Source organism: Mesocricetus auratus, unplaced genomic scaffold (genome assembly GCF_017639785.1).
Source record: "Mesocricetus auratus isolate SY011 unplaced genomic scaffold, BCM_Maur_2.0 Super-Scaffold_6723, whole genome shotgun sequence".
Classification (NCBI taxonomy): Eukaryota; Metazoa; Chordata; class Mammalia; order Rodentia; family Cricetidae; genus Mesocricetus; species Mesocricetus auratus.
The window spans coordinates 3,884,322-4,008,699 of record NW_024429183.1 but is presented as its reverse complement, the minus strand read 5'-3'; the positions used below and the strand labels follow the sequence as shown (position 1 = coordinate 4,008,699).

Below are 124,378 nucleotides of genomic sequence, written 5' to 3'. Positions count from 1 at the left end.
GCATGCATACGCACATGCATGTGCCTCCCCACGGAGATACATGGGGGGGAAGGGGATAAAACAAATTCCTAGCTGATGTAGTCCACAGTGGTCCTTGGTAAAGGTAAGGGAAGATGGTCATTGGAAAGGATGGGGGTTGTCTACAGCAGGCACCAGTGTCAAAACATGGACAAAGGAAACCCCAAAACGGCCAGAAGAAAACCCAAGGTGTTTCCTTCTTGACTGGAATAGGAAAAGTCTTTCAAACGGAAGCTTAAAACCCAGAACACACACTAATTCACACACACACACATTCACACACACACCATACACACTCACACACACACATATATATACATACATTCAAATAAATAAAAAGTATAGAGACACACACCTATTGTCCTCGTACTTGGGAAGTGGATGCAAGAGAATCGGGAGTTCAGGGTGGTCCTCAGATACATACCCAATTGAAGTGTAGCCTACATGAGATCGTCTCAGTGCAAACCACATACATACCAGTCTGGTCTACAGGGTGAGTTCCAGGACAGCCAGGGCAGTTCCACAGAGAAACCCTGTCTAAACAAAAAACAAGACAGCCACAACAAAAACCATTCATACATACATACATACACACACACACACACATACATACATACACACACACATACATACATACACACATACATACATACATACACACACATACATACATACACACACATACATACATACACACACACATACATACATACACACACATACATACATACACACACATACATACATACATACATACACACATACATACATACACACACACATACATACATACACACACATACATACATACACACACACATACATACATACACACACATACATACATACATACACACACATACATACATACATACATACACACACACATACATACACACACACATACATACATACATACATACACACACATACATACATACATACATACACACACACATACATACATACATACACACACATACATACATACATACATACATACATACATACATACACACACACATACATACATACACACACATACATACATACATACACACACATACATACATACACACACATACATACATACATACATACACACATACATACATACATACACACACACACATACATACATACACACATACATACATACACACACACATATGGAGGGGCTCCTAAGGAAAGTAGTAGCACCCTTACAAAATGAAGAAAGAAAGCCATGCAACTACCTCAAAGAATGTTCAAAAGTGCAACTAGTCAGTTCCAGTGGCACTCTCTCTGTCTCTCTGTCTCTGTCTCTGTCTCTGTCTCTCTCTCTCTCTCTCTCTCTCTCTGTCTCTCTCTCTCTCTCTCTCTCTCTCTCTCGCCCTCTGTGTGCCTGTGTGTATGTGCACATGTGTGTGTGTTCCTTCCATATGAGCATGTGTGAGTGGAACAGAGGACCTCAGATGATTTCCACCTTGTTTTTTCAGTCAGTTCTTTAGTTGGCCTGAAGCTTGACAGCTAGGCTAGTCTGGCTGGCCATTCAACCCTAAGGATCCAACTGTCTACACTCCCTGCCTCCCCAGCACTGCAATTGCAAACACTACCACCACTTGGCTTTATTTTTTATTATTTATTTGTTTGTTTGTTTGTTTGGTTTGGTTTTGTCGAGATAGTATTTCTCTGTACTTTGGAGCCTGTCTTGGAACTCTCTCTCTGTAGACTAGGCTGGCCTCAAACTCACAGCCTGTCTCTGCCTCTCAAGTACTGGGATTAAAGATGTGCACCACCAATGCCCAGACTTTATTTTGTAAATGTGAATTCAGGGATTCAAATCAGGGCCTCATGCTACCACAGCAATTACTTTACTGATTAAGCAATTTCCCCTTCTGTCCTTTTTTGTGTTGACTTGAGAGAGGGTCTCGTGTAGCCCAAACTGACTTCCAATTCACTATATAGCAGAGGATAACTCTGAATTCCTGATTCTCCTGCCTCCACCTCCCAAATGCAGGGATTGTAGGTGTGGGTCCCCTTTAGATGACCCATAAAGACATGAAAAGATTCCAGAAGAGGGAATCAGAACCCCTGAAGCTGGAATTGTAGGAAATTGTGAGCTGCCTGATCTGGGTTCTGGGAACTGAACTTGTCCTTTTGAAAGCTCTTAACTGCTGATCCATCTCTCCAGCCTTTGCTTTTTGTTTGTTTGTTTGGGTGGTTGGTTGGTTGGTTGGTTTGGTTTGGTTTTTTGAGATATTATTTCTCTGAGTAGCCCTGGCTGTCCTGGAATTCACTCTATAGACCAGCCTGGCCTGGAACTCAGAGACCCATCTGCCTCTGCCTCCCAAGTACTGAATACTGGGACTAAAGGTTTGTGCCACTATGTTCAACCAGTGTTTGTTTTCAAACCATGTAAATATATTATTTATTCATATGAAATTACTACCAAAGAGCATGGTGGAGCATGGTAGCACATGGTGATGTATGGTCTTTAGTCCCAACATGGAGGAGAGTTGTAGACCAGCCAGGGTTGCATAGTGAGTTCCAGGCTAGCCAGGCCTACATAGTAAAACCTTGCCTCAAAAACAAAAGGAAGGCCGGGCGTTGGTGACGCATGCCTTTAATCCCAGCACTCGGGAGGCAGAGGCAGGCGGATCTCTGTGAGTTCAAGGCCAGCCTGGTCTACAGAGTGAGTTCCAGGACAACCTCCAAAACAATACAAAGAAACCCTGTCTCGAAAAACCAAAAAAAAAAAAAAAAAAAAAAAAGGAAGAAAGTATTAATTATTACCAAAATACTGAACTTGACCTTGCACCTCCTGGATCTACATTCCAGACACCATGCTGACAATCACCTAGATGGGGAAATCAGAACTAATTCTCTCGAGGGCATCAATTGTTCTTTTTGCTCCTTGCTGAGAGTGCCCTCTACTGGATTGAACACGTAAAAGAGTTGGTTTGCCACGGAACCTTGACTCTTTATCATCTGCTCAGCTGTGCTGTAACTGACCTCATTTGGGTTCCGTGGACTATCACAATACAAAAAGTAATCTGACTGGGTGTGGTGGCCTGTACCTGTAGCCACAGGACCCCAGAGAAAGAGGCAGGAGAATTGACACAAGTTCCAGGTCAGCTGAATCTATAGAGTAAGTTCCAGGACAGCCAGGACTACAAAGTAAGATCTTGTGACAAAATTTAAAAATGGGCCATTGATGCAGCTCAGTGAGTAAAAGTGCTTGCTACCAAATCTGACAACCTGAGTTCAAATCTGGGATCCACATGCAGGAGAGAATAGACTCCTGAAAATTGTTCTCTGACCTCTATGGCACATGCATACCCACACACACACCTAAAAGTAGATAAACATCATTTTAAAAAACCAATTTAGGGGCTGGAAAGACGACTCAGAAGTTAAGAGCACTTGCTGTTTTTCTGTAGGACCCAGTTTCAATTACCAGCACCCACATAATGTCTAACGATCATTTATAACTCCAGTAACATGGTTTTTGGCGCCCTCTTGTGGCCCCTGTGAGCACCAGACACACATGTGGTGTACATGAAGACAAAACACTCATGTAAAATAAAACAAGTTTAAAAAATTAAAAAGCCATATAATACAATTTATAGGAGCTGGCTGTGAGCCAGGTGTGGTGATGCATGCCTTTAATCCCAGTACTCAGGAGATGGGGGCAGTGAAAACCAGTAATAATAAAATGAATAAATACATAAACAACAGTTGACTATATGCAAACTTGAACTAGACAGATTTCTCCCAGTCCTCATGAGGTTTACAGTGACAAGTGCTTACCTTAGTGTGGCTGCTTAGAAAACTCAATTCTAATTGGATGAACAACAGAAGGAAAGTTAAGACCTAATGACTAGAGTTCAGGTGAAGGTGGATTTCAGGCATGGCTTCATCAAGGCTTTGGCTCAAGTATTCTATCTCTCTCTATTTGGCCTCTTTAGTGCTCATTCTGCTCTTCAGACAAATGCTGTCTTTCTGTCCAGCATACTTTGCCCCAAATCAACACAACTCACTAGGACCTCAAATGTCACCCGCCCCCATGGCTTTCAACAGCACTCCAGTGTTAAAAGTCTCTTTCTGGGGGCTGGAGAGATGGCTCAGTGGTTTAAAACAGTGACTGTTCTTCTAGAGTTCCTGAGTTCAATTCCCAGCAACCACACGGTGGCTCACAACCATCTGTAATGGGATCTGATGCTCTCTTCTGGCCTGCAGGCATACATGCAGACAGAACATTCATACCTAAAAAATACATAAATAAGATTGTAAAGAAAAGGGTCTTCTGTAACACTCTACCAGTCAGCATCACACAAGCTTCGGGTTCATAGCACCCATATATCACTTGCTGAAGCCACCTTTCTTTCATCTTATATTTTGTCTGTCCACCCCTAGAAGAATGTCAGGTCCACAAGTAGGGATTTGTCCATCTAGCTCACTATAGACGCCTGTCTCTAAGACAGACATAGACTCCTGTACCACTGACACACTCACACCTGCAACCTCAAAGGCCTTTCCAGGACCTGTTCCAGCCCCAAGAGTTAGACAGTGGCCACAGCCTGGAGACAGTTTTCTGTGAGCTCCTTCACAGCCTCCTTCCAGGCCCATGCCCACCCAGATAAGTAACATATACAATAGTGTATGAACTGCAATTGCAATTCCATTTAAACTAGACCACCGCAGTATTCTACAGCATTAATAGTAATGACATCTGTTAAGTAACGAACACTAACAAGACAATGTCCTGCCAGGCGGCAGTGGCACACACCTTTAATCCCAGGCTGCCCTACATAAGGCTCTGTCTCAAAACAAAACAAAGCTGAGTACTGGAGAGACGGCTCAATGGCTAAAAACACTTGTTACTCTTTCAAAGGATCCATGTTCAGTTCCCAGCACCCACATATGACACACAACCATCTATAGCACCAGTTCTAGGTGCTCTGACACCCTCTAGCCATCACAAACATCTGCACACACATAACACTTATGAACTCACACACATGTACACACACGGTTTTTTTGTTTTGTTTTGTTTTGTTTTTTTCGAGACAGGGCTTCTCTGTATTGTTTTGGAGGCTGTCCTGGAACTCGATCGGTAGACCAGGCTGGTTCAAACTCACAGTGATCCACCTGTCTCTGCCTCCCGAGTGCTGGGATTAAAGGTGTGGGCCACCAATGCCCGCTCACACATATTTTTTTTATCTTTAAAAGCAAAACCCATCATATTCAACTGCTGTATTTCTATCCTTGCAGAACCCTGACAGACTCTTTGAGGTCAGGGCAGTGGTTTCCACATTTTCCTTGGGGCTAAAAATTGAAGGAAAAAAGTTCCTCCTCAGCTGAACTGCCAGGTGGAATCACACACCCGACTCTTGCTTCCTCAGCAAGTGGCTGTACCTTGAAACAGGTGCTTCCCTGGGAAGGGATATTTATAGACAGGGCTATTTATGGAATGAGCTGATCTCACCAATTGTCAATGCTTTAAAAAGAGGCTCTCAGGGATGTCAGAAAGATTAAGCTGCCTAAGTGGAGGCCAAAGGTGCAGTCTGGGGGCTCTTGGCTACTGGTTCCTCAGGCAATGTGACCTGGGTTTCTACTGCTTGGGAGCCCAGGGGTTGCTCAGAGGTCGAGGTCTCCTTTGATAATGCCTGGGCAGTCACTAGCCCCAAGCCTGCATGCTACAGTGTGCAGATACAGAGGTCAGAGGACAATTTGTGTCGGTTCTCCTCTTCCACCTTGTGGGTCCCAGGAATCGAACTCAGGTCCTCAGGCTTGGCAGAAAGTACCTTCACTGGCTGAACCATCCAGCAGGCCCTGGAGTGCACCCCTCCTCCCACGCACACATAGATAAATAAATGTCATTTTTTGAGAGTGGAGCATATGACAATTTATTGGCATCATCAGCTGTGAACAAGACAGGTGGATTTTTTTTGTTTTTTGTTTTTTGTTTTGTTTTGTTTTGTTGTTGGTTTGTTTTGCTTGTGAAGTGAGCTTGGTTTCAGTCACCGTAACAGGTGCCCACACGTCTTCACTTGGAAGATGCAGTATTTCACACAGCAGGCAGGGACCATATTCCTTTCTCACTCCAATTTTCATGCAGCTGCTGGAAGTCTTCCCAGAGTTTGCTTTGAATCCTATCTTCAGGGTACTCTTCACTGCCTTTGCATAGATCTACTAGAATCTGATGTAGCTGAATCCTGCGCGTTGCCAGTATATCACAGCATTATCTAGAGAGGGGCATGTTGGGTCAATCCCTAGGATACTGTAATGTTGAAGGTTCACTTGGCTGCAAGATGGTCAGGCCTGAGCAGCAGACTTCCTTCCTTCCTTCCTTCCTTCCTTCCTTCCTTCCTTCCTTTCTTTCTTTCTTTTTAAAAATATACTTTAAAAAGCATTTTCTTTTTCTTTTCTTCCCCCCTTGGTTTCTCAAGACAGGGTTTCTCTGCGTAACAGCCTTGGCTGCTGTCCTGGAACTCCCTCTGTCGTTCAGGCTGCCTCTGCCTACCGAGTGCTGGAGTGCTGGGATTAAAGACGTACACTACCACTACCTGGCTAAAAAGTATTTTCTTAAATAATGGGCATAATGGGGCTAATGGAGGCTGATTTAGAGCACTGGCTGCTCTTCCAGAGAGTTCAATTGCCAGCATTCACGTGGTAGTTCACAACCATCCATATGTGTAGTCCCTCCCCGTGGGAATCCAATGCCTTCTTCTGGTATGCAAATGTACATATTCGTAAAACACCCATATACATAAAGTACATAAATAAATAAACTTAAAAAATACTAGGAAAGCTGAGTAGTAGTGGCATACACCTTTAATCCCAGCACTCAGGAGGCAGAGGCAGGAGGATCTCTGTGAGTTCGAGACCAGCCTGGTCTGCAAGAGCTAGTTCCAGGACAGTCTCGAAAACCACAGAGAAACCCTGTCTCGAGACACCCCCCCCCAAAAAAAAATACTAGGAAAGCTGAGTGGTGGTGGCACACAGAAGCAGAGGCAGGCGGATCTCCGTGAGTTCGAAGCCAGACGGATCTACAGAGCGAGTTCCAGGACAGGCTCCAAAGCTACAGAGAGAAACCCTGTCTCAAAAAAAGAAAAAAAAATTCTAAGAACTTTGAAAACAAAATGAACATTTGTCTGTACCAAGAACAAGATGTGAGTAAAATAATATTAGAAAATTGTGCTTTATTTTACAGGGACATGGTTTTAAAACATCAAGTTTTAGAGGGCTGGAGAGATGGCTCAGCATTTAAGAGCACTGACTGCTCTTCCAGAGGTCCCGGTTCAATTCCCAGCACCCACATAGCAGCTCACAACTGTCTGTAACTCCAGTTCTAGGGGATCCAACATCCTCACACAGACATACATGCCGGCAAAATGTCAAGTACAAAACAAGCAAACAAAAGACCAAATTTTACTCTCTGTTAAACAAGACAAGTCAAGCTGCTCCACAGAACTGGATTTCTGCCTAATTGTGTTTTGCTCTGACTGCCATAACTTTTTTTTTTTTTTTGGTTTTTGAGACAGGGTTTCTCTGTGGCTTTGGAGGCTGTCCTGGAACTCTCTCTGTAGACCAGGCTGGCCTCAAACTCACAGAGATCCGCCTGCCTCTGCCTCCCGAGTGCTGGGATTAAAGGCGTGCGCCACCAACGCCCGGCTCTGCCATAACTTTTTAATTTAAAAATAACTAAGGGCTGGAGAGATGCTCGATGATTAAGAGCATATACTGCCCTTCCAGAGGACCTGAGTGTTGAGCAGTTCATAACAGCCTGTCACTAACTCCTGCTCCCAGAGATCCAGAGCCTTCTACTGGCCTCTATGGGCACACACAATTAAAAAGAAAACAAATCTTAAAAATACAACAACAAAATGTCATCAACAGATGTCTTCAAAGTATGCCACCAGTCAGTAACATTTGGCAGACATGTTCATCAGTGGCTGATTCTACCCAGAGCTTCATGAAAACTTAAGGCTCATGAATGGAGTGTGCAGGTCTCTCAGGGAGCATATGGCAATCATGCAACCCTGCCTGGCTATCCTGGAAACATATCTGGATGAGAAGAACACGCTGGCCTCCAGCTCACTCCTGCTGCAGCTAAAAGAGATCCACCTGCCTCTGGGACTCTACACTAGCCCATCTGTGACATGCAAAAGAAGAAGAAACTTCATCACCCCAACATAGAAAGGAAGACTCCTGCTTCACTCAGGGGATACAGATCCTAAGAGACTGTGTGGAGTCGGAGGAGAGAAGGAGGAGACTGCCACAATCTGAGGGTGAATCAGGATTCTGCCAGTAGCATTTTATTGAGAAAAGATCCCACTTTATATTATAGTTGCACCTAGGATTAAATGGGAGACAAGGGGAATGGAACTGTGGGTGTGACTTGCAGTCAGGGGTTGAGGAGTCTAACAACAGGCACCAGTCATCATAGGCATTTGTCTTTGTGGTTGTTTGTTTTGCTTTTTGGTTTTTTTCTGTTTTGTTTTGTTTTGTTTTTTGTTTTTTTGAGACTCCGTTTCTCTGTGTAGCCTTGGCTGTGTTTGACCAGGCTGGCCTGGGACTCACTGAGATACACCTGGCTCTGCCTCCTTAAGTGAGCAACACCAGTCATATGTTAACAGAAAGACCATTGAGTTCCTCCCAAAGGAATGAATGGAGACCTTTATACAAATGCTTGATCTCGGGAATACAACTTCTAGGGAGCAGATGCTTAATGACACTGCCATTTCTCCCCTACTAACTTGCCCAAAAGGCAAGCTTCTGCATTTATTAATTAACTGAATTCTTGCCTTTAATGACCTCAGGCTCCCTCGGGCTCCTCTGCATCTGAAATGTAGGTAGGCATTTCATCTTTGCCATCAGGTGTGTTCTTGGTGTTCGTTAGGAGGGCACAGTGGAATTCCTGGTCCCCTGGTGTCGGGGATTTTGTTTTTCCTACAAAGAATTGTTTTTTGTTGTTTTTTTTTTGTTGTTGTTGTTTTTAACAGACAGGGTTTCTCTGTATTGTTTCAGAGGCTATCGGTCCAGCCCGGCCTCGAACTCACAGAGATCTGCCTGCCTCTGCCTCCCGAGTGCTGGGATTAAAGGCGTGCGCCACCACCGCCCGGCTTAAGAATTGTTTTCTTTAGAGAGCCTAGGCTACCACTATACACGTTATTATCCTCTACCAAAGCCCACACTAAATTTCCCAAAGGGAAAGGCATTTATGATATCGAGAACCATTTAGGAATGAAAGTTTTAAAGGTGCTGGACAAGTGTGGTCTGTCTGCAATGTTGAAATGTTGGAACTTTGTCAAATGGCAATGGTCACCAAGTGGTGGTTCACGCCACGTCCCTTCCTCTTGATCCATCTGCCCTTTTTCACTGTATACTCAATAATGTAAACAAGTGAATAATTGAATAAATGAACAGATGGATGAATAAATAAATGAATGAAAAAATACAACAGCAAAAAGTAAAAAATAAACTAGAGGAAAGGCAGCCATTCAATTCATATATAAAATAATAAGCTAAAATGACAGTGCAAACACACAGTTGCTAAATCCAAAGTCTTTCTATAAACAAACAGAACCTGACAGCACACAGTGTTGGACATGTAGCAAAAAAACGAGCCAATGTCAGCCGGGCGTTGGTGGCGCACGCCTTTAATCCCAGCACTTGGGAGGCAGAGGCAGGCAGATTTCTGTGAGTTCGAGACCAGCCTGGACTACCAAGCGAGTTCCAGGACAGCCTCCAAAGCCACAGAGAAACCCTGTCTCGAAAAACCAAAAAAAAAAAAAAAAAAAAAAAAAAAAAAAAGAGCCAATGTCACACACGTCTCTTGCTAAGTACAAAGAAATAACAAAAGACAATTGGAAACAAGCTTCAATCAAAACCTCCCGTACATACATCAGCATCTTTGAAAAGGCAAGTACAGGTTTGTCAAGAGCCTTGTGTTCCATGAGCACATGGCCAATTTATTTACCCTGATCTCCTTCTCTCCCTTCCTAAGTACCAGTCTACACCAGAATGCTCCAAGGGAGTGACCCTGTAGGAAGCCACAAGAGTCTTGGGTGAAAGGCCCTTCTCTCCGTCCCATCCACAGCAGTCCCCCTCCCAGTTCTGAAAAGGTAAACCAAGGTGGAGGAACAGATGTCTCAGCTTCTGGAAATGAGTCTCACCCGCCCAAAACTGGGAAAGAACTTATGTCATAGTACTCCAGCTTATCTTGTGTGTGGACGCTGCTCAGCAGTAGGGCCGCAGCCACCCTGCACCTGTGCGAGCTTCCCCAGGCCTCCCATGATTTGTGGCAGCCTGTGCAGCAGGTGGTGAAGTACCATTCAGTTAGAGTGAAATATCCCATTTTCTCCAGTAATCACAGTAACTTTGTTTCTCTTTTCTTTAGAGACAAGGTTTCTCTGTGTACCCCTGACCATGAACTTGCTCTGTAGACCAGGCTGGCCTTGAACTCAGAGATCCACCTGCCTCTCCCTCCTGAGTGCTGGGATTAGGGGGTGTACCACCATACCCAAATGCTGTAAATTTTAAGCCAGAAGAGGTGACTAAAATATGTAACTCCAGGATTTAGGAGCCAGAGGCAGGAGGATAGTTATGAGTTTGAGGTCAGCATGAGCTACAGAATGAGACTTTTTTTTTCCAAAAAAAAAAAAAACCAAAAAACAAAAACAAAATAAAATAAATAAAAAAAACTAAGCTGGATGGTAGTGATATATGCCTTTAATTCCAGCACTGGGGAAGCATAGTCAGGTGGATCTCTGTGAGTTGGAGGGCAGCTGGTCTACAAAGCCAGTTGCAGGACAGTCAGATCTGTTACACAGAGAAACCCTGTCTAAAAAAACCCAAAAAAACCAAGATAAATAAAACTTAAGTCTCCAGTGCCATATTTAGACATGAGTGTATCCATTATAAGTGCTATTTACTTTATTATAAAGAGCACTTAGCGGGGCTGGAGAGATGGCTCAGAGGTTAAAAGCACTGACTACTCTTCCAGAGGTCCTGAGTTCAATTCCCAGAAACCACATGGTGGCTCCAACCATCCATAATGAGCTCTGGTGCCCTCTTCTGGCATGCAGACATACATGGAGGCAGGATGTTGTATTCATAATAAATAAATAAATCTTAAACAAAAAAGAGCACTTAGCATTTGGGGAGATTTTGTGGAGGTGGTACTGGCCTCTCACCTGCCAGGTAAGCACTGAACCCCTGAGCCACATCTCCAGCTCTTTACTTTTCATTTTGAGGCCAAGTCTCATTAGGTGGCATTAAATTTGCAATCCTCCTGCCTCAGCCTCCTCACCCCCCCACCCCCAGTAGCTAAAATGACAGGTCCGCAACACCAGCCTCAGGGTAGGTGTGTGCTTTCATTGATCCAGCTGACAGAGTAGATTCCACAGGCAGAGTTATCCAGAGAGTCACAGCTTCCATCCACCCACACACCCACCTGGTTCCCACTGCTTTCTCTTAGTCATTTGCCTCTTCTGGCCTCCTAGAGATGTGTGCCAGCTTTTACCCTTCTGCTTCAACATTTATGTATCATTTAATTAGGTAATGAGTGACCATCATAAGCACAGCTGCCACCACAGGCCTGGTGGCCAACACTGACTCTGCATCTACACACAGCTGATGTCAGAAGGAGGGAAAGGAAGGCTGGGTACCTCGATGGCAGCTGCTAGTCCCTCACAGGAGGGGGCATGTCTGTGGACCTAGGGGATCAGTGATAAGAAATGAGTGAGGAACATCCTGACAAATAAGTATTTCAGGGGCTAGAGAGATGGCTCAGTGGCTAAGAGTGTGTTAGTCCCACAGATGTAAACAGAAAGACCGATGACCCTAACCATGGCCAAATTAGTTAACATAGCTTTTTTTTAATCCTGTACACGGGCTGTCTCTCCCTAAAGGTGGGGCCTGGCAAAGAGGTTCCTCCATTGGAGTCCAGCCTCAGGCTTTCCATAAGGAAAGGAGTCTCCATAGGAGAGGAGCAGCAGGAATGGAGGCCCCAGACTGCCTGGAGACCAGGGGACAGCCTTTGTTCCCTGCCAGTGTTCAGTATGGCTGCAGGCTGCCTTAAAGGGTTGAGGCCACCTAGGCTGTGGGGCAAGAGGTCATTGTCCTTTGTTCTAACCAAATCAGAGACTAATTGTGAAAAAGAGGAGGCAGGTGTGTAGCTGGAACCCAGGACCTGCTAGGGCTTGGACAGCGTCCTCTAGCAGGAATTGCAAGTTATGGGAAATGAGCCTGCCTGGAAACTTCAAAGTGGAGACATTTGTTCATTCATTCGTTTGTTTGTTTGTTTGTTTAGAGATGGAGTCTCACCATCATTCAGTAACAACTCCAGATCATGAGTGTTGTACCCAAGTTGCAAAGATCCCCAGGAAGACAGACCCACCAAACTGCAAAAGCAAGGTTTTAATTGTTCATCCAACCATGACAGGGGCTCCATCTAGCAAGCTAACGCAGCAGCCTCCAGAGGGAGTAAAGTTCCCTGTCTACTGCTAGGTTTTTTTTTTAAAGATTTTATTTATCTATTATGAATACAACATCCTGCCTCCATGTATGTCTGCACACCAGAAGAGGGCACCAGATCTCATTATGGATGGTTGTGAACCACCATGTGGTTGCTGGGAATTGAACTCAGGACCTCTGGAAGAGCAGTCGGTGCTCTTAACCTCTGAACCATCTCTCCAGCCCTACTGCTAGGTTTTAAAGACAAAAGTTTACAGGATTACACTGGTAGGTATGGATTGGTTTCTGATTGGTTGACATTGACATTTGGGAACAATTAGGAGTATTTCTCAAAGTCATATTTTGGCATGAAATATCTGTGTGCCAATTATTTTCATTGGTCAGTACTGAAAGGGAGCATTTTGTCTTGTTATTTGCAGGTGGCCTATTGTATATAGATACAAATAGCTTTCATAACTGTATCCTGGAGACTACAGGGGAGTTTTTGGTCTCCCCTGGAGTTTCTTTGGTGGCCAGACAGTTCCCAGGAACCAAGCATCTAGGAAGTGGGGGTGTGGGTGGGGGAGTGGAGGGAGGCAATCTGGAGTTTCTCTGTGTTCAGTTTTGACCCTAGGCTCCAGGAAGTCAGAGGATCTGGAGTTTCCTTGTGTCAGAGGACTACGTGTCTTTTCTGTAGCCTGTCATGGTTATTAAAGCAGGATCTGAATGAGGGTCTGGTCCCTTTATTTCTAAATTATTAGAAGTGAAGCCTTTGAGTTTAGTTTGCCCCTTCCAATGAGGAATTGAGTCAGGTTGTCCTGGGCAATAGCACAGCCCCCTAGCTGTAAAGAATGGCTTAGCCCCAGCTATTCCTGTTTCACCTGCAGAAACAATAAACAACCCACCCTGCTCCCAGGGCACTCAACCGTCACCCTGGGGAAAGGTTGGAGGCCCTTCCCTTACTGTTCCAATAAAGCAGTCTCGGCCTGTTGAGTACTAGTTTGCTTCTTTGGTGTTTCGAGACAGGGTTTCTTTGTGTATCCCTGGCTGTCCTGGAACTAAGACTAGGCTGGCCTTGAACTCAGAGAGATCCCCTGCGTCTTCCTCCCGAATGCTGGAATTAAAGACATGAGCCACCACCACCTGTCCCCTAGTCCCCTCTTCTACTGGTCATTTCAAGACAGCCCAGCTTTGAATTTGCTATGTAACCCAGGCCAGCCTCATAACTTCTATCCTCTTGCCCTTGGCTGGTTAAACAGCCAGGTAACAGGCCCTTGCCACCATCCCTGGCTTCCAAAAACCTTTAAGGCTAACAAGAAATGTATGCTTGGGGTGACAAAGAGTGGGAAGACATGGGCTTTGCCTCCACAAAATTCATGGTTAGCTTATGAAACTCAGATACATCCTGTGCCTGAGACCCAGCTCAGTGCTAAGGGAGCATCTGCCCTTGTGGGGGTCACCCCATTTCTCGCTGCTTCCTGCAGGCATTCCATATGCCAGTCAACCTGTGCTCTGCCTGGACTGACAAGGCCATTCCCTCCTCCCTTTGCGGTCCCCTACCCCCTCTGGTCTGCCTATTGGTCCCCCATCCACCCTTGCATGCATAGCTCAATGCCTGTCCTGGTGTTCATGCATATTGTGAGCAAATACGCTTTCCTCCCAGGAGCCCTGGGAGAGTCTATCATTCAATTTTACCTTTTCCTATTATTTATGATGAGGGGCACATGCCGCAGCACAAATGTGGAGGTCAGAAGACAACTTGAAGTTGGTTCTCTCCTTCCACCTTTCCATGGGTTCCGGGGATCAAACTCATGTTGGCAAAATTGCACAGTAAATACCTTTTCCTAGTGAGTTGCATTCACAGGTCTCAGTGTACCATTAAAATAAAAAAGTTCTGCTGGGCAATGGTGGTGCACACCTTCAATGCCAGCACTAGAGAAGCAGAGTCAGGCAGATCTCTGTGAGTTCAAGGTCAGCCTGGCCTATAAAGTGAGTTCCAGGACAATCAGGACTGTTAGACAGAGAAACCCTGTCTCAAAAAAACAAAGTTCATTCCACTCCCATAGAGTGAAAGAGAAGAACACTTTATATGCAGAAATCAGTGTGTATTCTTCTGTGTGGGTGTGTATATGTTTAAATGAGCCTATGTATGTGTGCACAAGCTTATGCATGTATGTGTGACACAAACAGTGAACCTGTACCTAGCATACAGTTACAGTACCCCAGCCATCATGCTAAGTCATCTCTATGCAATAACTCACTTCCAACCCTCCCCCAAACTGAGGGTACAGTAACCCTCATCTTAGGACCAAAGCTGTAGCTCAGTTGGTAGAGTACTTGCCTAACATATATGAAGCCCAGGGTTTCATGCCCACCAAAATCGAACCAGGTATAATGGAGCATACTTGTTTGCCCAGAAATGAGGTGGTGGAAACAGGAGAATCGGAAGTTCAAGGTCGTCTTCATCTAAATAGAAAGGTGGAGGTCAGCCAAAGCCTCAAATGTTTTTTTTTTCAGTGTAACAGTTGCTAAGTGGTGGAAGCAGGAGTTAAGTAAAGCTAGCCTGTCTTTATACCATGGGTCATTAAGGCCTGTTGTACTGATAAGTGATTGAATGAATACAACCAACAAAACCAAATGACGAGAGATTCAGCCAGTACAGCCTGCCGAGTCGTTCTAGGCCTTGCAGGGAAGAGGATCTAGAATTGACATTTCAAGGGTCAGGCTGCAGATGCTGGGCACAAACATTGAGGATGGTCCCTTCCTCGTGCATGAGGCATACTCCCCAGAACCCTGTGTTCCTGCCTCCCTTGGTTCCCAGAGGCAGGGCCAGTCTCTGCCCTTCCTTATCTCACCCTATGACAACTGTGCTCAGCATCTGTCTCCCCCACTTCAGACACAAGGCTGGCTTTGCTCAGTCCATTTTGGCCAATACCGATTGCCCAGCTGAGACGCTGCCCCCACTGAATAAAAGAGATCACCACAGACTCCATAACACCTGAAGAGTGTCAGACCAGCCAGAGTCTACACCCAACAGGCAAGCAAGGAACCAGTGACTGACCCCCGGCAGAGGAGCAACCACTCAGCTGACAAGGTACTGACCACATGCTTGCTTCTTCTAAAGAGGGACAAAAGACAAAGCCTCAACTCTGCAGTTAGGACCTAAGGGATCTCAGCATCCTGCAGGTCAGGAAGTTTGGGGATGGGGGCGCAGAGATGAAAAACACAGTAACAATTAAGAGTCCTGGTGAAGCTGGGCATTGGTGGCGCACACGTTTAATCCTAGCACTCGGGAGGCAGAGACAGGTGGATCTCTGTGAGTTCGAGACCAGCCTGGTTTACAGAAGCTAATTCCAGGACAGCCTCCAAAGCCACAGAGAAACCCTGTCTCAAAAAACCAAAAAAAAAAAAAAAAAAAGAAAGAAAGAAAAAAGAAAAAAAGAGTCCTGGTGATATGTAGCAGTGCAGCCTGATGGTCAGTTCCAAGAATCCCATTGCTACCTCAGAGCAGGGAGAAAGTGTGAGGAAATCAATTAGCAATGTCTGCCATGGAGTCAGAATAGAAAGTGGAGACCTGTGTGTTACATGTTTACTGTCCTGAGTGGCAGAACTGTGGGAAGTTACTAGCAATAATAGCAGCTCAGCTAAGCAGAGTAGCAAATGTTCTAACCTCAGCATTTGAGAGGCTGAGGCAGAGGGACTGAGTTCCAGGCTGGCTTTGGCCTCCAGTGAGACTATCTCAAAATAATAATAGCAGGTAACATTTATTAAGCACGTCAACTGTGCTGGCATGTTCATTCCTTCCATTTCTGTCCTCAAATTAACCCACAGAGATGGATATCAATGTCCTTTCTCTAAAAGGCCTGCCCCATGGGACTTTTTTATATTTGTATCATTTGATGATGTACCCTGGGCTCCTTAAATACTTGCTGGCCATGCAAGCACTCAGTTACATGTTTGTTGAAGAACAGGTGAATTTCCATTTTGCAGACTAGGAAACCGAGGGCCCGAGCAGTAAGAAGCTTGCTCTGGGTAGGCAGCTGCTAAGTGCTACTTTTGGGCATCATACACTACAGGACTTTCTAAAAGGATGAACACATTGTGTAATCTGTTCCGTATGATAGCCACTAACCACATGTGGCTACTGAGGACTTAAAATGTGGCTAGTGAGTGGAAATCTGAATTTATACTTTTATATAAATCTTGACTAATTAAAGATGGCACTAGAAATAGTAGCACGTGGCTGATGGCAACTTCTCTGAGTAGCACAGCTTGGAGCTTACGGAGTTGATCACCAGAGACTAATGCCAGATTCTAGGATGTAAAGTGCACACAAGGTCAAGTTTCCCTGTGGCACTATAGAAATAGACTGGCTTTAGGTTCCACAGGGGAGAAGAAGGGAGGGGAGGGGAGGGTGGCCGTGAGTGGAGGTCCCAGCACATGTTTTTGCTCTCCTTCAGCCACAACAGCCTGGGTGGGCTTTCACCTGGGTTGTGGATGGTGTAAAGATTCCAGAGGGGATCTGGACAACTGAGGACAACCAGATGAGCCGGGGCAGAGTTCAAGGCCTGCAACCTTGAAGTCTCGAATCCCCACGCCTTGTCCTTTTATTGCTTAACAGAAGAGTAAGAAAGGTGCCATGCCCCCATGGGTGAATCAGGCTGTGGACACTACCAGTGGTGAGGGACCTCGGTGGTAACACACTAGAGCTGGGGTGTGACTCATTATGCACATAGTGGCTTCCAGATGGTAGCTCACTCCTCCTCCAGGTCTCTGTCCAGGCTGGCTGGTGGCTCCCTTCCCTTCGCATCAAAGGGTGATGCTGAGAGGTGCCTAAAGCAGATGATGGCCTGAGCGTCTACTCCAGACTTCATCAATTTTATCATGAATCAGAGTTTAAATAGAAGAGCACCGTATGGTTGGTTGGGAGTCTTGTATCATCAGCTAAGGTAACAGCTATGTCACAGACAGTTTGAAGAAACCATGGGTTGATTCATTGGACTTTGATGACACCACCAGAAGGAAGGAGCAGATTAGAGATGGGAAAACTAAGGCACAACAAAGTAAAGTAGCTGGAACCATTCACACATCAAGGGTGCAGCCATGCCAGGACTCATTCCAGGCCGGACTGGGGGAAATATGTTGAGGAGGAGGAGGAAGGGATGATAAACAACCCAGAAGGGAGGTCTTTTCTCTCTACTCAGAGATGAGGCAGCGCCACCCAGAACTGGCCTGTGTTCCCACTGTGACCTTCTCCACGCACTAGCTTCATCCTCTAAAGGCATCCTGGGCTTCCTAGGCCCACAGCAGATACAAACTTACAGATCGTGGGGGCCAACGATTCCCAGCAAAGACATGACTGGGGCTGGCCAGCAAGCCTGCTCTTCTGTGCAGAGCGGCAGCTATCTAGATTATTCAGCCCTGGGGAGGAAGGCCAGGCCAGGGACAAACAAACCTTTGGCAAGCAGAGCATTTAGAGAGCTGGCCCCACCTTCTGGACCCAGCCTTCTCCTCCAGGAGCCCAGTTGACCTCAGCGCTCTGCATTCTCTTCTGTGACATTCTCTCTCTCTCTCTTCTCTTTTTCTTTCTTTTTTTATGTTTTTATGCTGTCCTGGAGACAGAACCCAGGCCTTCATACATGCTACACAAGCATTCTGCCCCTGAGGCACATCCCCAGTCCTAACTCTACTTCTGAACACAGAGGTTAAGCACAGAAATAGCACAGACCTCATTAGAGTGGGCCTCTTTGATGGCAATCCAAACTGTTTTCTATGGCCAGCTGTATGGGTCTGTTGCTTCTGGGGATACACAGTCCCTGCATTCAGAAAGACCCAAAGCTGAGGTTTAGATTGTTGTCTTGGACTTTTGAGTCACTTGACCTTGCATTTGTTCTGTATACAAAGCAGGTTGGGATGGTACAGCAGGCAATAGTTTTGGGGAGGTGTGCAAGAAAGGGCAAGCAGTATTCACCTCCATGTCATTTGTAACAGGGATGTTAGCTGCACATCCACCAATAGGGGAGGACCAGACACTTCCATTAGGACCAGGCTACAGGAGAGACTCTATTGACATGAGAAGAACTCATGTTGGCAAAAGAAAGAAAAAGTCACCAAAGAGTTCAAGCCACGTGATCTCGTTTGCATAGATGCACAGGGACTTCACAATGGGAAAGACTTTGGGAAGTATTTATTTTGTTTTTTGATTTTTTAGACAAGATCTCTATATACCCTGGCTGTCCTAGAACTCATAGCAATGACCCTGCCACTCCCTCCCAAAGTGCTAGGATTAAAAGGTGGGCACCTCCTGGTGGGCCATGCGTCCTTAAATGCCTACAGCTGCTCCTTTCGGTGGCTGATGTTTTCTCCTTTCTCGTTCTTCTGTTTCCTGAGTCTCTGTGGGGAGGATGTATCACTATGAGGCACTGTGCTAGCAGGGGTCAGGCTAGGATGCCAGCTCTGGAGGCTGACTGCCAGGCATCAGAGCTCTGCTTCTGAAAGATGGGTGACCTCAGGTAAGGGGTTTTCCTTCTCCAGGCCTCACCTTCCTGTAAACAGGAAGGGAAGGATGCCTTCCTCCCAGGGTCAAGGAGACCAAATGATTTCCTGTACATGCAGAGTTTAGAGCAGTGTCTAGGGCATAGTAAACTGCAGGTGCTGGCTGGCATAATTATTGTTGTTTAGAAATCATGTAATCTCGGCACTTAGGCTGAGGCAGAAGGACCGAGAGTTCTAGCCAACCCTGGCCACATAACAAAGCCCTACCTCAAGTGTATGATGATCCTCCTGCTTCTTCTTCCTGAGTGCTACGATTACAAGTGTGGTCCACCACTGTCGGCTGGCATTCACTGTTTTTGTAATTGAGGCAGAATGTTTTTTAAAAGGCAGAAAACAAACCTGGCATTGGTGGCGCACGCCTTTAATCCCAGCACTCGTGAGGCAGAGGCAGGCAGATCTTTGTGAGTTCGAGGCCAGCCTGGTCTACAGGGCGAGTTCCAGGACAGCCTCCAAAACAATACAGAGAAACCCTGTTTCGAAAAAACAATAAATAAATAAATAAAATATCTTAGGTTGTCTATGGCAACAAGCTAAAGAGGCAGTAGAACGGAGTTCAAAGTCAGCTTGATCTACCTTTAAGAAAATCTCTAGGGCTGGAGAGATGGTTCAGAGGTTAAGAGCACGGACTGCTCTTCTAGAGGTCCTGACATTCCCAGCAACCACATGGTAGCTCACAACCATCCATAATGAGATCTGGCGCCCTCTTCTGGCATGCAGACATAAATGGAGGCAGAATGTTATATTCATAATAAATAAATAAATCTTTAAAAAAAAGACAATCTCTAGCTAAATCTTTTTTTAATTTATTTTTTACATTCCAATCCCAGTTCCCCCTCCATCCTCTCCTCTCCTCCCCATCTAGCTGAATCTTGATAGATAATAGGTGGTCTTGAATTTATACTCACATAGATATGCAACTAACAATACTCTCATGTGAAAACGTTTTTATCACCACCCCCAAAAGCCCCCAATCTTCCTTTGTTAGTTGTCCCAACTACCCCACCCTTGGCATCCTCTACTGTATTTCCTGGCTTTCACCTTTTCCTGTTTGAACATTTTACTTATGTCTTTTGTTTTCAAGTGGTTTGCTTTTTTGAGACAAACCCTCACTATGTAGTCCTTGAACTCCTCATCTTCCTGCTTTAGCCTCTGAGAATGACAGCTGTGTGCCACCAAATGCAGCGGGAGTGTCCTTTTGTGTCTAGCTTCTTTCCCATATTGAAACCTCTTCAAGATTCTTCCAGACTATAACTTGAGTGAAGTTTGATAATTGATAAATGAATTAATGATGATCTCAGCTCAACAAATATTTACTGAGAGGCCATGTACCTGCCATGGCAAAGGATTATAACATTTGCTGGAGGGCTTCAAGGGAAAAAAAACAGAAAGAAAAGGAGGAAGGGAGGGAAGAAAAGGAAGGAAAGAATTACGTAAAGTATTATGTATCAACTAGGGCAAGGTTGAGGGCCATGTGGTTGAAGCCCTGGGCAGAAAGAAAGAAAGGAAGGAAGGAAGAAAGAAAGAAGGAAAGGGAGAGAAAATAGTAAAAGAAAGAAAAGAACAAGGAAAAGGTAATAGTAATCGATTAGGATAAATAAACAGTACGGAGAAGCAAAAGGCAGAACACAGCTTGCAGGGAGTGTAGCTATTAGCAGAGAGGTCAACAAAGGCCTCTTTTCAGAGTGGGCAGGGTACAGACAGCTATCCCGGAGCTCCCTGACCCGCCCTGAGGTCTGTCCCACAGAGCCACCTAGTGTCCCGGCTCCCGAGACGTGTTCTGTGGAGCATGCCTGGCCAGCCTAGGAGACAGCTGAGGTCCGGCTGAGCGAGATGAATAGTTAAAAACCCTGGGTGCCTCTACCAGAACCTTGCTGGTTCAGCTCCTTTCCGCCCACAGACCCCGCCCCTAAAACTGCGCCCCGCCCCCAAACTACTGTGCGCCCTCCCGCCTGTTAGCCTCCAACAGACCCGCCCCTCAGACGTCGCTCCGCCCTCCTCCCGTCCGACCCCGCCTCTCGTCCCGCCTTCCTGCCCCGCCCCTCAGCCGCCATTGACTGTGCGGGCTCGCACTTCCTTGCAGAGGGATGGCTGTGCTTCGGGCGAGCCCAGTAGCCCCGCAGCTCACGCTGCTCTGACAGCGGCTTGCAAGCGGGCGCGATTCGGGCCCGCGGCTGCACCGGTGCGGCCCACGCCTCCCTCAGCGCCTCAGCGCCTGCTGGGCGGGACCCGGGACGGTGAGTGCAGCCTGTGCTGCGTGCTGGATCCCAGGGACCCCGGGCGGGGGCTGTGCACCTTCACCTCACCTGCTTGCACGTAGCCCAGGATGCATCTGGCGGCCACAGATACGGAACCAGAGACTAAGGCGAGCCCGGCACTGGTACGCTTTCTCTGGATCCCTTGGCCTAGAAAAGAATGCTCTCAGACTGTGAGGAACCAGAGATCTGGCTGGCCACCCTAAGTACATGGGCAGAGAGGGTATCTATGTTTTCCTCTCTGTGACCTTGGGTGGGCCCCTCAACCTCCTGCCCAACCACGGTGTGGGCACAAATGGTGCCCAGTCTCAGCCGGCCAAGGTGAACCGAGGGAGTCAGGGGTATGCAGTTTAGATGCCGTTTGTGGCTGAACTGCTTCCTTTCTCTCTGGGCCTCCAGCAACCCGGGGACAGTCAGAGAGTTCCTGTATGGTTACAGCTTAATCACAAAGTTACTAGTTTTCTCCAAAAGATCCACTTGTTTCTTCTTTCCCAGGAAGAGTGGAGCAGAATTCTTTCTTCCTTCATGGGAACACTGGAGCCCCCTCTCCCCACTTATCTCATAACCGTGCTGACTTCTTATCACATTGTTCTGTTTTAGCAAAGACTCTTTGTTCAGTAGGTAAGAAAATGATTCTTGTGGACTCAGCAGAACTGGGGAAAAGTTCTTCTTGGAGCCCCAACCCCAGTATATGTGTTATGCCTGAGTTGGTTTTGTAAGGAAAATAAGGGTAGAGTAGTTAAGACTGGCAAAGGCAGACTCATCTTTACAGGCTGTTGATTAGACAGCGACCGGCTGCACCTTTCCAACCTTCCCAAAGCATGGATGGAGGCTGGGTTCTCTGTGGGCGCCTTTGGGCCTAGCTTATTTTAGGGAAGTTGCAAGTGTTGACTTTGGGCTGTTTTCAGTTGTCCCCTTGTCAGTATGTCCCCCTGCCTCTCCCTCATTATCCCCTGCCCCCAACATATAGGGGTGGGGAATTGCAGTAAACTTCAAGCATGCAGAATGTTCCTGACCACAGTTGGGGAAGCAAGCTGAGCCGAATTTCTGAGTCAAATTAAGTTTAACCTAACAGGTTTATTTCTTCCTATGTGCCCCCTGCCAATGCCCTCCTAGTCTTCCAAGTCCCCCAAAGCCTGGTGCCCAGGTGTTCACAAGTTGTGTGGCATTTTAATGCAGGTAGAAACATCATGTGTCACATCTGTAGATTTGATCAGAAAGGTCAGCCCAGCAGGACTGCTCTTGTACAGTACAGCTTTAGAGTACAGAGCAAGCAACAGAGAGGTCTCTTTCTTCATGCCAGCCCTGCCACATCCTCCTAGCTGTAGGATGGTGTGTGGTTTATTTCTTTTATTTTTTTAAGTTTTTTTAAGTTTATTTATTATGTATACAGTATTCTGGCATGTAGATGGTTGTGAGCCACCATGTGGGAACTGGGAATTGAACTCAGGACCTCTGGAAGCACAACCAGTGCTCTTAACCCCTGAGCCATCTCTCCAGCCCCTATGGTTTATTTCTTACCTCTATGGTTACCTCTTTTTTAAATCAAGGACAGTGTAGGGATGATCTCATGGGGCTATACGGAAGAAGGTAAATGAAGACTCAAAGAAATCCCGAGGATGGCTCCCAAAGCAGAGTTTGTGCCTATTAGTCACAACTGCCTCTCACCCTTCACCCTGGTCAAGTCTGAACCTTGTCTCCTATACTAAGATAGAGGGCCCAGATTTGGTGGTCATACATTAACTGGCATTATGACAGTTTTAAAAGTTCTCATCTGTAAAATGGGACATTAGCTGGGCTGATGTATGGCAGGAGTTAAATGAGGTAGCAAGTGGAAGTCCCTTAGCTTGGATCCAGGATATATCCAGACTCTAAAGCAATGACTGTCATGAAACATGAAAATTCTACCATAGCCAAAAGGCAGAGTTTGGATTAAACATCAAAAGATGGGGGTTGAGCCATTGAGATGGCCCAGTGGATAAAGGTGTCTGCCACCAAGCCTGACAACCTGAGTTCAATCCCTGGTTCCCCTAGGATGGAAAAAAAGAATTTAACTCTCCCAGGCTTTCACAAAATAAATAAGTAAAAGTTAAGGGGGGAAAACATGAGCATGGGACACAGACTAAATGCTGTGAGGTACCAGACTTTAGATGCTAAAGGGACGGGACTTAAATGTAAATAAAGGAAGTTGCCCCCTTGCTCCCAACCAAAAACCATAAAATGGGCTCAGAGTTTGAGGAACTATGATACCCATACAGATACCCAAGGACCTGAAAAAAACCAACTAGCCTATCTCCTGCTCCACAGTTCCCAAATAAAACAGCTTATTTTTTTTAAAAAAACAACTCGCCCCCCTTCCCCACATACACCTAGACTTTGCACGGTGTGCCGTCCTGTGCACCAGAGAGACACACTTCAGATTAATATAGTCTGCTCTTGTTGAGGGCTCTCTGTTTCCATTTCTTCAATTTCGTCTGCAAACTTGGTTCTTAAACTAAGCAGTTACGGCAGACTGACTTTCCACACAGTATCTTGTTCTGTCTTACGCTCCTTCATGGGATGGTTTCTTCATTTGCTGACAGTGGTGTCTGCCAGCAGGGCCTGCAGCTAATTAATAACCAACCTGGAGTTAATGCTGCATGCTCAGGAATGCTATTCTCATTGTAGGTCTGAAATTACCCACAATGGAAGCAGGCAAGCAGATGCGAGTGTCTCGGCCATACAAAATCAGTGAATCTTCAAAGGTACGTGAGCAATCCCTCCCCACCCATGGTATCAATTCTGACAGCCACTGACTTCTGGCTGGTGTCTCCTTAACTGTGTCCACGTGTGGGTTTGTAGAGGAGCTCCAGCATATAGCTCTCGCTACTGTTACCATGGGACTTCTCCCTTCATTGGCTTATCAACTCCAATATGAGTCTCATGGAGAGCCCAGCCTCTGACCCTAAAGTTGGACTTACTTTCCGGATATTGAGACCCAAGGTATACAAGGTGTAGTGGAATACACTTATAATCCTAGCACTCAAGAAGTAGAGGCAGAAGGATCAGAAATTAAAGATTACCCTCAGCTACATAACAAGAGGAGGGAAGGGCTGGGCGTGGTGGCTGTCCACAAGACAGGAAGAGAAGAGGAAGAAGAGAGAGGAGGGGAAGGACAAGAAGAAAACACAAGGAAAACAGACTAAAAACAAATACTGGTCCATTCAAGGCACACCAACAAGAATGGCTGGCATGAGAAGGACTGCATTCCTACAGTTGTGTCCCTGGGTTCTCAGCCTAGAATCTGAGAGTGAAAACATGCATCAGATAAATGGTGACGGCTGTGGGCTCCTGAGAGCAGAGAACATGGGGTAGGGAGGGTTTAGTTCCCCTCGGAGCCTCAAGTACAGTAACCAACGTTTCCCAAGTGCCTGCTGGGCTGTCTCATTGATTCCCTACATCTAAATGATAAACATGCTCATTTTGTCAGACAGGAAGTGGGTCCATGGCCCACCTGAGACCACACACCCAGCAGGATGCAGAGCTGGAGTTCTAACTTTGGTCCATCTGATTTTAAGTGGTGGGGGACAGCACCACTTTTCTGATGGGAAAACATTTACAAAATATCTATCATGACCTAGAAGAAGGAAGAAAGGAGAGAAAGAAGGGAAGACAGAAGAAAGTAAGTTCTTAGACTCCTGGCTATAAAGGAGGAAGACAGAGAAAGCACAGTTTCTTTTGTTGTCTTTGTTTCTGCTTTTTCAAGACAGGGTTTTTCTATGTAGCACTGACTGTCCTGAACTCACTCTGTAAAGCAGGCTGGCCTCAAGCTTACAGAGATCTGCCAAGCAGACAATTTCTAGGAATTACATATAGTGGGACTGGCTAGGTGACTCAACATACAAAGTCACTTGCTGCTCATGTCCCACAGACAACCTGCGCTCCATGCCTAGAACGTTCGAGATGGAAGAAAAGCTGTCCTCTCCCCCCCAAATTCACACTGTGGTGTGTGCATGTACATGTGCTAATAAATATTTTACTCTGTTTTATTTTATTTGAGACAATGTCTCTATGGAGTCCTGGCTGGCCTGGAACTTTCTAGGTCGAACAGTACTGGCCTTGACCTCACAGAGGCCCTCCTGCCTCTGCCGCTGAGTGCTAAGTTTTAGACATGTGCCACCACACCCAGCCAAATTTTTAAAACATTTCAGGCGGGAGGGCAAGAAGAGAGGAGAATGCTCTCAGAAGCACCCGTGATGTTCTGGTGTTTACTTTAGTGGCTCTTATGCCGTCTTACAACAATTGCTGTTACCTCTGGGCTGATTGTGGTCCCTGAAGACTGTGGACAGCAGGCCTGTGCTTTCTCTCCTGATGTGTCTTCTCATGCAGGTGTACCACTGGGCTGACCATTCCACCTCAGTGCTGCAGCGGCTGAATGAGCAGCGGCTGCATGGCCTCTTCTGTGACGTGGTCCTCGTGGTTGAAGAGCAGCAAGTGCCTGCCCACCGCAACCTTCTGGCTGTGTGTAGCGACTACTTCAACTCCATGTTCACCCTGGGCATGCGTGAGGCTTTCCAGAAGGAGGTGGAGCTGGTTGGTACCTCCTGCGTGGGGCTCAAGGCTGTGGTGGACTTCCTCTACAGCGGTGAGCTGGAGCTGGACGGCAGCAACATTGACTACATCCTGGAAACGGCGCACCTGCTGCAGGTCTGGACAGTGGTGGACTTCTGCTGCGAGTACCTGGAGCAGGAGGTGAGTGAGGACAACTACCTCTACCTGCAGGAGCTGGCCTCCATCTACAGCCTCAGGCGGCTGGATGCCTTCATTGACAGCTTTGTGCTGAAACACTTCAGCATACTGGCCTTCACGCCTGACTTCCTGCAGACCGTCTCTGTGCAGAAGCTGTGCGACTACCTGAGCAGCGACCAGGTGCAGCACGCCTGGGAGTATGACCTGCTGCAGGCCGCTCTGCAGTGGCTCACTCAACAGCCGGAGCGCGAGGCGCACACCTGCCGCGTGCTGGAAAACATCCGCTTTCCCCTCTTCGCTGAGGACGCCCTGCTCCAGCGAGTGAAGCTGGCCATGTGCTCGCTGTTGCCCAGTGAGGCCAACTGCGAGGGCTTCTTGGAAGAGGCCTTGCACTACCACAGCAGCCTGGTGGCACAGCCCGTCCTGCAGACGAAGCGAACAGTGCTACGCTCTGAGGAGTGCTTGCTCTTCGTGGGAGGTGAGGTCTCCGAGCGGTGTCTGGAGCTGAGCGATGACACCTGCTACCTGGACACCAAGAACGGACAGTGGGTGAAGGAGACATCCCTGCCAGCCCGCCGGAGCCACCACTGCGTTGCTGTGCTAGGGGGCTTCATCTTCATTGCTGGTGGCAGCTTCTCAAGAGACAACGGAGGGGGTGCAGCCTCCAACCTTCTTTATAGGTATGACCCCCGCCGTAAACAGTGGATCAAGGTGAGATTAAAGCAGACTAATTTGTTACTCTTGAGGCCTCCCTCTTTGCAGTGCCCTAACCTCACTTCCTGTTCGGGGGCCTTGACGACTGCCCTGCTCCTGAGAGAGTTGTGATGATAAAGTGATGGGCCGTATCATTGCTGCCCTCCTTATGCCTCCACCAGGGGAGGGGGTCAGGGAAGGCCCAGCAACTATCTGAAGGGCTGGCTGTTGCCCAAAGCAGCATTCTTTGATGGAACTTTCTGAGGGTGGGAATTCTGGGTCTGCCCTGTGTCCAACACAGTGGCCACTGGCCCTATGTGGCCACTGAGAGCTTGAAATGTGGCCGGTGCACATTTTCAATCTTATCTAATGGCAACTAACAGCTATTAAGTGTCAATGGCCGCTCCAGGCTCCATGACAGGGCTCAGTCAAGCAAGAGCCCCCATGCCTTAGCGCCTCTGCTGGGCTTCTCTTGTGGAGAGGTTTGGGGAGTATCATGTTCAGGAAGCCACGAAGCTCCATGCATCCTAGGGCCAGTGTGGAGTCTGCACATCAGCCCTGTTTGTGCACCCTAGGGGAGTGTATTGGTTACCGTCCTGTGGCCAGGAAAAGACACCATGACCAAGGCAACTCTTACAAAAGAAAGCATTTAGCCCTGGAGAAAGGACTCGGTGAGTTAAGAGCACTGGTTGCTCTTGCAGAGGACCAGAGTTCAGTTCCCAGCACTCCACAAGTTGCTCATGAACATCCACGACTCCAGTTCCAGGGGATTTGAGGTCTTCTGACCTCCATGAGCAAAAGACATACACATACATATGTGCAGGCAAAACACCCATATGTAGGATATAAAATAAATACGTTTTACAGAACGCATTTGACTGGGGGCTTGCTTACAGCTTCAGAGGGTTAGTCCATTATCATGGCCAAGAGCAGACAGGCATAGTGCTAGAGCAGTAGCTGAGAGCTTTACATTTTCATCCACAGGCAGCGGGTAGAGAGACTGGGCCTGGCATGAGCTTTTGAAGCCCCACAACACACCTCCTCCAACAAGACCACACCTCCTAATCTTTCCCAAACAGTTCACCAGCTGGGACTTGGCATGCAAGTATGTGAGCCTGTGGGGGCCACAGTCATTCATCCCTCCACACTGAGCAAGTGAAGGCCGAGGAGCTTCACGCTGGCTCCTTGGCCTCTCCAAGCTTCCCATTCCACTCTGGATATGCCTATGGCCTTGTGGGCCTAAGAGGAAGGTAGCCTGAGTTAATTGGCATATGTATGGCTGAAGTGACGTGTCCCCTCTCCAGTCACCTTTCTGGACTGCCACACACTGAAATCCATCTTTATGCTCACACCTCTGTGTGACTAATTGCCTCAGCGTTTGCTGAATTTAACACCTGTCAGGCGTGGCGGCTCACACCTGTATTCCCAGGATACAGGAGGATTGCCACAAATCTGAAAGCATAGATTAAGACCTTGTTGCAAAAATAAAACCAAAATGGATTCCGGGTGGCCTTTCAATTCTATGGTTAAAACTCCAACTTGATCAGGTGGTAGTGGCACACGCCTTTAATCCCAACACTTGGGAGGCAGAGGCAGGCAGATCTCTGTGAGTTTGAGGCCAGCCAGGTCTACATGGAGCAACTCTATCTTGAAAGACCAAAATAAAATAAAATAAAAAAAAACCAGCCAGGTGTTGGTGGCACACGCCTTTAATCCCAGCACTCGGGAGGCAGAGGCAGGTGGATCTCTGTGAGTTTGAAGCCAGCCTGGTCTACAGAGCGACTTCTAGGACAGCCTCCAAAGCCACAGAGAAACCCTATCTCGAAAAACCAAAAAAATAAAAAAACAACCTCTAACCTGGGCCAGCAAGATGACTAAGGAGAAAATCAACTACACAGAGTTGCCCTCTGACCTCTCCACAGGTCATGGCATGCATGCCCCCCCATGCACATATACACAATAATAACACCTTTTAAATTTTTTAAATTAATTTACTTTTTACATACCAATCCCAATTCCCCCTCCCTCCTCTCCTCTCACTACCCCCCCCACCTTCTATCTGCTCCTTAGAGAGGGTTAGGCCTCTCCTAGGTAGTCTATCAAGTCTGTCCCATCATCTTGTTAAGGCAGGCCAAGGCACCTCTCCACCCCCCCATACCCTTGTGTCTAGGCTGGACAAGGTATCTCTCCATATAGAATGGGCTCCACTAACTCAGCTTGTGCATTAGAGTTAGATCTTAGACCCATTGTCAGTGGCCTCCATATATTGTCCCAGTCACACCATTGTCACCTATATTAAGGGAGTCTAGTTTGGTCTTATGCAGGTTCCACATTTGTCAGACCTGAGTCAGTGATCTCTCACTAGCTCAGGTCAGCTGATTCTGTGGGTTTCCCCATCATGGTCTTGACTCCTTGGTTCATATTATCGCTCCTCCCTTGCTTCTGTTGTATTCTATGAGCTTAGCCCAATGGTTAGTTATGGATTTCTGCATCTGCTTCCATCTGTTTCTAGAAGAGGGTTCTCGTTTCTCCGGGGTTGTGGATTGTAGGCTGGGTATCTTTTGCTTTATATTCTGGTATCCACTTATGAGTAAATACATACTATATTTGTCTTTCTGGTTCTGGGTTACCTCACTTAGGATGTTTTTTTCCTAGTTCTACCCATTTGCTTGCAAATTTTAGGATGTCATTGTTTCTCACCACTGAGTAGTACCCCATTGTGTAAATATACTACATTTTCTTTATCCATTCTTCAGGTGAGGGGCATCTAGGTTGTTTCCAAGCTCTGGCTATTATGAATAATACTGCTATGAACATAGTTGAGCAAATGTCCTTGTCCTGTGAATGTGCCTTCTTTGGGTGTATGCCTACCAGTAGTATTGCAGGGTCTTGAGGTAGGTTGATCCCTAATTTTCTGAGAAATACCTACACTGATTTCCACAGTGGCTGTACAAGTTTGCACTTCCACCAGCAATGGAGGAATGTTCCCCTTTCTCCACATCCTCTCCAGTGTAAGCTGTCATTGGTGTTTTTGATCTTAGCTATTCGGATCAATATAAGATGGAATCTCAGAGTGATTTTGGTTTGCATTTCCCTGATAATTAAGGATGTTGAGCATTTCCTTAAGTGTCTTTCCACTGTTTGAGATTGTTCTGTTGAGAATTTTCTGTTTAGATCTGTAACCCGGGTTTTTAATTGGGTTATTTGGTAGTTTGATGTCTAGTTTCTTGCGTTCTTTATATTTTGGAGATCAGCCCTCTGTCAAATATGGGGTTGGTGAAGATCTTTTCCCATTCTGTAGAGAGCCATTTTTGTCTTGTTGACCATGTTCTTGGCTTTACAGAAGCTTCTCAGTTTCAGGAGGTCCCAGTTACTAATTGTTGCTCTCAGTGTCTGTGCTACTGGTGTTCTATTTAGAAAGTGGTCTCCTGTGCCTCTGCACTCAAGTGTATTTCCCATTTTCTCTTCTATGTGGTTCAGTGTGGATGGATTTATATTGAGGTCTTTGATCCATTTGGACTTGAGTTTTGTGCATGGCGATACATATGGACCTATTTGCATTCTTCTACATGTCCATAGTTATATCAGCACCATTTGTTGAATATGCTTTCTTTTTTCCATTTTCCATTTTCAGCTTCTTGGTCAAAAATTAGGTGTTTATGGTGTGTGGGTTGATATCAGGGTCTTCAATTTGATTCCATTGGTCCACCTGTCTGTTTTTATGCCAATACCAAGCAGTTTTCATTACTGTAGCTCTATAGTAGAAGTTGAAGTCAGGGATGGTGATGCTCCCAGATGATTGATCCTTTACTGTGCAGGATTGCCTTGGCTATCCTGGGTTTTTTGTTTTTCCATATGAAGTTGAGTATTGTTCTTTCATGGTCTGTGAAGAATTGTCCTGGAATTTTGATGGGGATTGCATTGAATCTGTGGATTGCTTTTGGAAAGATTGCCATTTTTACTATGTTCTTTATTCAAAAATCTAATGGGAGAGGGCAGCACACATCATTAATCCCAACACTCAGGAGGCAAAGGCAGGTAGATCTCTGAGTTGGAGGCCAGCCTGGTCTACAGAGCAAGTTTCAGGATAGTCAAGGCTACACAGAAATCCCCTTTCAAAAACAAAAGCAAAAACAAAAAAGCCCTTCAAACCTAAAAGCTAAGTGAGGCCTCTGGGAAGCCCAACGTTGGAGTTGAAAAGCTGATGACAGAGGCTGGGCTTGTGGTCTCCTGGTTATAAAGGCTAGAGCTTCTACTTCCCAACTGCCTGTGGGGTGTTACTGTCTTAGTTAGGGTTTCTATTGCTGTGAAGAGACACCATGCCCACGGAAACTCTTATACAGGAGAAATTTAATTGAGGTGGCGTACAGTTCAGAGGTTCAGTCCATTATCATGATGGGGAGCGTGGCAGGATGCAGACAGAAGTGGTGCTGGAATAGTAACTGAGTCTTGCAGGCAGCAGGGCAGTATCTTGAGCATATGTGAGACCTCAAAGCCTGCCTCCACAGTGACACACTTCCTCCAACAAGATCACACCCACTCCAATAAGCCACACCTCCTAATAATGCCATTCTCTTTGGGGGTCATTTTCCTTTAAACCACAGCATTCCACTCCCTGGCCCCCAAAGACTTGTAGCCATACCATAATGCAAAAATGCATTCAGTCCAACTTCAAAAGTCCCCATAGTCTCTAACAATCCCAAACTTGTTTCAAAGTCCAAAGTCTCTTCTGAGTCTCATGGCACTCTCTTAACTGTAATTCCCTGTAACATTAAAATAAAAAACCAGAACACATACTTCCAACATATAATGGCACAGGATATACATTGCCATTCCAAAATGTGGGGAAGAGAGCATAGTGAAGAAATACTAAACCAGAGCAAGACCGAAAACCAGCTGGGCAAACTCCAAAATCTTCATTTCTATGTCTGATGTCAAAGCGCTCTTCAGATCTCTAACTCCATTCAGCTTCGTTGACTGCAATACCCTTCTCTCTCTTGGGCTGGTTCCTCTCCCTGTTAGCAGCTCTCCTCAGCAGGTTTCCCGTGGCTCTAGCATCTCCAACACGTCTAAGGCAACCCAGGCTTCAACTTACAGCTTCCCACAATGGCCTCCCTAGGCCTTCATTCAGGGACACGCCTGACACGCGCCTGGCCTCAGCAGCTTTGTTTCATAACCTCTTTCTTGGATCCTTAACTCTAAAGTCAGAACCGTGTAACTGAAGCTGCCAACTGCTTGCTGGGGCTGGAACATGCCCACCTTGTTCAGTTACATCTTCACCAGCTTTCTGTTCTTCATTGCCTAAACTTGGCTGTCCTGAAACTTTTTCTGTAGTCCAGGCAGGCCTCAAACTTTTTTATCTCCTTGAACACAGGATTTAGCTCCATTCCACTTTCTGGTGCTCTTTTTTTTCTCCTCAAAATTTACATTTTGTAATTTATTCTGCTCAGCTTGCTCATTTTCATAATAAATCTTCATTGGAGTTACCACTAATAACCACACAACAGAGTCTATACTAGGCTATTTTAAGATTTCCTCCGCCAACTGAATTAATCCAAAACCCTTACTTTAGCCTCAGGCAGACTTGTCAGACAAGGACAAAAAGCAGCCACTTTCTTCACCAGAATATCATAAGAACAATATCTAGCCAGCGGTGGTGGCACATGCCTTTAATCCCAGCACTCAGGAGGCAGAGGCAGGCAGATCTCTGTGAGTTTGAGACCAGCCTGGTCTACAAGAGCTAGTTCCAGGACAGCCTCCAAAGCCACAGAGAATCCCTGCCTCGAAAAACAAAAACAAAAAACCAAAACCAAAAACCCAGTATCTAGGCAACATACTAAAATTCTTCTCCTCTGAAACCTCTTGAAGGAGTTCCCAACAGTTCATCAAATCACACTCAGCACCACTGTCTCCCACCCTCCTGCTAATATGGCCCATTAAGCAGCAGTTGAAGTGTGCTTTTCTAATCCCCAGTCGCAAAGTTCACATTACTCCAAACAAAAACATAGTTAGGTGTAGAGTATAGTCTTCTCCGCCATCCGCTTGGGCCCTGCCACAGTTGCAGTCCCCAAATAATGCACAAGATACTATATTAATTATGAAGCTGTTGGCCGTTTGCTTGTTTTTTTACTGGCTAGCTCTGATTTAAGTATTTAACCCATAATTGTTAATCTAAATATTTCTCTTACCTGAGAAAGGGGTCCAGACCTCTTACTCCTCTGGTGGGCTACATTGTGTCTCCCTGTCTCTTTCCCAGAATCCTCCTTGAATCCTAGTCCCACCTATCTTGCTTCCCTATTGGCCGACATTGCTTTATTCAACAACCAATAAGAGACAGATTTACAGAATGACATCTCCCATCAGTTAGGCCTATCACAGAAACACCCCAGTCCCTGGTATCAGCTTCTTAGTTAGATTTTGTGTTTCTGTGAAGAGACACCATGACCACGGCAACTCTTCTTCCTTTTTTTTTTTTTTTTTTTTTTTTTGGGGGGGGGGTTCAAGACAGGGTTTCTCTGTGGCTTTGGAGGCTGTCCTGGAACTAGCTCTTGTAAACCAGGCTGGTCTTGAACTCACAGAGATCCACCTGCCTCTGCCTCTCAGAGTGCTGGGATTAAAGACGTGCGCCACCAATACCCAGCTACAAGGCAACTTATAAAGAAAAGATTTAATTGGGCTGGCTTACAGCTCAGAGGTTCAGTCCATTATCATCATGACAGGACATGGCAGCATGCCGGCAGACATGGTGCTGGAGTAGTAGCCAAGAGTCCTGCATCTTTCAGGAAAGAGGTCATGACACTGACTGAAATGGTTTGGTTTGACTTGGTTTGGTTTTGGTTTTTCCAGACAGGGTTTCTCTGTAGCTTTGGAGGCTGTCCTAGAACTCACTTTGTAGACCAGGCTGGCCCTCAAACTCACAGAGATCCACCTGCCTCTGCCTCCCGAGTGCTGGGATTAAAGGTGTGCTCCACCAATGCCCAGCAACACTGAGCAAAGTTTAAACAAAAAACTTCAAAGCCCTCCGCTACAGAGACCACTTCCTCCAGCTAGGCCATAACAAAGCCACACCTCCCAGTGGTGCCACTCGCTTTGGGGGTCATTTTCTTTCAAAGCACCACTGTCACTTTCTGCTCTGTTAACATGGATGGTGACCAGTGGATCAGCATAAATTTTTTTAAAAATTCAGCCAGATTATGCTTCCATGGTAGGGCATTGCTCAGCATGCTGGAATCCCAGGTGGGGAAGAAGGGAAAACTGGTTTTGTTTAAAATTTCAAATTTTATATGGATTTTTTTATTTGACATTATGTGTATGAGTGTTATGTTATTCTTGCATGTACGTGTGAACACCATATGCATGCCTGGTGTCTGAGGAGGTCAGAAGAGCACAGAGATTGATTTTTTTTTAGAAGTCGTTAATTTCTTGTATAATGTCAGGCCATAAGATTGGCTGCGTGGTCAAACCAGTTTCAGGAGATGTGCCCATCACCTCTTGAGGATTTGAGTGTCTGATGGAAGCATCAGGGTTCTCAGAATTCCCACCGGTAGCCACCCATTTTTCTTAAGTTCAGGCCCCTCTCCCCAGCTCATCTGGCCACTGTCTGGCCCTACTGGGCCATTGACTCTGTGGACACAGTTAAGGAACATGGTGCGAGGGCTTGGGAAGGGAAGCTTCAAGTGTCTCACCCTCACAGGTGGCATCAATGAACCAGCGCCGTGTGGATTTCTACCTGGCCTCCATTGAAGACATGCTGGTGGCTGTTGGCGGCCGGAACGAGAATGGAGCCCTGTCTTCTGTAGAGACCTACAGCCCCAAGACCAACTCCTGGACTTATGTGGCTGGCTTGCCAAGGTGATGAGGGCTTGAGGCCAACTGCTGGAAGGTGATATTGTCGCAGGATAAAGTTTAGTCTTGTTTTCATAATGTCTTGGTTTTTCCGTAATGGGGTAGGCTATGAGGAGCTGAGGGTGGTTGCAGCTCAAGACAATCATCCTCCAGTTTCCAAGTTGGCCGGGGCCCTGGACTTCAGAGAGTGAGTGTTAAGTAGGGATGGTAAGTCCCTTACTAGAAGGCCCGACTGGGTGTAGGCAGGAGGTCAGAAGGGCACTGGCCTCACCCCACCTGTGTTTTAGTTACACACCTGCAGAATTGGTACTGCAGCACAGCCTGGGGAAAGTTAGACATCTCTGTGACATTCTCATGTGGCCTCCAGCAGGCAGGGAGTGCTCCAGAGATAGTGGTGTACTCCGCCCTCACCAGACCTGCAGCTAGGTATGGGGTCACTGAGTGTGGGCTGTGTTGTGGTTCTGCCAAACCTGCACACTTCTGTCTACCACACCTATGCTACACCTAAACCCAGACTCTGAACCATCCTGGCTGTGGGAGGGTATCTTGGGGATGTGGTCCCCCAGAGTTAGCAAGGTATGTAGGTATGTGGGCTTAGAGTGAATCTGTGTTTTAAAGTCATAATTGAGTCTGGCAGAGGGGCTTATTACCTATAATCCCAGTACCCAGGAAGTTGAGGCAGGGGATTGAATTTGAGTCCATGATAGACTACATAATGAGACTTTGTCTCAAGTGAATAAATATGGATTCCAGAAACCAGGGGCTTCCTGGACACTGTTGGTGAGCAGGTGACACTCTGTATCACTATGACTAGGTCCTGGGCATCCGTACCAACCTGGTGTGTGGAGAGGTAGCCAGAGAGACAGTGAGCAGGTGGCCAGTGCTGTAAGGGATTGCCTGTTGATAGGCTCCCTGAGAGAGCACCGTATCGCCATTTATCAGACAATATGAAGCTGGTAGTCATGCTAAGAGCAGGGGCCACCACCACTGTCTTGGGACAATGGTGTGGGAGTGGGATTATTTCTAAGGAGAGCTCCTGTGCTCTCAGTTGGTGAAGTCCATGACGTCGTCATCGGCAGTGTGTATACAACCCACATGTATGAGTTTCCTAACCAGCCTTCCTCAGTCATCGCCTCGTTGGCATAGCAGGCCTGCACAAACCCCACCTGAGCCAGGAGCTAGGCCTGACCCATCCCTCCCGCCTGCCCTGGGCTCTTCCTGTGAACTCCAGCCGCCAGCCTCTCCAGGCCTGATCGCCATCTAACCGCATGACACAAGCTTTCATGTCTCCTGAACTTTATTTTTGGGTTTTGTGGGGTTTTTGTTTTTTACATTCAGTGTGTGTGTGTGTGTGTGTGTGTGTGTGTGTGTGTGTGTGTGTGTGTGTGTGTGTGATTGTACACATGCAGGTCCCACAGCAGACACAGGGTAGACAGAAGACAACTTGCAGGAGTTGACCTCTTCTTCCACCATGTAGGCTCTAGGGATCAAACTCAGGTCATCAGGCTTGGCAGCAAGCACCTTTACCCACTGAGCCTTCTCCCCAACCCTCTCTGACATTGTTTGAGACCCGTATTTATAGATCTCACTTTGTAGCCTTAGCTGGCCTAGAACTCACAGAGATCTCCCAGCTAAGCGCTAAGATTAAAGGTGTGCATCACAGGACCAGTTAAACAGCCTTTTTGTCCCTTTTTTCCACTTTGATACCATTTAGAGGAGTCAGGCTTACAGAACACTGCACAGAAAGTGGAGTGTTCCCATGCATCCTCCCTGCGGCAGAGGCCACCTGCATTCTGTGCCCTTGTCCATTGACAGCCCAGATCTGTAAGGTGTCTGTGGTTTACCTGCTCTGTTTTCTCCTCCAACCCTCACGACCCCCTGAGAAGCAGGTTGTACCCCATTGACAGAAAGCCCAAGCCCCCTACTCACAAAGATAAGGCCGGACTCTGCTCTGAGCCCTTCTGTCTTCCGGCCTCTCTACAGGTTCACCTATGGCCATGCAGGCACCATCTATAAAGACTTCGTGTACATCTCAGGTGGCCATGACTACCAGATCGGCCCGTACCGCAAGAACCTGCTGTGCTACGACCACCGGACGGATGTGTGGGAGGAGAGGCGGCCCATGACAACAGCACGAGGCTGGCACAGCATGTGCAGCCTGGGTGACAGCATCTATTCCATTGGGGGCAGTGATGACCACATGGAGTCCATGGAGCGCTTTGATGTGCTGGGCGTGGAGGCCTACAGCCCACAGTGCAACCAGTGGACCCGTGTGGCACCACTGCTGCAAGCCAACAGTGAGTCGGGCGTGGCTGTCTGGCAGGGCCGCATCTACATCCTGGGTGGCTACAGCTGGGAGAGCACGGCCTTCTCCAGGGCCGTGCAGGTGTATGACCATGCAGCCGACAGATGGAGCAGGGGTCCGGACCTCCCCAACGCCATCGCAGGCGTGTCGGCCTGTGTGTGTGCCCTCAACCCAAGGCTGGAAGAAAAGAAGAAGAGAAGCAAGGACAAGCGCCAGGACCGAGGTCAGTGACACCAAGGCTCTGGCAGGGCGGCCACATCCACAGTAGCTACTCCCTAGCAGCCTTTTGTACTTTTTTGATTCCTGGTATTTCTATACTATCACAGTTGATAATTAAATATCCTTCACAACTTTACACATTATCTTGTTTGAATACTTACACTTGGGCCCTCATATCTGCACAGGCCTACTTCCCGAGCTACACATCCCTGAAGGTCTGTGACTGTTGTCACCAACAATAGCTGGCTCACAGGTTCTATGGAAAATTTTGTAGTGATGTTAGATTCTCTAAGGTTTGGGCCTCCCCAAATCTAGCTGAAGCTTTTGCACAGACACTCAAGCTGTGCTGAAAGGCTGGAGGAGGCCTGTCCAGAGGCTTGAGTTCTGAGTGTCAGCTGCATTCTGCATTCGGTTGTCTCAGGCAAGAACACGCATGTCTGCTCTGCATTTAAGACATGGGGAGAGCCGGGCTTTGGTGGTGCACGCCTTTAATCCCAGCACTCAGGAGGCAGAGGCAGGCGGATCTCTGTGAGTTCGAGGCCAGCCTGGTCTACAAGAGCTAGTTGTAGGACAGCCTCCAAAGCTGCAGAGAAACCCTGCCTCGAAAAAAAAAGAAAAAGAAAAAATAAAAGACATGGGGACCCCCAGCTCCCTGACAGGCAGGCGAGCCCCAGGGACTCTTGATTTTCTTGCTGAAGGTTCCGTAGCAGCCGATCCTTTCCCTGAATAGTGTCATCTCCCCTGGCTGGTAACCTTTGGGAGTTCTGTACACGTCATTAAGAAAAAAGGGCGGAGAGAGTGGTGCGAACATGTTTCTGTACAGTGTTCTGTAGTGTGAGCTGCCCGCCTCTTGTCACTGCTGTAGTGAGCTCCCCAAATCTACCATCTGTTTTCTCAGAGATGAAAATGCAGTTCTGTAGTGTTTTCAGTCATCTCTCCGGGCTGGTGCAGCCATTGGGAGCACTGTACAAATGAATGCGCTGGTCCCCAAGAAGGTGGCCGAGTTCCTCCTAGCTCTAGCAACTGTCCTGGCCCCACTGGCTGCTGCCAAGTGGTCTTACCATGCTGGGAAGATTCTCTTTCTCAATTTCTTTCCTTCTTTCTTTGAAACAGGGTCATGCACTGTAGCCCAAGCTATCATCAAACTCATGATGATCCTCCTGTCTCAGCCTCCTGAATGCTGGGAACACAGGCACAGCCACCATACCCAGTTAGATTCTTTGGTGCTTTCATCTGTCATACCTCATGTCTTACTGGACAGCATCGGGAACGCCTCTCCAGCCCCACAGGAGATGGTTCCTTCTCTTGGTCTCGGTGGCACACTCTCAAGCCCAGGCAGATGTTAGTGATCTATACCTCTGGTTAGACAGCTCAAGACACTGTCATTAACACTGTGTCAGAAGCAAAACCTGAGCTCATTCGTTTTGTTGTTGTTGTTGTTGTTCTTGTTTGTTTGTTTGTTTTTGAGACAGGATTTCTTGTAGCCCAGACTGGCCTTAAATGCTTGATCCTCCTGCCTCTACGTCCCAAGTGCTGGGGGTCTTAAGGATTTGCTACTGTGGTGGTTAGAAATAAATTGGCCCCCAAAGAAAGAGGCATTATTAGGAGATGTGGCTGTGTTGGAGATGTGTTCTTGTTGGAGGAAGTGTGTCATTGTGGAGGTGGGCTTTGAAGGTTCGTATATACTCAAGATACGGCCCAGTGTCTCAGATCACTTCCTGATGCCTGTGTAAGATGTAGAACTCTCAGCTACCTCTCCAGCACCATGTCTTCCTGCATGCTACCGTGTCCCACGGTGATGATAATGGACAGAACCTCTGCACTGTAAGCCACCAACTCAATGAAATGTTTTCCTTTCTAAGAGTTGCCATGGTTTCTATTAACCCTAACTAAGAAAGCTACCATGCCCAAATGATCAGTTCACTTTTTCTCTTCTGCACTTCCTTCCCTCCAAACCTGGGTTCACTGTGGTTCTGGTCAGTCTGCTTCTGCATGACTCTGGAAGAGGGGAGACTGGCCTGAGGACTGAAGGCTTCAGAGTCTGCTGTCAGTCTGCATATCTAGTCAGTTACTGTGCGCGGAAGTCCCTAAGGACTCAGACGGTTGAAAGTTTCTGCAAGGCATGTAAACAAACAACCAGGGAGTTTTTGCCCTTCTGTGTGTTAAAGGCCCTGAGGAGTCTTGCACTAACTGTTCACTTCCATTGTTCCTCCATTTCCAAACTTGGACTTTGAAACTCTACCTCTTCTCCCCCTCTCCAATACTGAACTCCAGGACAGTGTAGCCATCCCCATTCCAAGAAAAACTTTATGTCTTAAAAACCCTTCAGAAAGCACAGTAGAAGTGTGACCTCTTCTCACAGATCATGAACACACAGGAGGGGGTGCAGCTGGAACTGGGCAGCCTCGGGAAAGCACCCAGTAAGGCTCCATGAATGGTTTGCAGAGCAGGACAGCTTTGACCCTGGGAAGAGGAAAGCCATGGATCCGAGCCTAAGGCAGCTCTGCCATTGCTCACTGCTGGTGTTTGCCCCAGATAAGACAGGACATGGCCTCCATTCTGCTTGGTGCCTTGTGGGTTAGCCACAATGTTCCTCCAGCATAGTCAGTGTGGCTAGTCACTTAGGTTAGGAATCTGCCACTGCAGCCACCGAGAGCCTTCCCTTAAAAGGATGGCTGGACTGTAAGTTTCACTGTGGACTGCTTTTTCTCATACTTTCTCATTGCCTTCTGCTTGGTGGGATCAGTGGAAAGGCCCGGAGCCCAGCAGCAATACCTGGGTCAGGTTTTTGTTACCTGGGGCTTTAATTGAAAATTTTATGCAAGAATAAAAGGAGCCGGGCGGTGGTGGCGCACGCCTTTAATCCCAGCACTCGGAGGCAGAGGCAGGCGGATCTCTGTGAGTTCGAGGCCGGGCTGGACCGACAGCCTCCAAAACAATACAGAGAAACCCTGTCTCGTAAAAACCAAAAAAAAAAAAAAAAAAAAAAAGAATAAAAGGAAACAGGTTCCCACTAGGACAGACAGCTTCCAGCTAACCCTGAGCAGGTGTCTGTTGGAATAATCGTGGCAGGCTTTGAATCAGACTTTACATCTTTTCCTTTATAGTTTTACCTTGTATTTGTTGTAGGGTTTTTTTTTTTTTTTTTGGAGCCCTGTTTGAATAAGGCAGAAATGCAATAAGAGATGGGGTGAGCAGGAAGCTCAGGGGCCTTTGTTTGCTGGTCCTCTTGGTGTTTGGCATCTGTATAGAGCAGCCAGATACTGAGGCACATGCCTGCCACCCAGACACTGGAGAGGCTGAGATCAGAGGAACTCCTAAGTCAGGGAGACCCAGGCCAGCTTGGGCAACACAGTGAGACCCTATGTTGCCCCCATCCCCAAATATACATGACTGTCTGGCACAGTTTATTCTATTTTATATACAATAGACCCCTGTTCTGGGCTGTGTGAATTTCCTTCCTGTCCCTAATTGTAAGGTGACCTGAACAGCCTTAAATGAGACCCAAGCAGTTAACACAGGTGGCGTTTTAGTCCTCCAGCTGAACAAGAATCTCTACTCCAACAACAATGTCCTGTGCGCAAGTTTGGATGTACTGACCTATGTCAGTATGTAAGTTCTATGTAAGCCCAGAGAAACCTTCTAGTGCTGAAAGTAAAAGGTGCCTGTCACCCCTTGCACCCTCTTAGAGAGTCACCAATTGTCCTTCCTTACCCTGGCCCCATGGTGTAGTGTTGGGCTGTACCTTTAGCCTGGGGTGTCCATCCTGCAGGGACAGCTGTTGCTGCCCTCTATAGTGGTACCTGACACCCCCCCCCAGGATAAACCTGCAGAATTCAGGGCAGCTTCATAGGAGACCCTGACTTGACCCTGACAAGCTGACTTTTTAGTATTTTCAAAACCGTTTTGATACTTTTTCATACAATTTGCTAATCACCATTTTGTAGAATGCCTGCTGGGGTTTCCCAGCTCTTCCCTTAGCTCCAGCACCTTGGTTTGTCTAGATACCCTGTTGTCATTGTGTGCCTTGCTTTGTGTGGCTTTGTCTTCCATCTTGCCCTTCTACGTAGCCAATCAAACACAACTCGAGTTTTGTGAGTCCAGATGGGTAGGACCATCAGAGGTCCCTGATTGAACCAGAGGGCACTGATGTACAGGAAGGCAGATCATGCCCTTCAGAGAATCTGTATTTTTCCTGGAGCTCCTGCTCAGTGGAGTGCAGAGTAGAAGAGTTACCTGAAGCTGATCTACACGTACTGTGTTTCAGACAGGTCATTTCTCTAACACATGTATGGCGGCTGATGTCCTGGTCTCTTCCTGTCTACCCCAATCAGTAAAAAACACCTAACTGAACCTCTGCAGCCTTAACACAGCATGCCATTCTTGCTCTCTGAACCTGACTTTCAGGTGGATGGTGTGTGGTGTGTGTGTGTGTGTGTGTGTGTGTGTGTGTGTGTGTGTGTGTGTGTGTGTGTGTGTGTGTAAGTGTGCGTGCCCGTGGTGTGATGTGGTGTGAATAGAATTGGTGGCTTCTAGGGAGAGCTGAGTGCCTTAACAAGCTGTGTCTCAGTTAACAGCATGGAACGGATGAGGCTGGGACTCCAGCTCAGTTGGGAAAGTGCTTGCCTAGCATGCAGGAAGTCCATGGCCTCCATCCCGAGCACCATGTAAACTGAGCATGGTGGCCCAAGCCCGTAATCTCAGCACCTGGGAGGTGGACACAGGAGGATCAGAAGTTTATGGTCACCCTTGACTATACACAGCAAGTTTGAGGCCAGTCCTGGCTACAGGAGACCCTGTCTCAAATTAAGTAGTGACATAATAATAAATTAACAGTAAAAATAAAAGCATTGGATGAACATAATAATGTGACTCTGTGTTGACCCAAGAAGAAAGGTCTTTAGGTTTGATATTAAATAGCCCCAGTTAAGTTTTATGATGATGGATACATTTGGTGCCTTCTGGCTCCTAATGTCACACAGATCTGTAACTGTATTTGCTTTTTAACCCACAGCTTTTATGTCTGTAATTTTATGCCCTTCAAAGTCTTCCTGTCTTGCCTCCTTAGTTAACTTTCTGCATGTTGCATTTGTTTTGACTTCCATACGGAGCTCTCAGTTCCTGAAACACATTAAAACAACTTGCCTGCCAGGGTGTGCTTTGTGTTATTTATTATGTGGTTGTGTTTCTATCTCCTCTGCTCTGTGAAGATGAGCCCCTGCATGTGGAGGACGTATAATTTGGAAATGAACCCGGCTTCCTTTGAACATTGTAAGAGACTAGGGGATTTCAGTGCTGCTTTAGTTGTGACTCTAATGACTGTGTTTACCCAGGAGTATTGTTCAGATCCTGATTGCCACACTGAATTCCTGCAACCTGAGATGTGTGTCAATTGGGGTAATTTGTTTAACAAAGAAAAAAAGCTGGAAATGGAGAAGTCTGGTTAGAGCCTGCAGTGGGTCCCCTTGATCAGAAGGACTGTGGCTGGGGGTGGAGCTCAGAGGGACTCTAGGTTTCATCCATCACATGTTTTACAAAACAAATATAAAAACAGCACTCTGGAGCCGAAGGCCGGAGGATTGCCACGAGTTTCAGACCACCCTGGGTTGCAGAGTGAGACTCTGTCTCAAAGAATCAAAAAGGAGGATCTGGAGAGATGGCTCAGAGGTTAAGAGCACTCGCAGCTCTTCCAGAAGTCCTGAGTTCGGTTCCCAGCAACCACATGGTGGCTCACAACCATCTGTAATGAGATCTGGTGCCCTATTCTGGCCTGCAGGGATACATGCATAATAAATAAATAAATCTTAAAAAAAAAAAAGAATCAAAAAGGAAACAGAATCTCCTCTCTCTCCGGGGGCCTGTGGGGCTGAGGCTGGCTCCCTGCCTGCAAGTTTTAACGAGGCTACCTGTGGACAAGCCAGTCACCATTGGGTGCCTTCAGGTAATCCAAATCTATAGAATGAAGGGACCTGCACACCTCACACCTGGAAGTTGCCTATCACACATTCCTCCCCTCAATATTCCCAGGTCATCAGTTCAGAGCCTAGCTTAGTGACCCTGCTGAATGTAACTACCATGCCACCCGACAGTCAGTGGTCAGTTGTCTGTGTTTATGAGCTTTCAGGGTGATGAGATGGGAAGAGGAAGCTTACTTAGTCTTTTGTGGGGTGACATGAATCACAGCCAAGTAGGGTGACCATCATTTGTGACATGGAGGAATGGGAGCATTGGCTCAGCAAAGCTGCTCTTACCTGAGGCTCACAGTCGTGGAGTCACCCATTCCATGGGGTGGGGGAAATCCCAAAAGTTAGTTAGTGTAGGGGTCTCTTTGACCTCCATGGCCAGCAGAGTATCAATCTGTATAAGGCAAGAAGGCAGTTGAGTAACTGGTGTTGGTTCAAACTTCAGGAGTCTGACCCTAAGTAGTTTGTTTTAGTCATATTTAAGCACAGCACAATTTGGTGAAGATGTTGCTGGTGATAATTAACTCAATCCTGGGTATACAATAAAGTACACAGTACACATGAATCTCCATATGGAACAAAGTAGACTAAGATCAGACAAGACTACATAGAAACTCTTTGTAAAGTACATGTGACACCTTCCAAAAAGATGGGTTCTATAGATGACTAAGAAAAACATGCTTATGAGAATCTGAGGGAGAAAAAAAAAAAAAGAATCTGAGGGAGGGAGGCTGGGTGTTGGTGGCACACGCCTTTAATCCCAGCACTCAGGAGGCAGAGGCAGGCAGATCTCTGTGAGTTCAAGACCAGCCTGGTCTACAAGAGCTAGTTCCAGGACAGCCTCCAAAGCCACAGAGAAACCCTGTCTCGAAAAACCCAAAAAAAAAAAAAAAAAAAAAAAAAAAACAGACTCTGAGGGAGGGTTGGGTGTGGTCTCTAACCACACAGATAGTCAAAAGGTCACCAAGCTATTAAACATGTCCACTCCCAGTCTTCTGGGCAGATAACAGGTTATGTATCCCTTCCCTTGAAGGAACAACCTTGTGTGTTTAACATTCCAGGTTTTCCTAGTGCTTATCTGTGAAGACAAGGAACAACTTGGGTTTCTCCCTACAGGCTCTTTCCCTCATGCTTCCTCTTGTCTTTGATACCCCTGATCTCTATCTCTCCATATGGTGACCTGATGTGAACATCTGACATGGAAACCAGAGGGAAGGTCCCCAGTGTAATGAGTGAAGGTTTCATGACTGTGTGTGTGTGTGGGGGGGGGTGTTTCAAGACTGGGTTTCTCTTTGTAGCCCTGGCTGTCCTGGAACTCACAGACCAGGCTGGACTGAAACTCACAGAGATCCACCTGCCTCTGCCTCCCGAGTGCTGGGATTAAAGGCGTGTGCCACTACTGCCTGGCAGGTCTCGTGACTTTTTATCCGAGCCTGAGAATCATGCATTGTCACTGTTGTATACCACTCCTGGGGGCAGTCACAGTTCTTCCTGCTGAAAGACAGGTCAGTGACATGGTGGACCTGTCCCTGAGTCCTAAGGACCTGTCTGCTGAGCCCAAGGCAGCAGAGAACAGAGGGTGCCACACACATCTTTACACTTCAGCAGGACTGCCCCAGATGCTTGACATAACTCTGCCTTTGGCTGTTCATGCAGGAACCTGCACCCAAGATCTGAGAGGCAGTGGGGCAGAAAGAAGTGATGTGTGGGTTGGTGACAGAGCTCAGTGTTAGAGCTCTGTGAATTCAAGGTCAGCCTGGTCTACATAGTAAGGTCCAGGAGAGCCATAGCTACATAGAGAAGCTCTGTCTCAAAAAAATAAAAATAAAAATAAAAAAAAATAAGCACTCAGAGGAAGGGGGTAAGCAATGAGAGATGGGGAGGATGGAAGAGCATGAGGAATGGAGGAGGCCTGTGCCCAGCCCAAGTCTCCAAAGGAAAGAATTGGACACTGGTGGGCACACAAAGGGGCCTGGGTCAGGCAGATGGCTCATGCCTGTGATCCCAGCACTCAGGAAGCTGAGGCAGGAGGATGGCAAGTTCCAGGCCAGCCGAGGCTGTGAGCAGACCCACGGAGACAGGAAGCACCTTGGTGACTGCCTGAAGGGGGGATGGTGAGAGGGAAGTGGGGACAGCTGTGCATCCCCATGACTGTATGAAAAATCATTAGGTTGCACACTTAAGGGTTGGGAAGACAGCGCAGTGGTTAAAAGCCCTTGCAGAAGATTCAAGATGGGTTCCCCGCAACCATAATCTGGTGACTCAACTGCCTCTGACTCTAGCTCTAGGGGATCAGCTGATGTCCTCTTCTGCCCTCTGTGGGCACTGCACTCCTGCCCCCCCCCACAAACTTCCACATAACTAAAAGTAAATAAATCTTTTTAAATTTTATGCACTTGCCAGGTCATGGTGGTGCACTCCTTTAATCCCAGCACTTGCTGTTGTTAAAATGTCTAGGTTTACCCAGTAAGGAGACACAAACCGTGACTCAACGATCCCACGTGGAGTTTATTGGTGGACAGGGAGGGAAAGGGGGGTGAGAGGTAACCAACCCGTGCAGAGCTGAGAGAGAGAGAGAGAGAGAGAGAGAGAGAGAGAGAGAAGGAGGAAAGAGGAGAGGAGATGGAGAGGAAGACGAGAGTAAGCAGGCAGGGGTCAGTCTTTTAAAGGGGTCCCTTTGTACCTGCGTGGTTCTCACAGAACTCTGCGCTGGCCAGAGTGTTGCCTGAGTGCATCTTGCCAGGTAACAGGGCAAGCCAGCTTAATGCCTAAACCTTTCACTTGGGAGGCAGAGGCAGGTGGATTTCTGTGAGTTCAAGGCCAGCCTGGTCTATAGAGTGAGTTCCAGGACAGGCTCCAAAGCTACAGAGAAACCGTGTCTCGAAAAACAAAAAACAAAAAAAAATTGTGTGCACTTAAAGAGTCTATTAGATAGTATATGAATTATATCTCAATAAAGCCATTTACAGAATTAAGCTAACTAAAGCAAAGGTGCACCTCATTCTTCTTGCCCTGTTGACTCTAAAGAACTACAGATTGTAAGCCAGGACTTTATTTGTTTGCTTAGGTTTTTTTTTTCAGGACAGGGTTTTTGTGTGTAGCCCTCGCTGTCCTGAAACTTGCTTTGTAGACCAGGCTGGCCTCGAACTCACAGAGATCCACCTGCTTCTGCCTCTCCAGTGCTGGGATTAAAGGTGCATGCCACCACCGCCCAGCTAAAGATTTCTTTCTTTTTTTTGGTTTTTCGAGACAGGGTTTCTCTGTATTGTCTTGGAGTCTATCCTGGAACTCGCTCTGTAGACCAGGATGGCCTCAAACTCACAGAGATCCACCTGCCTCTTGCCTACCGAGTGCTGGGATTAAAGGTGTACGCCACCAACACCCGGCTAAGATTTATTTCTAACATGGTGTTAAAGTGATATGGTTGGGCCTGGTGGTGGTGGTGGTGGTGCATACCTTTAATCCCAGCACTCGGAAGGCAGAGGCAGGCAGATCTCTGTGAGTTCGAGACCAGCCTGGTCTACAAGAGCTAGTTCTGGGACAGTCTCCAAAGCCACAGAGAAACCTGTCTCGAAAACAAACAAACAAACAAACAAAAAAAATGATATGGTTGGAGGCCAAGGAGATGGCTCAGGGTAGGGCTCATGTTGCCAAACCTAATGTCCTAAATTTGATCCCCAGGACCTTCATGGTAGAAAGAGAACTGACTCGTGGAAGTTGTCCTGGAAACTCCACAGGCACCTGGTGGCATGCGCCCCTTCCCTCACAATAAATAAAAATTTAAATGGAAGCTTGTGTGGTTGCCTCATGGTGCCCTCCAGGTGGCACTGTGGAGCAGCATGCCTCAGTTCTGGATCAGCTTGTGCTGGAGACACTCAGGACGGAGCCATTAGCCACTCCTGAGACTGATAGGTGTGTCTCTCTCTCCTAGCACAGCTCCCTGAAACCCTTCAGTGCTCACAGGCCTTCCTGGAACCCCTGCCAACAGCCAGATCTGTGCCTGCTTTATTCTAGTCAAGACACAGATCATAGGCCTTCTCCCAGGTAAGTTCAGGCTGCTGTGGTAGCCTGTGAGTCCAGGATTGAGGCTGGAGTGACCTCAGCGGGAGCTCACACCTGCTGCCCCACTAGGAGGATGACTCTCTCTGCTGCCCTTCCTGTTGATGCAGCAGGAAGCCCTGGGGTCTGGCTAGGGCCCTTTGAGCTGACCTCCAACATCCTGGCTGAGTTCCATAGATGGGTTTACCAGGCTGGCTCTGACAGTGATTCATTCCCCCAGGGCCTTTGGGTAGGCTGCCTATTCAGTCATCCAGAGGGGCTAAAAATACAGTTCTGACTCCAGTCTTCTGTGCTCCCGGCCTTTGTTCACCACTCCTGCTCATAGCTCAAAGCCTTGCTGGCACCTCCTGTTTTACAGTGGGGACTGGCCCCATCTCCCCGACGTGCACAGAGCCCAGGACTCTGAATTACTCTCTGCAGCAACTGGGGTTTAATTCTGCAGATTTGAGGAAAAAGACCACCCATCCAAATCATGACCAAATTAATTAAAGCAAACAATTATTTGAAGCTTTTTTAAAATTTGTGTACATAGTCTGTCTCTCCCTACAGGAAGGGTTCAAGGGATCAGCATTGGACATGGGGCAGATAAGGGTTTTTATAGATCAAGAGTAGGGGGTTGCCGGGCGTTGGTGGTGCACGCCTTTAATCCCAGCACTCAGGAGGCAGAGACAGGTGGATCTCTGTGAGGTCGAGGCCATCCTGGTCTACAGAGTGAGTTCCAGGACAGCCAGGACTGTTACACAGAGAAACCCAGTCTCGAAAAATCAAATAAATCCATTCAAATCTCTCTGTCTATGTCTCTCTTTCTTTCTCCTTATTTGTTAGTTTTTCTGGACAAGGTTTCTCTATGTATCCCTGACTCTTCTGAACTTCCTCTGTAGATCAAGCTGACCTTGAGTCTCCTTGTTTATGTGTAACCAGGCTGGCCCGGAAAGTCACTGTTGTTGAGGGTGGACACAGACTCTTGATACTTCTGCCTCAGCTTCGCAGGTGCTGAAATTACACGTGTGTGTTACCACACCCGATCTGTCTTTCTTCCTTTCTTCCTTCTTCTCTTCCCTCTTTTCTTCCTTCCTTCCTCTCTCTCTCTCTCTCTCTCTCTCTCTCTCTCTCTCTCTCTCTCTTTTGTTTGCTTGTTTTTTTTTTTTGAGGGGTTTTAGTTTTTGTTGGGGTTTTCAAGATAGGGTTTTTCTGTGGCTTTGGAGTCTGTCCTGGAACTAGCTCTGCAGACCAGACTGACTTCAAACTCACAGAGATCGGCCTGCCTCTGCCTCCCGAGTGTTGGGATGAGAGGTGTGTGCCACCCATTTTGTTGTTGTTGTTTTTAAGATTTGTTTTTATTTTATGTGTTTGTGTGCATTTACGTAGTGCCTGTGGAGACCAGAAAAGGGCATCAGATTCCCCTGGACTAGGTGCTGAGAACCTGAGAACTTTTGGAACACCAAGTGTTAACCACTGAACCATCTCTCCAGTCCCATGTCTAGTTTTTTTGGGGATTCCCAATGCTCTTTTGACCCTGGCTCCCACCATAACCCCCTCTTTCCGTTTGTTAGTACTAAGAGGTGATATTCCGCCCTGGCAGGAAAATGGGAAACCAGGAGACTCCTGCCTCTTCAGTTCTGCAGAAGACCTAAATTGCTTCCCAACAGCCACTTCAGGTGGCTCAACTGCCTCTAGCTCTAGCTCTAGCTCTAGAGGGTCATCTGATGTCCTCTTCTGGCCTCTGTGGGCATTACACTCATGGCTACATACAGACATACACCTTTATAACTGTCTAGAATGTGCGTGTGTGCATGCGCGTGTCTCCAAGACTCAGTAATTGTCAAGTACCTAAAAAGCTGCCACAGCCGGGCATTGGTGGCACACGCCTTTAATCCCAGCACTCGGGAGGCAGAGGCAGGAGGATCTCTGTGAGTTCCAGGCCAGCCTGGTCTACAGAGTGAGTTCCAGGACAGCCTCCAAAACAATACAGAGAAACCCTGTCTCGAAAAAACCAAAAAAAAAAAAGCTGCCACAAAGAGACTGAAAAGAGCAGGGCATTGGTGGTGCACGCCTTTAATCCCAGCACTTGGGAGGCAAAGGCAGGTGAATCTCTGTGAATTCTGTGAGTTCGAGGCCAGCCTGGTCTACAGAGCGAGTTCCAGGACAGCCTCCAAAACAATACTGAGAAACCCTGTCTTGAAAAACCAAAAAAAAAAAAAAAAAAAAAGAGAGAGACTGAAAAGAGTGATCAGCTGACTGTTCATAATCAATCCCTGGAGCACAGTAGCTTCAGGCTGTCATGGTCTCAAGGTCAAGCTTTTGATTTTTGAGGATTTAGCATCCTGGTCCACTTGATGTATCTGTGAGGGTTAATTTTTTGTTTGTTTGTTTTCCAGATAGCGTTTCTCTGTATTGTTTTGGAGGTTGTCCTGGAACTTGCTTTGTAGACCAGGCTGGCCTCAAACTCCCAGAAATCCGCCTGTGATGGGTTAAAGGTGTGCGCCACCAGCATTTTTGCTTTTTTCTTCTTTTTTGATCTGTGAGGGTTAATTTTATGGGTCCACTTGGCAGGACCACAGCCCCAAGCTCATACTCATCTTTGCATGTTTCAAGTAATGTTTATTATAGTATACTTTATAATTGTTTTACTTTACTATTAGTGTCTTTCTATTTCTGTGAAGAGACACCATGACCATGGCAACTTTTTTAAAAAGATTTTATTTATTATGTATACAGTGTTTGCCTGCATGTATGCTTTGTATGCTTGCAGGGCAGAAGAAGATGCTCTCACTACAGATGGTTGTGAGTCACCATGTGGTTGCTGGGAATTGAACTCAGGATCTTTGGAAGAGCAAGTAGTGCTCTTAACCACTGAGCCATCTCTCCAGCCATGGCAACTCATATAAAGAAAACACTTAATTGGTGTAGCTCACTTAAAGTTTCAGAGGTTCAGTCCATTCTCATCATGGAGGGGAGCGTGACAGTGTGCAGGCAGACATGGTGCTGGCTACATCTTGGCTAGTAGGCAACAGGAAGTTGACTGAGTCACTGGGTGGTATCCTGAGCATAGGAAACCTCAAAGACCACCACCACAGTGACACACTTCCTCCAACAAGGCCATACCCACTCTAACAAAGCCACACCTCTTAATGCTACTCCCAATGAGATATAGGAACCAATTAATTCAAACTACCACAATTATTGTTGTTGATCTTTTCCCATGCCTAATTTATCAATTAGATCTTTTCATAGGTCTCTAGTGTAGGCAAAAATGAAAGCATATGTAGAGTTTGGTGCCTCTGGAGGTTTTAGCTGCTCACTGGCGTCTTAGATCATGCCCTCACAGGTGGTGGGTATGACTTGTGTGACTGTATGCATACACATACATGCCCATTGATTCAAATAGCTTAACTTGCCAGTTAGGCCCAGGGAAAGTTAAACTGGGCCTCAGAAGGAGGAGAGATGAGGCCTGGGATTGGCTTCTCTCTGTGGGCAGGGCGTACCTTCACCATGTTCCATTCCCATCCCACTGCTGCCACTGTCATCAACAGAGCAATGCCCATATGACTCCATCTGTCCCTGGAGGAGGCCTGGGGCAGGAAGAGGCTCCTTAATCTTCATGAGCACCCAGCAGTAAATGAACCCAGTTTAATGCTGGCTGCAATCCCAGCACTCAAAAGGCAAAGGTGGGTGGATTTCTACGAGTTGGAGGCCTTCGTGGTCTACATAGTGAGCTCCAGGTTAGTCTGGGCTACCTGCCTTGTCTCAAAATAACAAGAGCAACAACAAAAATAAATGTAACTGGATGTTTTAGGTGAGATGGAGCCCCAGTGCCCTACCTTTACCCTCATCCAGCTGGCCAAAGTCATGATAATGATAGAGGTAGCTAGTGGCAGGTGCCTGGTGCCCTTCTCCTATGAGGGAAAAATCTTCCTGGAGTCTTAGCCTCTTGTATAACCAGAGCATCAACAGTACTAACAGCAGCATTACCTTGCATGCAAATTGCCTTTATTTAATCACAGATCAGGCACAACACAGTAATTACTCGTCAAGTGGTAATTAGACTTTTATTATTTTTTAAAACTTCCATCAAGGAAAACATCTTAAATTGGGATGAAACAATCCATGTCACAAACCATTTAATTTAAAGATGTTTGTCTGGGAGGCCCCAGAAAGATTGTCATGACCCTCATCTGATTAACCACTCAGCATGCACCAGGCACCAGCAAAGCTCAGAAAGTGCCACGCATCTGATGTCATGATGAGTGTTCTCCTTACCATGCCAAACAGTCTTCTTGGAACCACAAGACTGCGGGTGAGGTGTTCCGCAGAGCCTGTGGCAGAGGGGCTGTGGTCCCAGCTACTCTAGAGGCCCTGGCAGGAAGATCTTGAGTTAAAGACCAGCCTAGGCCAGTGAGTTCGAGGTCAGCTCGGGCAACTTCATAAGAACCCATCTTAAAATAAATAGCCTTCTCAGCCGGGCGTTGGTGGCGCACGCCTTTAATCCCAGCACTCAGGAGGCAGAGGCAGGCGGATCACTGTGAGTTCGAGACCAGCCTGGTCTACCGAACGAGTTCCAGGACAGCCTCCAAAGCCACAGAGAAACCCTGTCTCGAAAAACCAAAAAAAAAAAAAAAAAAAAAAAAAAAAAATAGCCTTCTCAAAAAAAAAAAAAAAAAAGACTGATGGGATGTATCCCAGCAGCGGTAAAACACTTGTTACTGAGCATGTATAAAGAACCTAGGTTCAGTTACCAGTGTGAGAAAACAACATTATTAAAAAGAAAAGAAGAAGCCGGGCGTTGGTGGCGCATACCTTTAATCCCAGCACTCGGGAGGCAGAGGTAGGCGGATCTCTGTGAGTTAGAGCTTAGCCTGGTCTACAAGAGTGATTTCCAGGACAGCCTGTAAAACAATACAGAGAAACCCTGTCTCGAAAAAAAAAAAAGGAAAAAATTAAAATGCCAAGCATGGTGGAGCAGTGCCTTTTTATTTATTTATTTTGGTTTTTCCAGACAGGGTTTCTCTGTATTGTTTTGGAGCCTGTCCTGGAACTTGCTCTGTAGACCAGGCCAGTGCCTTTTTAAAAAAAGAATTATTGTTGTTATTATTGCCTAATCTATATACATTATATCCATATGTAGCTGTGTGCCCATGAGTACCAGTACCTGGAAAAACCAGATCTCCTGGAGCTGGAGTTACAGACAATTCTGATCTGCCCTAGGTGGACGTTAGGAATCAAACTAAGACCAAGGTCCTGTGGAAAAGCAGAATGTACTCCTAACCCCTAAGTCATCTCTCCAGCCTCATGCCTCTAATCCTAGCACTCAATTATCAGAGGCAGTCAGATCTCTGTGAATCTGAGTCCAGTCTTATTCTTGCCAGGGCTATAGAAAGAGAACCTGTCTCAAAAAAAAAAAAAAAAAAAAAAAAAAAGAGAGAGAGAGAGGACTAGAGAGATGACTCAGTGGCTGAATCCTTGTTGTAACCGCCAAAAGCATTTGGATCTCAGCATGCACATGACAAGACAGGCATCTCATGCACTCACCTATAATCCTAGCTCTGATATGGGCAGACATCAGTAGAACGTTGGGGTGTGCAGCTTCCAGCCTAGCTGAGAGAATGTGAATTCCAGATTCAGGGTGAGACCCTGCCCCAAAAGAATAATCAGGGGTGCTAGAGAAGGTTGTAGGATTATGTGATGCCCTCTTCTAGTCTCCCCCATACTCTCAGGCGTGTGCAGACACCCACTCACAGATGCAGAATTATTGGTTTTACAAAAGAAAAATCGCATGGTAGGAGCATTTAGCAGGAAGTCAGGGGACCTACCACCAGCCACTGTACATCTGCCGTCCCTGACCTTTGGCTCCCAGAGTGTGAAATGAGACAGAAGAAGGGCCAAGGCTTCTATTTTGTGCCTGCAGGCATGCCCTTAGTTGGAATATCTTCACATGTCCTCTTTCCCTCCCCAGACAGTCTGAGGGCTCAGGAAGATGAGGCCGGGGAGGAGTTGAGGGGGTTCTCTCCTAGTGGGGCATCACCCCACTCCCCTAACACAGTGGTTCAGAACTGTACTTTGGGGGTCACATTCCTCTGTCCTCCGGTACTCTCCAGTTCCAGCCTCTCGGCAGCATCTACTAGAGATGCTTCCCTTGGGAAGTCTACATCTTCTCTAACTTGAGGCACAGCGGGGTCTTTTATCCGAACCTGAGGTTGGTTACTCGCCTAAAGAGTTACTGTGAGGGCTGGAGAGATGACTCAGAGGTTAAGAGCACAGGCTGTTCTTCCAGAGATCCTGAGTTCAATTCCCAGCAACCACACGGTGGCTCACAACCATCTCTAATGAGATCTGGTGCCCTCTTCTGTCCCACAGGCATACATGCAGGCAGAACACTACACAAAATAAATAAATAAATTAATTAATTAATTAAAAAAGAGTTACTGTGCGCCGGGCGTTGGTGGCGCACGCCTTTAATCCCAGCACTCGGGAGGCAGAGGCAGGCGAATCTCTGTGAGTTCGAGACCAGCCTGGACTACCAAGCGAGTTCCAGGACAGCCTCCAAACCCTGTCTCGAAAAACCAAAAAAATAAAAAATAAAAAAATAAAAAATAAAAAAGAGTTACTGTGAAAACCCCAGGAACAGGAATTGACAGAGTTTTATACGCTCTTTGGATCAAAAGTGGAGAAGAGAAAAATTCTCAACCTTCCTTGCCTATGGTAGTTCTATGTTATGGTTAATGGATGCTAGATGTAATGACATGCCTGTCACCCAACACATTGGAGGCAGGAGGATCAGAAGTTCTAGGTCATACTTGGCTACATAGAGTTTTGGGTCAACCTGGGTTACAAGAGACTCTGCCTCAAACAACAACAACCAACATTCTAGCGCTGAGGACACAGAGACTCCCTCCAGCTGGTATTTCAAAGGCCTGCCTTTGCCTCAGCGACGTGCCCAACACTCAGAAGGCAGAGGCAGGAGAATCTCTTGTGAATTGGAGGCCAGCCTGGTCTACAGAACAAGTTCCAGGACTAACAACCAGGACTGCACAGAGAGACCCAGTCTCAAAAAACAAAATCTTGTTAAAGCCTGGTGTGCTGATATACTCCTATAATCCTAGCATTCTGGAAGCTGAAGCAGGAGGATGCTAATACCTGTCTAGGCAATTTAGTAAGCACTGTCTCAAATGAAAAGTAAAGAGGTGGCAAACGCCTTTAATCCCAGCACTCAGGAAGCAGAGGCAGGTGGATTCTCTGTGAGTTCGAGGTCAGCCTGATCTACAGAGTGAGTTCCAGGACAGCCAGGACTGTAAGCTAGAGAAACCCTGTCTCGAAAAACAGAGAGAGTGAGGGGGGAGAGAGAGAGAGAGAGAGAGAGAGAGAGAGAGAGAGAGAGAGAGAGAGAGAGAGAGAGAGGGAGGGAGGGAGGGAGGGAGGGAGGGAGGGAGGGAGGGAGGGAGGGAGGGAGGGAGGGAGGGAGGGAGGGAGGGAGGGAGGGAGGAGGGAGGGAGGGAAGTAGAGGGAGAGAGCACAAGCCAGGGATGTAGCTTCTAGTCAGAAGCTTGAATTCCTGCTCCCAGCATCATGTACTCACACACAATTAACTAGGAAAAGATGCCTTCCTTCCTCCCTCCCTCCCTCCCTCCCTCCCTCCCTCCCTCCCTTCCTTCCTTCCTCCCTCCTTTCCTCCCTTCCTTCCTTCCTCCCTCCCTCCCTTTGTTTTTTCTGGGTAAGGGGCACGGGTTGGGGGGGATATGTTTGGTTCTGTTTTGTTTTGTTTACTCTCAGCCCTTGGGAGGTCCAGGCAGAAGGATAGAATTGATAGTCAGTCTGTGTTACGTAACAAGACCTCATCTGAGAGAGTAAAAGAAAAAAGAAGCAGGTTGTACCTGAGTCATGAGTTCTTGTTGTTTTGATTGTTGTTTTTCTTCAAAATCCATTGTTTTCCTAATAAACCATCTTGTCTTTGTAAAAGAAAAATGTTTCTATTTTCATTGGCTGGAGAAGATTGTTCAAAGAGTGTCGGTCACCCCAGAGTCTGTCTGTTTAGCAGGAAAGAAAATCTTATGTTAGATAAAAATTGATGAAAAGTAAGACATTTTTGGTTTTCTGTTGTTTTTCAAGACAAAGTTCTCCTGAATAGCCCTGGGTGTCTTGGAGCTCACTCTGTAGACCAAGCTGGCCGTGAACTCAATCTGCCTGCCTCTGCCTCCAGAGTGCTGGAATTAAAGATGTGCTTACATCACCACTATCTGGTTCAACATGTACTCTTATTCTCTGGGGTAACCTTTAGGGGAAAAAGCCCTATTCCTCTTTTGTTTTTGTTGTTGTTTTGAGACAGGGTTTCTCTGTGCAACTTTGGAGCCTGTCCTGGAACTAGCTCTATAGATGAGGCTGGCCATGAACTCACAGTGATCCACCTGCCTCCTGAGTGCTGGGATTAAAGGCAGGCCTGTGCCATCAGCACCACCGCTCTGCTCCTATTTACCATCTTATGCTCATGCATAATTGGGCATCACAGGCAGGAACCTGCCCAGTAAGAAAAAGTTTATATAATTCAAGTTTGTCAATATAAACAGAGAACTGCCCTTCAATACTCCCTTGTAACCAACTCCTTCCACTGAACCCCATAAAAGGAAGTCCCCAAGACCGTGATCCATAATAGCAAATTCAAGAGGCTCCAAGTAACAAAACTAAGGCAGTCAGTCAGTTTTACCATACTTCAGTGTTGGATGCCAACCCAAACAAATGTCAGTACATTGACTGAATGCTGAGAGCAGGTTTTGTTATTTGCTTTTAATTTTTTAGGTTTACTTATTTAATATGTTTGAGTGTCTTACCTGCATGTATGTCCATGCACCTCATGCATGCAGAGTCCACAGAGGTCAGAAAAGGGCATCAGATCTCCTGGAACTGGAGTAACAGGGGGTTGTGAACCACCACCAGGTGCAGGAAACCAAACCTGGACCCTTTGCAAGAGCAGTTAGAACTCTTAACCATTGAGCAATCTCTCCATCCTCCTCAGAAAATGGTTTTTAAGGCTCTGAGTGCAAGTCCTCTCCTCCTTTTCTTCCTTGGCTGAGTAATCAGGGATGCAATCTTCACGCCATCACCAATTAAGTATGTCTATTTCTTAACAAATCCCCAATGTGGTTCATCTCTTTTAACCCTGTGTTTTTTGTTTTTGTTTTTGTTTTTTTTGTTTTTTTGTTGTTTTTGTTTTTGTTTTTTCGAGACAGGGTTTCTCTGTATTGTTTTGGAACCTGTCCTGGAACTCACTCGGTAGACCAGGCTGGTCTCGAACTCACAGTGATCCGCCTGTCTCTGCCTCCCGAGTGCTGGGATTAAAGGCGTGCGCCACCAATGCCCGGCTTAACCCTGTGTGTTAAGGCTCATGACCTTGTCATGTCTGCATTAGGCAAGCCTGACTGTTAATAATTTTCCACTCTAAACTTCTAGTCTGGATGGGGTAGCCTGGCATGGACCAGCAGGGCCCCATGCTTCCCATCCACCAGTGGCTGGGCCTCAGCTGACTTAAACCACTTCTGTTTTGGAAATGGACCGTTATATGCTTCTTGGGGTGGGGCAGCTGGAGAGATAGCTCAGTTAAGAGCACTGCAGGCTCCTGCAGAGGACCTGGGTTCAATTCCCAGTAGCCACATAGTAGTTCACAGTCATCTATAACTCTAGGTACAGGGATCTGATGCCCTCTCTTGTCCTATGTGGACACAGGGCACATACATGGTACACATACATACATGCAGGCACAATATACATATACATAAAATAAAGAAAATGCAAGCCGGGCATTGGTGGCGCACGCCTTTAATCCTAGCACTCGGGAGGCAAGGCAGGTAGATCTCTGTGAGTTCGAGACCAGCCTGGTCTACAGAGGGAGTTCCAGGACAGCCTCCAAAGCCACAGAGAAACCCTGTCTTGAAAAACAAAAAACAAAAAAACAAAAAAGAAAGAAACTTCAAAACAAAGTATTTTTCTTTCTTAACACCTCCCCACGCATCCTGAAAAGGAAGCCCCAAGGGTTGGCAAGATGGCTCAGCAGATAAAGATACTTGCTGCCAAGCCTAATGACCTGACTTCAATCCCCTAGGGGCACACGGTGAAAAGAGAACCTACTCCTGTAAACTGTTCTTTGATGGTTATGTGTGCTTTCTCATTCTCTCTGTCTCTCTGTCACACACACACTCACATACTACAATATTTTAAAGTGGCTTTTTAGAATTATTTTATTTTATGTGTAAAGTGTTTTGCCTGCATGTATGTCTGTGCATCACATGTGTGCCTGGTACCTGCAGAGTCTGAAAGAGCATCAGATCCCCTGGAATTAGAATGATGGACAGTTGTGAACTACCATGTGGGTGCTGGGATTTGATTCCTCTGTAAGAACAATAAGTGCTCTTAACCCATAAGCTATCTCTCTAGGGAGGGCCCTACTCCCTTTTAAATTTCATTTTAGAAGTATAATAATGAGCCAGATGGTGGTGGTACACACCTTTAATCCCAGCACTTGGGAGACAGAAGCAGGTGGATTTCTATGAGTTTAAGGCCAGCCTGATCTACAGGGTGAGTTCCAAGACAGCCTCCAAAGCTACGTAGAGAAACCCTGTCTCCAAAAACAAAAAAACAAAAACAAAAACAAAAACAAAACAAAACTATGATAGTGGTATTAAAATGTTTAGAGCAAACCCCAAACAATGACCAAAACCCTGGAGTACTATTCCTCTAAAGTCCTTCTGCTCCCTTGCTACAGGCTTTGGCTTTGTATAAAGTTTTCTTGACAGTATGCAATCTGTGGTCTTCTTTCATCCATTTCGTAAGATGCCAAGAAACATCCAATCCAGACACTGGCCACAAGATAACGCCTTCATCTGTCCCCTCTATGCCTCCTGGGTCAGGTTACTGAGCTGACCTCAACATCTGTGTTTAAAGGCAGGAGGATCAAGTGACCCTGTCTCAGCAATGAGGAACAAAAGCTAGCGCACACTTCAAATGACATGCGTGAGCCGAGGAAGCAGCAGCCTGAGCTCTGGATAGAAAATGCTGTGTTCCTTTCAGCGACACAGACTCAGAGCCAAACAGGAAAAAGTCATGGGGCAACAGGCACAGAGATTGGAGTGACAATGTGACAGGATGAGGAACACCAAAGCCTGCCTGCGACCTGGGAAGGATTGCCCATGACCCTGGAAACTGAAAGCGAGGTGAGGGATGGGGCATCCCACTGTCATGATCTGAATGTGACCCCTTTTCTTGGGACGGGAGTCAGTCCCAAGTCCTCTGCTGAGGGTATTTGGAGGTGAGTCTAGGAGCTGGTTGCTTTATCTCTTGGGACTGGATCTCTCTTCCTCTTGGAGTTCTCCCAGGAGGTCTCAAGAGACAGAGAGGTGCTGTCTCCTGGAGCTCAACCTCTAGACCTGTATATGCTACAGGAACAGAGCTTATTATGTACAGATTGCATGTCTCAAGCGTGTCTTCAAGAACACCAGAGAGTGGACAGGATGTCATTCAAAACCTCCAGGGGGAGTGCAGTCCTAGATTTTGTGCTTCCTCTCTCCAAAACTATGACAGACTGAATTCTCCTTGCATGCTGCTGTAAGAAGCACTTTGCAGCCGGGCGTTGGTGGCGCACGCCTTTAATCCCAGCACTCGGGAGGCAGAGGCAGTCGGATCTCTGTGAGTTCAAGGCCATCCTGGTCTACAAAGAGAGTTCCAGGAAAACCTCCAAAACAATACAGAGAAACCCGGCCTCAAAAAACAAAAAACAAAAAACAAAAAAAAAAAAAAAAAAAAAGAAGCACTTTGCTGCGGTCTGTTCTTAGTGTGAGATACACTTAGAGTTCACCAGAGTTACAGATAAGCAAGAGATGCTAGGCTCCTCTCTCCTAGTGCTTGCTTGTCTCAGAATGCTGAGAGTTGGAATATTAAAAGTTTTCCACTATGTGACTGAACTTTGATAAGAAAAGGGGGCAGTCTCAGCCAGGCGTTGGTGGCGCACACCTTTAGTCCCAGCACTCGGGAGGCAGAGGCAGTCGGATCTCTGTGAGTTCGAGGCCAGCCTGGTCTACTGAGCGAGTTCCACGACAGCCTCCTCCAAAACTACAGAGAAACCCTGTCTTGAAAAAACAACCAAAAAAAAAAAAAAAAAAAAAAAAAAAGAAAGAAAGGAAAAGGGGCAGTCTCAAGGCCCAAACTATTCACAAACCAATGAAGAATTTGCAAAGGGAACAAGTGATAGCCTGTAAGAGCAGAGGACAGGAATTCATCATATTGACTGCACTTTTTAATTTTTTTAAATTATTTTATGTGCATGAGTGTTTTGCATGTATGTCTATGCACCACAAGCATGCAGTGTCCACAGAGTCCAGAAGAGGGTGTCAGATTTCCTGGAACTGGAGTTACCTTTTGTAACTCCATTTGTGTGAGTCACCATTTGGGTGCTGGGAACTGAACTCAAGTCCTCTGTAAGAGCAGCCAGTAATTCCAGCTCTGATTGGGGGAACTTTAAATACCACTGCCTGGTGCCAAGTCACCATGTGGGTTATTTTTGTTATGCTGATGTCCTTTTCTGCTGAACCATATACTAGTCTCTTGAATTGGTTATTATCTTATTTCCAATGTCCCTTGCTAGTTGGCCCACAGAATTCCAGGGGCTTCTCCTCTCTTTGCCTCCTATCTTGTTATAGAAGGGCTAGAATTACAGACGTGAGCCATTGTATCTAATTTTACATGAGCTCTGAGGATCCAAATTCAGGCCATTGGGCTTGGGCGGCAAACCCTTTCACACACTGAACTAGCTCCCCGGCTCTGCAAATGGTTTTCAAGATCAGAATTCCAGAAGCATGTAGCATGCCCTCGAATGGGGAAAACATTAGCACCCACTTCACTGGGTTTTGTGAGAGCTCAGTAAAGACATTCATTCATTCAACAAAAGTTCAATGAAGCCGGGCGTTGGTGGCACACGCCTTTAATCCCAGCACTCGGGAGGCAGAGGCAGGCGGATCTCTGTGAGTTCGAGGCCAGGCTAGACCGACAGCCTCCAAAACAATACAGAGAAACCTTGTCTCGTAAAAAAACAAAACAAACAAACAAAAAATAAAAAAATGCATTTTGGAGACAACCATGAATCAAGAGGTGTGCTAGATCTTAGGGAACAAATGAATGCAGTCCTTAAAAAAAAAAAAAACCAAAAAGATAATGTAGCTGACTTCTGGGAGCCTGACTCCAGTGCAGGAGCAGAAAATTCACATGTAAAATGCACACAGACCGGGCTGGAGAGATCGCTCAGCCGTTAAGAGCACCAGTTGCTCTTACAGAGGTCCTGAATTCAATTCCCAGCAACCACATGGTGGCTCACAACCATCTGTAATGGGATCAGATGCCCTTTTCTGAACTGCAGGAATACTGTATACATAATAAATAAATAAATCTTAAAAAAAAAAAAGCACACAGAGCAGGGTGCCAGCTCAAGACAAGAGTGACTCAGCAATATCCAGTAGGATAGGCTGTGCATTGGTGGTGCTGTAGACCAGGCTGTGTAGAACAGGCTGGTCTCAAACTCACAGAGATCCCTTTGCCTCTGCTTCTGGGATGTTGAGAACTAGAATGGAAGGACTAGACACGGAGCTGATAGCAGAAAGCTTGCCTGGCACTGTGGGAGGCCTTGGCCTTAAGTCTCAACTCCAGCGCTACCAAACCATGCATGTACACAGACATGTTTGTTTGCTGACTCCAAAATACTTTGGTTTTGTGAGTTATACCCATTTCTGTTTTCTGAATTAAAAATAAAAATAGGACTAGGCCGTGGGGGCCGCACATCTATAATCCTAGCAATCAGAAGGCAGAGGCAGGTGATCTTTGTGAGTTCCAAGTCAGCCTGCTCTACAGAGTGAGTTCCAGGACAGCCTAGGCTACACAGAGAAAACCTGTCTTGAAAAACCAAAACCAAAACCAAACAAACAAACAAATAAATAAATAAATAAATGTGAATACATTTAGGAGGGTTGGAAAGTTGGCCCAGCAGGTAACAGCACTTGCTGCTCTTTCACAGGACCTAATCAGATTCCAAAAATGATTTCCTCAAATATGACAGGTCTGGAGGAATGCTCTGTCCTCCAGGTATTAAGTTAATGACCACATGCTAGGCTATCTGATCCTGTCTAAATAGGAAGCATGGTTTCTTTCAGCCTTCTGGAAAACATCTACTTAAGGGGAATCTCATAAAGTCTGATGCTCTCTGTACAATAATGAAAAGCCCTTGGTCATACTGAATGGCAGGAGATGGGGGTAGAGTGGTCTTAAAAAGCACCAAAGGCCACATACCACTGTAATGTCCATTATCTTTTAGGTTGCCTTGAGTTAGTTTATCACAGCTGTAGTGGATTGTACTTAATTGATGAGTTTAGAAAAACACAAATTAGCCTGGCGTTGGTGGCGCACGCCTTTAATCCCAGCACTCGGGAGGCAGAGGCAGGCGGATCTCTGTGAGTTCGAGACCAGCCTGGACTACCAAGCGAGTTCCAGGACAGCCTCCAAAGCCACAGAGAAACCCTGTCTCGAAAAACCAAAAAAAAAAAAAAAAAAAAAAAAAAAAAAAAAAAAAAGAAAAAAAGAAAAACACAAATTACTCCCTTTACAGCTCTTCAAATTAAAAGATGGAGAGGGCTCAAATCAAAGTGTAGGCAGGGCTGTGTTGCCTTTCACATGGTTTGTGGCCTAACTCGCTTCTAGAGGCCAGCGGCATGCCTCTGCTTCTGACCTTCATGTAGCCCAGGCTGGCCTCTGTTCACTAGGTAGTTAAGTATAACTTGTAACTTCTGATCCTCCTGCCTCAATCTCTAGAGTATTGGGATGACTGGATGTGTACCACAATGCCTAGTGTATGTGGTGCTTTATCGACCCTGGGCAAGTGCTCTACCAATGGAACTCCGGCTCCATTCTCTACCCTTTTCCATCCCTCTGTTTTTACAACCCCCCCCCAATGGAACCAACTTGGATGACCTCCAGATATATTGGATGCTCTCATTATCATTCCACCTGCAAAAGTTTGGTTTTTTTTTTTTTTGTTTTTTGTTTTTTGGTTTTTCGAGACAGGGTTTCTCTGTAGCTTTGGAGGCTGGCCTGGAACTCACTTTGTAGACCAGGCTGGCCTCGAACTCACAGAGATCCGCCTGCCTCTGCCTCCCGAGTGCTGGGATTAAAGGCGTGCGCCACCAACGCCCGGCCCACCTGCAAAAGTTTTGTTTGTGTGTTTTTGCTTTGTTTTTCGAGACAGGGTTTCTCTGTATAATAGCCCTGGTTGTCCTGGAACTCACTCTGTAGACCAGGCTGTCCTGGAACTCACAGAGATCTGCCTGCCTCTGCCTCCTGAGTGCTGGGCTTAAAGGTGTGCACCACCACCACCCAGCCTATCTACTTCCATCTATGCAGGGACTAGGCTGTGCGGCTGTCTTCCTGTCTTTAGGAGGGGTAGCAGCATTTGATATGAGAGATTCACAGGAAAGTTAAGAAACCTGTCCCAAGTCCACACAACCACAAGGATGGGTTTAAAACTCCCGTGGGCTGCGAAGCATTGTGGGCTCCTAGTGAGTCAGGATAAAAGAGAAGTTTAAGGTGACTGGAAAGGGATGAAGTCCAATACCCCAGGATCTCGTTTATACTTCCTGTTCCGAGAGTCATGAATCTGGAACTGATAAAGCCAAGGTTACCTACGTAGATAAAGGTGGCTTGCTTCAGATCATCACAAATCAACGTTAAATGCAATGAGCCACTCCTACTTTAAGCCAGGAAGTTTGTAGCCCTGAGTCTAACCCTATTAGCATTCCCCACCTCATCCCCATCTCTCCCTCCATCTCAGTCTCTGTCTTTTTTTTCCAGGCAGAGTTTCTCTGTGTAGCCCTGGCGATCCTAGAATTCATCCAGGCTGATCTGCTTCTGCCTCCTGAGTGCTGAGATTAAAGATGTGCCACCAAGCCTGGCCCCACATCTCTTAATCTAAACAACCAATCTTATAAAGCCATCTGACTTGGTTTCATTTACAAAAGAAAACTATCAGATAGACCGTTGGTGGCACCCACTTTTAATCCCAGCATTTGGGAGGTAGAGGCAGGTGGATTTCCATGAGTTCAAGGCCAGCCTGGTTTACAGAGGGAATTCCAGGACAGGTTCCAAAGCCATACAGAGAAACCCTGTCTTGAAAAACCAAAATAAATAAATAAATAAACAAAAAAAAAAAAACAAAAAAAGAACTTTTTTGAGACAAAGTCTGTCTTTGTAAGCCTTTCTGGCTTGGAATTCACAAGAAATCTGACTGCCTCTGCCTCTCCTACTGCTGGGATTAAAGGCATGCATAGCAAAGCAGGGCCAGAAGAAAATTCTTAGGAGAAACCATCAAACCAACTCCTATAGTTTTGCTTTGTTTGGTTTTCATATGCCAGAAGTAGTAGTTAGAACTGTAGTCTTCAGCAATCGGGTAGCAGAGAAAGGTAGGTCTCTGTGAGTTTGAGGCCAATCTGGTCTACAAAGTGAGTTCCAGGACAACCAGGGCTGTTATGCAGAGAAATCCTGTCTTGAAAAACCAAAAAACAAAACAAAACAAAAAAAACCTGGGCCGGGCGTTGGTGGCGCACGCCTTTAATCCCAGCACTCGGGAGGCAGAGGCAGGCAGATCTCTGTGAGTTCGAGGCCAGCCTGGTCTACAGAGCGAGTGCCAGGACAGCCTCCAAAACTACACAGAGAAACCCTGTCTTGAAAACAAAACAAAACAAAAAAAAAAAAAAAACAAAAAACCCTGTAGTCTTGTTCTAAGGAAGTCAAGGTAGGAGAACCAGGAGCTTAAGCTCATCCTCGGTTCTATAAGAGTTTGAGATCAACATGAGAGCTTGTGTCAAAGTAAATGAAAACAAAACCCAAGACAACTAAGCAAAACTCACTGGAACAGCTATGTCCTTTCCTTCCTTCTCTCTCTCTAAACTCTAAAGTCAGTCTGACGTGTGTACTATTCTACTCCTCTACTTAATAAAATTGCCAGCTTTGTCTCACACTTAGAATTCTTTCCTGAAGTGCCAGTGTAATTTTCTTGGGAGGTTTTACCCAACTGGAACAGGTTAAGACTCCTAGGCTACTACAACAAAGATGGGGTATAATTTCTGCCTCTCTCAAAAATGTTTTTATGCTGGATGGTGGTGCACACCTTTAGTCCTAGCAAAGGCAGGGGGAATCTGTGAGTTCAAAGCCAGCCTGGCTTACAGAGTGAGTTCCAGGACATCCAGGGCTACACAGAGAAACCAGAGAAACCCTTTCTTGTCTCAAAACAAAAACAAAAACAAAAACAACAACAACAACAAAAAAAACAAAAACATAAAAAAGACAGGCTGGCCTTGAACTCACTGAGATCCATTTACCCCTGCCTTTAAAGTATTGGGATTGAAGGTGTGTACCACCAATCCCAGCCTTCTCTTAAATTAAAAAATTATAAAAGAGAGTATTAGGTTCCCAGGTATCTTCCAACAATGGAGTCACAGGGTTATGAGCTACCATGTACTTGCTAGAAACTAAACCCACCTCTCTGGAGGAAGAGTCATCTCTCCAGCTCCCACACAATCTCTTTTAATATTTATCTATTTGTTTTGAAGTCTTGTGTTAACATCTCTGAGAATTATTATTTGAAAATAAAATCTGAGTGGGTGGTGGTTACCCACACCTTTAATTCCAGCACTTGGGAGGCAGAGGCAGGTGGATCTCTGTGAGTTCGAGGCCAGCCTGGTCTGTAGAGCTAGTTCCAGGACAGCCTCCAAAGCCACAGAGAAACCCTGTCTCGAAAAACAAACAAACAAAAAAAAAAAAAAAAAAGAAAGAAGGAAAATTAAATCTGACCAGGTGTGGTGTCTACCTCATGCCTTTTGGAGAAATTAATATTATTTTTCATGTTTATTTGTGTTTTGCCTACATGTATGTCTATGAACATGAGTACCTGGTGCCCACAGAGGCAGAAAAGTGACATCAGATTCCTGGAACTGCAATTAGATAGTTGTAAGCTGCCATGGGGGTGCTGGGACTCAAACCTAGGTCCTCTGGAAGAACAGCCATTGCTTTAAACCACTGAACTATAGCCCCAGTTTCCCTGGCTCACACTTTTGATTCCAGCAAACCACTCAGACAGAGGCAGGAGGATTTCTGTGAGGCTAGCCTGGTCTACATAACATAGTGAGTTCCAAGACAGCCAAGACTATGTAGACAGACCATGTAAAAGACAGACAGACTGACAGACAGATGGACAGACAGAGAGGAAAATTATGTTTGGATCTTACTTACTATCATTTCCATTTTGTGTTCATACAATGTTGATTCAAAATCAGACACTACTGTGGGAATTAACAGTGGATATTTTTTAGACTAATTTTACTTATGTATATGTATGTCTGTGAGGGTACCGGCTTGTGAGTGCAGGTGTTCTCAAATGCCAGAAGAGAAATTGGAATTACAGATGGTTGTGATCCTCCATGTGAGTTCTGGGAACAGAACCACTAAGACGTGTCTCCAGCACCTGACTCGATGTTTTTCTGTGTATTTAATTATCTATCCATGTGTGGATCTAGTTTTTCTGTCATCATCATAGCATAGATACAATTACATACAATAATAACAATATCATAGCTATACTAACATAATGATTTTAGTTGTTGCTGCAAAATGTTTTGGAGAGAAAATTTGAAATATAGTACCACTTAGATCCCATAACTGTTAACATTTTGCTACATTTTAGTTTCCTGTTTGCTTGTGAATACCCTGAAAACTTTTGTCAGACTCTAGAAAGTTACTCTGAAAATTTTTAGAATGTATCTTCCAACAACAGAACAATGAGCACAATCTTCTCTTTACATTTATTTATTTTGAGGCAGTTCTTACCATGCACCATAAAGCACTGGCTGGCCTGGAATTTCCTTAGTAAAGTCTGACTGGCCTCAAGCTCACAGAACTCTGCCTGCCTCTGTGTCTAGTGTTCTGAGAAAAAGGTGTGCACCACCATGCCTCCTGCTTTTTCTCCTTCTCCTTCTTCTTTTTCTTCCTCTTCTTGGATCTGGCTCTGTAGTTCAGGGTGCCCTTGAACTCATGATCTTCCTGCCTCAATCTCAGGAGTTCTGGGCTGACCACACAGTACCACTTCTGCATTCTAAAATTAGCAAGACACCAATCACCCATAGGTATCCATATCTGAATGTTTCCAGTTGTCAGAAAAGATACAGTAAACCTGGTAAGATGTGCGGGCTTATAATTCTAGCACCGCACGGGGTAGGTAGGGGGATCACTTGAACTTCGGAGTTTGAGAACAGCCTGGATAACACAGCAGGAACACTTCTGAGAAAAAGAAGGAAAACTAACTCAAAACACACCACACCACATCAGCTGACACATTCTATTTTTTGTTATGTGTTTTATTTTATTTCACTTTGTTTTTGGAGCCTGTTCTGGAACTTGCTCTGTAGACTGTGCTGGCCTTGAACTCACAGAGATCCGCCTCCCTCTGCCTCCCGAGTGCTGGGATTAAAGGTGTGTGCCACCAACACCTGGCAAGATAGGGTCTTATGTATCCTAGGATGGCCTCAGACTTTCTATGTTGCTGAGTGTGATCCTCTACCTCTTCACTTCTGGGACTGCAAAGTGTGCCAATATATCCAGGTTACTTGGTGCTTGGGATGGGACCCAGGGCTTCATGTATGTGTGCTAGGCAAGTACTCTGTCAATTTAGCTACATTCCCAACCTCAAGGGGTCTTACTTTTACCCTATTGGGCTGAGACTTATTACTCTGTCCCCAAGCTTGCCCTGATCCTCCTGCCTCAGCTTCTTGGGTCTTGAGTACTAGGATTACAGGCAAGCACAAACTTGTTCAGCAAATACAATGTTTACAAATCTTTGTGTATGTGGTTGACATCAAAATCTAACAGTCCTACTGAACTATGTCTCCAACCCCTCTTGAGAGCATCCTGTGGGGATCAAGACAAGGCTCAGGAAAAACCAGGTGCTTTGATGATTTTTAATAATTGTCATGACTGATTTCACTTGTCCAACAAGTATAGAGAGCCTGCTATTGTCAGGCATTGGGCTAGGCAGGGCACATTTAACAGATATGTTCCCATAGTTCATGAAACAGTGGGCCTGGTTTTTCAGAAATGAGATGCCATAGGCTATGGACACTCCACCTGGACATGCCTAATCTCAGGTTTAACTACAAGTTGGGTGGGAGAAATGTGATCCCATGAAACACATTAAGTGCAGTAGAAGAGTGTGCTTGAACTGGGCAAAATAAGAAATAAGACCTCGAGTTATGTGTTTTTCATTCAGCCACAGATGGGGAGACTGAGGGAAAGAGCAGTAACTTGTCTGAAGCCACACTGAATAAGGATGTTTAGACCCATGAGCAGGGAGTGTGCAGTTAGGTAGTGGGCTCAGCAAGGGTTTCATGGGTATGTGGTGAGTCAACAGCCGTCCTGCTTGTTTGCAGCCGCCTGGCTGTGATATAGGTAACATCTACTGCAGCGTGTGCGAATGCTAAGATGCTAAGACCTCAACGAGATTTTTTTTTTTTTGAGACAGAGTCACTTTATGTAGCTTGGTATGTAGACTGGTCTGCAATTCATGGATGATCTGCTGTTTCTGGCGCCTATGTACTGAGATCACAGGAGAACGATCCAGGATCAAGGAGATCTTTTTAAAAATCAATTAACTAGTTTATTTTGTGTGAGCCCCCTGTGTATGTGAGAGGACAACTCTCTGGAGTCCGTTTTCCCTTTCTGCCATGTGGATCCCAAGGATGGAACTCTGTCGTCAAGGGTAAAGGAGTCAGGCTCCATTACCCGCTGAGTCATCTCAGTGCCTCCTTCAACATTTATTCCTATGCTTTACAAACAAAAACAAATTTTTTTTCAACGCCAGGCAAAGCTAGTGGAGAGGAAGAAGAGTGAAGGAACGAATGAATGAACGGTCAGAAGAGCGCGCTCCGTAAGGTAAAGGATCCGTGGGGCTCTCCAGTGGAGATTCTCAGGGCCGACCTTAGGCTGCAGCTGCGCAGCTGATGCCGGGACTCCACGTTGCAGCCCGGGGGTGCGTGGCCACCTCCATCAGCACGCCCTCGCCCGGAGCGGCCGCCCTCCACGCGCCGCGGGCGGAAGGGTCGCCGGCCGGGGCGCACGCCCACCTGTCGCGCGCAGGCGCATAAGTACGCCTGCTCTCCCGCGGCACGGTCAGTGCGCAGGCGCGGCGGCTGATGCGAGTGTGTCTGTGCGGCGAGAAGATGGCGGCGACGGGGGACGCGGCGTGAGGAGCCGGAGCGGTGCCGAGCCTCATTGAGACGGGCCGCCATGGCCCTCCACAATCCGCAGGTAGCGCGGGCTGCGTCCAGGGCGGGAGGTCTGGGCCACGGGAAGGCCTCGGAGCAGCGGGCACGAGTTGCGCGGCGGGCCGGCGGTGGGGGAGGCGCCGGCACGCTGCCGGCCTAGGCCCGCGCCGCGCCCCTTATCGCCGCGCGCCCCAGCGCCCGAGGCCGCCCGAACTGCCCCGAGAGCGCCCGAGCAGCTTCGAGAGCGCCGAGGCCGCAGGGAAGGCCTCCCGCGTGCTCCGCCGGCAGCCGACGGGCGACGCTCTGGCCCAGCGGCTCAGATGGCTGGCGCTCTCCGGCGCAGCAGGGACCTGGCCCTCGCCTCCAGGATAGTGTTGTAAAGATAACTGGGAACCGCTGGGGTGGCACACTGTCTCGCCCGGGACTGACGCCTTTTGCACGGAGCCGGGGCTGGGCTGGGGCCCCGCAGGCCCGAGCGCTTGCTGCGCCTTGCTCTGCGGGAGCTGCTCTCTCAGACCCCCTGATAAGACGCACTTGGGAGAAATGAGAAGTCAGCACGTGGTGCTGCTTCTCAGGGCTGCTTAAGGCCCGGCGTTTGTTGAGGTCTCAGACCTAGACTAGAAATTGTTTCTTTGGTAATCATCTGAGTGATTTTTCTGCCAGAGAGAGAAATAAAGTGACTCTTGGGAAACTGGTGGGGAGTAAAATCTCAACCTTTCCCAGGCTGGTGGATGGGGTCGAGGCGGACGAGGTACTTTTGGGAAACGATTGTCTTTTGAGGGGCAGGGTTCTCTCCCTCTGTAGTCCAGGCTAGTCTCTTTAACTTGAAATTTTTTCTGCCTCAGCGTGGTGGGGTTGGGTTGCAGACACAAGCCACTACGTGTGTTTGAAAGGTTATTTTAATAACCGTTTCAATGAAGGTATGATGTGGGATTTAAACCTCGAAACCATTCTTTTTTCTTTTCTTTTTGAAACAGGGTTTCTCTGTATTGCTTTGGAGCCTGTCCTGGAACTCGCTCTGTAGACCAGGCTGGCCTTGAATTTACAGAGATCTGCCTGCCTCTGTCTCCCAAGTGCTGGGATTAAAGGCGTGCGCCACCAACGCTCGGCTGGAAACCTTTTTTAAATGAAAGGTTAGATTCTAGGAGAAACTGCGGTTCTGTTAAATTTGTGGTGTGTTTTTAGATCAAATCAGAGCTTTGCCTGTTTGACCTTTTCTCCCCTTTTGTAAATTTACCTTTGTATTTGGTGTAGGTCTTTGAAATGGGCAATAATTGAATAATAATTTTGACAAAGAGTTTTTACTATATTTATGTTGTAAACAGATCTTCACTACACAGCTTGGAATTCATTGCCTGCCTCTGCTTCCAAGGTGTTGGAGATTGGGGTATTCACAGTCACACCTGCCTCTATTCCCACCCTCCCTTTTTTTAAATGTGAATGAATGCTTTGCTTACATTTGTGTCTTCCTGGTGCCTACTAAAGTGAAAAGAGGGCTTTGGATCCCTGGAATAAGAATGGTTGTCAGCCTCTGTATGAGTGCTGGGAATAGAACCTGAATTCTCTGCTAGAACAGCTGCTTTGAATCCTGGAGTCATTTGGACCTCCCCTCCTCAGAGGCTTTAGGAGATTTCAGCCTTTTACTTAACTCAAATATTTCTTTAGTCTCAGCATATGAGAGGCAGAATCAAGCAGAGCTCTGAGTTCCAGTCCAGCCTGGTCTATATAGTGAGTTCCAGAATGCCAGAGCTCAAAACAAACAAACAAACAAACAAACAAACAAAATCCTTGTTGACTGTCTTTGTTTTTACTTCTGGAATTAGTCTGTAGGGTTCATTCTGAACTGAACTGTGTGTAATGCTTTCTTTGTGACTTTGAGATGAACAAAGCTTGTTTAAACATAATTCAATGTCTCAGTCACCAGTAACAGTGTCGAGTTGGTGATGCTTTGTAAGCTTGCAGTTTGACTTGGGCTCATTGTCCTGGGCTTTGTGTTTTGCAGCACATATGCACATCTTCAGGACTCAGACTGGCAGATCTAGCTAAATATGAACGCTAGCAGTACCTTAGGCTGTCTAGTGGCAGAAAGGAGAAAATATGGTAGTTTGAGTCCTGTTTTAAGTTTTAAAAGAATAGTAGTGGAATAGTTGTGTAAGGTTGAGCATATCTGTAACCCCAGGATGGGAGAGGTGGAGGCAGGAGGATCAGGAGTCCAAGGTCAACCTCAGGTTACACACCCAAGTTTCAGGCCAATTGTGCTATGAGTCCTTGTCACACAAATAGAAGAAGAAAAAAAAACCCAGGATTTCACTATTGGATCTATCTTGAGTTCTGAGTATTTTAATTCAGGAAATATTGGCATTTTACCATATGTTGGCCTTCATGATATGCAAATTGGGTGTTTTTTGTTTGGGTGTTTTTGGAGACAGGGTCACTATGTAGTCTGTTAGCTTTAGACTCCGTTTTCCTGGCTTAGTCTTTCAGGGACTGGAATTTTAGCAGGGAGCCTCCATATTCTAATATTCTAGGTTTTGGTTGAAGTAGCTTCCACAGTTAAGGGCCAGTTTTCAGTGGCGTGTAGAGGTTAATAGGTTAACTCTTCCATATAGATTGTAGTTGTGTCCATGCTTTTGAACTGTGTGTTTGAACCTTGTTCTGTGGATTGAAGGGCAGCAGTGAAGAACTTGGAAACACTGTGTGTAGGGTGCATTCTGGTCCACCAGCTGAACCAGTTCAGAGGAGGAGCTCTCACCTGAGGTTGGAAGTGAATCTGGCATGTGTGCTGTCAGAACTGGCTTCTGTAAATTGAGGGGATTAATTTGAAGCTACCAATATGCCTTGTACTTAAAGAAAAAGTCGATGTCGAGTCCATGGGCTGGTTTCTGCTCTCCTTTACACAGACTCTCAACATCGTTTCATGCTGGAAATTCTTGGATTTAGTTTATAGCACATGGCAGTGTTAAACTGTCATGGAAGTGCTTTTGTAACTGATAGCTGGATTAGGGTCTTTTTTGTTGTTGTTTTGTTTTTTGTTTTTCCGAGACAGGGTTTCTCTTTATTGTTTTGGAGGCTGTTCTGGAACTGGCTCTGTAGACCAGGCTGGCCTCGAACTCAGAGATCCACCCAAGTGCTGTGATTAAAGGCTGAGCCACCAACTCCTGGCTAAGGGTAATTCTTTTTTATTTTATTTTATTTTTTTGGTTTTTCGAGACAGGGTTTCTCTGGCTTTGGAGGCTGTCCTGGAACTCACTTTGTAGACCAGGCTGGCCTCGAACTCACAGAGATCCGCCTGCCTCTGCTGGGATTAAAGGCGTGCACCACCAAGGCCCGGCAAGGGTGATTCTTAAAAGGTTATTTTTTCTATTGATACAATGTTTCATTATGTGGCCCATAATCCTGTGGAACTCATGCAGCAGTGGTAGCTTGAGACTTGAGACTTGTAAAACTCCTACCTCAGTCTCCTGAGCTACCTCACTCTGCTAATGAGATTAGAATCAGAATCTAACCAGTCGTATGCAACTGAAATAAATAACAGTTCTGAAGTGGTCATGGGGTATTTGAAGACTTTATTTTTATTTTTTATTTTTTGGCATAACAGCAGTAAAACATTTTAGTCTATCTTAAGACTGTATATGCTATGAGAAGTCCAGGGGTTGGTAGTCTCCGAGTGCATATTGCTATATTTTGTTTGGGCCTCACTCTCTTGTCCTTTCAGCTCACCTTGTTGGGAACTCAGCACAGAAAGTCAATGGACAGACTGGATTCTGGATTCTTCTCTAGGGCTAACATTAGAATTAGGTATTTCAGTTTATGTTACTTGGAAGTAAAATGTTTTGAATAGTGGTGCACACAGGAAAATTGAAAGGAGAAAGATATACCGTAATTTGGTTACTGTCTCATTGATGCAGGCTAGAATGTCAAGAATAGGGAACAGCTGTCATTTCCACTTGGATGAGGTACATTGAAAGTCATTTTTAGTTTTGCAAATTACAGGTGTGTAAGTACTTCTGAGCAGTGAGTCACGTTTTCAGGGTACACTAGATGTGGCTGGGGGACACTTCTCATTGATATTGGGAAATGGTTAGTAGAGCCTGGTTTTGAATTTGTAATTAGGCTAGTTCATCACAATCACTGGGTGCACATGAAGATCACTGCTGCAGAGCTGCACACGCGTCTGCAGTGGAATTTGCTGGCCATGGGATGTTGGATTAGTGTCATTTGTCTCTTAGTGCCACTTCAGCAGGGCACTATTCATTTTTAAGACTTGTATGTGCTTGGACTGCAGTTTTTCTGTCTGGAAGTGATCTCCTAAAAGGCCTTGTGTGAGTATCTTGTCAGGACAGGCTGGATAAGAACTAGTGTTGGGAGCTGGAGAGATTGCTTTGTGGTTAAAAGTATTTCTTGCTCTTGCAGAGGACCTGGATTTGATCCCATATGATGGCTCACAATGTTACCTGTAACTCCTGTCCTAGGATAGTTGATACCCTTTTCTGGCATTCCCAGGCACTGAATGCACACAATACCCAGACATACGTGCAAGCAAAACACCCATATTCATAAAATTAAAACAAGTGTTGGATGGTGCTTGGTGGTACATGTTACCCCAGCATATGGGAGGCTGAGTGTTTGAGAGTTTTAGGCCAGTCTGGGCTACATAGCAAAATCCTGTCTGAAGAAAAACCCAAAATGAACATATATTGGAACATAAAGGTAGCCCACATGGCATGTTTGTTTGTTTCAAAGATCAGAAAATGTAATTTATAGTAAATCTGAGTGTGGCTCTTCAGATTATAAATGCTCATGAGCTGGTTCTTAGTGTTGAGAAACTCTTTGGCAGTAATCCAGTTTTCTTTGGAAGATGTAGGAAATCAGAAGCTGCTCACTCCTGTTCTGCTTATCTCAACACCTATTACTCAGTTACTCCCTCCTGGGCACAGGGCAGGTGGTATTGAGATGGAATAGGGATTTGGGACTGGTATCAGAAGACGCAAGGGTTGACTTTAGGATTGTTAGGGTCCTATTTAGGGTGCTGTGTCCTCATCTTTGAGGTTAGTCATCTTGAGGATAATATAGTCTCTGATACCAGAGTCTCACAAGCCATGGCTTATGACAACCTCTCTTCATTTGGTGCCCAGTTAACAGCAACTGTGCCATCTCGCTTACTGAAAAAAAAAAGGTCCTTTTTTTAAAAATTTTTATTTTTTGTTTTTAGTTTTTTGAGACAGCGTTTCCTCTGTGTAACAGTCCTAGCTACCTGTCCTGGAACTCACTTTGTAGACCAGAGTGGCCTCAACTCAAAACAGATCCGACTGCCTCTGCCTCCCAAGTGCTGGGATTAAAGGTGTGGGTCACCAACGCCCGGCTCGAGAGAGACTGATTTTCAATGTAGCTAAGGCTACCTTTTTTAAACTTGCCATTTAGCCACATAGCCAAGGATGACTTCTGAATCACTTGTTTCTACCTCCCCCCCAGTGCTGGGGTCACAGTAGTGATGCTGGGAATCCAAAAGATGTACTGTGACCTCCACTGTGAAGAAATGTAGATAGATGTCATTTGGCATCTAAGTGCTGCATTGGAACAGACTCAGAGCTGGACAGTGGTGGTGCATGCCTTTAATCCCCGAGTTTGGGAAGCAGTGATCTCTGTTAGGTCGAGGTTAGCTAGTCTGGTCTATAGAGCCAAGTTCCAGGACAGCCAAAGCTATTTAGAGAAACTCTGTCTTGAAACAACAAGCCAAACAACTGAATTCAGTAGAAGAGTACTAAGCTTGCAACAATGGCCATGCTGTAGGTCAGTTTCAGTAGGTACCCTCACTGGGCTGGAAAGAAGTTGCCCAGTGAAGAGTGTACCCTGAATCTTGGGTGTTTTGGCTAGGTGGGGACATGGTTGATACAGCTCTGTATTCACAGAGACTAGAATTTGGAAGACCGATGTGTCACAGCTGCTGACTGGGAACTTGTAGCAATCATGTCTTAGTCTCCTGAGTATTGTGATTAGAGGTGTACACTAGGCGCTGCAAAACTCATTTTTATCTTTTAAAATACAGAGTAAGGATGAAGCAATATATGGATTACATTTTGCAAGCCATGGACTTTGTCACCTAGTCTGCCAAAGAGCATTTAATGGAATCCATTAGAAAACTTGCAATCACCTTTCATAAAAGATCCGAGGCTACACCACTGGGGCTCTCACACTAACACACTAGTGCCCTTGGAGGGACAGATGCTGTTCACCTTGACTCCATTGCTTTTATCTAAGTGTTATCTGGACCCATTAGCTTATGAATTTATTGGCTTTCAAGCATTTTTTTCTTTTTGTCTTGTACACATAGTCTGTATTAGGAAGCTGTATCAGAAGTCTATGTGTGAGGGTGCATATGTGGACAACTCTGTAGGTTGAGATCTCTTTCCACTTCTGTGTTCTAGAGATGGAACTCAGTATGTGGGTTCTACCGGTGGATCCCAAGTCTTGGTTTATACATCAGCTGCCTTTCCCTACTGAGCTATGCTGGCCCAGGACTTAATACATGCTTCTACCTTCTTTACCTTCCACTAATTGTAGCAACAAGGCCAAAATGCAACATCTTTTCGTTATGATGCACCCATCAAAGCTGTGGAGTAAAGAGTTTAAAAGTGAAGCTTAATTCTAGGTTCTGTGGTTTCTGGCTATTCTATTTCCTCCCATGTGTATGAGTGTTTGCCTACATGTGTTTGTGGATCTCTGGAGGCCAGAAAACTGTATTGGATCCTTGGAACTGGAGTTTGATGGATGGATATGAGTGTGAACCAGCATGTGGGTCCTGGAAACCTGGGTCCTTTGCTAATGCCGTTAACCACTGAGGCACACCCCACTACCCCTTTTGGCATTTGGAGACAGGATTTCTTTCTATAGCTTTGGGGCCTGTCTTGGAATTCTTGTAGACCAGGCTGGCTTCCTACTCAAAGAGACCTGCCTGCCTCTGCCTCCCAAGTTTTGGGATTAAAGGTGTGAGCAACTAGGCCCACCCCATTTTTTTAAGATTTATTTATTTATTACATATATATACCAGATTGAATTGTAGATGGTTGTGAGCCACCATGTGGTTGCTGGGAATTGAACTCAGGACCTCTGGAAGAGCAGTCAGTGCTCTTAACCTCTGAGCCATCTCTCCAGCCCCCGGCTCACCCCTTTTTAAATTATTTCTATTTTATGTGCATTGGTGTTCTGCCTGCATGTGCATGTCTGTGAGGATGCTGGGATTCTTAACTGCTGAACCATCTTTCCAGTCCCTCATGCCCCCTTTTTAAAATTTAGCTCTTATTCAAAGAAACCCCTCCTCCATTGAAATTAATTTTTTTTCCCTGTGGTTGAGCAAGTTCTGTGCACTTGAGCTACCATCCTAGCCCATACTTTTTTTTAGGGGAGTGGGGAGGGTTCAAGACAGGGTTTCTCTGGCTTTGGAGGCTGTCCTGGAACTCTTGTAGACCAGGCTGACCTCAAACACAGCTCCACCTGCCTCTGTCTCCTGAATGCTGGGATTAAAGGTGTCTGCCATCATTGTCTGGCTAACTTTTTTAGGATCACATCAAAATTGAGAAGATAGACATCTCACATACCATTCTTTTGGTATTTTAAGTACTGTTTTCCTTTAGGTGGCTGCCAAGGCCATCTCTTTAAGATCCAAATTAGGCTTCCTGGTAGGTTGGTGAAAAGAAGCAAACAGTACAACACTGAGCTTTGAAGGGGCATTGAAGCGACTGGGCACTGTGGTTTGTGTGGTCCTATGTGGGTCTATGTGGCCTGTGTCAGCTGTCACACTTATCACTATTCCACACACACCACAGAAGAGAGGCAGGGCTCTAGTTCAGGAGGCTGATAAGCCAGGGTTCAGGAGACTTATTAAAAGCAGGTCTTTGGCCTTGTAGTCTGTGTTTTCCTACTTTATAAGATTGCTTTTATATAGGGCACTAGGCCAGGCCTGTCCATGGAGGAACTTTTAATGAAGGGGTGGATGAGATAAAGCTGGGTGTACTTGCAGGTGTTACTGTGCTAGTTAAAGTGTGTGGGTTACACTTTGATAACAGTCCTTTTGGATTTTACTTATGAAACAAAGGCATGCCATTTTTATGATCTACCCCTGCAAAGGATATGGGAAATTTAAGATAAATGATAAAAGTTCTTCACCAAGCCTTCATCTTCAGTTTGTCATGTGTATGCTTTTGGTTAGACATTTTTGTTTGATGTTTTCGGGGCAGGGTCTCTCTGAGTTGATAGTCTGGACAACTCACTGGATTTGGAATGCTCTTTGTTGCAGTACTAGGCATGACCCCAGTGTGCTCCAACTCTAAAAGGGGCTGATTTCTTGCATCTGTGCAGGAAGCAGCACTGATGGATCACGAATTGGATCTTTCTTTCTGGATGTTCAGATCCTGGGCCCCACATACTCCCTCTAGACTTTCTGAGGTTTCTACTACTACTACTACTACTACTATTATTATTATTATTTTTTTTTTGTTTTGTTTTCCAGACAGGGTTTCTCTGTATTGTTCTGGAACTCACTCTGTAGACCAGGCTGGTCTCGAACTCAGAGATCCACCTGCCTCTGCCTCCTGAGTGCTGGGATTAAAGGCGTGCGCCACCACCTCCTGTCTCTACTATTATTTTTAATGTACGTGGGTGTTTTATTTTTACATGTGTATACCTGATAACTCTCAGATCTGGAGAGAGGGAATTGGACCTGGGTTTTTGTAAGAGCAGCCAGTGATTGTAACATCTGAGGCATCACTGTAGCCCCTTAACTTTTGGGTTTTTTTTTTTTTTTTTTTTTTTGGTTTTTCGAGATAGGGTTTCTCTCTATTATTTTGGAGGCTGTCCTGGCACTTGCCCGTAGACCAGGCTGGCCTCGAACTCACAGAGATCCACCTACCTCTGCCTCCCGAGTGCTGGGATTAAAGGCGTGCTCCACCAACGGGGCGGGGGGGGGGGGGTGTTTTTTGAGACAGGTTTTTTTCTGCGTAGCTATGTAACCCTGGCTGTAGAAATCCCCCCCTAAAGACAGGGTGGAGGCTGTCATGGAACTAGCTCTTGTAGACCAAGCTGGTCTTGAGCTCACACACAGAGATCCTTCTGCCTCTGCCTCCTGTGTGCTGGGATTAAAGGTGTGCGCCGCCAACACCTGATGAAATTTTTTTTTGCATTTATTTATTTGTACTATGGTGGTTAAAGAACCACTCTGGGGGCTGGTTCTCTCCCTCTACTGCAAAGGTAGGAATTGAACTCAGGTTGTCCAGCTTGGCAGTCAGCACCCTAACCTGCTGAGCCTAGAGGAGGTTATATATCAACTAATTTTGTTTTTTAAGAGATTTATTCTGCCTGTGTGCCAGAAGAGGGCACCAGATTTCATTATAGATGGTTGTGAACCACCATTGGGTGCTGGGAATTGAACTCAGGACCTCTGGAAGAACAGCCAGTGTTCTTAACCTCTGAGCCATCTCTTCAGCCTCTCAACTTCCTTCTTGAAATGGGAAGAAATGCATACAGTACACCATGTACTTATTCAGCTGCTCTATATTTCTTGCGGTGTTTAAATAGATAGACCATTGGGGAAGCCAGCAAGCTAGGAAATCAGTTATGGCTTCTGCCTTTCAAGTGAATGTTTATTGATATGACTTCCTTCAGTTGTTGAGTCTGTTGGTTTGGTTCTAGCAATTTCATTCCGTGGGGAATCTAATACAGGACGCCTGCAAGTTTCTGCTTGTGCAGCCGTCTGTATAGTCAACACTCACCAGTAGTTGGTGAGGTCTTGACTGAGGGCTGGGGTAAGGATTTCAAGGAGAGCAGGCCAGCACAGTGAACTAGCTAACAGCAATGTACTGAGCTACAGTTCTGTACAGTATACATGCCCACCGTAACTCCCATAGTTACAGAATATTTTCATGCCCCCCTGAAGTTCTCACCCTTACAGTCAGCAACTGGTGTCTGCTGGTCAGTGCTCATCATCCATCAACTCTGTCCCAGGAAGATGATTTAAAACCTTTTGCCCTAGCCGGGCATTGGTAGCACAGCCTTTAATCCCAGCACTCGGTGGTTCTCTGAGTTCGAGGCCAGCCTGGTCTACAGAGTGAGTTCCAGAACAATTCAGGGAAACCCTGTCTAAAAACCAAAAACCTTTTCAAAAACAAAAAGCTTTTCAAAAACAAAAACCTTTTTTGTCTTATTTGTTTTGCTTACCTCTTTTCCATTTCCCTCTGCTCTTAAGGTTGGCTCTAAGGTTCGTGTAGTGGTTAGGAAAATAGTTGGGACTCTTCCCAATTTGTCAATGTTGAGTTTGTTAGTAGTTCTAGTATAGTGAGTGTGCTTTGTTGTGATCTGCCATTGCTCTTTTATAGAAAGGCCAGGGAAGTTGCTAACTGGGGTTTTGTTACATGAATCATGGTTTCTAATTTTGACATTATGTCTGTAGCAACAACTTAGTTAAATTTTCAATGGAAGTCCAAGAATATGCAGCTAGCCTGTTTAAAGCCTGACAGAATTTTAGTAGTTGGAATAAAATATGCAAAGGAATAAAATATGCAAACTAGGTAGCCACCAAACTGAAACACTATTCTCCAAAACAAAGCTGGGAGTTGCTTTCTATGAAAGTGGCTTTGTCATGCTAATGGCTTTGTTCCCTTCTGCCCAGGACCCTCTTTCCTGGAAGCAAAGCAGGATTAATACAGCTCAGTCAGGGGAGAAATAAGTGTTTCCCCTGCTATTATTGTAACTCTTATGAGTCTGCAGTTCACTGGCATAGTGACAGCCTGTGAATATTGTGATATGTTGCATCCTGTGTTCTCAGTGTCTGCTCAGATTATCTCCAGTCTCATACAGTTCACCTGGGGAGGGTATTGCTAAATGAATAGCTGTGTCAGTGAGACTCCTGGTTTGCATGCACTGAGCAGTGTCACTTTCAGGTGTCCTCCATTCCTGTGATTTTTTTTTTTTGAGATAGGGTTTCTCTGTGTATCCCTGACTGTCCTGGAACTAACTCCGTAGACGGGTTGGCCTGTAGGTATTAGTATGCTGTTTCTAAGTCCATGTTTCCTGATCTTTTCTGTTTTTGCTTGTTTTGTTTTGTTTTGTTTGCCATGGCTTGGAACACATGTCAGAGCCTCACAAATGCCAGGCATACTCCACCCCAGTCCTACCTATGGCTCCTTAATCCTCAGGCCTAGGAGCTCTTCCAGTTGGTGAGAAGTCTGGAGCTACCTGACCTAGCTTGTCTTCTGCAGAAAGAATGAGAAAGTGTTGCTCCTTCCAGCATCTGTTGCTGTGAAAGATGGCCCAAACCTACCAGATAGTAGAAAGACTGACCAGAAGCCCTTTGGCCGTGGCAGGGCTTGGCCTGTCTTCATGGTTTTGTACTGCAGTGGGAAACTGTCCTAAGAGTTTCTGGTGGCTGCCCGTCTCCCTTGGAAACAGAGTACTGAACAGCAAAGTGTCAGCTGATTACTTGTCTCAGAGCTGCTTCTCTAATTACCAGGAACCTTTTTTTTTTCAAAAGGCAAAGAACATCAGTTTGGAGGCAGTGGCCATATTCAATTGAATTTCTAGAGATGAAGTCTCTAGAGCTTAGGGGCAGAGAATGCTGTTCTCCAGTGCCCCCTAGTGCCATCCAGTAATGGCCTGTCCTCAGGTTTCCCTTGCTGGCAGACACTAATTTCCTGTGATTCTCATCTACGCAGGTGAACCTGGAACATCTTCAACCTTCCCTGGGAAGAGACTATTTCTGAGCAGGATGTCTTTCTTTGTTTTCTAGTTCTTTTGCTATGTTTGTAGTTCATGTGGATCACTCCCTGGAGCTTGGCCTCTACTTTTTTGCAGTTTTATCAGCATATTGTAAATTCCTATTCCTTCCTATAAATGTAAGCTTTTAAAAATTTGTTCTATAAGCCCGCACTCTGCAATAGTGATAAATGCTTTTCAGAGTGACTCTTAATTTTTTTCATTTATTTTATGTATGTGTATATTTTACCTGCATGTGTGTCTATGTACCATGTGCTCTTCAGGGGTCAAATGAAGGAGTAGAGTTCCCCAGAACTGGAGTTACAGATGCTTGTGAGCCACCCTGTGGGTGCTGGGAATGGAACTCTTGGAATGTTTACCTGGTTACCACTCAGGTATGAATCACTTTAGTTAGGCAGATGTATTTGTGTATCTGGTCCAATTGTATCCCCCACTTCCTATTTTTATTTAATGAGTCCCCTGGCCTTAGGTCTCAGTATATCTCCATCTTTCTTTCTTACTTTTTTTTTTTTTTTTTGGTTTTTCGAGACAGGGTTTCTCTGGCTTTGGAGGCTGTCCTGGAACTCGCTTGGTAGTCCAGGCTGGTCTCGAACTCACAGAGATCCGCCTGCCTCTGCCTCCCGAGTGCTGGGATTAAAGGCATGCGCCACCAACGCCCGGCCTTTCTTTCTTACCTTTGATAGTGGCTTCCCCAAGGATCAAGGGTTCTGTTATACATCGTTTGTGAGCAAAACTGGTGTGTAGGAAAGGTCTATGTATGTGGAAATGTTCAGAGTAGGTGGAGACGGTGACCCAGGCTCCTGGAGTGGATGCTGTGCAACAAAACTGGAACAAGTCTTTTAGTGTTGTAATGACTCACAAAAACTCATGAAAAGTCATTTCATTACAGCGGGAGGATGTGCTTCATGTGTCTTGATGGAGTCATCCATTGATGGACATGAACTAGTGTGAAGGGAGTCAGAATGGCTATCAATTTGTCATTCACTAAATGGTATTTGGTGCCACATAGCTGCTAGTTAACAGTTCTCGTGATGTTCTTAGATGGATTAAGTGTTCTTAACAGGGTGTCATCTGATGGGTGAGGTCTTTACTCATGCACAGTTGATGCCTGTGCAGAGGTAGATTTGAGCATGTCTAGAAGTGAATTCTGTTGATCTCCCTCCCTCTGTCTCCCTCCCTCCCTCCCTCCCTCCCTCCCCTCCCTCCTCCCCTCCCCTCCCCTCCCCTCCCTCCCTCTCTCCCTCCTTCCGTCCCTACCTCCTTCCCTCCCTATAACAGAACTCATCTTATAAACCAGGCTGATCTCAAACACAAGGATCCACCTGCCTCTGCCTCCTGAGTGCAATACTGACAGGTTAGTTAATTTCTTTTTTGCCTGAATATATGTCTGCACCATGTACATGCCTGGTGCTGTGGAAGCCAGAAGAATGTATTGAGTACCCTGGAGCTTGGAATATAGACAGTTGAGTGCCATCATTTGAATGTTGGGGTTGAACCTAGGTTCTCTGTGAAAGCAGCAAGTGCTCTTAACTACTGAGCCATTTCTCTAGCTCCTAATTAGTTTCTTGAATAAAACATGATTAAAAAAATTCTAAAGACACCCCAACCCCCCCCCACATACATACACGTGCAACTGTACACCTCCATAGATCTGTCACTGAGTTATAGGTCCAGAGCCTCTAAACAAAAATGTGTATTTTTATTTCTTGTCACATGATAGGGGCTTCTTAGTTCAGACATATTGAAGGTTTCTTCCTTACAGGACAGCCTCCAATACAATACAGAGAAATGCTGTCTTGGTTGGTCTTGAACTCACAGAGACCGTCTGCCTTTCCAGTCCTGGGATTAATGGCATGTGCCACTATGCCCAGGTATGAATTTGTAGGAAAAAAAAAACACTAGGGCAAACTTTTTCAAGTGATACTGGACAAATAATGAACTAAGTGAAGGTATCAGGAGAGATTTTCACTGGGGTCTTCCAAGCACCCAGTTCCTCCAGTGAAGGAGCCTGGATTCTGCAGTCCAGATCAGAAGACATGTGATCTTGGCTCCTCTGTCTCTACTTGTACATTTCTAAGATTTACAATGTAGCCTTTACTGGATTATCAGTCTCCTAAAATTTTTTTTCGACAGGTGTTGCTGGTGCATGCCTTTAATCCAGCACTTGGGAGGCTGAAACAGGCAGATCTCTGTGAGTTCGAGGCCAGCCTAGTCTGCAGAGCGAATTCCAGGACAGCCTCCAATACAATACAGAGAAATCCTGTCTCAAAAAACAACAAAACAAAACAAACAAAACAAAATTGATTTTCAGGCCAGGTGGTGGTGGCTCATGCCTTTAATCCCAGTACTCCTGGGAGGCAGAGACAGGCAGATCTCTGTGAGTTCAAGGCCAGCCTGGTCTACAAAAGGACACAGAGAAACTGTTTCAACAAACAAACAAACCCCAACAAAACAAAACCTCCAATTTGGGCTAGAGAGATGACTCAGTGGTTAAGAACACTGACTGCTCTTCCAGAGGTCCTGAGTTCAGTTCCCAGCAACCACATGGTGGCTCACAACCATCTGAGATTTGGTGCCCTCTTCGGGCCTGCAGGCATACATGCAGGCAGAACACTGTATTCATAAAAAAAATCTTCTAAATTTTTTTTTTAAATTAGGAAATGTATTTAGAAGTGTAATTTAAATGAACATGTCTGGGCTGGAGAGATGGTTGAGTGGTTAGATCTCTTGCTGCTTTTGGGTTCAGCTCCCAGCACCCACATCAGGCAGCTCCCAGCTACCAACATATCAGATTTAGTTCTCATCCATACACACCTTTCTGAGTCTGTAATCTTTCTGATTCCTAAGTGGCTCCAAAAGGGATGACATTCTGAGCATTGTTCTTCCTGAGATGTATATGTGGTTCTTTTTTTTTTTTTTCCGAGACAGGGTTTCTCTGTAGTTTTGGAGGCTGTCCTGGCACTCGCCCTGTAGACCAGGCTGGCCTCGAACTCACAGAGATCCGCCTGCCTCTGCCTCCCGAGTGCTGGGATTAAAGGCATGCGCCACCAACGCCTGGCCATATATGTGGTTCTTATGGATCCTACTTCATATCCATCCCTGCCCATCACAGCCCTCCATTTAATGGAAGTGTTACAAGATATCATTTAGCAGTGATGATGACGTTGAACCCAGGTCTTTCATGTGCCACCACATCCCTGGTCTCAGAGAATCTTTTATATACTTTGTACACTTTAGTAAAATATTTACAGGATATAATTCGGTGAAAATAAATACTCTAGCATTCTAGGGAAAAGTACTTAGGTTTTCAAAACTGTTCTGTTGCTGTGTATATCCATTCTACCACTAAAAAACAGTTGAGGTTTTGAATTAGTTTTTTGAACTTAGTTTTGGTTTTTCAGACCCTTCTGTTCGGACAGGGTAGTTCTTTTCTTACTGTGATTCTTCTGTTTCCTTTTCATCTGCCTTGCTGAGCGTGTTCATATAACTTTCCCATGTGTAAGTGGTTGGTTAATGTTGCAGTTGGTAAGAGACTGAGTCCAAAGCATTTTAAGAGAGACTCCTTGTCTCTAATCTCAGTGTTTCCACCATTGCCATTAGTCCATAGTCTCCTTGTAGACTTGGTCAAGGATATGTGAGCATTATGTGAAGACAGCTTTATTTTCAGTGTTTGTTATGGTTTTGATAGACACAGCCTGATAGCCTCAGGAAATGGTCTTCCTAACAGTGGGTTTTTGCATTATAATGAGTATTATTTACTGTAATACTTAGTTACAGGACACAGGTTTATAAACTTCCCTGTAAGTCATTTATAGACTTGAAGTTGCAATAGGGCTGAAGATACAGCTTTGCTTATACTTTGACCCTCAGTCCTGAGTTTTACTCGTAGGCTACTGGCTTGCTGCCTGCCTGAATGAATGAATGTATGTATGTATGAATTAATCTAATGTATGTATGTATGTATGCATGCATGCATGTATTGGAAATTCCATGATGATACTTGTTAGCGGAAGATTTCATGAAGCTCCTAGGAGCTGGTGGCTACTTGGCAGACTTACAACTATACCAGATCCTGTCTGTGAAGGTCACATCCAGCATGCTGTGTTAGAGGGCTGTATATGCCATATGTTCTAGTCCTGTTCTAGTTCCTGTTTGGAATAAATGTCATGTCTTTAAAGATTGATAGTCAGGATTGCCAACACATCTATGAATCTCCCTGTCCTTTGGGAGGGAGAAATGAAATGGAGGTAGGTAACGTGACTCAGCACAAAGCTAAATGGAGGTGAAAAGGTGAACCAGGAAGTTTTCCCACAGGCAGGAGCCCACATGCTCTGTGACCACACTTGACTTGCTTCAAAATAAGCTTTCTCAATCAACCTTATTCTTTGACAATTTTCAGAGAATATTATGTGGCCTTTTCTTGCATGTCACGGGAAAATACTACCCCTAGGAATTTCAGTTTGAAGCCCTCACTGCTTACTGGAAAAGGATTTGGGGGAGTCTAGTTCAAATGTTTCATTTTTAAAAATAAGTAATGTGTATATATTGAATGTAATCAAATATTCTTATTGTTTTCAGTATATTTTTGGCGATTTCAGCCCTGATGAATTCAATCAGTTTTTTGTGACTCCCCGCTCTTCAGTCGAGGTAAGAAAAGCTGTTTTCATGGACATATGTGTGGAAATAATTGACAGTTCACTTACTTTGGAGAGTCCTGATGTGTAGACGAGTAGACTGTGCTGGACCCACTTGTTGGGTCTTGCATTTGTCAGCATCTTTGAAGATGTAAATATAGTTGCCCATACACTTTGAACCTCTGTTTCTTCATCCTGCCTGCCATTTCCAGAGGTAGTGACTGCTGGAGTGGGCTGTACACTTTGTGTTCATAGGAACTATCCAGTGCTGTGTGCTTTAAGATCATCCCTTTGCAGGTTACTTTAAGTCAATGGCTGTATTCTGCAACTTTATCATTATACAATTTGTTCTTTGTTGTTTTTGTTATTGTTGTTTTGTTATTTTTTTAAGATTGTTTATGTGTATGAGTGTTTTGCCTGTTTGTATATGTATCACTGGGGCTGGAGAGATGGCTCAGAGGTTAAAGAGCCCTGGCTGCTCTTCCAGAGGTCCTGTGTTCAATTCCCAGCAACCACAGGTGACTCACCATCTGTATATGTATCACTTGCACGCTTGGTACCCCTGGAGATCAGAACAGAGCATCAGATGTTCTGGAACTGGAGTTATGGATGGTTGTGAACCATGTTGTTGATGCTGAACTCAGGTCTTCTGCAAGAGAAGTGCAGAGCTACCTGCAGGACCCGCTTTCTGATTTTAATTGCTCAGTAGGTCCATCACACACATTGTAATTTACTGCACTATATTAGTTGTGTTTATTTGCTGAATGTTGTAGGGGCTACCTGGTTGGGTTAGTGGGTTGCTGAGGGAGTATGTGACGGTGTCTCCTATGGCTTTCTATTCCATAGTTCCCCCCACCCCCTCCTTTTTGAGACGGTATCACTGTGGCCTGGGATTTACCAAGTAGATCAGGCTGGCCTTGAATTCAGAGATCAACTTATGTCTGTTGCTCACTCTTTTAATTAAAGGGGTATTCTATGGCAGTGGTGTGCCTTAGGACCTGGCTCTATATGCTGTGGGATATAAAATTTAGTGAAGTTCTATCTTCTGTATCTGAGGTCAAGAACTTGAGGGGAGCCAGGCGTTGGTGGGGCCCAACACTCGGGAGGCAGAGGCAGGAGGATGTCTGTGAGTTCGAGACCAGCCTAGTCTACAAGAGCTAGTTCCAGGACAGCCTCCAAAGCCACAGAGAAGCCCTGTCTCGAAAAACCAAAAAAAAAAAAAAAAAAAAAAAAAAAAGAACTTGAGGGGAAAAGGGAGATCTTAAATATTAATGTTTATAAGGGTTGCTGGTATTTCCAGAGCAATGCTCTGGTTTATGAGCAATGGCTTGAAAGTGGATCTCCCTAGTGGAGAATAGTCAGATAATTTAGCCAGTGTGTTTGAGCCCCAGTAATTAATTATCTTACTGGTGCTTGGAAAGTATTTATTCCAGCAGATACTCAGATCTTAGTATTGTTTTTCGAGACAGGGTTTCTCTGTATTGCTTTGGAGACTGTCCTGGAGCTGACTCTGTAGACCAGGCTGGCCTTGAACTCACAGAGATCTGTCTGCCTCTGCTTCCCAAGTGCTGGACTAAAGACATGTAGCACCAACGTCAGGCTAGATCTTAGTATTGGAAGTAAAACACATCCACACACAAACACCCAAGTATTACTGAATAGACCACCCCTACCTTGTACCATAGATCAGACTGTAGGTACAGGTAGGAATCCCCCCTCCAAGATATCGGTTGTCATTTTTTTGTTTTGGCACAGGGTCCTCCTATGTACCTCTGACTGTCCTGGAATTCACTCCATAGACCAGGCTGGCCTTGAACTCACAGAGATCCACCTGCCTTTAAATGCTGGGATTAAAGACATGTGCCACTATGCCTACCTTAGATTAATTTTTAAATTATGTTTATGTGTGGTTTGTGCGCTTGTGTGTACAGTGCCCATGGAAACCATAGGTGTTGAATTTCTTGGAGCTAGCATTATAGGCTGTGAACTGACTGATAGTGGGTCCTCTGTTATTACCATGTCAGCCCTCTTAGTTGGTATCTGAGTACCTGACTTTCAAATTAGGGAGTTGTGTTTATTGGAAGCTGGAAACATTACCTGGTGCAGGGCCCCATGCTTACAGTTTCCAGAGTAAGCTGGTCCCTACTTTGTCTCCAGCAAACCTAAATTCCAGTTTCTCACATTTGTGTGGGGAGTTAAACATACATTTTTGGTTTGATGTATAAGAGGCAGAATTTTACTTCATAGTCTAGGCTGGTCTGAAACTTACTATGTATCTCAAATTGGTCTTGAACTAATGGAGTTCCTCCTGCCTGGCATTCCAGGTGTGAGCCACTAAACCAGGCACTTTTTGCATTATAACCTGCTGTAGAATTGGAGAGCTTTGATCCATATGGGTAGTTCTATCCCATTGTGCTTACAACATCTGCTGCTACAGGGAATGTCCTTAACTTGGTGGTAGTTCATTGGGTGGAAGGTGCCACAAGCTGGACAACAAAAGTAGTAACATTTTTGCTGTGCTGGAGCATATCCTAGCTGCAGTCATTCCATGGCTGTGATTTCCTCAGACCAGCAATTGGGGGGGGGCTGAGATTTTAATTTCTTTTTTGGGGGTGGAGGGTTTGAGACAGGGTTTCTCTGTAGTTTTGGAGCCTATTCTGGAACTCACAGATAACCCACCTGCCTCTGGGATTAAAGGCAAGCACCACTTTTAAAGTCTCACTATTGTGCAAGCCAGCCTCAAATTTGTAACAATCCTCCTGCCTTAGCTTCTTGAGTACTAGGTTACATTTACTTTTTTTTTTTTGAGACAGGGTTTGTCTGTATTGCTTTGGAGCCTGTCCTGGAACTGCTCTGTAGACCAGGCTGGCCTCGAACTCAGAGATCCACCTGCCTCTGCCTCCCAAGTGTTGGGATTAAAGGTGAGCACCACCAATGCCCTGGCCTGCCTATTTTAACTTGAATCTACACGTCTCTGACTGTATGCCATAGTGCTCTATGCTCTATGGACAAACAGAACAACTTACGGGAGTTGGTTTTTTTCCTTTTACTGTGTGGGTCCCAGGGATGGCAGCAGTCTGGCCAGCCTAAAGGAAATAATAAATCCATTTTTTGCTGGATGTGGTGGTACACTTAACCCAGCACTCAGGAAACAGAGGCAGTTGGATCTCTGTGATTGTGTATGGGGAGTGGGTGGAACTTGAGTCCATTTGAGGAGGTCAAGCAGGGATTAAACTCAGGTTGCTAGACTTGTTCAACAAACCTTGTTACCTGCTGAGCCCTGTCACTGGTCTTTACATACACTAACTGAAAATAACAGTAGGACTGGAGCTCAGTGGGCAGAGGTCTTTGCTGCCAAGCTTGACCTTTTATCTCTAGGATACATATAGGCTCATGAGAGAACTGATAACCACCACTACCCCAGTAAATAATGAATGGGATTTTAAAAAGAAGCTTAAATTAAATTGTAATATTGCCACAGATTTTGATGGTGATCAGTTAATTGGCTAGAACAGTTAGCCTGGCTTCTGTGATGGAGAGGGGAAGGGTTTGCCTGTATATCAGGGCGTTAAGTATTGGGCTGCCTCTTGCCACTTACTAACTCCTCAGCAGTTGGGCTCCTTTCCAGTCACTGTTTTTCTTGCTATTTGTCATTACCATCTGGGGGAAGAACCTAGCACTTTACTTTGCAGGGCGGGGTGGATAAACTTAACATCCTAACTACTGAATTGGCTACCTAAGAGTCCACTGGAGACATGAGCCTAGGAGGCTACTAAAACAGCAGACAGCGATTGGCATGAGCACCAGTTAGAGACTCCAGCCAGGCTCTACAGACTGTTGGACTACGTTCTGGACTTTAGTGACAGACAGAATGCTTGCAGCCTCTCAGAAATCCCTAGCTTTTAAATAAATGTGGAATCGACAGGTTCATAAAATTTCTGGTTTTCACAAGGTAGCCAGGTGTGTGCTTTCTTTCTTCCAAGCAGTTGCATACAACACTGTAAGAAGGGAGTCACAGATTCTAGGCTCTTTCTGTACTCTGCCCCGAGCCCTGGCTCTCCATATGCCAGCTGTTGGCCACTCAGCAATCAAGAAGAGGGATTTCTACCAGTGGATGGACAGCACAGGGTCTGGGCTCACCACTGACCACATCCTGTGGAAGGAAGGGAGGAGGGAGAGAGGGAGAGTGTGTTGGAAGAGTTTCACTATATAGCCGGTATGGGTGCCATTAGTAGTTCATTTTCAGTTTTCCAGCTTCATTTTTAGTGTATTTAGTAGTGCTAAATAATTGAAGGCATTCCCAAACTGTTGGATTCAAATTTTAAAAGATTTTTCTTGTCACGAGATGTCATAAGATGGAACTTACAGGAAGTATTGAGTTAATGCAGTGGCTTATGTTGAGTTTTTTTTTTTTTTTGAGACAGGGTTTCTCTGTGGCTTTGGAGGCTGTCCTGGAACTCACTTGGTAGTCCAGGCTGGTCTCGAGCTCCTCCCGAGTGCTGGGATTAAAGGCGTGCGCCAGCACCGCCCGGCTTATGTTGAGTTTTAATAATGTTAAAATTTGTTTTCTGATTTCTTGTGCAGCTCCCCCCATACAGTGGGACTCTGTGTGGCATACAGACTGAAGATGAACTACCAGATGGTAAGCTGGGTCACATGTGCTAGGGGGCATGAACCCTGCAAACGTTTCCTTCCTTGTTTCATACCTGTTTTTGTTTGTTTTCCCATTTTTGGGGTGGGCTGTAATGTGTGGTGAGGTCACTTCATGGAAATAGCTTCCTCTTCTACTTTGAAATGTGTTCTGGGGATTGGACAAAGGTCCAGGGTTGTGCTACTTGCTGAGCTGGTTTCTTGGTCCCATCTTCTCTGTAGCCCAGCTTAGATTTGTTATCTAGTTTAACCTAAAAGCTAAGGAGGCAGGCCTGCAGTACCAGGCCAGCTTGAGTCAACATTGCCTTAGAACTTGAAGCTTCTGCTGTGAACTGCATATCACTCAACTACCAAGACACTCTGACAGATGTGCTTTCAAGCTTGTGCTGTGTCCCAGAGCACTGGGCTTGATAGTTCCGGTTAGGAGAGAGGTGTGCCTATGGCGTCAGTCAACTCTGGTGTTGTGGGTGTGTCACTCTGCTAGCTGTGCCCAATCCTCCTTGTCTTTCTGGCAGTGAGTGAGCCTTTGTGTTGTCAGCTGAGGGCTACGCGGAACTGTTGTAGCACTTGGTGTTTGTGTCCTGTCTGTCTATTCTTGGGAATTTAGGTACCATTCTCATGTCCTGCTCCAACATGAATCCCTGGCTGGAGCGCCAGGGTGGTGTTTATCAAGGTGCAGTAGTGTTTGTTGCTGAGCACTGGTGTTTAACACATCTGAATTCCAAGAATCTAAAAGAAAATCTGTTTTTTAAAAGACTTATTTATTATGTATACAGTATTCTGCCTGCATTCATATCTGCATACCAGAAGAGGGCACCGGATCTCATTACAGATGGTTGTGAGTCACCATGTGGTTGCTGGGAATTGAACTCTGGTCTTCTGGAAGAGCAGTCAGTGCTCTTAACCTGAGCCATCTCCGGCCCCCCCTTTTTTTTTTTTTTTTTAAAGAGCCAGGGATTGGGTTTCAGTTGGCATGTCAGACATGTGATAGGGTGTTAATTAGGTTTAAGTGTAAGCTTCAAAAGACTAAGCTGGTCTTGTCTACAGTAGCATCTCAGAAAGAGACTAGTAGAAATATTAGTATTTCTGAAGGGAAAGGGCAGGTTTAGTAATGGCTTAGTACAATTGGCAAAACAAACAGCTCCAGAAAGTGAGCTGTTCGTTAATCTTCTAGTGTCCAGCTCCAGGAGTCTGGGTCCCTTAGGGCATTTGTTTCTGCTTTGCATGAGTGTCTGTCTACATGTTTGCACGTGCGATGGCGGTCTGTTCTTTCCTATGTGTTACTACTTATTGCTTTTGTCAGTAGCCTTGTTTCTTGCTCACATCTGTCTTGGTGTTGGGTTGTATTCCATCTCAGCCCACTTATTGCTACTTGGTAATTGAACCACTAAGCCATCTCCAGCCTAGGATGACCTTGTTTTCACTAAGCTGTTCTCCTTCCACAGCAGATCTACTGCCAACACACTAAGGGTGTTATCTTCCTTATGTGTTGCTTGGCTATTCAGAGTCATTTGCAGGCCTTTTCTTTCTCCACCTGAAAGATGAGTCTCTGTGTGTGTGCCCCTTGTGAGAGTAAATACCATGTTGGGTCTTAGTGTTTCTCTGATAGCAAGTCCTATCCAAGACTTTTGTTGTCTGATGAGACTGAGAATGGATGTGTAAGGCGTTTTCTGTTGGGAATAATCAATCTTCTGTAAGCTTCACAGCACAGAGCACAGTAATTCTGTGTGATGTCACAGTCTTGTTTCAGGCACACACACTTCAGTGTTTGTGGCTGGTAGCTCCAAGCATTGTGGAAGAGACTGTAGCCTCCAGGTGTACTAGAAGCCATTGCTCTTTGATAATCCATTGGCTAGCTGCAAACAGATGCAAAGTTGCTGTCACTGTTTGCCACAGGATTGCCTTGCTTCCCAGCCCAGCTATGGGTATCCTCCTCCTCTCTTATCTAGTTAACATAGTTAACATGTCGTTGGCTTTCTCCCTGAACCTGTGTCCCTGTCCCCCCCTTCCCATGAAAAGTCTTTTTGAGCCCTCCAGAATAAAACGTACTTAGAACACAATATTGGGGGTAGTTGAAATGCTACCCTATACCAGACTTGAAGGCATGTTTCCTTTCATTAATTTGACATGCATGACCATTTTACCAAATATGAAACAACAGTGGTTTTCTGTGTTAAGGGATGCAGTTGATTCTCAAACTTTTTTCAGAATTAAGATACAGTGTCTACCTTGACATGTGTGGGAGGTGCAGGCTGACGTTAACAGGAAAGAAGCTTTTAGTGGAGCTTGCAGTGGAGCATTGTTGCATATCTGTGATAATTGGTCCTGGGCAAACTGGGCTACAAAGTGACTCTTGCCTCAGAGTCCCCCAAAGTTCAGTAGGCGTCAAAGTATCTTCACCACTTCTGGGGTTCACCTAGTGTGAATTGAGTTACTAGCTGCTGTTGAGGCAAGGGTTACATCTAGACCTTGGTTAAAGTGTTCCGTGGAAGAATTCAAGAGAGCCAAGAGAATGGTACTGGGAAGGTCCGGCTTGTGTGACTTTGCAAACAGACTGCCTCAGGGCTTGTGGTCCTGTAGCTTCTAGGGGAGAACTTGATGGTGTCTCAGATTGTGCCATCAGAGCCCACATGAGTAAGTCCATTTGTAGGGAGGGACTTGATAGTCACTGGGTAGTTACTTCATCTGGGAATTTGGGCGTTTCATATTTCTCAGTTTTGTCTGCTGGGATTGCAGGTGTGAGCCAGCATGTGTGCCCCCCGCCCCCGCCCCCCAAGCAAGATGTGATTAAAGCCAATAAGCATGCTATCTGCCACTGAGTTGTAGGAGAGATATATATCCCGAGTGCTGGGATTAAAGGCTTGCACCACCAACGCCCGGCTCTTAAGAAACATTTTTAAGCAATAAGATACTTATTGTTTATCTAGTGTGACCTTGGATTCTTAACTCATACCTCTACCACTCCAATACTGCAATCATATGCCCCACTAATTTTATAATTACAAATTTCAGTCCTACCCTCTGTTTTTTGAAAGTCTTAGTTGCCCAGATAACCACAGGTAAGGATGGGCTTCTGCTTTTCATACCCCCAATTTGCTCTTGTTTTATAGATGTCATTTTCAACAGATTTAATAGACATAAAGCCTCTCATAGCTGTTTCAGAAAAGGTGTCACCTCTCAAAGAGGCTGAATGGTTTTGATACTACGTAGCTTGTACCCTGTGCTCAGAATGGATGGACATTGACAGATTATTTCTTCTCAGCAGGACAAGAACATCAGAGGATTGAGTTTGGTGTTGAAGAAGTCATCAAACCAAGTGATAGTTTGCCGAGAACCTCTACCTACAGTATTTCAAGCACCTTGAATCCTCAGGCACCTGAGTTTATTCTTGGTTGTACAACTTCCAGAAAGACCCCTGATGGTGTAGAAAAAGATGAGACCTGCAGCTCCATTGACCAGCACCCAGGCGCAGCCCTGCCCCTGGAAAACAGCTCTAACATAGAGGCAGAAGCCTTGGAGAATGATGGTGGCGCTGGTGGTCTTGGTCAAAGGGAGCGTAAAAAGAAAAAGAAGCGCCCCCCTGGGTACTACAGTTACCTGAAAGATGGTAGTGATGAGGGTGTTTCCCCAGCTGCCCTGGTCAATGGCCACGCCAGTTCAGCAGTCACGAACAGCGTGGGTGCGGAGGATGCCGAGTTCATGGTTGATATGCTTCCTTCAGTTACACCCAGGACTTGTGACAGCCCTCAGAATCCCATGGACTTCATCAGCGACCCTGTGCCTGACAGTCCTTTCCCCAGAACACTAGGTGGTGATGCCAGGACTGCAGGGCTGCTCGAGGGCTGCCGTGGAACTGACTTTGAGCAACCCTGCCTACCTGCGGACAGCCTTCTAAGGACAGCTGTGGAACAGCCCTATGTTGGCACCGATACTACTGAGAATCTTGCAGTTGCTAATGGAAAACTACTTGAATCCTTGGGCGAGGACACTGCTGCTAATGGGGTAGAGTTGCACACTGAGGAGGGCACAGACTTGGACCCTGCAAAGCCTGAGAGCCAGTCACCTCCTGCCGACAATGTGCTCTCTGCATCTGGGGCCATTCCCATTAGCCAGCCTGCAAAGTCCTGGGCTAGCCTCTTTCATGATTCTAAGCCCTCTTCCTCCTCGCCTATGGCATATGTGGAAACTAAGTGTTCCCCCCCTGTCCCATCTCCCCTGGCCTCTGAAAAGCAGGTGGAAGTCAAAGAAGGGCTTGTTCCAGTGTCAGAGGACCCCGTAGCCATAAAGATCGCAGGTACAGTCAAGCAGACAGGCTGAGTGGAGATGGGCTCAGGTCTTGGGGACACAATGTAGTGTAATGGTAACCACAACGTGGTAGCTGACCTGTGTAGTAACAGGAAGTAAGGACATGTATGCATTAATATTATCCAGTTGTAAAACAATATTATATATAAGAAAGATAGAAGGAAAGGGAGCTATGTTACAGATTCTTATTGACAACTCCATTTCTTAGTGCTGTAGTGTTGATGTGTGACAAATGTGTTGTTGTAACCAGGGTATACTTCAGGTGTGATGATCCTCTTCAGTTGGTCCTCAATTTGTTCTCTTTCTATATCAGTATAGAAGAAGACATTAAAAAAAAAAGATAATGCAGCCCCCCTCCCTTCCCTTAGTGACTTTTGGATGAGTGATAGATTTTATTCAGCATTGTAGCACCAAGGCAGGAAGTCATGACACAGGAGCGGGATGCTGAGGTGCAGAAGCAGGTCTGCAGCCCCCGCTCTGGAGACTGCTGCGGTGCATCGTGCCCTTGGAGTGCTCAGGGTCCTGGCAGACAGTAAGGTGTATCCTCTTGACGGCTGGGAGTGACAACAAGTCACAATTATGGCTGTTTGTGGAAACACACCTGTAATTCCAGTGCTCAGGAGGCTGAGGCAGGGGGAGTGGCAGTTTGAAGCCAGTATGTCTTCAGTAGCAAGATCCTGTCTCAAAAAAAAAAAAAAAGGCCAAGTGGACAGGTATTCCCTATGTGAGATATATTATTCTGAGTATTCTTAGTGTTCTGAAGTCTTTTCAAATGAGAAAATGGACAGAATTTTTTATTTTTATTGTTTTGGGCCACATATTATAGCCCAGGCTGGTTTTGAGCTTACTGTCTTCAAAGTGCCTTTTCTTCTGCCTCCACTTCCCGACTTCCCCAGTACTGGGATCACTAGATGGCTCCTGGACTCCACTGGGATTAAAAAAATTTTTTTTTGGTTTTTTCGAGACAGGGTTTCTCTCTATTGTTTTGGAGGCTGGCCTCTGCCTCCCGAGTGCTGGGATTAAAGGCGCCCAGCCCACTGGGATAATTTATTATTGCTTTTTTAATTTAAGTTTTGTGTGTGTGTGTGGGTGTTTTGCCTTCCTGTATGTCTAGGCACCACTTGTGTATTTGTGCCAGTGGATGCCAGAAATGTGAACGCTGGGAATCTAATCTAGGTCCTTTGGACGAGTAGCCAGTGCTAATAACTGCTGAGCCATCTCTTCAGCCCTTTGGGATAATAGCTAAAGTGATTTTCTTCTTTCCTTTTTAATTAAAAAGTTTATAAAAGATTTACTCATTTTATTTGTGTTTTGCCTGCATGTGCGCCATGCATGGGTGCCGGGAATTGAACCCATGTCTTCTACAATAACAAGGGCACTTAACCCCTGAGGCATCTCTCCAGCTGTATTTTCTTTTCAGTTTCACCTTGTAGCACAAAGCTCTTCACAGATTCTAAGGTATTCTTGCCAGTCTCCCTATTGCTAGGATTCTAGCTGCACATCTGTGTGCCCTGCCTGATTTCTTTAATATATATTAGGTATGTTTCTCCTAGGATGTATTTGTTGCAGGACTGGAGAGATGTCTTAGTAGGTAAGAGCACTTGTTATGTGAGCATGAAGATCTGAGTTTGAATCTCCATGTAAAAAAAAAAAGAGCCAGATAAGGCCCGTGTACCTGTAACTCCACCATTGGGGGTCAAGAGGCAAGTAGATTCTGGGACTTGCTGGCTAGCAATCTAGTGTATCTAGCAGGTGAATCTCTTTGACTTCTTGGCCAGCCAGGGCAAATCTTTATATTAAAAGACTACCAGTCCTAATCAGAGGTCTGAGGAGTGGAGAGACAGTCATGCTTTCATTTATGCCACTCTAAATGCATATGGCCTTGGAGGGATTTTTTTTGAGACAGGATTTCTATGTGTAGCCCTGGTGTCCTGGAACACTCTATAGACCAGGCTGGCTTCTCTAACTCAGATCCTCCTGCCTCTGCCTCCTGAGTGGTGGGATTAAAGGCATGCATCACCACCACTACCGAGCCATATTAGCTATTTTTAATTGAAGTAACTGAATCAAGAAAGCAAAGGAACTGGTGTTTGCTGGCCGGAGAGCAATGTCTGCATACCACTGTCAGGAATAAGTGGGCAAGCGAGAAAGGAGAAGCAAGGGGGGGGAGAGGGGAGGGGGGGCAGGCTGCCTCTTTAAAAAAGCCACTTCAGTGAGCTTGGTTAGGGGCAGAACTTTGTGCTTAGAAGACTGAGTAACAGTACTGCTTTTTGAAATGCAATGCACTAGAGAAGTTTTTCTGGAATAATAGAATAATTATTTTTATTTTCATTTTCTTTATTTTTGTTTTTCAAGACAGGTTTCTCTGTGTAGCTTTGGAGCCTGTCCTGGCACTTGCTCTGTAGACCAGGCTAGCCTCGAACTCACAGAGATCTGCCTGCCTCTGCCTCCTGGGTGCTGGAATTAAAGGCATATTTTAGAAGATGTGTGTATTCCGTGTTCTGCCTGAATGTATGCCAGAAGAGGGCACCAGGTCTCATTGTAGATGGTTGGAGCCACCATGTGGTTGCTGGGAATTGAACTCAGGACCTCTGAAGAACAGCCAGTGCTCTTAACTGCTGAACCATCTTTTCTCCAGCCCCACTAATTTTATTTGCATGTATGTGTATGGGTGCTTTGCCTGCTTGTTTTGTCCTTGCACTGTGTGTGTGGTGCTAGTGGAGGTTAGAAGAGGTTGCCAGATCCCCTGGAGCTGGATGAGTGTGAGCTAGGCAATGATGGCTATGAGATGGTGATGTGTGGGTGCTTGGAACCAAGCCTTGCTTCTCAGTGAGAGCAACAAATGCTCTATGGCACTGAGCCATCTCTCCATCCCCAAGAGAACAATAGACTAGTCTTTAAGAAAAAAAAAATCTGGGTATCTCTGTAAAGAGCACCTGAAGATTGTACCAGAGGGCAAAGAAGGTTTAAGCACTGCCCTGTCTGGTCTTCATCTTGCTTTGTATTTCTTGTGTCTGTGTGCTTGCAGTTATTGGACAGGTCACTAGGTGGTGCTAAGAGCTAAGCTTACTGTCTTGGAAGGAATGTGGAAACCTGTTGACTCTTCAGGGAAGGGCAATGTAGAGAAACCAACCTGAGCTAGTGGTTATCCAGTAAATGTCCAAAAGAGGGTCCATTATAGTTGGCTTCAGGTTGGATGTGTTCTTATGTCTCCAGAGCTCTACAATCTATAGAAGCCTCCAGGCTTGAGTTCACTGTGGCCCACGGTACTCTTCTTGGAAAAGCGAAAGAAGCTTGTTCTTAGGGCTTAGTGCAACAACCAGCCATCTTTCCTAGTTCCCCTTTGAAAAGAGATTATCTTTGTCATAGGTGCTGGGTTATTTTAAACTGATGCAGTGCACACAACCCTGTCTTTAAACATATAGTGAGTGGGCATGTTTGCTAAAAGCATCTTGGGGATTGGAGGACAACTTTTAGGAAGTTGGTTCTCACTGTTTCTGCCTCTTCATTGTATACTGTATTCAGGTTAGGTGACCAATGGCTTTGGGACAATTCTTGCCTCGGCCTGCAGTCTCTCCATAGGAATGCTAGGGGTTGTTTTGTTTGTTTGTGGCAGGGCCTCTCTATCTAACCTTGGAGCTGTGTAGCTATTGAATTCCCGACCTCTTCCTCCAAAGTGCTTGGATTAAAGGCAAACGTTTCTAACTACAAACAAACTTTCTTTGGAGACAGGGTTTCTCTGTGGAACAGCCCCAGCTGTCCTTGAACTTACTCTGTAGTAAGCAGAGATCTGCCTGCCTACGTCTCTCAAGTGCTGGGATTAAAGGTGTGAGCCACCTCGGCCTGACTGCTTCACTTTTCTCAAATGTGGACTTTCGGGGTCTGAACTCAGGCCATTGGGCTCCTGCCTTTTCTCTGCCTCTGAAGTTGATAGTTGAATTCTGTGCCTGTCCCTTGTTGGTCTTGTTTACTTCTTCAGTGCCTGTGCCCAAATAGATGTAAATGTCAAGGTACCCCATCCCTTCTCCCACCTTCAACCAACTTGAGAATACGACCAGGAAAATTCAGAAACCTCCTATCTTTTCCCTGTTAATGCCATTAGTATTCACTTTGTACTCTGAATTTAAGGTTGTGTGTTACTGTGGAAGTATTGGGAATATGGCACATGGATTCCTGAGTGTAAGTCACCATTCACAGTGTTAATACCTGCTGAGCCAAAGGCTAGGCTCACTGTTACATCACTATATAATATGACAGTGTCCTTTCTATTCCTCCTGGTAAACACCCCTCCCTCCAGCTTATCACTTAGTGTGTTTGCAGACCTAGATTGGATGAAGTATACTCCTCAAACCCCTTCAGCTAAACCTGCAGTGTGTGGTGCTCTCAGCTTGGACAGTGAGTCCTACTCATTACTGGTCTGCGTGCTGGCCTAGAGTGGGGTCAATTGCAGTCTTTTATGTCACACTGGATGAATTAGCTGTTCATCTAGAGGTCAGCCATGGCAGGAAGACCAAACCTTCTAATTGTGTAAAAGCTTGCCATTGGTTGGTTGCTGCTTTGAAACCTTGTGCCATTGTGTTATGGTTTGGTTGTTGATCAAGCACAAGTTTTAGGTTACTGTGACCATGCCCTCTACTGTGGCACATAATGGAAGGTGTGGATCCTTGTGCTATAGCCCAGGGTCAAGTGGGAAGAGATGGGAAGGGAGAAAGCTATTGATGCCTTTCAGTACAGATATTTAAAAACCCCTTTTGTGCTTGTGAGCATGTTTGTATGTATATACAAGTGTTTGTGAGGTCAGATTGTAGGAGTCAATCTTCTCTAAACCTCGTGGGTCCTGTAGCTATTACTTAGATCGTCAGGCCTGGCAGCAAGTGCCTGTAACTGCTGGACCATTTCACTAGTCCACAAAAAGAATTTTCAGGCCGGGTGTTGGTGGCGCACACCTTTAATCCCAGCACTCGGGAGGCAGAGGCAGGCGGATCTCTGTGAATTCGAGACCAGCCTGGACTACCAAGTGAGTTCCAGGACAGCCTCCAAAGCCACAGAGAAACCCTGTCTCGAAAAAACCAAAAAAATTTTTTTCAGTAGAAAGCACTTTAGTGGAGAAGAAAGAACTAGGTAGATAGATTCAAAGTTGGCTCTAGTTCAGTCCTATGACTCAGTTTTCTCATCTGTAAGATGGGGTGTCAGATGCCACTTAGCTGTTAATGTTAATGGACAACTCAGGCATTGGTGGGAGGTGTCAGCGTGTGTCTTCAAGTCCTAGCTCTGCCTTTGACTAAGATGGCAATATTTACATACTTGGTTTCACTATATACATTCTGCTGCTTCTCTGGAGCCTGCACCTATAAAATTACTCACTGCTTCCTTGGCTGGAGGAAAAAAGAAGGAAGAGTGAGTATGAGTATATGTTTGAGTGTGTGTACAGGTATACATTTAAACAATACAAATTAGTTTTCTCATTTGATATTTAGACACCATTCTGGGACCTGCCAGTACAACTGTCTAGGTTCTTTTTTGTTGTCATGCATGAAGGTGAATATTACATGTGTCCATTAGTGTTTCATTCCTGTGAGATGGGGGCATCATGGCACGACCCTGAATTGGAGCCTAGGCATACTCTTCCTGTGCTGAAAGCATACAGTGGGTGCTCCTCGGTGGTCAAGAGCTAGGTTATAAAGAACAGATTGGGTATGAAGGGGGACCCTATGATTGATCACTGTAGCCATTACCATTATAAGGATTTATTATGATACGTGGGAAGAGCCTGGACCTTACTATGTAGACCAGACTCACAGAGATTGGCCTTTCAGTACCTCTTGAGTGCTTAGATTAGAAGGTGCAATGAATGCCATGTAAGGCTAGGCTTGTTTTTGTCTTTGAGGTCATCTCATTAAGTTTCATGCTGGTCTAGAACCTACTGCATTAGCTGAGACTGACTTTGAACTCCTGATCCTTCTGTATCTGTCTCCCAAGAGCTACAGCTACAGGGGTGTGCCATTGTTTATGACTTCCCTGTTTTTTTTAAAATGCATTTCTAGATTGGCCTAATGGCACGTACTTCTGCCCAGTGGTGAGGCAGAAGAATTGCTGTAAGTTTGCATAATTAATCAGGCCAGCCAAAGCTACACAAAGAGACATTATCTCAAAATCCAATGGTGGTGGAGTTGGTTGTTGCAGAAAATGACATTTGTAGTTTCTTTTTGAGACAGGGTTTCACTGTGTAGCTTTGGCTGGCCTCACAGAGATCTGACAGTTTCTAGATGTGCTCCACAATGTCGGGTTCATAGTTTCTTAAAACTGGAAAAAGTGGTTTCACGGGATGAATCTGAATAGAGAAACTCACTTCTGAATGAAGTGACGAGTTAAGAGTACAGAATGAATGAATTGCTGACTTGACTTTTGATGGAGACTCTGACTAGAGTTATTACTTAATGTGTGGCCGTCAAGAAGTCACTGTGAAATACTAGGAGACACACTTGTGCTCCTAGGTTCCTTTGAAGTGGCTAGGAGATCTTGCACACTGTCAGTCTTGGTGGGGAAGCCAGTGTCTTCCATATCTGTCTCTGCTGCTAATGATTGCGAGTTTCTGTTGATTGTGCTTCCTAGTATGAGTAAATGTTGATGTTTGGAGTAAAATGTTAATTTGAAGAAACAGTTCCTCATTCAGTAACAGCTGATGTTGAACTAAGTGAGGCTTTAATAATGACTTCCTGAGGACATATGTACTCCTGAAGGATCTCTTAGCACTTCAGAAATGCCTTTGCATGGATTCTGATGCTGCTGGCTGTAATGTTGTTAATGTCTTCATTTGCTTCTTCACTCTTGCAGAGTTACTGGAGACTGTAACCCTAATACATAAACCAGTGTCATTGCAACCTCGCGGGCTGATCAATAAAGGAAACTGGTGCTACATTAATGCCGTATCCTTCCCGAATGCCATCCCCAGGCCTGGCCACCATGGTGTTCTCTCTGGGTGTATTTGACTTAGTGAAACTTCACAGGGCAGCTGGCCTGGACCCTGAACACAGAGACTGAACCATCATTTGGTCTGCCTATGCCTACCTCATAGTCGGTGATATTCTCCACCCTCTGTAAGAGGATTGATCTGTTGACCCGTGAAGGACAGAATCAAGTGGTTGTAGATAGTAGATGGTAGGATAGAATGACCACTCAGAACTAGAAGCTTTGCTCTCACTAGTGGGAGCATCTTGCTCAGTTAGGTTCTTGAATGTCACCCTGGCCCACAGCAGATCCTTACATGGTCATTACAAGACAGCAACTTCTTACTTGGTTTATTCCTTTTGCGTTTACATATCAAAGTAGTTGAGTGTCCTTGGCTTATCTTGTTTTTTATATGCCTTTAGAAAGTTTGCTATGCCTGTTTCATTTCCTTTACACTTCCTTACTGCGACATTCAGACCCTGCAGGCATTGGTGGCTTGCCCTCCGATGTATCACCTGATGAAGTTCATTCCTCTGTACTCAAAAGTACAAAGGCCTTGCACATCAACGCCCATGATAGATAGCTTGTAAGTAAAGTGCTCACACATGTGCCTGTGGTTGGGGGGCTTTTCTGTGGTGATGGGAACTTGAACAGTTTAGTGAAGGGGGTGCTCCCTGAACTGAGTCCCAGCCCTCCACTGTTTTTTCTACCCTGCCCCCTTTTAATTTATGTGCATGAGTGTTTGACCTGCATGTATGTGTACCATATGCCCATGGAGGCGAGAAAACTTTAGATCCCCTGGAACGAGTTACAGCCAGTTGTGAACCGGCCACATGGGTGCTGAGAACTGAACCCTGGTTCCCTGCAAAAGCAGCATGTGCTCTGGACAGCCCAGCCACCTCTCCAGTCTCTGGAATTCTCTTTTAAAGGAAGATAGTGTTGGGATTCTATACAGAAGTTAACCTGAAGTATAACTGAATATTGTATTTCTCTGCCCTTCAGATTCAGTAGAAAATCTTGTATTGCTTACTAGCTCAAAATACCATTTAAAAATGTCCCCAGAATATTTATAGATTCAATGTAAGAACCCATTGGGTACTGTCACATTAGTTGACATGGGCTGCACAGCTGCTGGTTAATGTGCTGTTGTGCCAAGGCCTTCTCATAATGTGCTCTGCTATGCTTTCTTTTTCTCTGTTTAGTGTTCGGCTAATGAACGAGTTTACTAATATGCCAGTACCTCCCAAACCCCGCCAAGGTGAGTGAGTGCTGTGACGCCTTGTCATTGGGAACATGGAGCCAGGGAACAAGCGTGTGGTAAATGTGTTCTTGCTGGAAATAACATGTCCTTTTAAATTTAGGTGTTTGCCTCTTGCCAGTCCCGGCTTCCTACCTGGGTGGTGGAGATCGTTTGTGTGGTTTTGCTTTCTGTCCTTTATGCTGTCCTTTTAATTACCAGAATGTTGTTTCTCTTTCAGTTCTCGGGGATAAAGTCGTGAGAGATATCCGTCCAGGAGCCGCCTTTGAACCCACATACATTTACAAACTCCTGACAGTTATCAAGTCGAGCCTGTCTGAAAAGGTCTGGGGTGCTCTCTGGTATCTGGGAGGGGGCATATTCCTGTAGTGGGGGCCAAGGCAAGAGGACTTGTGAATTCAAGCCCAGCCTGTGCTACAGAGCAAATTGCAGATGAGCCTATACCATTGTCAGTGGTTGTTGCTGTTGCTGTGTCATATGTCCTGTGTCACATGTCCTGTGCTGTGACTTGGTGGTGAGGTTTATAGAGGAGATACTTAGCGAGTGTGCCAGTCACCCACATTTAATGACACAAGGACCGAGTCTCACCAGCTCTGCCGACTCTTGAATTCAAGCTGAGCCTGGCTTTTTAGTCTGTCCCTTTCCTACTGCTGCACTGTGCCTGGGTAAAGTAGAGATTCCTGGTCCTGGAGTGCTCAGCCTCCATCTTGTTCATGCTCAGACTACAGCAGCGATTCTGTCAACTTGCCTCTTGCTTTTTCCTAAATATTGCATATTGTATTACTAAAGGCAAGTGAGCGAAGGAGCCAGAAAGCCTTACAGATGGCCCTGAGGTTTGTTTAAGCAGTCAACGGGTCTTTTCAGTTCCAACTATAATAAATACATTGGCATGAGCAGTTAAAGGAAAACTTACTCAGACAGGAAAAATAGTTAAGAAGTGACATTTAAATGAAGTAGTATGGAAGCTACATTGCTTTAAGTAGAGTGAGTTTCCAGGTGCACAGTTTTAACTTTTAAAATGTCTGTTATACAGCTTTTTTTTGTTGACTTGGACTTAACATTTCCCTTTACTTGGGGTTCAGGTGTTAGGAATGTTCTACCAAGGGTGGGGATTAGAAATAGCCTAGGCAACAGAAAGGGAAGTGTGAGGATGACAACTTGCAGAGCTGTAGAACCTGAAGGTGGCCCAGGTGCCAGTGGAGCAGAAGCAGAAGGGTGCTCAGGGACGACTTCCTGAAGCTTGAGCCTCTCTAAGTTTGTATTCCAAAGTGATGCTTATGAAGAAAGCACTTTGGGAGTTACATCAGAGTTTAATGGAGCTAGCACTGTAAGACCAACCTCAAGCTTGGTTCCTAGCAGGAGCTGGGGAAGCTGGTGTTGTGGCCACAGTACTGCAGCAGACAGAGAAAAACTCCAGACGCCCCCATTTGTGCCACCCCCAATGCCCAGCCATGCTGCTACTCACGGACTCCTCCAGTATTGAATGGTGGCCCACGTGGTTGTTGACTGTCAGACTCAGAAAATTCCAAATGCCTAGAAGGAAATAGCATTTGGGCACATAACAGCATTGCTTGTTAGACAGTCCCTTATCCATTCTTTTAGTAATAGAACTCTTTTTGAAGTCCAGGTTCTCAATACCAGCCAAGGGCCAGCCCCATAAGCAGGCTGGAAGTGCAGCCCACAGCCGCTGTGTAAGCTATGCTGCCGTGTGTGCTTGTTAGTCTTTGCTCTGGCTGTGCTGGGGAGTGAGTCCATGCTAAATTAAGCAAGCAGTAGCACCTGAGCCCCACCTTCAAGTGCCAGTCTCATTGACTTACCCAGGCTGGCCTTGAGCACATGACCTTCCTGTTTCAGCCTCCTGAGTAGCTTGTGTCCCCAATGCCTGGTAGGTTACCTTTTGCTACATACATGCATAGTGTGCCATAACAGTGCTACCATGTCCACAGATCCACTTGGAGAGTCAGCATTATACCAGTGTGCCCTACGCAGAATCCCTAGGTGCTGGCTGGCTGTGCAAGTTCTGACCAGTGATAGAGCCCATTAGAGCTGCACTGTGTGTGTCTGGTGACTGTGCTATCTCTGAATGGTTTTGTTGGTGGAGAATGTCTCTGACAGTCAGCTGATGAGTCCTCTCAGTGGTTCCTGTGCAGAGAGTAGATGACATGGGGCTGCTAGTCACTGTTAGTGAATTTGACTCAGCTTATATTATGAAGTGTCCCTCAGTGTCATGGGCTGGGATATTATTGTTTTTTTTTTTCAAGAAAGGGTTTCTCTGCATGTAGCCCTGACCGACTTGGAACTTACTCTGTAGACCGGCTGGCATTGAACTCAGAGATCCACTTTCTTCTGCCTCCTGAGTGCTGGGGTTAAAGGTGTGTACCACCAAGCCTGGCTATTTTTATTTTATTTTTTAACATTATAAAGTAATATGTATGTCTAGAAATTTAGTTACAAAAACAAAACAGCACTTGATTTGTATGCACCGGTCTGTAAGGTCTCATCAGAAGTAGCTCCATCCAAGTGCTGTGAGTCCTGTAGGCCTCACTGAAGTCAGTGAGAATTGACGCGACCTTGTCTGACCTCCTCAGGGCCGACAGGAAGATGCCGAGGAGTACCTAGGCTTCATTCTGAATGGACTTCATGAAGAAATGCTGAGCCTGAAGAAGCTCCTCTCCCCCACTCACGAAAGTAGGTTCTGTGTGAGACTACCTGAGAGCTGTTATAAAATGAAGGTTGCATGTCCATGTTATTTCTCTCTCACACACACCCATCAGAACTCAAATGTCTGTCAACAGTGCTTGTTTTTCACTACCCTTTTTTAATATAGCAATGAGAAAGTTAGGTTTGGATAACAGGAATTTATCCAGCTCCATGCGTTTTTGTTTTAACTTTTACTTCAGTGAGATTGAGGCCTTAGTTACTGTTCTTTTGCTATATAAGCAAAAGGACCAGAGCAGTGGACTAAAGGGTTTACTTTGACTTCCAGTGCTAGAAGGATAGAGTCCATCACAGTGGAAAAACATAATGGCAAGCTAGATGACATTTCATCCACACACAGAGAGGAAAACATAAAGCAAGGCTCATGTTGTCAGTCCTAGGGCATGTGATTTCACCTGATGAGCATGATCTTTACACCAGTGGTTCTTAGCTTGTAGGTTGTGACCTCTTTGACTTGACCTACCTTTTCACAGGGTTTGCCTAAGACAATCAGAAAACATACTTACATTACAGTTATGAAGCAGCAATGAAAATTGTTTTATAGTTGAAGGATGCCACAACATGACTGTATTAAAGGGTGGCAGCATTAGGACAGTTGGGAACCACTGTTACTGCAGAATCTGTATTTACTTGGATGTTTTGTTCTTGAAGATAGTAGTCTAAGTAGACCCTTTCTTTTCAGAACTTACTGTTTCCAATGGGCCCAGAAGCCACTTGATTGAAGACGAAGAACAGGAAGACACAGGCGAAGGGAGTGAGGACGAGTGGGAGCAAGTGGGTCCCAGGAATAAGACGTCCGTCACCCGGCAGGCTGATTTCGTTCAAACACCCATCACCGGCATTTTCGGTGGACATATCAGGTTTATGCTTTTCCATGTTGTCACAAGTTGTTGTGAGGTGTCTGAAAGCTTCCTGCCATCTGCTTTGCCTGCTCTTCCTAATGCCCTGCTACCAGGGGCTATGGGTCTTAGTGCTCCTGTAGGCTCTCCCATCCCTCACATAGTCAGAAAGCCAACTGACTTTAATCCCAGCATTTGGGTGGCAGAGGCAGGCGGATCTCTGAGTTCCAGACCAGCATGGTCTATGAGAGCTAGTTCCAGGACAGCCTCCAAAGCCACAGAGAAACCCTGTCTTGAAAAATCAAAGGAAAATAAAATGGATAGCGTTCCCCTCCCCCTTTAGACAAGAACAACTGTGCTCATTTAGTGACATGAACTGTTAGGCCTATACTTATCTGTGTTTACAGGTCTGGTGCTTTGTGTCCTCCTTCCTGCTTCCTTCTACCACTTTGCCATGGTGGTGGGTCTTTGCAGTTGACTTCCCTTTTTATATCTAAAGCAGTATGAGCAACGTATGGTTTTCTTCTGTGACCAACTCAGTTTATTCCAAATGTCTCCTTCTCCAAGGCTGAGTAATAATCCTTTGAGTGTAGCCACCATAGTGGTTTTCTCCATTTGCTTTTGGATGGACACAGGTAGTTTATCTAAGAAAATTATGAGTGGACTAGATGCATTTAGATGCCAGAACCTCAAGAGCTAGAAATTGAAGGCTGGCCTTGAACTCGGATCCTCCTCTGCCTACCAGGTGCTGGGATTAAAGGTGTGTACACCACTGCCCAGCTTTACTTTCGTTAATGTTTTTCAAGGAGTATTGCCTTCATACTCAGCAGGAAGGTTGGGCATTAGGCCTCGACAGAAATGCTTTCTGCTGGTTCTCATGGTGTCTGGCCCATGAAGTCTGAGTCTCTTCCCACCAGCTTTACTCTGCTCATAAACTAGGACATCAGGCTGTACAAACAAGATCCTTTGTTGAATCTCAGAATGTTTCCTGGATGAGGTTGAATGAGAGATGAGATGAGCTTACAGTTATTACTCTAAAGAACTTCAAAAAGAAAAAAACAAAGGAAACATGGTTTAGTTGGCGTCCTACCCACAACGCTGCTTGCCTTTCTTCCTGGATTGCTAACAGGATTTTTATTATCCTCAGCTTGTTCCCCTTCCTCCTCATGTTGTTTTTATAGGAACAAAAACAGCATTAAAAGTCCTGGTTCCCTGGGAATTTCCTCTGTTTCGTTGGAACAGGCTGTTGTGCTTTTTAGAATCCTTTGGGTGGTCACATTTATTAACTGGTGCCATACTGTACTCAGGTGTGCAAGATAAGAATTTGGAAATTGAAACATCTGAGTGGAGCTGGGAACATGTACTTATCAGTTGCTAATAACAGAAGGTGGTAATCATCAGAGTTATTTTTAAATTCAGGGTAGTTTTTATTTTTCTGCTCTCTCTTACTTTGAATGTTTATTCCTTCTGTTGGTTAATCTTAAGAGAAAGTGATAAAGAGTGGCTTCTTACATCTTTGTTGTTTTCAATTCCATTTCTTAGGTCTGTGGTTTACCAGCAGAGTTCCAAAGAATCCGCCACTTTGCAGCCATTTTTCACATTGCAGTTGGATATTCAGTCTGACAAGATACGCACAGTTCAGGATGCTTTGGAAAGCTTGGTGGCACGAGAGTCTGTTCAAGGTTACACCACCAAAACCAAACAGGAGGTATGTTCACACCTGACCAGGAACCTGTGTGGAGGTCCTCTAGATGCTTGAACACAACAGAATTAGAAGCTGACAGGAACCTGTTTCTCATACCAGTTAGTAACTTTAATGAGAAGTCCAAGCATTTCAGGACAGAGTGGAGGAAGCAGATGATGCCACTGTTGGTTCGCTTTTACTCCTGTACCTGAGGAAATGTCTCCTTTCTGTCCTTGACCCTGCTCTGCATTTCATTTTCTGGCAGTCTCATCCTGGTATCCTGAAGTCAGCCTACCTCCAGCAGAGGGTTCTGGGTACATCTGTGCTATTTTATCATAGGTCACTAGGGACACACTGATAGATGCGTGCTGCTCTTTGTTGTGATTAGACAAGGATCAAGTCTGGAATCTTTCCATCCACAACAGTGATGAGCAGGGAAGACTTATCTGGCTCTTGGTGTACCTGTTCTTTTGGTCTGCAGTGGGTCCCATCTTTCATGTCTTTTGTAGTCTGAGGCATTGAGGTCAATAGGCTATATTGCCTAGTTAGGGAGGGTGGTACTTTTCTGAAGAATTCCTGGGATTGGAAAGCTACTGGAGTGTAGACGTCCCAGCACAAACCTGTCTTCTTAGTGGCCTTATGGAAATATCCTAGTATGACTTGTGCACTGTACCGAGAAGAGAAGAGCAAAGAGAACCTCCCAGCTTCAGCTGCCTCTGAGCCCTCCTGCTCTAGGCAGCCATGCCAATGCCACACTCTGGGGATCTGCAGAAGAAAGGTTTAGGACTTGTTGTCTGACTTGTTTCTGGTAAATGATTTTGGTAAATGATACCAAGAACCAGAGAAAGAAACCTGGTGGCTGGCCTGAGTAAGAAGTGCCTGGCTGAGAGAACCTTCATGCAGGAGAAGGCCAGTAGAGGCATCATGTTGGGGAGGCTGGTGGTTAAGTTGTGTCTGGCAGTGAGTGAGTGCGTGCCAGCTCCACTCAACCTATATATAGAGGCTGTGACTCTGCTTAAGATGGATTACTGTCCTTGGCTGCTGAACCAACTACATGGTCTTCTGCCTATGTCCTGTTGGGGGGTTTCCCCATCTTTCCTAGGCCAACCATAAAAACCCCCTTTGACTTTTCTTGCTTTTTCATTTCTGCTTTTTTAACTTTTTCATTTCCCAGCAGTAGGTAGGCAGAGGCAGGCAGATCTCTGAGTTTGAGGTCAGCCAAGACTATACAGTGAAATGCTGTCTCGAAACAAAACAAGCTTAGAATTGTCCCACTAGTTCTTTTAACTTAATTTAACCTGTTTCTGTTCATCTACCTTCATTCTGTGTGACCTGCTTTCCCACTTCTTCCACATCTGGCTAGGTGGCCCCTGGTATCTTTCTTTCTTTCCCCCACCCCTCAGCCTAAATTCCTCCTACTTTCTCTTCCTGCCCAGAAGTTCTGCTATTGGCCAATCGGCTTTTTATTAAACCAGTCAGGTGCCTTAGGCAGGCAAGGTAAAACAGCAACACATCATTGCATAGTTAAACAAATTTTTCACAATACCTGACCGTGAGAGTGGGGTGTCTCTGACTCTTTGCCTGTTCCTGGGACCTTTTTCTCCTGCTTGGTTGTCTCATCCAGCCTTGATACGGGTACGTGCCTGGTCTTGTTTTATCTTGTACTGAGTTTGGTTGATGTCTCTGGGAGGCCTGCTGTTTTCTGGGGGAGACCTGGTGGGGAGTGGATGGGGAGGCTGGGGGGAGGGGAGTAGAAGGAGGTGGCCTTAAACTCAGATTCACCTGCCTCTGCCCCCTGAATGCTAGTATTAAAGGAGTGCACCACCACCACAACCTGGCCAATGGGCTGGATGTTAAAAGTACCTTGATTGAATCTGAAAGTAGATTAAACTGTTTGTGCCCCTCTCAGCTTTCCACCCCTTTGTTAGCTCACAGGTCAATCAATGTGAGATGTTTGCTAGGTTTCTCACCTGGAAAGAGACAAGCAGACATCTTGGAGACCCAGCTCTCTTCCCCCAGGTCCTGTCAGCCCAGCCTCTGGTGGGCTGCTGGCCTCAGTGCCTTGCTGTCTTTTAGATTATTACTTCACATTCTTTTTGTTTTCAAGTAACTAGTGGAGGAGCTTCAAGGGAAGGAATGACCAGCTGAAGATGGATTTAATGGAGAAAAACAACAACAAAAAAAAGCCAACCACCAGCAGAGGCTGGGAATAGTACCGGGTGGGCAGAATAGTGCTATATCCATCAGGACACATTGTTTGGTCAGCTGGGCATGCCATGCTCACCTGGGAATGAATGCTCAGTGCATTAAATCCTACATTGAAGCATTCAGGAGACCTGTGAAAACACTGCAGGGGCATGATGACAGAACCAGCCAGTCAGTGACAGGGACAGATGGCTTGAGGGTTACTCAGTGTTTGTCTGAAGAAAAATACTAGATAGATTTGCCAGTTCAGCCTCTCTTCAGTGTGCTCGTGTTCTCAGCTGATTGGTCTTCACTTGGAGACCACAGGTGGGCTTCAAGCCAGAGTGTCCTTTGCAGGTGTGTCTGTAGGGTGTGGGTATGGCTAGGACTGAGCAGCAGCTGTGCCACCCCACAGAGGGTGCCACTGCAGCCCGGCAGACCTATGAGCCCTGGCACATGTGTCGCAGGTTGAAGTCAGTCGCAGAGTGACTCTGGAGAAACTCCCTCCTGTCCTCGTGTTGCACCTGAAGCGCTTCGTCTATGAGAAGACGGGTGGGTGTCAGAAGCTGGTGAAGAACATTGATTATCCTGTTGACTTGGAGATCAGCAGAGGTAATGCCCAGCCCTGTGCTTGCTGCAGTGCCCCCAGGAGTCTGTGTCACCAAGTCAGAACTCTTTGCTTTACGCTTTTATGGATTTTCATACAAACATCCTCATTAGAGTGGTTTTCTTATTTTTTTTAAATTTGATTTGTATTTTGCCTACATGTATGTATGATCGTGTACCATGTGCATACCTGGTGCAGTTGGAGGCCAGAAGAGGGTATTTGAGTCCCTTAGGGTTGGAGTTACAGATGACAATCAGCTGCCATGTGGGTGCTGGGAATCAAACCCAGGTCCTCTGAAAGAATAGCCAGTAACCACCGAGTCTTCTCTCCATCCCCCATTTTTCCTTTCTTTTCAGAAAAGGTTTGTTTATTATGTATGCAATATTCTGCCTGCATGTATGCTTGCACATCAGAAGAGGGCACCAGATCTCACTACAGATGGTTGTGAGCCATCATGTGGTTGCTGGGAATTGAACTTAGGACCTGGAAGAGTAGTCAGTGCTCTTAACCTCCAAGACATCTCTCCACCCCCTCTTTCTTTTTGAAGGCAGGGTCTCACTATATAGACTAGACTGACAGAGATCTGCCTGCCTCAGCCACTGGGATTAGAGATATTTGCCCACACCTGCCTTAGAGTAGCCTTTTCAAGACAGAGACAAAACTGAATCAAAACATACTTTAACTAGATCAGAAAAGAGTGGCTGTGGAGAACAGCTTGTGCTGCCAGTGTGTGCCTCCTACCCCAGACAGTGACATGGTGCCTGTGTGGTGATGTGCTGGCCATCACTTTCGTAGACCTCTGAGACTCAATGTTTTGTTTTGTTGTAGGTTTTTAAAATTATTTGTGTAAGTGTTTTATCTGTATGTTTTCACACCACACACCTACCTGGTGCCCCCACAGATCAGAAGAGTTTGTCAGTTCCTTCAGAAGTGGAGTTGCAGATGACTATGAGCCACCATGTGGGTGCTGGAAAGCATGTGTCCCTTCCCTCCCCCCCTCACCTCCACCAGGTTCTCAATGCTCTAACCGATGAGCTGTTTTCATCTGGCTCTGGCAGCATGTTTTAAAAAGCTGCAGAGAAAGGGAAGGAAGCCTTGTTTTTAAAAGGTTATTGTATGTGTGGGTGGGCGTGCATGCATGTCAGCACACATATGTCAGTCAGAGGACAGGCTTGGGATGTCAGATCTCACCTTTGAGACCCTGCAGTTGCAGTCAGGTCACCCACCTTGCACAGCAAGAACTTTTACCTGGTGAGCCAGCCATCTCACTGCTCTCCTCCACTTTTCCTCACTGCATTTAAAATCATTACGTGTCCCGCTGCACATGCCCTGGCATTCATGTGGAAGTCCAAAGGTCTTTCTGTCCACCGTGCAGGTTCTAGGAGTCTGAACTCTTGGTGGCAGGCTCCTTCCACAGTGCACTTCCTTTCCATGCCAGCACAGAGCAGCTGCTTCTGAAGACTTTACAGTTGTGACAGACTTTGTAGTTTTGCCAGATCCTGACTAGGAATGCTACAAGCCCAGGGGGTCCACAGAATACACGGGTCTGGGGAACAGGAGGACAGTGGTCCTTCTAATCTTGGAGAGAAGTCCTCTCAAGTAGAGGTCTCTGTCCCCGGGACTGCATACCTGGATTCCTGTTTCCTGGTGCAGGAGCTGGGTGTGCAGTTACCCCCTGCCCTTTGGCTGTCATGGCACTTTCAGGGTTCAGTCCTGACACAACTCTGGGCCGGGACCTGTCCATCCTTGCTCTGACCCTCAAAGTGGGGTGGATGTTGTTAGGCAGAGCTGTCAGCAGTCAGTGCTGCTGCTCTGTGGAGGCTTTGAAGTGTTGCTGTTTTGTTTTTCAGAACTTCTTTCTCCAGGAGTCAAAAATAAGAATTTTAAATGCCACAGAACCTATAGGCTGTTCGCAGGTAAGTATGCTTGCCCACTGCTCACTCACAAACACAGCAAACAGAGAAGCTGTATGGTACCTAGGCAGCATTCTGCTTTGTCATAGATTCTAGAGCCTGGGAGAGCTTGAATGTTTAGAAAGCAGTGGGGTCTGACATGAGAGAGGGCTCTCACAATGTATGAGCGTCCCCTGAGTCAGTGGCCTGTTGGCTCCAGTGGGGACACCCCCCTTTGGAGGGAGTAGGTGGGGATCTTTGGCCATGGGGTGAGGGACTTTCTCACGGGTGGCCTGCCTTGTGTTGTCTTCCAGTGGTCTACCATCATGGCAACAGTGCCACGGGCGGCCACTATACTACAGATGTCTTCCAGATTGGGCTTAATGGCTGGCTGCGAATTGATGACCAAACGGTCAAGGTTATTAACCAGTACCAGGTGGTGAAGCCAACTGCTGACCGCACAGCCTACCTCCTGTATTATCGCCGTGTGGACCTGCTGTAGCTGTGTCCGTGTACCTGTGTGTATGTGTGCCTGACGCTGCTTCCTACAATTCCCAACTCACTAACTTCCCACCTCTAGTGGCTCTTTAGAGAGAAACTCTCCCTCTGTGACAGTGGGCTTGAATGAAAGGAGATGTCTTGGGGGGTCTGCACAATGCAGCTCATGCTGACTCTAACTTCAGAGACCGTCGCTTGGTTGAGGAAATAAACAAGACACGACGCTTCTGAAGAACTGCTGGTTCCTTAATGGAGGAGGTGACTTGCACTGTGTCCCAGTCTGATTGCATAGTGGAATAAGTCCCGCACCAGCAGCTCTTGTAAATTTGTGAAAATGAATTTTATCTTTCCTTAAAAAATAATTTTTTTAATTCATCACACTTTCCTCCCTTACCCTTTAGTTTTTGATAAACGATAAAAATGAGCCAGTTATCAGAGATGAGAGAGTTCTTACTTCAAAAGAAAATAAATACACAAAACACGTTGCTGGTTCCTAGATGGAAACACATTTTAACAATTGTGAGATGAAAACTGCTGACGTATACACTGCAGGTCAGACATTTGGGGTGCAGACGTCAGGCTATAGAGGTGGGTGATTGTAACTTTATTACCATGAAAAGTTTTCCAATCGCATTCATGCTCTGTGTACACATGAAGAAAGTGGGCAAAATAATGATGATTGACATTTCCCAATGTCTGCTGTGTAAACTCCTGTCCGCGCCCTTCTGATGCCGTGTCCCTAATTGTACACAGTGTAGTGATTCCTAGGAGTATAAAGTTGTCACCCGTCAATAAAGATCACAAAGTTGGTTTAAAGCTGTGTCTGTTACTTGATATGGGGACACTTGATTGTTTGAGACGGGGTTTCTCTGTGTGGCTCTGGCTGTCCTGGAACTCTCTGTAGACGGAGCTGGCCATGACCTCACAGAGCTCCGCCTTCCTCTGCCTCTAGAGTGCTGGCATTAAAGTGCACCACCACTGCCTGGTGATTGGAGACACCTCTTGTAGAAGAGCCCTCCAAGCCTGCTGTCGAACCTCTGTGAACTCAGCTGCCACATTGGCTGTGATGGGCTAAGGCAGCTATTGAGTAGCCTGCCTTTCACTTTTGCTCCCTCTGATCCTGCGCCTTATGTCAAGACCAAGTTTCACTTTGAGAGTCTGGCAGAAATGTAGAAGAGGTCGCCAGCAATGGGAAGTCCACTGTATTTTTGGTCCTGTGGGCTGGGCTTTACAGAGCAGGGCTTGCAGTGGGACAAAACCTTTTTCTCTTAAGCTTCTTTCATGAAGTGGCCGTGTTTCCATCAATAACTGCCTGCCCAAGTCCTACTCTGCTTCCTGTTAAGACATGGAACCATGGCTCCTGTGCATTCTGGAAACAAGTCAACTGCTAGAGGGATGCCAGCGCTTGTTCCCGTGTGGTATGGCTGGAGTGATTGTGTCCTCAGCTGTACTCATGACAAATCTGGCCAGAACACATGCTTCCACAGCTGGGACTTTTTCTCGGCAGTGTGTCTAGAAAACCAAGAGACCCATAGGTGCAGTCACTGGTACCCTAGTTGACTCACAAACATAAGTGTCCTGTGTGTGTACAAGAGACACTTTCCCATCCAGTATCATTGTCGTATGTGGTGTTCCGTCCCAGTTAGTCATGTGTCTTTAGCACAAAAGGATAGAAATAACTGGAATGTTGGGACCATCAGAAGACCTTTGAGTAGTAAACACGAGTGAGTCTAGTGGGATACTTGGCATCTGGGTCAGTTAATGACACATGCTCTCCCTTCTTAGGGGACTGCCTCTTGTGTGGCGTACTCCCTTCTATGTGACCAGTGTTGTTAAGAAGAAGGCTGGCATTGGAGGGCAGTGTGCTTAATTTAACCCATTCCTGATTAGGCTGCTGTAACATAAACAGGCTGTTTAGACATGTGTAGGCCGAGCCCAAGGTGGAGGGGCAGATCCTCTGTCATGTTTCCTGGATTATAGATACTTCAGTCATCCTGAGGCAGTGTGAACTCTAGCTTTCTCTTACAAGGCCATGCATTCCCTCTGAATTCTCCCCTCTAGACCCCAACTAACCCTAATGGCTACCTGGGAGCCCTAACAACTCCCTGTGGTTTAGGGTTCTGGCATGTTAGTATTGAAGAGAGTGTGAACATAACATTTTGTGTTACCTGAGTGCATTCATGTATACCACATCCCTGCCAGGCACTTGGTGTACTTCAGAAGATTGAATTAGATTCTCTGGAACCAGAGTTACAGATAGTTATGAGCCTCCATGTGGATGCCAGGAGCTGAACCTAGGGCCTCTACAAGAACAGCAAGCTCTTCACTGAGCCATCTCTCCAGCCCCAAGATAGTGCTTTAGTACTGTCAGTACATAGTCAGGTGTAGATGGCTAAGCAGAACTGAGGTAGATGAGGCATACAGTTGGGAATGAAGAATTGTTAGCAGTTTGTCTCTGATATGAACAGTGGTCCATGGGTAGAGAACCAGGGTTGGATCTCGCATGTTTACTTTGGAGTCTGTGATTCTGTCACAACGGATAGGTGTTAGCTTCCTGGTGGGCTTCCCTTCAGGTCATTCATACTCAGAACTTCCCTACAAGTCAAGGTGAATGAGGTGACACCAGCCATGTCTCTCTGGAACTGACTGACATTCAAGATTGAAAGTTGACACTGAAGCCTCAAGGCCCATCAGGAGTGTGTTGTGGTTTATGGTGTCAGGTCCGATGGTAGAGGCTTTAGGATGCTCCCTGGAGTCCTAGATTAGGGTCTCTGTATGTCTGACCTTGGGTTCCTAGCCTATACTTCAAAAGAATACCTAACCTTTGATGTGTATGGGTGTTTTGCCTGTATGCATGTCATGAGTGCCTGGTGCCCACAGAGGCTAGGAAGGCATCATCTCTTGGAACTGGAGTTAGCAGATGGCTGTAAATTGTGACATGGGTTCTGGGACTCAAACATTCAAGAGTAAGCTGAGCCGTCCCTCCAGCTTCCTCCCAGCCTGTATGCCAAATAAAGCAGCATCTCATAGTTTTACATTTAAGATAAGTTACTTTTCTGCTAAAATAAATTTCATGAGAAGTGGATCTAAGTACTTGGATTCTTGCCTGAGACAGCACCACACGCCTGTCCCTGTGGGTAAACATTGCTTGCTCTTGAGCCTCTTAGCTGCCGTGAGGCTGGAAGACTTCCACATCCTAGGCTTACATTTTCCTGTATGGTTTGTAGCCATTTGCTTCTCTGATCTGCAGAGAAAGGATGGCACCTCTCCAGTGACATTCATGGACCCTGTGCTGCTATTTATGCAATTCAGTGGGACCACATGGGGTACTGCAGCCTATTGACAGTTGTTGCAGTCTCCCAGTGCTGGCCAGGTGGGTCAGATCGCAACAATGGCTAGCCTCCCTTGTGGCCCACCTGTGGCACCGCCCAGCTTTCCTGCCTCCCTCTGCACTCCAGGACACCACTGCTGCTTTGGCTAAAAGCTCCATGGTGATTGTTCCTCCACATAGGCCTGAGGCTTGTGAGCTTGGCCAGTCCTGCCCTGAGGCTATTACAGCAAGTAGCATGTGCTTGAGACTTGGCCCTGGCCTGCCTGTGAGCCTGTACCAACCATTCCTGCAGGGCTGAGGGCAGGTACTGGCGCCCTTTGAGACCTCAGCCTGTTAAGGGAGCTGGTCACTGACAGTGCATGTATTAAATGGTGTTCAGAAGCTGATGGGTGTAGCCGAGAAATGCAGACATGGGCTGCAACTGCAGAGCTGCAACAGTCCCACATGCACCAGTGACTGGTGACTGAAGATGGTGAGCTTGGCTGTACTGCCTGGTTTCATCTAAAAAGCCAGAAGCCGCATCCCTCCCCCGACACACACCTCTTGTGATATCCCTGTGAGCATAGCAGGTCCTTGACACTCAGGCCTCCATGCATAAGAGACTGCACTGCACAGTCCTGTAGGACAGGGTCCTGTGACGGTAGTACCGCCTCCCAGGAGGGAGCCTGCTCACTCCCACACAAACACTAGGTGAGACTGGAGACCCACCTCAGTCCCCATGGTGCACTGGTGCCTGAGCAAGGGACACTCAGCCGCTGGCTCACAAGTGGCATATGGATGGTGAGTGTGTTACTCCCATGGGGCCTGCACCAGTGCTGGAGGTTTGCAGGGCAGTCAGTCAGCAGGCTCTTATCCATGGTAAGCACGCCACACCTGAGGCTGCTGGGCCTGGCAATTGGCTTTTTTTTTTTCTTTCTTAGCTTTTTTTCCTTTCTTTCTTTAGGCTTGCAGCAATCTTCTGCCTTGGTTTCTACATTTGAATTTTCAAAGTTTTTCCTTGTTATGATCTCTAACCTGTTTTCCCATCCCCTCCTTTGCTGGTATTATCCTGCCAGTTCTGGATGCTTCCCTGAAGCGAGTGTGGTTTGGGTGCCACCTCAAAGGCCAGGGCGCTAGACCTCGGCCACTGGTGCATTTGGACATGCGTAGGGCGGACTCTTGTTCTAGGCATGTGCTCTACTACTGAGCTACATTCCCAGCTGCTAAGAAATAGTGGGGGGGTCCGTGTGCTTGGCAGTCCCAAGGCAGCCCAGGGAGGTTCCTGCTACGCAGTAGCCCTGTAGAAACTAGACCTTTATCCTTGGAGCCTTCCAATGCCCGTCCATGAGCTGGCCGCACAGGAGCTTATGTTTTTTTTTTTCTTACTACTTTCCTTTATAGCTACATCATGAGCTTTCTAGAAGTTTCTGTGGCTCAGAAATAGCCCAGGCAGTCTGTGTTCAGCTTGAGATGAGACTCAGCAGCAGAGAGAGCGCTTCTGTCTGTCCGCATTGACGGTCCTACAGAAGAGCGCACATTTCTGGCCACACAGGAATATGCTCTGATTCTTCATGGAGGTCAAGTAAGTGGGCAGAAGGAGGGAGCCAGGGATGGGAGTGGGAGCGGAGTAAGAAAAGCAGGCAGCAACTTTTGTGAGAAGGAAGGTAGGAAACTGCCAAGAAGATTGTGGGGAAGCCAGGATGTGGTGAGTACCTTCTTTCTGGCCTAGTATTGATACTGCAGGTACCCACAGACAAGGCCACTAGACCATTTGTGGTCATCACTGGTCAGTGAAGTCTGCCTCTCTAGCTCTTCCCTTCTGACCTCTATGGTCCATACCATTCACCACTTCTGGTTTGGCTGTGAGTTGGAGTCTCGGTATCAGAATTTTGGAGGTGTTAGGAGTGGCCCAAGCCTGCTGGAGGCCTCCAGTTGGTAGTGCTGTCTTTTCATCGTTGGTATTGCTGGTAGTGTAGCTCCAGGCCTTGGAGGGTGTACTGCAAATTACCCCCTCCTCCTCTTCTGATCTCTCTTCTGAAACTAGACCCACCTCAGCACCCTTGTTTTGAGTTGCAGGTCTCTGTGTAGTCTAGGTTGGCCTTGAACTTATGATCCTCCAGCCTCAGCCTCTAGGTGTTAGTTCAGGAGCTTACTACCATACCTGGCTCTTAATCTTGGTTCTAATGGCGATAATCTCTAATGCCAACCAAGGAGGAAGTGGGCCCTACTGGAAATCACAAAGTCACTGGATAGTTACTTGTATTGCTGGGTCTTGCTGGGGCCTCACATCACGGATCTTGCCCTGAGCTACACAGAGTAGCTCAGGCATAAGGCACAGTCATGGCTTTTAGGGACTAGCCTAACTGCCCCAGCAAGCAGATGAGCTATGTGGTCTTAGAGCATTAAGCAGTTGTTGACACCCCCCCAGGAAGCCGTTGGCTATGGCCAGGGGCTGGCATCTGTTTTATGGAAAGGTTGAACTCTGGAAGGTTAGTTACCAGGGTGATGGTGTGTGACTGCAAGGCAGTGGTTTGGAAAATACCATGAAGAAGACCAAAACAGCTACCCTGACTCTGCACGCTCATGTTCCCATTTGCCTTGGAATACCAGAGTCTGAAACTCCATTTCACATAGTAAATGCACTGAGTTGACTCAGATTTCCAGCCCTGCTTCACAGGCTGTAGGATCCCAAGACCTTGCCCAAGTCCAGGCCTGGCTGCCTGACCTCCTGCTCTCAGTCTAGGCCCTGTTGGCATTAGGAGCACTCTCCTGTGTATGTTAGCATGTATGGCCTGGAGGTGCTACATGCTACAGCATCCCTCACAACTCTCGGGATAACCGTTAAAAATGCTTCCAGATGTTGCCAGATATCCCCAGGGCTTCTTCTCCCCACTTTAGTCAAAGATGGGTTTGGGTTTGAGTTCCCTTCGCAGCACCCACAAGTCTGCACATTATCCTTAGACATTCACAGTGTTCCTTTTTGATGCTGAGGAATGTCCCCACACTTCTGTGTTTTCAGTGCATGGACAGACTTGCTACCAGAGAGGGCTGCTCCCATGTTCTTGAGTCTTGTGGGGCACACAGCATGTTTGCAGGCGTGCTCAGGAGTAGACCCACAGCAACTGGGGCTTGCAGCCTCAGCAGGCACTGATGCTGCTCTTCTAGCTGACGTCTGTATTGGGGAACCGTGGTCATGAGCTGAAGCCTGCCGCAGGGTAGGGCAAACCACACAGTCAGTTTGACCGTCAGGTCCTCTAGCTTCGGGACACAAAGAGGTCCCAAGTTTGCCAGGATCTCTTGGCTCAGAAGTGTGTTGTCCCTTCTTTCTGGCTGTCACTTAGCATTCTGATGCCAGGCTGAGCAGCTGAGCCTGCACTGTAGAGGAGCAGGCATCATACACAGCAATGGTAGATTTGAAAGTCACTGTCCCTTGCCCACTGCTCTCCCTGATTTGTCTCCAGGGAACTCCTGCCACCTCTGCAAGAAGAGCAGAGACCTCAGGTGTGTTTGTGGAGAGGGTCTCTGTGAGCAGAGGTGCAGTTGGCGTGTGGGTGATGGTTCCTACTGGGCCTCCCCTCTGGCTTGGACCACTTAGCCCCTTTCTCTGTGCCTGTAAGTTTTACCAGGAGGACCAGTGAGTGACATACCAGAGACCCACTTTTCCTTTCAGCTTCATGCCCTGCACCTCCAGAGCCACTTCTCAGGGTGCAGGGGGGAAGTGTGCTATGGAATGTTTGATTAACTATGTAAAAATGTGTTGCACTTGTTTAATTTTGTAAAGATGTGTTGCTGTTTCACTTTGCCTGCCTAAGGCACCTGATTGGTTTAACAAAAAGCTGAATGGCCAATAGCAAGGGAGGAGATATAGGTAGGACTTGCAGGCAGAGAGAGAAAGGAGGAGGAGGAATTTAGGCTGGAGGTGGTGGGGAAGGGAGAAAGAAAAAGATGCCAGGGAGACAGCAGGGGCCAGACAGTCAGATACAGAGGAAGCAGAAATGCAGAATGAAAGAAACGTAAAAAGCCCTGAGGCAAAATATAGATGAATAGAAACGTTAAATGAAGTTAAGATCCAGTGGGACAAACCTACGCTAAGGCCGAGCATTCATAATTAACAATACGTTTCTGTGTCTTTATTTGGGAGCTGGTTGTTGACCCAAAAATCAAATCCAACTACAAAAGTGGAGTGCCAATGTGAGCCAAGTCAGGGTGTCCGTGTTTCACTCTGTGTCTACATTACAGCTTTTCCAGGGGGCATTGCTCCCTATTTTTTTTTTTGAGACAGAGTTGCAGGCAATCCAGGCTGACCTTGAACTTGGATAAAGCTAAGGGTGACCTTGGCTTTCTCTGCTTTCCAAGTTTCAGGCATGTGCCAACACACCCAACTATTTTTCACCTTTTGATCTGCAAAGCTTGTCTCCCTTTTTTTTTCTTTGCCCAGGATAGCTGGTGTGCCTTCCTGCTCCTCCTCCTTGCAGGAGATCAGTCACCCTTCTCCAAGGCCCGAGGTTTCACTATGCCACAAACCCTGGAGACTAAACTGAGGAACATGCTGGCAAAGTCAGTGCCCTCTGGAAAGTTCAGCTTTGAAAGTTAGCATGGCAGTCTTGTGCCCATAGGATGCAAGGGTCTAATTCCCTGTGTGAAGCACAGGGCACTGAGAACTCTTGGACGCCGAGTGCCATTCCGTTCGGGTGACGTAAGCACAAGCAGATCCTAACCCTGAGGATTAAGTTCCCCCTTAAATACTTGAGGTTTCGAACTTCATGGGGAGGTTTGCCTGGGAATGCTGTCTTGGGATTTCATCAAACACTTGGAAAAGAATCTGAAAACATATTTCTAAACCCTCCGTGGTCCCAGCCTGAGTCCTAGTTGTTTTTTAATAACCATAGCTATTGAGGCTTCATCATGCTATTATTATTATGACTGACCAACTGACTGACTGAGGAGATGGCTTTCCTGAGAGTTCAAGGTGGTATGAGTTGATTTGGGGACTCCCATGGTCTGTCTAACAGGCTCCAGCACACACCCTTAAGCTTTCAGAAGTCTGATGTTAGAACCAGGTGGTGGCTCATTTTCAAATGTGCATGTTTATTCAGTCATCAGACAGACTGAGTCCCTCTGTGCCTTGCTTGTAGTTGCAACGAAACTTAGGAGGTGAGAATTCTGACTACACCATTCCTCTACTCTTCCCCCTTCTCCCCTTTCTCCCCCTCTTCCTTCTTTTTGCCCCCAGCACTGAAGATTGAACCCAGGACCTCAGCAAGTGCTCTACCGCTGAGCTACGTCTCCAGACCTTTCCCCATTTTTTCTCCTTTAGACACAGTCTCATTAAGTTGCCCAGGAATGCCTTGAGCTCACCCTGTAGTCCATGGTGACCTGATCCTCCTGCCTCAGCTTCTCAAAAGCTGGGCCGATGGCCTGAGTCACCATGTCCCACTACTGTTTGGAAAAGCACCTGGGGGCGGGGAAGGACTGCAGGGGCAAGGTCCAGGGACCTAGGACTGTGTGTCACCTTACATTCCAAGCACTTGCTGAGGTCTCGACACTCCTCATAAAATGCCAGAGGAGCTTCCGTGACAGCCAAGGTGAACCATCACAGTGTGCACATCCTGCACAGTGGCTCCTTTATTTCTTTTAATATTACGTGTATGGATGTTTTACCTGCATATGTGTCTGTGCACCAAGTGTGTGCCTGGTGCTCTCAGAGGCCAGAAGAGGGCATCAGAGCCTGCAGAACTGGGGTTATGGCTGTGAGCCGCCATGTGGGTGCTAGAAATGGAACCCAGGTTCTTGGAAGAGCAGCTAACCACTGAACTCCCTCTCAGTGCATTCTTTATGGTTCTTATCATTCGGATTTTAGTCTGTAGAGGCCATATGTGTCTTACAGCCTGAGGAGTTAGCTTCCTCCCTGTTCAATCTGTATACCTTTGGTTTCCTTTCATTTTTAAAATATTTCTTTAGTTTGTGTGTGTCCTAGGGTTTTCTATTACTATGATAAACACCATGACCGAGAGCATCTTGGGGAAGAAGGGGTTTATCTGGCTTACACTTCCACATCACAGTCCATCACTGAGGGAAGTCAGGGCAGGAACTCAAACAGGATAGGAAACTGGAGGCAGGAGCTGATGTAGAGGCCATGGAGGAGAGCTGCTTACTGGCTTGCCCATCATGGCTTGTTCAGCCTGCTTTGTTATAGAACCCAGAACTACCAGCTCAAGGGTGGCCCCACCCACAATGGTCTGGGCCTTCCCCTATCAATCACTAAGAAAATGCCCTACAGGCTTGCCTATAACCTGATGTTATGGAGGCATCTTCTTTATTGAGGCTCCTTCCTCTCAGGTGACTCAAGCTTGTGTCAAGTTGATGCAAAATTATCCAGCTGAGTGTGGGCATGCAATGCCCAAGATGGCCAGCAGAGGCCAGCAGATTCCCTAGAACTAGAGTTACAGAGGGTTGTGAGCTGCCCCGTGGCCCTGGGAATGGAAGCTTGGTCCACTGCAAGAGTAGCCAGTGTCCCCGTCCCCGACTAGGCCTCCTAATGACATGGGGACTGGGGAGCTCAGGTGTGAGAGTCACCTTTTCCGTACCTCCTGAGATGGTGTTTGACTTTTCCCAGAATGTGTTGCTGGCTGGGTTTTGCATATGTCCTTTGCCAGATCTGAGGAGTGTTCTTCTCTTATTCTCTCTGCTTTTCCAGACTTTTTTTTTTTTGAGACAGTCTCACTTCCATAGCCCGGGCTGGCCTGGAATTTACTGCCTATGTTCCCGGATGCTAGGACCGCAGGTATGGACTGCTATGCAGCCACCATTTACTTTTTCATAGCAATGCTGTGCAAAGGATCCAGCTGTCCTTACAGCAGCCAAAGGTTTCACCCCGAGAATCAGCTCTTCCAGCTGCTCGTGTTCTTATCCTGTATTCTGCTTGCTGAGTGAATTCTGTCTTCTTCCTCTCTGGGAACGTGAAGATTGGGAGCTACCACAGCCAATCATATAGCAGACTGCCAATCAACTTTCTGCTACTGTGACAAAATGCTGGAGGTAACCACATTATAATGGAAGGTTTATCGGGGCCTGAGATGCAGTTTATATGGTGTGGAACATGGTCAGATGAGGCTTGTTCACTTCTTGGTGGCTTGGAAGCAGAAAGGGAGGGACAGGAAGGTACGAGGGCTGGGGACCAAATTGTCAACATGTGGATTTTTAGGGGCCAGTCATACAAGCCACAGCACACAAAGAGGCAGGGGACACACATGCGTGACTTTATGGCAGCACTGAGAGCTGTTCTTGGGCCCCTGCCATTTGTGATCCTGAGCAGTGGTAAGCAGAGCACCAGCCAGCCCACAAAGATGGAGGGAGGGTGACTTGGACCAGCATGTCAAGTTCTTCAGTGACAGACGGGATCCTAAGAGAGAGAACGAGAACAGCAGAAGATAAAGCACAGAAGACAGAGAAGATAAGAAAGTCTGGGATTGGAGGTCTTGCACATGCTCTGTCTTTTTTTTAAGGTAATTTATTTTTTAATTTCACTTGCATTGGCATTTTGCCTGCATGTATATCTGTGTGAAGTGTCAGATCTTGGAGTTACAGACAAATGTGAGCTGCCATGTGGTTGCTGGGAGTTGAACCCGGGTCCTCTGGAAGAACAGCCAGTGCTCTTAACCACTTCCCACCCAAATGCATGTCCACCACACCACCACCCCTCCCATCAAGTCCAGTTTGTGCCACCCATGTCTTCTTGGATGTGTGGCCATCTACTGGGGCGTGGGTTGACTTAAGTGGCCTTTCCTCTCCCAGCCGCTATCAGTTGCCGGAGGCTCTTCTGCTTGGGGTAGTATGCAGTGACCTGAGCTTGTCTTGTGCACGCTGTCACAACTGCCGTGAGTTCATATGTTCCGCTGCCCTGCTGTGTCCGGGAGACAATTTCCTTGTCATCATCTGCAGCCTGTGGCTCTTTCTGCCCCCTTTTCCCCAAAGGTCCCTGAGGCTGGGAGTGGGGGGGAGGAGAGAGGGGGGAGGAAGGGCGGAAGGGGGGGGAGGAGTGGGGGAGGGAGGGTCTGTGATACAAATGACTCAGTTAGAACCAAGTGCTCCACAGCATAACTTGTTCTCCGCACCTTTCCCAGTTACTCTGTGTTAATCGCCATTTCCTGCAAATAGAATCTTCTCTGTTAGGGCTGAGAGACGCAACTGTCTACAGAACACTGGGAGCCTGTGTTTTCAGTGATCATAAGTTGCCACTGTTAACAAGGGCGCTGAGTACCAGCTGTGGGCCCAGCAGCTTATACACATCCCTTCCACAGCAGCCCAGAGGCCAGGGAACTGTCTGTTCTCACTTGCAGGGCAAGAAGGAGGCCAAGAGAAAGGGAAGACAGCAGGGTGCCCAGCAGGGATTCAACCCGCACCAGCTTCAGTGGTGGCAGCAAACACTGGGCCCAGGAATGCCTGGGAGCCACTGAGCCATGGGGTCTCAGTGAAGTGGGTTTTGCTGGTGGGAAATGCTAGCAGAGAGTGGTTTCCCTCAGAGTTCACAAGGTAGGAGCATTATGTTTTGGTTATGAGTTCTGGGAAGCCCAAGTTCCTTTTGAGCTGCTGTCCCCACTCCAAGAGCTCTGGCCCCCTCCTGCCTGTGGGAACCTGGTGACTGTACAGCAGGCAGCAGGCAGGCCTGACTCACAGCCCTT

The 124,378-nt window shown here is 46.3% G+C and overlaps 2 protein-coding genes across 5 annotated transcripts; both read left to right on the top strand.

The window, feature by feature from the left end:
* Positions 1–15,466: 15,466 nt before the first annotated feature.
* Klhl36 (kelch like family member 36) lies at positions 15,467–42,210 on the top strand. 3 transcript variants are annotated; one of them, XM_040735955.1, is made up of 5 exons: positions 15,467–15,556; positions 23,937–24,013; positions 25,638–26,708; positions 34,384–34,541; positions 36,519–42,210. In XM_040735955.1, exons 2-5 carry the CDS (start codon positions 23,954–23,956, stop codon positions 37,069–37,071), a joined length of 1,842 nt encoding a protein of 613 aa, XP_040591889.1. In that variant the 5' UTR covers positions 15,467–15,556; positions 23,937–23,953; the 3' UTR covers positions 37,072–42,210. The 3 variants fall into 3 exon arrangements, with proteins under 3 accessions (XP_040591889.1, XP_005073149.1, XP_012971029.1); XM_005073092.4 differs by lacking the exon at positions 15,467–15,556 and adding an exon at positions 21,058–21,251; XM_013115575.3 differs by lacking the exon at positions 15,467–15,556 and adding an exon at positions 21,258–21,394.
* A 26,095-nt stretch (positions 42,211–68,305) lies between these two features.
* Usp10 (ubiquitin specific peptidase 10) lies at positions 68,306–113,203 on the top strand. Of its 2 annotated transcripts, none has more exons than XM_021228985.2 (14): positions 68,306–68,450; positions 84,749–84,817; positions 89,389–89,446; positions 92,720–93,748; positions 100,594–100,685; positions 101,184–101,293; positions 101,910–101,965; positions 102,186–102,289; positions 104,554–104,653; positions 105,366–105,543; positions 107,065–107,230; positions 109,858–110,002; positions 111,848–111,913; positions 112,204–113,203. In XM_021228985.2, the coding sequence occupies exons 1-14, from the start codon at positions 68,430–68,432 to the stop codon at positions 112,389–112,391; spliced, it is 2,382 nt and encodes a 793-aa protein (XP_021084644.1). In that variant the 5' UTR covers positions 68,306–68,429; the 3' UTR covers positions 112,392–113,203. The 2 variants fall into 2 exon arrangements, with proteins under 2 accessions (XP_021084644.1, XP_005073150.1); XM_005073093.4 differs by having other exon boundaries at positions 92,717–93,748.
* Positions 113,204–124,378: the final 11,175 nt, after the last annotated feature.

Bases quoted from the DNA above. Each gene is read 5' to 3' on its own strand.
- Klhl36 (XM_040735955.1), top strand. From the start codon at position 23,954: ATGGAAGCAGGCAAGCAGATGCGAGTGTCTCGGCCATACAAAATCAGT. The intron at 26,709-34,383 runs GTGAGATTAAAG...TCACCCTCACAG, and splicing joins GCCGTAAACAGTGGATCAAG to GTGGCATCAATGAACCAGCG. The intron at 34,542-36,518 runs GTGATGAGGGCT...GCCTCTCTACAG, and splicing joins TATGTGGCTGGCTTGCCAAG to GTTCACCTATGGCCATGCAG.
- Usp10 (XM_005073093.4), top strand. From the start codon at position 68,430: ATGGCCCTCCACAATCCGCAG. The intron at 101,966-102,185 runs GTGAGTGAGTGC...TTTCTCTTTCAG, and splicing joins ACCTCCCAAACCCCGCCAAG to TTCTCGGGGATAAAGTCGTG. The intron at 111,914-112,203 runs GTAAGTATGCTT...GTTGTCTTCCAG, and splicing joins AACCTATAGGCTGTTCGCAG to TGGTCTACCATCATGGCAAC.